This window comes from Sceloporus occidentalis, unplaced genomic scaffold (genome assembly GCF_023333645.1).
Source record: "Sceloporus occidentalis isolate IW3139 unplaced genomic scaffold, rSceOcc1.0.p SCAF_254, whole genome shotgun sequence".
Taxonomy (NCBI): Eukaryota; Metazoa; Chordata; class Lepidosauria; order Squamata; family Phrynosomatidae; genus Sceloporus; species Sceloporus occidentalis.
The window spans coordinates 1-144,179 of NW_028317234.1; the positions used below are offsets into that span (position 1 = coordinate 1).

General features: G+C 40.2%; 1 protein-coding gene across 1 annotated transcript; it reads right to left on the bottom strand.

Annotated features, from left to right (window-relative positions):
• Positions 1-130: 130 nt before the first annotated feature.
• On the bottom strand, positions 131-89,125 carry LOC149275962 (receptor-type tyrosine-protein phosphatase kappa-like; the record flags this gene model as incomplete). The annotated part of the gene is made up of 8 exons (XM_089504076.1): positions 89,075-89,125; positions 87,585-87,621; positions 85,622-85,744; positions 55,767-56,038; positions 25,676-25,757; positions 24,096-24,211; positions 14,411-14,585; positions 131-424 (listed from the first exon to the last, which is right to left on the bottom strand). Coding segments are annotated over exons 1-8 (1,150 nt in total), but the record flags the coding sequence as incomplete, so codon positions are not given.
• Positions 89,126-144,179: the final 55,054 nt, after the last annotated feature.

Sequence of the window (144,179 nt, forward strand, 5' to 3'; positions counted from 1 at the left end):
GGATGTGTTTAGCCATGCCCACTGTCAGCCCATTTACACTATGAATGCCACAGATGTAGGTTCTAGGGATTGACTGGGGATGATGCAGGCAGCTGCAATGCACCACTGCATATTTTTGTTTTTCACCTACCTGCACACTTGGTCCTTGTAATAAGTGGAGGACCAGGTTGTCCCGTGCCACCTTCTCCTGGCCTTGTTAGAAGAACCCGAATCTCATACTCCGTGTCAGGATCTAAATGCCAAAGCTTATAGGTGGGAGCATTCACTGCATGGGTTTCTGTCCATGTACCACTGGTCATCCTGTATTCCACCTCTTTCAATATGATGGGACCATCACCGATGATAGAGTTGGCATTTAGCTGAATCAGCAAGTATGTAGGACCAACGCCAAGGAGTTGTGGTGGAGCAATTGGTCGGGGTGGCTCTGTAAAGGGAAAAAAAATATATTCAATATATATTCAAATGTTAAAGTGGAAGGACAGTTACAGCTTGTGCTGACACAATAGAATTAGAACGCAATTAGAACTCAAATGCTACTAAGCCTTTCAAAGGACATGCATATTTTCATAGTACTGCTATATTGTTACGTGACAATTGGTTCAAAAGCCAATTGCTAAATTAAATAGCAATATAAAAAATGTTTTCTGCAATATGAAGACCTTTTTTTTACCTTCTGTAGAAAAACTGTGAAAAATAAGAGTAACAGTAACGATGGCTGACTGTTGCAGGCCAGATGGCCACATACTCAAGGTGTTGTAACATATGCCGGAATCATGAATTTAGGTGGCACATTCATCAAAAACAAACGTATCTGTTATATAATCCAGCCTAGCCAGAGGTTTCTCAACGTGTTCCAAGGTTACAAAATGAAAAAGTCAGACGACTGTCGGTAATTCGTTGTCATCCGAACTTTCATTATTCATTTATTTAAATTGCCTTGAGCTGCAACATTTGGGTTTCAGAAGTACTTGCTTGTACCTCCTGCCTGCTAATCCTAATCAAAATGTATTTGATTGGAACAAAAATCATATAAATCCAGGGATATCATTTAACTGTGTTTGGCCTGATACATCATTGCATAACACACACACACACATTACAAAACAGTGGAGCACTTACAAGTGTTATACAGTGAAGAGGTTTGCCAAACTCACACAAAGGTTAGTATGTGTTTGAGCGGAAGTACTATAGCTTGTACAGGGACAGGCATCATATCATGCACTCGACCAAAACTTTCTACAATAGTGTGTTCATCGGCCAAAGCAAACATTCTGGGAAAAGAAAAAATCTCACGCAGTTTTGGCTGCAGGGAACCTTTATTTTAAGAGCACAAAGTGCCATTTCAGTTGGGCTGCTAAAACAATGGGGTATATTTTAAAAGAAAATTAGGGAGGAGGGAGACGTTAAAATTTTAATTTAACTTTATATTTATATAAGAAAAAAGGGAGGAAATAAAAAAAAAAAAAAAAAAATCACCTTTACTACATATCATTGAGAGACAGTCTAAAAATAACTTAATACACAGAATAATATGAAAGGGGCAGAACAGACTTCTTGTCTTCTTGCCAGATGACTGAAACATTCACTTATTTGCTTCGATTAATTAGTATACATCAGTAAGTGGTGCACAAGATGGAATAATTTCCCCCTAAAAGCAGTACATTCCTCCATGTACGCAGTTAAGAAATATGATTTTAAATAAATACATGCAACTTGCAAGTTAAAGAAACTTAATGTTTATCAAACAGGGTGGAATTAAAGCGACACAAAGAGGGGTAATAGACGTCCATGGATACACTCCTGCAATATCATAACCCCCCAACACTTAAGGTGTTTTTTGGGTTCACTGCTACACAGGCTATATGTATTCCCCAAGAACTTATCAAATATGTAAAAATATTTATGGGCAGATGGGAAGAACTACGGGCAGCCAAAGGAATTTGGAAATTGCTACATCCGGTTCTTGCTTTCAGAGGTCTATATTTCTAAACAAGACTTGTGTGGGTAATAAACCACAATGGTACATGTAACAAGAGCCACAGTATGCCACCTATGATGGTACTGAAAGACCAAACTGAGCGCTGCAGTGTAATAGGGAAGCTAAACTAAAACCTAATATAAAAACAAACCGTAACTGTGGAATGCTTGGAAATACTGGATAACATAAGCATGATGGATGGGAGTTACCTAAAACTCCTAGCTATACATTTTCATAATTATACTCTAAAATCATTGAAGCATGCATTTTAAACATTTGTATGTAAATATTTAATGTGACAAACATTAAGGTATGCAGTTTGTCTTTGAGATGTATGAGAGTATTTGATGGCACATAGAAATGTGTGATGACCACAGAAAGTATGACAAGTTCTTCCAAAGTGTCCCACTTTGGGACCCAAATGCCTCATTTCTCTTTCTTCCCCTCACAACGTTTAGTGGGTATGAACGTACTATGTTGTACAGCCCTACAATTCTCATTTCACACATACAAACATTTCAGCGGTGTTTGTGTTTAGCTGTAATTTTCTTCTCTCTCATTTACTGAACTCTCGCCAACAAGATATTTTTCCGTGATGTGTCTGGCATGTCAATTGCCGTAAAGGGGTTAAAAAATACATAAATACGTCTTACCTTACCTTACATAACTAGCTACCAAAAGCACATAAGCTTTGGTAAAGCCTCCCCATTGCCACGGCTCTAAACAGACCCTTTAAAACAAAAGTGTCCATCTCTGACCATATAAAACACTTTTCACTTAACATTTTAGAAACTATGTTTGTAAAGTCATAAATCAAAATATCTATCCATGTAATCACAGGACAAAAGCTATACAGAATACAGTGAAGAGTATACCCTGGAACTTCTCCAGGTGAACTGCTTTTTCACCCAATTGTCTTCTTTATCAGGGAAGGGAAATTACTTGACCACACCCACTACCGCCTCTCTCCACACATCCCTCCCATTCTCCACCTACTACAGACTAGCCCCTCCCCTGTACAAACCAACCCCTCCTAAGGGCTCTGGGTAACCTATGCTAGGGAGTTCCAAACACGTTCTACCTCCATGAATGCTTTAGGTTTATAGAAAACCATAGCGGAGGTAACACGCATTACCGCATTAGCATGTGCACTTTGTTGAGGGGAAAAAAGGCAGTAGCATTTTTATAAGCACCCTCCTGTCCCTATAAATTATGTATGCAGTTTAATCAGTTAGCAATTTAACTAGTAATTGTTCTTTACAACACAGACACACACAATACATATTTATATATCAGAGAGATTAGTATACACCAAAAACTCCCTCAGGTTGAACAGGTTTCATCTTGAATCCTAAAAGATCAGTTCGGAGTTTCTAATATCTTTTAATATATTATTTTAGCCTGCCAATGTGCACAGGCAATAAAAAGGATTCTGCGTTATTGGGATAACATTGTAATCTTATAACGTATTGGGAGAGCCATAATATGTATATGATTGCGCTACCAAATAATTCTTAGAAGTATTATACAGAGCATATAAACATAATATTTAAATAACAGCCATGACAGAAAAACTTGCAGTTTAAAGTGGATATGTCACATTCGCCAAATCCTACCTCACAGTTCGGTACACTAAATAAACCTAGGCGATATTTTTTAGAGATCAAAATAAGCAATATATATGTATTAGAAACCCACTTTACATGTATGCCATGGGAACAGCCATAATAATTTACTGTTCTTATGACGTGTAATTTCTCCTTCCCATTATTACTGCTTTACTTTGGCAACTGAATGGATTTAAATATACATGAAATATACATACATTATATATATATATATATACATATATATTATATATACACACACACACACACACACACACACAGGTACACTAACAGGAAATTAAATGATAAATATTGACATTCTACTGTATTAACTGATCAGCAGGATTGTTACATTGCTGAAATGTTTTGTTTAGAAAACACATTTGTTTTCTAAAGGTTCATATCTAGCTATATTATCTGTAATCTGATTCAAGTTATCCTGTTACAATTCCCACCGCTCATAAACCACGTCACTCCATCACGCAAAAGGATTACACCGATATGCATACACATGCACTACAATATTTCATTAAAGTAGTTAGTTGTACTTTTTATGCAGTTGTTTGGAAAGATGTAACAATGATTTCTAATTCTTTATGCATCATACATTTCACAAACCACAGACACATTCATGTATATTGTGTTACCATCTTCTAATTATCAGGTGTTGAGTACCTTTTTGACACTACAAATGTAATCACATGAAAAATCAGTTTTCAAAAAAAATTCTTAGAATTCAAATTTTCACATGTTTTCAGACAGCTTCATATTAGTCATGTGTATGTGTTCTAGCTCTGTTCTTAGCCCACTCTACTAGACAAACACCATGCTGCTTATTGCATGGCATTGTGGTAAACAATAGAATGACTCAGTCTTCACCACCCAGATGGCTCCTCTGACTAAGGAATGGAATGGGAACAGAAATTTGCTGTATCTCTTTAAGGCTAGTGGCTGATTTATGCAGCTGCACACTATACTTCTATATCAGCCGATGTTACCGCATATAGAAGCGCAGCAAGCGTCGCCTGAGCAACAAAAAATGTACTTACTCCAGACACCGAAAATATGCAAATGTTAAAAGCCAAGGGAGGAAAACCCACTATGGCACCAATAAAGCATATTTTATATTACTTTTAATCTAACTTCAATTAACTACTGAAGATAGAACCTCCACTTATTAGAGGGGTTATTTTAAAAATAAATAAATAAATCCGATTTGCCCTTTTTGAGACCGATAGTTTGACAACAGATTACAGGAAGAGATAAATGGGGTCGCATCTACTCTCTGGCGCTACAGAGGTTAACTAGGAAGTTATCCTTTTGAACTGTACATCTCCGCACACACAAGATCTCTCCGCTATAATGCTGGTGGAAGCATTTAATCTTTGTGACATGCCACTTGCAGACTTCTTGAATTGCTGAAACTGGAATTATTTCACATCAGAAACTGCTAACTTCTGCATGCTGAATTTCCTATCCTATGCATCACTGTGGCATTTTGTTCACCTTGATTCAAAACACTGAGACCATCATTTTATTATCTCCTTCAAGTAATAAGTAAAATTGGGGACTGACTTTAGCAGACTGTACAGAGGGCTTGTTAAACGGGTAGCAGTGCATATACCTAAGCATACATACAGCGTGCAGTGATCAGATATGAGGTCATTTGATCCTTTATGTGCCAGAGGGATAAGTAAACTGTCCTATGCTACTGACTTCTGATGAGTGACTGACATGGCTAATAGTCATACCTGGGAACTCTCAGGGTTTGAATGCCAAATCTAAGAGTTTTTGCCCTAGTCTCAAAGAGAAGGGGCAAATCCTCAGGGTCACAGAGTGCGGAGCTGACTCTTGTTCTACATGGCTGTGATGATATAGAAGGCTTCTAATTGGGGCTTTTGCTACCAGTATGTGATGGTTGATTTCCCTAATTAAATGCAGGTGATTTCATGAAGTGTATCTTTAAATAATAAGTCAAGGTTCCTGTGAGAGCCGGTATTGGAGCCATTTGGTTAATACATTTCACGAATCACTACATAGAATCTTCACTAAAAGGTATTACAGGGTTAATATAAAGTCTCAGGGTCATCTCATTTAGAAAGTTCCAAGGTATGCCAATAGTGTTTCTAGGGCGGTCTATGATTTAATTACTAACTTGAATTCTATGGTAAGAGAAATTGGTGGTGGTGGTAGTGTTAGCAATCTAGGCCATTTATATGATTGTGTCAACACTGACAATCGAGAACTTGTGGTAAGGGACATATCCGCAAAGAACTGCATGTAATGCTCAAGCATATCTACGTATCTAATATATGACAGTCCCACCCTATTAAAGATTAGTCAATGCCAAGGGAATTTTACCAGTCTTGGTCAATAAGAATAGTGGATATGGGTTTGGAGGTGGCATATTACTTTTTCTAATCATTAGGTCAAGAAATGTGCTGTTTGGGTAAAAGTACCCCAAAGAGTTCATGAGAGCACACAATGAATCAATTTAAAGAGTTACAAAAACTCATTAGTAGTATGTTGCTTTCATGAAAACCTGTAACTGTCCAAGTGAGCTCTGTATCATGTAAATACAAAACCTCCTAAATCTGACAAGCTATTTTTTCCCCTTTAGTCCAAAGTCAACAACTTTGGTCATAACATCCCTTAATGACTCAGGACGCACATGGCTATTTTTTTGATAACAAAAGTGCCTGAAGATACACAAATTTCAGCAAACCTACTAGTTGGCTTCCTAGGACACCAGACCTGGGGGCCACTACTTTAATCAAGAGGGCACCTTTGCTTGATACTGATGTGTAAAGAATGACATTATGAACAAGGAAGTAAGTTAAAGTGTCAAATTAACAAAAGTATGGTGAGCCTCTCCGATAGCTCAGCATGGAATTTTCACAATCCTTAACTTCCTGAACCAAATCTGGTGTAATTGAGGGATGCATTGATTTATATGAAAAAAATGTATATCTCTTTAAATGGCTTCCATTATAATGAATTAATTGAGCGAGAACTGTTAATAGTATAATTCCACATCTAGGATTAAGACCAACAGTCCCGCCCAGCTACTAACAACACAGTGTATAGTGTGAGCAGATTAACTGGAATCATCTGTGGCAGTGTCTAGTGTTACCAGCAATGAAAGAATAAAACAGATTGATAACAGTCTTTGCAAGTATTTGCTTAAAAGGGTCAACTATAAAACCAACAACATTTCATGTGAAAGCATAAATGAAGAGTTTGGCTAAACAAATGTATTTAATAATCAATGTTCACAAGAATATGATGATGATTTAACAAAGTGTATTATGCGTATACTATTTAACTTTTCTATAGGTTGCTTCAAATAGATAACCATTCAACTATATTCTCTGCAAATGTATAGATATTTTTATAGTTGTATGCAGACAGCACAGATATTAATTATGTCAGTGAGAAAGATAAATCTACAGCCCTCTCTCATCAACATGATAATATAATTACTGGGAAACATAAAATGTGTCCATGCATAAAGAAAAAGAGCACAGGCAATTTTAGAAGATAAATGTATTGAATTAAACGCAAATCATATTACAATTGTAGCATTCAATTTTGCACTAGAGATGTCTATCACTGTCCTTGTTTCAGGTCTTCTAGGATGATTCCTGTTATATTTTATTTATATAGCACCAACAGACTGCATAGTTATATAAAATAGGTTATATAGACAATAACAAATATAGCCAGAGATTCATATTTATGGAGCAACTATTTAATCTGACAAATGTATAATCAGACATGTATCATTTTACAGTAGCCGTTTAGGAAAGGGCCCAGGGATAGGTTAAGCCAAGTGGCCTTTTTAGCCTCTGTCCTCCCTCCAGTAAATAACATATATACTGTACTAGCACACATATTTACATACACTCCTGCAAACAAACATTCCCTCTATATATCCCCTCACTTAGATATACATACTCATGCCAAAACACTTACCCATACAAACTCATGCTAACACACACACACAAGATTTTTAGCCTTATTTCTCACCTCAAGGATGGGGCAGCCATACATTAGATAACAGCATTTTTAACAAGAACATAGGGTATTAACTAAAAGCCCTGAAAACAAAGCCACTCTCACGCTATCTAAAAGTTTCCTACCTTCTCGCCAGACCAGTTTCGCATCTTCAGTCCTTAATCTGGTATCTTCTTTCTTCGTCTGCATCTCCGCAGACATAACCTGGCAACTTCCACCAAAATGGCAGCGCTGCGGTGACGTCCTCCCCGGATCCTCCAATCGAGGGAGATGACGTCACCACAAGCGGCAACACTTTTGCAGAAGTTTCCGGGTTATGTCCACGGAGATGCGGATGAAGATAGAAGATACCAGGTTAAGGATTGAAAATATAATAGAGAGAAAAGAAGGAAGATAGAAGATACAGAAAAAGGCTATTCAGCAGAGAAGGTGGGAAGCATTTAGAGAGCGTGAGAGGGAATGAGATTAAATCTGGGCACAAATTTTCAGCTATACCGAATGGGCAGGGAATGTAATTGGTTGCACAAAAAATTTTTTGTTGTGTACATAAACCCTTTCATATCATTTATATAGGGAAATCATACTCAAACCACCTCTCCCTGAAACACTACCTGACAAATGATTTACAAATATACAGAATTTTTCAGACTCCATTACAAATTTCAGCTACGGACTAAACAACTCTTTCTAGCCGCAATTTAGACATACAATCCAATTATCCATTTCATTTTCATTTCCACAGTGTGGGTTAGATCATTTATCATGTTTGACGATAAAGATCAGAAAAGCACATGGAAAAAGGGACTTCTCATGTAACAAATTACCTACGACATTAGCATAGCTTACATGATCCTGTCAGCGAGTTCTCTGAAAAACTAAGAGGTAATTCAATTTACAATGTGCTGAAGTGTTTGACAGGCTATTTTACCTTAACAGCTGCCAAAAACAATAATAAAAGCCCTGAGCCACTGAAATTTCATAAATACTGTGAATTAGTTCTTTATTATAAGGGGTAGTAGAAGTATTATTAAACACTCATCTACAGACACCAGACAAGCCAGAAGGCTTGCTTTTCCCTCAGAAATCTCATGGTGCTTTCACAACCACAAGGGATTCTGGGTAGGCACATGCAAATAAGGTTAACAATTATCACATTTGCCTCTATATCCACTTTATACATGGATTCCTTGAAAGTAACTGCCCGCTGTACAAGACAGCCTTTAGACAAAACTCAGGAAGAGGTACAATAGCCAGATCACCACTCATGGACAGCTGTTTCATCCTTCATGGGACTCGTCAGCATGAGGTTGTGATACTGGCTTAAAAGTTGAGGCTTGGGGTAACTAAGAAATATCATTACATAAGTTATGGTGGGTAAAAGGTGATGGAAACCCTTCCACTAAAATTTAAGGGGTAGTAGAAGTATTATTAAACACTCATCTACAGACACCAGACAAGCCAGAAGGCTTGCTTTTCCCTCAGAAATCTCATGGTGCTTTCACAACCACAAGGGATTCTGGGTAGGCACATGCAAATAAGGTTAACAATTATCACCTTTGCCTCTATATCCACTTTATACATGGATTCCTTGAAAGTAACTGCCCGCTGTACAAGACAGCCTTTAGACAAAACTCAGGAAGAGGTACAATAGCCAGATCACCACTCATGGACAGCTGTTTCGTCCTTCATGGGACTCGTCAGCATGAGGTTGTGATACTGGCTTAAAAGTTGAGGCTTGGGGTAACTAAGAAATATCATTACATAAGTTATGGTGGGTAAAACTTAAATTTTAGTGGAAGGGTTTCCATCACCTTTTACCCACCATAACTTATGTAATGATATTTCTTAGTTACCCCAAGCCTCACATTTTAAAAACAGCTACAAGACAAAAGTACCAGAAATAACAAGAATCCCTTACAGGGAAAAACATTGAATTCAACTATTGTAAGGAATGAAGTCTTGCCACTAACTGCAAATGATTTCAAGAAAATAATTTCAAGTAAAATAGATGCTCACAACGAACTGCAATATCCTTGGTAGATTTGACGTGAGAAGCTTACAAAAAATTAATGAGTATGAAATGGGATATTTTAACCTCAGCCTGACATTTTACATCAAAAACAACAGAAAAAGGAAAAACAAAGATATAACCTTTTACAGCTGCAAAGGTTCTACCACCATCATTTTATTATTCCAAAGCATTCCAAGCTGTTTCATAGAAATTGGGCTTTAAAATATAAATATGAGAAAAAAACCCATGTATCATGCTTTAGATTTGTTTAAGAATGACAATGATTCCCTAAGCCTGCTGTGAAATGTTAGTAAGTGACCTGAGAAGTTGAATATCGGTGGCAGCAAAGATTAAGAAAACATGCACCTTTGTACTGTTCTCTAACTTTTTAGATAATAAAGTATGTTTTAATTTACCATTTACTGCAACTACCCACAAATTTGCACAACAGGGTAGGAAGTGCTGTCCAAATATCGGTCCGGTCCATAAATACCTTTTGGTGGCCTTGAAAGCTTGAGAACGTCCAATGGTGTACTAAAGCAAGAAAATAAGTCACCTTACCATTACGACCATTGCCGAAAATACTGGCAAGTACTGAGGTACGCATCAAGAGCAAACCCACTGCTATTTGTACCGCATGTTAACCTCTTAAATAAACATAGCAAAAAAGTATTGTCCAAAATGAAAAAGAAGCAACCAGTTAAAATGATAAAAATAGGATAGGCACAAGGCAGGAGACAGCCTACGGGGGTAACATCCAGCAGCTAGCTGGGTTACTGCCTATTTTAAAGCAAACATAGTTATTTTATTTATGGCCCAATATGGTGTCACATAAGTATTCCATCAACAAAGATAGGCTCCACCAAGCAGAAAATATATAGTAAAGCTCAACATGATGAGGTAGCAGTGTGAAAATGATGACAAAGTAAATTGTGTGTGTTTTTCCTCATCCTCTGGCTATGTTAACACCCAGATCAATATTATGCAGTTCAAGCAAAATGGGAAAATTCATTTGTTATAAAAAAAAAAAAAGAACTAGAAAAAAAGGAGAAAGAAAGCAAGCAGCCATGGGCATGCCCTGTCATTTCGTCTTTGGAAGGAAATGCACTAATAAACTCTTGCCCTTAGGTCATCGTTCACAATGGGCAATATGCTGCCAAGTCATATTAATGGCAATTCGTATCAGTGGCCCCAAACTTTCCCTTAAAATTATCATCTTTCCACTGCATAAAGCAGGATGTCAGATTTAACGTGCCACCGAGATACAGGGGCTGTCATCATGGTTAATCCTTAACATTGCCTTCGCACAGATGAAGCTGAATACCCACCACCCTCCAATCAGGGATTAAGACATATATTTGATGGTTAATGTTATTTCCTTTGTGTACAGCCAAGAGTTCACACAACATAAGTGCATTTTTCTTATTATTAGAATGCATTGCCATATATTGTTTTTAAGGCAAACGGTGGAACCAAGAAAACTACTTAGGTCTACTGCATGCTTGGTCCTCCAAGGGTGAAACCATACATTTGGGACCATACATTTTGGTCCCAAACTCACATATTGGCAAGGAATATGGTACTGCTGCTTAATCGTCTTTAAAGTAACATGGGCTAATTCTAACAGTGTTCCTGTAAATTGACCACATAATGAGGAACTTCTGGCCACACTATGCCCCCCAAAATCTTCTTCCAAAAGATATACTGTAAATACCTATCTAAAGAAAGACATACATAACTTTGGGAGCATTCTATTTCCATTAGTTTCACTTTGGAATAAATTTAATTAGCTAACAGGTAATTAAGGTCATTAACTCATCTGTAATACTTACACTACCAAGTGAATTACCGTATGGTTTGCTGTAATCAAGAGACAGCTGGGGATTTCTAAAGACTTTTCATTACTAATGAAGACTTTTGTTAGGACACGCTGAGAAGGCTCACAAATACAGACAAGTACACATTTATAGAAAAGATAGGTGACTGCTTAGTGAAATCTCTTTGTACAGCAAATTATAAAGCTCACGAATGATGCTTAACATATAAAGCTTGGAGAGTCAGCGTCTGAGTGTATGATACATCAGATTTCAGGTTAGAGCGATGGACAAATCCTGGGTCTACTCACTAACAATCAGACGTTGGCTACATTATGTAATGATCAGTCCATAAATTGGCGGTGTCAATGCCAGCACTACTAACAAAAGCATCAGGAAACAAATATTAGTTGTGATGGGATTAGGGCTGCAACTAACGATTATTTTAATAATCGATTAGTTGGGCGATTATTTTTTCGATTAATCGGATAAAAATGTTAATTTTTTTTCTATTTAAAATAATGTAATAAAAAACGTACAATTTACACTTTCATCTCTTTATTGCAATGGCCTCTCTCTATTCACCTTCTTATTTTACTGACATAATAATAAAAGCTACAAGAACCCAAACACAGTGTTTCTCAAACTAGGTTTTAATACAAAGTTATTAGTAAATATTAATTCATATGTTAACTATTTTTCATATTTAATAAAAACTATGAGAAAAAAGCCTTGTTTACATTTTTTTTATTTACCAAACTGCCCCCGGTTATGCACATCTGACCCCCAGCTTGCCACTCTGCCCCCATATATGCCTTATACCTCTTATATGCCAGTGATATGCAACTGAGCCCCCTGATATACCTTTTACCCCCAGATATGTTTTATGCCCCCCTGATATGCCTAATATCGATATGCCTTATACCCCCTATATGCCACTGAGCCCCCTGATATACCTTTTACCCCCAGATATGTTTTATGCCCCCCTGATATGCCTAATATCGATATGCCTTATACCCCCTATATGCCACTGAGCCCCCTGATATACCTTTTAGCCCCAGATATGTTTTATGCCCCCCTGATATGCCTAATATCGATATGCCTTATACCCCCTATATGCCACTGAGCCCCCTGATATACCTTTTACCCCCAGATATGTTTTATGCCCCCCTGATATGCCTAATATCGATATGCCTTATACCCCCTATATGCCCTGAAATTCATAATACCCCCCATACACCACTATAACTCACCCATACACCACTCTGGCTCCTCCCCCTCCCATACACCACTCTGGCTCCTCCCCTCCCATACACCACTCTGGCTCCTCCCCCCTCCTATACACCACTCTGGCTCCTCCCCCTCCCATACACCAATCTGGCTCATCCCACTCCCATACATCACTTTGGCCCCTCCCATACACCACTTTGCCCCCTCCCATACTCCACTCTGGCTCCTCCCCCTCCCACACATCACTCTGCCTCCTCCCCTCCATCACTTTGGCCCCTCCCCCTCCCATACATCACTTTGCCTCCTCCCCCTCCAATTCTCCACTGTGGCCCCTCCCCCTCCCATACATCAATTTGCCTCCTCCCCCTCCCATACTCCACTCTGGCTCCTCCCCCTCCCATACACCACTCTGGCTCCTCCCACTCCCATACAGCACTCTGGCTCCTCCCACTCCCATACAGCACTTTGGCCCCTCCCATACATCACTCTGGCTCCTCCCCCTCCCATACATCACTTTGGCCCCTCCCCCCTCCCATACTCCACTCTGCCTCCTCCCCCCTCCCATACTCCACTCTGCCTCCTGTCAGCCACGGAGGTTCACAAGACACCAGGGAGCCGGGTAGAGAGGCAGAGTGCCGTATGGGAGGGGGAGGAGCCAGAGTGGTGTATGGGAGGGTGGCTCCCATACACCCCTCTGACTCCTCCCCCCTCCCATACACCGCTCTGCCTCTCTACCCGGCTCCGTTACTGACAGGAACTTTCACTGCAGCTTCATAGAAGCCTCAGCGTAAGTGAAGGTGAGTAACGGAGGCTGTTTGTGCGATGCAGACCCCCACCGGCTGACAGAGAGGATGATCCTCTGTCAGCCGGTGGGGGTCTAAACGATGCGCACAGACAGCCTCCGTTACTGCCCTTCACTTACACGGAGGCTTCTATGAAGTCAGTAACGGAGCCGGGTAGAGAGGCAGAGTGATGTATGGGAGGAGGGAGGAGTCAGAGGGGTGTATAGGAAGGGGGAGGAGTCAGAGGGGTGTATGGGAGGGGGAGAGAGACGGAAGTGAGAGACCAGCCGACAGTGAGGGGAATCCAGGTCCCCTGCAGCGTTGCGGGGGATCTGGATTCTAGTGTTATAATCCGATCTCTGTTTGAGGTCGGATTATAATTTTTATAATCGATAAAAATCGATTCGATTAATCGATAATGAAAATCGTTGACAACGATTTTCATTATCGATTATTATCGATTTCATCGATTAGTTGTTTCAGCCCTAGATGGGATTCTAAAGGACTTCCTTCCCTGCATGGCTGGTCAACATAGACCACAATATCAGCATGCACTGCAACAGTTTTTACTCAAAATCTCAAAACAATCACATGCATACGGTAAAAAAAATAAAAAAATAGCTACAAACAACTATAAGTTACTACCAGGTGAACTATCACTCCTCACAAGAGCACTTAAGTACTTTTAATATTTACATACATTAACTTTTGAACTGTTACAGAACAAAGAGGACCTTCTTGAGGCATAGCCTGCAGTATTATGTTTGATTTTTAGCAGTGTGTTGGCCAGCAAACCTTGGGGCTAACTATACGTCTAACTATAGATCTGTAATGACGATGATGGGAGGAAGTAGGGTATCTTCAAGGCTATAAACAGTGACACAAAACAAATAATGGGTTCAGGTTAACAAACTTGAACCGTCCTGCTGTAATAAATACAGTACTGAGTATGCATTAAGAAAAGTACTTACCTCGAACAATAAGCTGTGCAAAATTTGAAACACCAGATCCCCTTTCAGATTGCGTTACACATCTGTACAGGTCTTCGTCAGCCTTAGTTACCTCTCGCAACCTAAAGGAGGCTGCAAATCTTCTGTGGTTGATATTTTTTGTTTGGGCCACCGGAATATCTTCTCCATTTCGCCTCTGTATAAATAATTTGCATGACCGTCAGATTATTATTATTATCAGAGTACCAAGACAAAATGCAAAACAATCTAACAGAAATGATTTCTGCTATCACCCAATGAGTAGTACATAGAACCACTAAATGCTGTGACATTACACAGTTACAAAGTTTATTAGGTTGAAAAAAGACAAAAGTCCATCAATTTTAACAATTCCGCAAAACCGTATTAGTTGATGCAGAAGAAGGTAATGTCATCTCAAAGGGAAGAAATTCCTTCGACTGCAAGGCAGTTGGACTCACCTTGGATCAACATGACCTTATCTGCTCATGAAATGCATCCAGGGTTATTACACGTATAAAAACATCCAAACATTTTGTGGATTTATTAATTGAATTGGCCAAAACTACTTCAGGTGACAGTCTACTCCACAATTTAACTGTCCTAACAGCAAAGAAACCTTCTCTATGTTTAAGACAAAAAACACCTTCCAATCTTAAGACAACTGACCTTGAACATACTTGTAAAGGTTTATCATATCACCACAAAGATATATTTTGCCTTTTTTTGAAAGTTGGATAGCAGCATGCTCATATAGACAAACTACAGACAGTTTTTTTGTGTTTTTTTTGCGCAGTCTTGTTTTCACTAAAAGGTTAGTAATGAATTCCCATGTTTGATTTAAAATAAATTCTATCCCAAAACTAAAGGATTATTTCAAAAGAGAATACAATTAACAAAATACTGGGGACTGCAAGTCTGTTCAAGTCTCAGAATTAGCACTTGCTATTGAGACTCATGAGTGAAAATTGAGCCAAGAGCAAGTAGAAATAACGAACAAAGGTCTTCAGGTCTGGACAGAATATAAAGATCATATACAACTCCGCACTGTACAAGATGAATATGTTATACACTGCAGGCTGATGGTAACACAAATGTTAAACAATTATCTCCTTCTCTTTAAATGTGGCCACTCCGTCCCAATTTCTCCCTGCATCTGTTGCATTGGCACAATTGATGGCTTAGCTATGCATACAAAGCCATTTTTTTTTTATTTTCACAGTAAAAAATCTCAGCTTATAAACCCTGCAATACAATCAAGCATTGCTTAACAAAGTCACAGAGTAAGCCAACTGGCTCCTAATAAAAGGAGGAATTGCAGCTTTAATCACGTGGCCAAGGGCCTGTGACATCTGCTTCTATGAGATAAACACAAAGAGCCCTGATATGCTTCTTACAAATACAGGTTATTTCCACATCCACGTGTTAGGAGAAATGTACATTCCTTTCATTTCTCTCACAACACATCTAAGAAGGAAAATTAAATATGCTACAATAAAGAACATACACCATTTTTTCTTTTTACCGTTGAGTAAATAAGTCCAATAGCCTGTCAGCATACCTGGGAATTTTTTGGATGCCCGAAACCCTGCTTGCGGGAAGCAGATAGGAGGTCCCACTGGCGTCGAGGGAGGCATGCCATTGTTGGAGGGGAAATGGGTGGAGAGTAGGGCCATGTGCCGAAACCCGAGAGCTCTCAGCTATGCCTGTTCGTGATAACTATACTTTTGTTATATATTACGTATATGATAGCTTAGTATAGAGAGAAAAGTGAGAGCAAATGTTTATTATGGCTATTATATAAAGTGCTGTGCAAAAGCTTTAGGCAGGCGTTAAAAAATGCTGTAAAGCAAGAATGCTTTCAGAAACAATTATCATTTAACAAAAAAAAAATCAAATCAATCTACCATACACTCATCTACTGTCCAGAAAAGCTTGGTCAAAAGTGGTCATCATGGAAGACTTATGGCCAAAAAGCCATACCACCGACATGGAGACAAAGCAACTCACCTATTACCAAAAACAAAGGAACTGTGGGGCAGAAAAAGAGCATGATGAATCAAAATATGAAATACTTAGCTATGCACAAGGCAGTTTGTTCTCCAAAAGTCTGGAAACTGTGTTTGAAGGTAACAATGAGGCATGATGGAGGTTCCTTTCAAGTTTGGGGCTGCATTTCAGTTTGGGGCTAAAATACCATCAGGGAGGCAATTTTATTCACCAGAATATATCCTGCAGCATGACAATGACCCCAAACATATAGCCTAAATCATTAGGAACTATCTTCAGGGTAAAGACGAACAATGAGCCCTGGAAGTGATGGTTTTGTCTCCTGATCTCAACATCATTGGGTCTGTCTGCGATTACATTGCGAGAGAAAAGTAACTGAGGCTGCCTAAGTCCACAGAAGGACTGTGTAGTTCCTTGAAAAATGTTGTGTACCTAGAATTGATGCCGTTTTTAAGGCAAATTGCGATCACAACAAATATTGATTTGATTTCAATTTTCTTATGTTCCTTAACTTTGCATTTTGTTAACATGTCTGTTTCTGAAAATATTCCTACTTTATAGCACTTTTTGACAGTACTATATGTAACATATATATATATATATATATATATATCAATTTGGTTTATCAATAGCTTACTATATGCCTTGTTAGATTGGTGCCCAAACAAATATGGTCTGACATTACACTGTCATTATTTTCTAAAATTTTGTTTGGTACCAGTTTAGCATCAACCACTGCCTCTTGTTTATAAGATGTATACAGAATTTAGATTTAGGGTCTTGTCTTGGGTGGCCCTCCTGAGCTATCCTACCCGTTTAAACATTCCTCTCAAGCACATTTGAGAGGAAGGAGCCTGTCAAAATATATTACAAGTGAGAAATTTCTTTGTCACTTGATCTGAACATTTTATCAGTAAGTGCATAAATCAGCATGTACCTTGCTTAAGTACTCCCAATACATCATCTGCTTACTGACCCTGATATATCAAGGAAGAGATAGGAGTCAAGAACTTCAAACCTCTCAGGAGTTTAATCAAAAGCATGCACAGCTTACCAAATATGATACTTATTTCTATATAATAAAAGGGCAGAGAAGCCAACAGAGAAAACTGTGGAAAATTAAGGAGATGAAGGTCAGAATAAAGTTCCCATTAAGTGCAACCAGATAATTGTTTAGTGCACCATTTTCTCATGGAAACGGCTGGAGACACTTCAGGTATACCTGAAAACTCCCCATGGTTAGCTGCCTGTAACTCCCACTCTCCTACTACTAAGACAAACAAAACAAAAGTCTATAGAAAAGTCTGAGAAGGAATTCTACCCCTTGCTATATGGGTTAAGGAATCCCATATCCAGCAAATACACTTGAGTAGTTTGGTTAAGAAGTCTAGAGTGGACGCGAACTGGATACAGTGTTCCTTCAATGTCCTTCATTCTATACCATCAATAAAGTGTTTAAAAACACCAGTCCAAGTGATTAAATATAACTATTTCCTACTCCTGTTTCTGCAATGACAATATTCCTTTAACAGTTTTTTTTGCCACTTAATTAGGATACACCAGCCGGCAACATCAGTAATTCAAAGCATCATTCTCAATAAAAAAAAATTTAATTACATTGAGTTAATATTTTAAGCGACCTCATATTGATGCAAAAATGCTTCAGGGGGAACAAGGGATATGTAACATTGTCTAAAACTATTTTAGCAAATGGAAGAATGAAATATTGGCTACAAGGACAGTAGCTGTAAATTATTCATGTACAGCTAAAAGTTCAGCTCCTGGTGGAGAAAAGTTCATATATGAAGAATAAATTGCATTTGCACTCAATGCAAAGACATTTTTTTTATTTTTTAAAGTCAGAGCTTGTGTTAAATTGAATCAGAATTTACTTTTTCTGCTCTATATCTGGTTTGGGTGTATTCCACAAACCCCAAGTGGCTCAACATCCACTCATATATTTGGATCATTGTCACATACATAATTACTACTACGATGGGTGTTTTACCTTCCAGTTTGTCTTTTGTTAGTTTTTAGAAGACCGTCTATTTTGACAAAGCTTAAATTATGCAGTATACTGTAGCATTATACATCTGTCTGTATTGGCTTTAAATAACCGTGTCAATGAGACAATAGCGTATTTGAGATGACGCTGAAAAGGTTTATTTTTCTTTCATTACCATTTAAAAAAATATATAGATATTCTATATTTAGAAACTGGTTACTCAAAATATTCTTCAAATGTCGCAAAAGGAGGTCTAAACATGTCCCCTTTATTGTAACAGCGCTACAGAATCTGCTGGCGCGCCATAAATAAATGCAATTTTAAGTTAAGGACAATCGTATATACGGCAATTTAATTTTAGTGACCCATTCAAGCTTTGATAAAATGAGATTTGTATTGAGAATTTTCACAGAAGCTGTTTTAGTGACATTTAAAGAGTAACATACGATGCGACTAAATTATGTTTTCTGTAGGACACAAATACAGAAAGTATCTCCAAAAAAGAACCCCTGCTGCCTTCCAGTGAAAGAAGAGAATACATCTTAAGACTTATTTTATGTTGAGCATAAGTCATGTAGTGTCTCGACCAGAATGTACTGAAGACACCAGCTGTACTGAGACAGCCTAGTATCTCATGGCAAAGCACATATCATTATAAAGTTGACACAAACAAAGCATTATAAACGATATAAGCATTGGGTATATACCGTATTCGCTCGATTATAAGACGACCCCCCAAAATCTAGTAAATGTTAATTCATGTAAACTATGTAAACTATATTTTTTAATAAACGCTATGATTGAAAAACATTTTTTTGTTTTTATTTCCTTTTATTTTCCAACCTGCCCCCAAGTTATACACATCTGACCCCAGACTTGCCACTCTGCCCCAGAAATGCCTTATACCCCCTATATGCCACTGTGCCCCATGATATGCCTTTTAACCCTCTATATGCCAGTGTGCCCCATGATATGCCTTTTGACCACCTATGTGCCACTCTGCCTCCAGAAATGCCTTATACCCCTATATACCACTCTAGCATTTAGGGAGTTAAAAGGTGTGTTAAAAGGGAGGTGTAACGCATTTCAGGAGGCAGAGTTGAGTATAGAGGGTTAAAAGGCATTTCTGGCATATCATAGAGCTCTCGGCCTACAGAAATGCCTTATGCCCCCCCCCCAATAAAAAAACTTACCGGTGCTTCTGACTCCCTGGTGCGTAGTCGGGGTAGTAGGCACCATCCGCTGCAGCCGGAGGGAGGTGCAGTTAGCAGCGGGGGTTGTCTGCGTCCATCGCGCATACACCCTCCGGCTGTCAGAAGCACCGGTAAGTTTTGTGGGGTTTTTTTTTGGGGGGGTGGGGGTGTTAAATGGGGGGCATAAGACAGGAGCACTGCGGGGGATCTGCATCTTAGTCTCATAGTCAGACCTCATTTGAGGTCTGATTATAAGAAGACCCCGATTATAAGACGAGCATTTGCTCTGAAAAAAACCTTGTCTTATAATAAGACGATTATAAGATGGTTTTTTTTTTCAGAGCAAATACGGTAATTGATATGAGGGATAAATTAGTCCCAATGAAGCATAAGGTGGGGCTAGTGACATAACAGGGTGACACTAACCATGCATTTAATTTAGCATTACCTTCTGGGAAATTATATTATAGGCCAGCAATTCAAACACATAAGTCTGGAAGTAACAGTTGCAGCACAACCATTCCCCTATTTACGCACACTGGCTTTAGAGCGGACACATGACAGAATGACGCCAGCACGTCCAAGTCATCCTTTGTGCATTTGTGGAAACGACCAGACGATTACAGTGCAGGACATGCATTGAAAAGTTTGTTTTACATAAATGCTCTGGACCACATTGTGTACAGGAATGTGGGGTATGCGTGTATACGCAAGTGTGTGTGTACATAAATACATATATATTATTAAATGTGTGTGTATATTTTTATTCTATATATTATGCACACACATTTTGCTGTCTGTAAATTAAGAACTCTCTCCTGGAAGATTTTGATGATATTCGTGAGTTCCTTTCAAACACAGTGGAGCAATGTATGTCAACACTTTGCCTTAGCCTTGTACCTAGGTATGAAACGAAGCGACAGCTTGTCATCCATCATTAGCGCACAAATCGGTGGGCACTTTTTTCCCCAGTGGGACTCTTTTTTTTTTTTTTTTCTCTCTCGTGTATGAGAATACATGGATGGTATTAACATTTTGTGTACAATTTAAATAGGTATTAAACCCAGTTTTAACCTCCATTAGAAAGAAAATACAACCATATATGAGAAAGTATTTTACATTACATAACATAACATAGGATAGAGAATGGAGAGAGGAGGATGAGAGGCAAGAGAGACGGGCTTCCCAGTACACCCTCACCTCTAAAATGCAGCCTTAACAGCCACGTTTTAGCATTTGTAAGACATAAATAGGCCATCATGACACATTGTGAGGTAGAAACTTTGTTTTTTTGTCTAAATAAATCTGCCTGACGTTGGAACTCTTGAATGCCTGGAACCTTTATTTACCTACTGATTGCATCAAGGACAGATTGCAATCCAAATATTACCTGCCTGACACTTGTATGATTAAGTGTTTGAGTCCATCTTAACAGTTCACTTCAGCATTCATTATAGTTTTTTTAAAGTAATATTAAGACGTTTAGACTTGTACAAATTGTCAGAACTGACCTTTGGCTTAACACATTAAGATTTTCTTTTAACACTTATGCAAATTGTTATAGTTGACCTTTGACTTCACATAACTCTCTTTCCACTGCTATCGATGTAAGACCCATCATTTAATTAGTGGAATGTTAGTACGGTAGAGTATATTTGATGTACTCTTATATTTGTGGCTCCATCAGCGTATGTTATAAATCTTATAACAAATTTACATTCCATGTGATGCCTAAGATCATGGGACTACTTGGTTGTATGAACCCAAAAGCAGGAATACTCAACTTGGTAAATTTAAATATATAATAAAAGTTTTGCTACAATAACGAAAATGAAACACTAATATACATGTATGCCAGAACCAAAAAGTGAATTGAAACATGGAGTAATCCGTTATTCTGTCATGGGTGGAACTGTTACTATATTTCATTTAGGATATTATTTTGCACAGTGTTAGGGATTGACCGGGAGTTCATAACTGGAAGCAACTTGCTTTAATGAACAAAGCCTCTGAGCTTCGTCCCAGAGTAAGCAATATTTCCTGTGTTGATCGTTCTAGTTGAGGTTTTGCATGACAGTAATGCTAATGTAAAGTAGTTGAAAGCGGCATATTAAAGCTTCATGTCTGAACACAGTTTAAAAGCAGACATTCCACAAGGTTCCTAGAAGACACAATTCTCTTGTATTAGAATTATTTTGAGGGACCACGAATCATATGCTTCATGTTGCAATGACACTGTGCAAACGCTATTTTTAAAGGTCTTATTGCCAATCCTGCTCATTAAACTTGCTATACAGTAAGAAACTGGGAGGTGAAGGCAGTTTGCACTTAATTCTTATGAAACAAGTGGCCACTTGAAGCAGATAAGTCACTGATAAGTGCTGTTACCATCAATGAACTGTTTTAAAAAAAAACAAACAAAAAAAAAAAAAAAAACACAACAAAAAAAAACTAAATTAAATATCTTACCACATTCACTATGTATTATATTTATAAATAATTATTATATAAGGCCAACTCAAGTATTAAGTAAACGGAAGAATGTTGTAAAAAATTTTTTTTTTTTGGTTTGTTTTTTAAAAAGCTTATAACATTTAAGGTCCATTATGGTAGGTGTTTTTTTTTTTTGCAGTCTTGATTAAAAACATTCTATTACATAACATTACACTCCAAGCTTAGTCTTCGTAATATACTTTAAGTTCAGTGGTCTCTTCTCCATAACCTATTTAGCTCTCAATTTCGTGAATGTGACACTTTTCATTTAGAAGCAAGGTTACAGCTGATGTTAAAGCACTTTTTATATGTGCCATTTTAACTATTAGATAACATTAGATGCCATTAGATAACTGTTTATATATTTTTTATATGGATAATGTATTTTACATACATGTGAACACATTTTTTCCTCTGTGTATATCCACATGCTATTGTGCATTTCAAAGCAAGAGACAATTTGACGCACCCAGAAAATATTCTCAACTCCTACATATGAGTGACATCACAGAGAAGCCTGGGCCCAAAGAGGGATTGTCTCTCCTAAAGAGGGACACTTAAGAGGTAGGCTTCCATACTGCAGGCATATTCTAATTGTAAAAGTGCCTCTAATTGTAAAAGTGCCTCTCTCTGCAGGCATAAGATAAACAAAATGTAAAAACAAATTTGCAGTTTGTTAAAAAAAATCTGTTAGTATTATAGATTTTGACAGCTTAAAAGCTTTTTTTTTTTTTTTTAAGATCTAGCATCCAAACAAACCTATAAGGAAGTTAAAGTAAGGATAACAATGGGTACATTTATAACACACGTTCATTCTTCTTACCCAATTATTTAAGAATAAAAATAGCGATACGTGTTAGTAGGGACCCATTCTGCATCAGCGTCTTATAAAAAGAATAGTCGTAAAAAATCGATATTGCTTATGGCCATGCCAAATAGAAAATTTTAGAACACCATACTTGCTTTAAGGTTTTTAAAGCGTTTAAGATTACAATGTTTCCTACAAGATCTTCTTTGTTAGAATATAGTGGATCCTTCCCAAAGGTGTTTTCTTGTACTTCTAAAGTTTGTCCATCCGGTATAATTATGAGAACCTGATATAATTCACAGCTGTCAAGAGGAGTGAATGCGAGCTGGATCCTTCAGCAGCCAAAAAGCTCTTGTGTACAGAGAAATTACATTTCAAATCATCCACTAGGGATCTCTGTGCAGTTAAATGGAAAAGTAGCAGATTGCTCCTGGAAGGCTACCTGATATGATATGATTCAGGTGCATTAAGGCAGACCTCAGAGAGCAGCAGAACGGATGGCTGAATTGCTTGATACAGGGTTAGCGAGAGCTTTAAGTTAAGATGATTCTCAACAAATCTATTACCATATGCCATTGATCCCTAGAGACATAGATCAACGGCATGGTTTCATGGTACTTGAAGCAGCAGTGGTGAACTATCAGCCTTGTGACAATCCAAATGCAAGTAGCTACAACAGCTGAAGGTATAATCAAAAGTTTCTTATAATTTGTAAGACCAACGTGTTACATATAATGAGCAATACCCATGCAAACTGGTAAATGTGGAGCAACTAGCAGGGATATTCTGTCAGGTAGAGATCACAATCACATATGCCTCATCAGGTACAGATCTCAGTTAGTTGCCCCTCCCCCCCTCTAGTCTTCTGCATGTTGTAGAGAACCCAGATATGATATATGCACTGTAGAGTACAGGTGCTAAAAAGGTGCAAGTTACAGAGCTCTGTATGAAAAACAGGGACAGATACCCTGAGGTGCTACATGTAAAGCAACTACAAAATAAGACAGCAGAGAATAGTTTCCACCCTTTTCAGAAAATAGTTCTCCATAGTATGTAGGCTGAAATATTAGGAGTGCTGAAATTCCCATTTCCACAACCCTTGCCAGTGGCAATATCTCATGTAATGCCATCAAGAGATGTTAAATGTGAAAGTGGACACTATAAAGTCACACAACTCACCTGTAACCAAAGTTTGTTGTTCACAGCATCCCTTCCAGTAGCAATGCACTGAAATGTTGCATTCTGACCAGCGTTGACCTCAACATCTCCCAGTCTCAAAAAGTGAGGGGATTTATCTGGTGTAAAAAAACAAAAACAAAACAGCATAAGTGTTTAGTCGAGGCATTGTTCTGATGATTAAACAACATACTGTGATACACGGTTGGCAAAGGGGACTCCAGGAGCCAATCAGGTCTCATGTATGATAACCAGATTCCCTTTCCCAAAACACCTTCCATAGTGCCAAGGAAAGCCGATGATCAGCTGAAGCAATCCTACCTCACCCAGAGGAAGTCTTGCATGTTTAACATTATGCACAAGATTTCTCTTAAAGAGGAAAGCAGAACATTTAATGTCGATACCTCACTGGCCTACAGTTGACACCAAATCAGTGGTGAAACTGCCCTATTGTAGATTGAGAACAGACTTTTAATTCTCTACTTTTACAGTAAAAGAAAAGATAATATTTCTAGGGCCTGCATGGTGTGCTTGAATCAGAGGTGCCAGGACTGGGGTTTCAGCAGTCCAAGTCCGGTTGTGTGCCTGCTTGCTGCCACTAGGACAAGGGTACAATTATGACAAATTGTAATGTTAACATGACAAAGTAATATCCCAGTAAGGATTTATATTTATACATAAGAATCTATCCAAGTAAGCAAATCGTTCTCAGTGTCCTCTTCAACAAAAGAGACAGGTATTCCTAATTTAGTTCCCTGTATGAGGCATTTACAGATGGCAACAGATAAACTGAATCTGTTTAGGCCCAAAATCAGGATGACCTAGATTGTTAAACACTTATTTCATCATCAAATTCCACACCCCCTGCATTTAAAACTGCAGAGTGGCAAGCAAAAATCTTAAACTGTCATAAAGAGGCCCAGGTTATTATTTCAGTGTTAGTCCACAAGAGAGATTGCTAACTTGTAATATGTTTACATTCCAATGTCTTTAATCCTAATGTTAAGTATGACTTGTCCTTAAAATTGCATCCATTAGTGTATATACGATCCAGAAAGCAAAATTAAAACAAGCCATGCTTTAAACTATCCATTGTCTTTGCGTTATCTGTAACCTGTTGTCCTCCTTTTAACAGATTTCAAGGCTTCCCAAGGAACTCACAGAGAATGCATGTTATAGTATAACAGTGATTGATAATCTTGATTGATAAGAGTAGAGTCCTCAGGGCCACATTAAGAAGTGACGGCTGTTCATTAAGGTGTCTAACATTTCAGCCGTGCCTGAAACTAACCAATTAAGAGCTTGCGCAATAATGCATCAATTCTTTTAATTAAAGATTAGCATTCATTTACAAAGACTTGTCCCCCTTCTCATAGTTGAGATTAGACAGTAATTAATGTGGCAACCACATCATTTTCTGCATTGAATTGCAAACAAAGGAGGTTTTAGCATTCATTGTACTGAAAGCATTGTTTTTAGAAAGTGCCAATGTATATATTAAAAGATGACAAGGGACATATTAAGTACCACAAAAGAAACTGCAATAGGTGGGGGGGGGGAATATTTTATTAAACCAGCCTTACCACAAGGGTAGCTCAAAACTTGGATATCATCGATTGCGATATATGTACCCCTCCCTCCAGAGGCTTCAGCTTCAAATATAACCTGGCAAAAGATAAACACAAAACGGAAGCTTAGAGGCACTTCAATTAACATAAATCCTTCTGCATTTGGCAGCACTCATTTTGGGAAAAATACTCCATTTTGAATAGCTTTTAGGAAACTCTTCAGTACGCACAACTAATTTGTGAAGAAAAAAAGGAAATTTGTTAAATGACAGTGAAACAAATTTCTGACAGGAAAATGGAGAGATATTAGAAGAATCTTTGGAAAAAATATATACAACTAATTCACTTGATGTCCCATAAATCCTAACGGTCACAGAATCCAACTATCGCTTCGTTACAGGCGTCAGTAACGCAGCCATCAAATATTCTAAATATTAGTTAATCAATATACTGTGTTTCCAGATATCGATACATAAAAATACATTCAAGCTCAACAGGACAGTTTAATTATATAAGAAATGCAATCTGCATAAACTGGCATCCTGATACATACAGGGTCCGTGACAATTTTATATTGCTCTTCAGCTATTTATTCAAAAGGCTAGAGAAAAGGTTTTCTTAATGCCATATAGCTTGCTAATTGCATCACATAAGGAAAAACTGCCCCTTCACATGGCATAAGGTTTCTGAAAACCGATTATACTAAAGTTTCCCCTGATAATCTTTATGGACTGATTGCATTACATGCCAACTGGCGCGTAATGAACACATCAGCACAGCATGATCCGTTCAGAGATTTCTGCACTGGCTAGCCGCCGATGGAAAACGTGACACTTACAGTTCATATCTCCAGCTTGAACACAAACTCAATTTCCAATGCACCGGGTCAAGTGAATTGGATGTCTACAGAAGTGATTGCACTTGTGACATATGACAATATAACCACCATCCTGCAGTCAAGCTGCAGACACTCAACAATACTTGTTCTCTCTTGGCCTTTTATTGCCTTTTTTCAGGCCCTTGAGAAACATTTTCACAAGTATATCTTTACTGAATGGACAAGAACAAATGAGCCAATCAATATGTAGTGTTTGGATTGCATCAGCATAAGATAATGGAATATAACCATACCTGGGAACCCCGTTGTGGCGTGTGGCTTTGTTTAGGGAGTGGGGCTAGCGTCAGACTTGAGTGGGTGCAAAATAGGCAGAACCTGTGATGGGTGAGGTCAACAAATTGCTTCCTCCCTTTCCAGAGATTGAAGGGACTCCCCATCAGCAGCATCCTTATTTAAGGTTTAATGCTGCATTAATTTAACTTTTTTACTCGAGGCTTCTTGCTGGTACAGATTATGCCCCAGAGGTACACAATCTGTGCCAACAGAAAGCCTCTGGTAAAATGTTAACTTCAATGAATGACAGTATTAAGAAGCAAAAATATCTAATAATGATAATGGCTAAAGGAAGCGAAAGCATTTAAGAGAGAACAGGACAAGACGAATTATGCATGCCTTTCCAGTCTAAAGGCAGTAAAGGCTATTTAGGAAACAGACTACTCTTCCCACAGTACCGTGTCCACTACTACAGCGAAATTGCTTATAGCATTACATTGCTATGGTTACTGCTAAATGCATTTATTGACTATTTACAGGAATAAAACACTTTGGAAGCAGATTTGATATCCTTCTGGGTTATTTCCACAGCATGTTCTGTCCGTGGTTTAATGAAGATTTTCATCGGACCTTAATTGCCCCAAGGACAAACTTCTAGAAATAGAGACATTAGTACTTGTGTATCATCTGGGTGTCACCGCTCCTCCTAACCAAGAACAAGCAGCAGCACCGGCTGATGGTCCCCAGTTGGGAGGATATACAGTACTGAGGTCTCTGGCTGCAAGTCTGTTATGGCCTTATCTGGGGGACCCAAATTGAGTTTTAAAGGTGTACAGGTGGACTAGCAAAGGTAGAAATACTAACAGGTAACATCAAACTCCCGTCACAAGCTTTCAAAAGCAAATGCCTGAAGGAAGAAATCATTCACTAATAGAGGAAAGTGTTTGAAAGTGTTATATGTGTGTTGTTATATGATAAACAGTTATTTGTTCAGTCATATTGGCATACCTGGGTCACCTGAAGGCTAGTTTTCCAAGGATGTAACCAACCACATGTGACAAGGTCTTGCTGGCTCTTCTAGGTCACGTACAGCAACCACTGGCAGCTAGGGACCTGGTTTTGCACCTAAATCTAGATTAAGCCGTCTGTACGTAAGCAAACGTATTCCTTAAACTAATATTTATGGCATGTCTTTAGGACTAAAGCCTGGGAAATGCTAATCTACAAATGTCTCAAACTTATTCCAACAGAAAGAAGCAATTTCATGCTTCGCCTACTTCCAAATGAAATTTAACAACTAAATAAGGTAGTTATAAGTGGCTATAATATTCTGGACAATGAGGATATTTGATTACAGAGTTGCGACTGTGTAAATCTCCTGTGTAATGCTGTATTTTTTTCTTATTTGTGTTACCTGATATCCCTTTTCCCCATTGCCATTTAATTTGCAAATTGCAAAACACATTCAGACAGAGGCAAGGAAAACTAAACTTGTAGATTAGTTCATGAGAGGAGCTCAGGCATGCTTTATACAATTTGTTGATGACCTCAGGAGGATTATTATGCCGTAAAGACAAAATCAAATTTACAAATGATAATTATTTCTGAAACACAAGCAATACTCATCTGGACGCTTCAATTTGCACATAATTAAAGTCAAACTTACTTTAAACAGATTTCAACTGCTGTGCAATTTAACATAGTGATAGCTGTACAGGGCCATATTATCATTATTATTAGCATTCATATCCAGCCAGTAAAACAGAGGTTATGTGATGAAAAGGAAAGCGACCGAAGACTTCATTGATGTAATATCCTTTGATGAAATGACAGCATAAGGTGACATTAGAACATCATGTATATGATGAGGTCAGAGATACGTGTGACATGGTAATCATGAAGATCGTCCAGCTTGGAGATTTCACAGGTGGCAAGAATGATAAGGTTCACTTTTTTTTTTTTTTTTTAGGTTCAAAGAATGTGGTCAGCCAGCATCTGTTGGTCTCATAACATTACGTGAATTTTGGATGTTCTTTTAACCCTTTCCTGATTACTACATGGGATAGAAAGCATGTTACTTCGAAAGATACAAAGCTAAAACTCAGCACAAGTGACACAGTCTGCACAAATGTACCACAGAGAATATCTTATAAGTAAAATTTGAAGAGTTAAATGTACCACAGGAAAAAGATGGAAAATAAATGGGTTTTTTTCGCAAGGATTTTTTTCCCTAAAGTTGCATACTTGCAGGATGCCAATTAATTCAATCTTGAAGCAACTGTAATATAATCGGATCCCTCATCAATTTGAGCTATAAAGAGATTGTTTGCATATCTGAAAGCCTTCTGCTAACCAAGCCAATTTATTTTCCACACAAGCTCCCCGCCTCCTCCTTCTTCCAGCTAGCGTTTCTTTAGCTAAAATCTCAGAGCTCGATTCAAAATAAATGAGGAAATTCTGTCAGGGACCTAAATATCAGTACAGCATATTTTCTTTGCTTTACTTTCCCTGAGTATTCTGACTGCATAAATGAAGAGAAATTAGTAGCAGTTAAAAGGAACATCACCCTATTTTGTCAGTACCCTGTTTTTGTAAGTGTGTGTGCTGGCAAAAAATAAGTGTTCTTTATTTAATCAGTTCTACAAATAAACCTATTAAGATCCATTGTTATACACATCGTCCTCATCAGTCCTTGATCTTGTCTTGATCTGAGCTTTATGCCTATCCCATGCATATTTAAATTCCCTTAGTGTAGTGGCCTCACCACCTCCGATTAGAAGCCGTTGCGCTTTTATCTACCACCCTCTCAGTAAAGTAGAACTTCCTTACATTGCATCCACGCAGATCAACTAGTGTACACTAAACCAAGTGCGTAATTCCAAGTGATGAACCAGATTAACACCTAATTGCCCTTACACTCTGTAGGCTGCTCAGCATGGTAGAGCAGGGCTATATAAAAATTAGGTGGGACAGCACCGAAAGCCCAGTATGCAAACCAAATTAGGGACAAGAGGTCATAAGGCTTTCATCTGTGTTATAGGCCCAGTGAAATTTGATAAACATCAACTTAAAAAAGGCCTATGCATTACTGTTTCAGTTTGTTTTTCCTCAACAAGTCACCTCACCAGGCCATCCTTAAACGCAATAAACTTCAAAGTCAAAGGGGGAAATAGGTGAGATTTCTATGTTAAGTACAAGCGGGAAGATGCTTTATCTTCCCTGCTATGCCCATGTCCCGTTCACTGTCCACAAAAAGAAATAAACCTTGCTGTTGGGACCCCAAATTAAAGGATCTGCCCCAAGGTTCCCAGCATTTTGTGTTTTGTCACTGTTAGGCTGTCTTGTGCGGAGACTGTGTGCTTGTTGTAAGGCTGCTACTGGTGGGGTATAAGAAAACAGAAGGTATGGTGGAAAAGTGGGGGTAGACGGATGAAGATGGAACTAGTATGAGAAAAACAAGCGTGGAAAGCATTCGGAAATCAGAAGATAATCTTGTCTAACGTCTCTCAGACTCACAGGCTACTGTAATAATGACAAGATTTAGAGTTTAAGTCCTGGGGATCAGATGTCTGACATTAATAAAACAAAAGGCCAGAAAATTACTAAAAGCAGATTCACTTTTAAGCTTTGTCTGACAAGTTTGTGATTATTTTCCACTTTGCTAAGTTTTGTCAAAATATTTAGGAACATTTTACGTTACAAGAACTTATTAGTTCCAGGTGGTTCTACCATCTGTAAGATTGGTTTCTGAGGTTCTTCAACATGCACAAAGCCCTCTCCAAAAATGAATAAAATTGAATATGCAGAAATAATGTTGCATGTCACAGGTACAAATAACTTGAAGTAATTAGGTCTTGCTCATGCAATCACCTTTAAAGCAAAGGTGAAACACATAAAAATGTGTATATATATATATATATATATATATATATATATATATATATATATATATATATATATATAAGTAATTTTACTTGGAACACTAATGACGGCACAGTAATTACTCTACAAAAAAAAAAAATAGTAATTTTACTTACCGTAAATTCTTTTTTCCTTAGTGTAGTGTCAGTACCACGGGGTGTCGCTCTTCCTGGGACAAGGACCTAGAACCGAAGAGGTTAAGATACCTCCTAACCCCTCCTACTCCTCCCTATAAGAGCCCCGGCAACCCTCATACCTCCAGAAAGTACCAAGAAACACAAGATAGCTTGCAAAAAAAATAATTTAAATACAAAAATGCACAGGGAGGGATATATGTACTGACACTACACTAAGGAAAAAAATTTACGGTAAGTAAAATTACTATTTTTCCCGTCGTGTAGTGTCAGTACCACGGGGATATAGCAAGATGACCCCTCCTGGGTGGGGAAAAAACGGTCACGAGGTAACTGCCTGAAGCACCTTACGCCCGAAGTCAGCATCAGAGGAGGAGAAGATGTCTAGCCGGTAATGCTTGATAAACGTGTGAAAGGAAGACCAAGTAGCTGCTTTGCATATTTCTTCTGGAGATGCCGAAGACCTTTCAGCCCAGGATGTAGCCATAGCTCTGGTGGAGTGAGCAGTAATGCGGGATGAAAGAACCTGACCACTGAGAGAGTAGGTTAAGCGAATAGTGTCGGAAAGCCATCGAGATATCGTGTGCTTGGAGGCCGCATTGCCTGTGGATCTACCAAAATAATTAAACAATTGATCCATGGAGCGGAAAAAGGCAGTGCGGTCTATATAAATTCGTAGAGCTCTGTGGACGTCTAAAGTGTGCCAGAGTGATTCTTCCGGAGTTGAAGGAGACGGGAAGAAAGAGGGCAAAATTAATGGCTGATTGACATTAGCTTCAGAGATAACCTTGGGCAAAAAAGAAGGTTTAACATACAGGACGACTTTATCTTGGTGGAAAATAGTAAATTCTGGAGCCGCGGAAAGAGCTTGAAGTTCACTGACCCTCCTCGCTGAGGTAATGGCCACCAAAAAAGCCGTCTTGAGGGATAAAAATTTTAGAGATACCTCTTCCAAAGGTTCGAATGGTTCAGAGCAGAGTGCTTGGAGGACCAATGACAAATCCCAGGAGGGAAAATGCGAACGTCTGGGAGGCCGTTGAATGATGGCAGCCTTAAAAAAACGCCTGACGAGAACTTGGGACGCCAACTCCGACAGGAGAAAATGACTCAGGGCTGAAACCTGTCCCTTAAGCGTCGAGACTGTGAGACCCGCTGAAAAACCTTCCTGCAAAAAATCCAGAACAGAACTTGTGGGGGGAGAAGAGAAATCCAAACCTTTGGAGACACACCAGTGGAGAAATTTATTCCAGACTCGAAGATAAATAGTGGACGTAGATCTTCGTACTGAACCCAAGAGGATTTCTGACATAGAATTGGAAATGCCTCTGCTCTGGAGGATCATCCTTGCAGCAGCCAGGCCGTCAATCTGAACTGCAGAAGAACATCCTTGGACAGGTTCTTGTTTTCCAGAAGATGGGAGGAAACTGGCAGCTCCCATACTGAAATCGCCATACTCAGCAGCTCCGAAAACCAACTTCGATTCGGCCAATAAGGGGGAATAGCTAAAACCCTGGCTCTGTCTACCCGAATCTTTAGGAGGATCCGAGGAATCATGGCTACTGGAGGAAACACATAAGCCATCTTGAAAGACCAAACCACTGACATTCCGTCTAGCAGGGGGGATTGTCCTGCCTGTAAAGGGAGGCGAAAACTGGCAATTTCCTGTTTTGTCTGGTCGCCATAAGGTCTATATCTGGTAGGCCGAATCTTTGAACTAGGAGAGAAAAAATGCTCTTGTCCAGGGACCAGTTTGCTTGGGAGCAACGAGATCTGCTGAGATCGTCTGCCAGACAGTTGTCTACTCCTTTGATATGTGTCGCTGCTAAATCCTCCAGGTTTCTTTGGGCCCAGCGCATGAGATGGTCTGAAAGGTCCTGTAGCCTTGGAATCTGGGTGCCACCCTGTCTGTTTATATATGAGACTGTGGTGGCATTGTCGGACTGGATTCTCACAGCTTTCCCCCGTAATCTTGGACCGAAGGTCTTGAGTGCCAGGAACACAGCTTTCAGTTCCCGAAAGTTTGATGATTGAGCTTGATCGATTAAGGACCAGCTGCCCTGACTGCAGAGGTCGAGTAGATGAGCTCCCCAGCCTACCTTGGAGGCATCCGTGGTGAGGGTGACCCAATCACGTGGTAGAAAAGATCGCCCTTGGGTGAGGCGCTCCTTCGCTTTCCACCAATTCAGCCGGAGTAAAACCTCCCTGGATACCGTGAAGGTAACATCTAGATCCTCCGGTCTCCTGGACCACTGTTGTAGGATGTCCCATTGCAGGGGTCTCAACTGCGCTTTGGACCAGCTTACTGCCGGAATACACGCTGTAAGACTGCCCAGGATACTCATAGCCAACCTGAAGGAAAGGGTTGGATTTTGTTGCAGAAAGGAAACCTGATTCTTTATCTTCTTGATCTTGGAGCGCGGGAGATAAAGTCTCGAAGAGACGGAATCCACTATGAGCCCCAGAAACTGGATCTTCGTAGTTGGAATCAGGTTGGACTTTTTGTAATTTATGATCCAGCCGTGTTCCCCCAAGCATCGGGTCGTAAAGCTGAGATGTGCCCGGAGCTCCTGAGAAGAACTTGCTTTTAGCAGCCAATTGTCTAGATAAGGGACGACTGTGATCCCCTCTTTCCGTAAAGCCGCTGCAATAGGAGTTAAAAGCTTTGTGAAGATCCGAGGAGCTGACGACAGGCCAAAAGGGAGAGCAGTAAACTGGAAATGACGAACTCTTGTCCCGACTCTTATGGCAAACCTGAGATATTTCCTGGAGGCTATGGCGATAGGCACATGGAGATAGGCATCTTTTAGGTCTAACGTAACCATAAGGTCCCCTTGTCTCAACAGGCGGGTAACCGTGAGAATGGATTCCATTCTGAAGTGACGGTAAGGAATATACGCATTGACTTTCTTTAAATCCAGAATTGGACGGAAGGACCCATCCGGCTTTGAGACCAGGAAGAGACGGGAATAAACTCCCTGAAACTCCTGATACTTTGGAACAGGCTCTATGACACCCTTTTTTAGAAGGGTAAGGCTTTCGGCAAACAGTGCTGAGTTCTTCACCTGAGAGGAGTAACACGAAATCAGGAACAGAGGACGAGGAAAACTGGAAAACTTTATCCTGTACCCGTCCGCAATGATCCTGAGGACCCAGGAATTGTTTGTGGTTTGCCTCCATTTTGGTAGGAACCATTGCAGACGACCTCCAACACCGTCAGAACTTCCTACCCTCTGGTTTCTTAGGGTGTTCCTGAAACTTTCTCTCGTGTTGTTTACGAAAGGCTTGAGTCTTGAAAACTGGTTGAAAAGGCCTGGAAGGTCTATACTGGTATCGCTTGTTCCATCTGCTTTTCCTATCCTGAGGAAGTGCCTTTTTAGTATCAGACATGTGTCTGATCAGTTCCTCCAAGGAAGAACCGAATAGCTTGGTTCTTTCAAAGGGCAGATCGCATAGAGTAGATTTGGAGGCAGTATCTGCTGCCCAGGAACGTAGCCATAATGCCCTTCTGGCAACGGAAGACAAACCCATGTTACGTGCTGAAAGCTTAAGGCCCTCTTCTGCAGCTTCCAGCAGGAAGCTATTAGCCAGTGTCAGGTTTTTAAATAGTTTAGACAAACCTTCATCCATAGATTCTGAAAGACTGCCCTCTAAGGACTGCAACCAGACACCCTGCGCTTTAGCCACAGATGCGCTAGACAACGCCACTTTACACTGGAATCCAGATGATTGGTAAATCCGTCTGCAAGACGTTTCTGCCCTCTTATCCATAGGATCCTTAAGACCAGCCACTTCACTAATGGGAATGGTCGTACGTTTGGAAAGCTGGGCTATCTGGACGTCTACTTTAGGGATATCTTCCCATTTTTCATCGCCCTGAAGGTAAAAAAGCTGCTTAGAGTGCTTTGATATAAAGGCTCTTTTGCCTGGATTATTCCACTCTCTATACATGAGATTCTGCATGTGAGATAACATGGGCAACCCTTTGGGGTGTGCTGACAGGTCTGAATCCTGAAAAAGCCGTGAGACTTCCTTAACAAATTTACGCAGCTCCTGTGGAGGAAAATTGGTCTCATCCTCTGACTCCCCACTAGATGAAGCTGAATAGGATGAACTAGAAACCTCCCCAGAGGATAAATCAGAATGAGGGGATGATACCCTCTTGGGATTTAAGTTTAACGGGTTCCACAGGTGTAGCTGCTGCTTTAAACGTTTCAAACGTTTGCGCCAGGTTGTCCTGGAACCAACCTAAAAAAGACTGCATGTCTTTTTGTTTTTCTTTTGCCAAACTCTCAGCAGAGCAGGCATTGCAAAATTTCTTCTTACAACCATCCGGCAATGGAGTGGCACATTCTCATAAATGTTTGGTTTTAACCACAGCCTTTTTTGGAGCAGGTGTAAAAGATTTCTCTTTATCCGGCTTATCTGGTGAAACCGGACCAGACATCTAATATATATATTATATAAAAAAAAAATTTGTAGAAAATATACAGGGCAGAGGATTTGACAGGGTAAGATTAACCAAATCCTACTTTACAACTCCTCAATCCGTGTGGGGGGGCTGGTGACACGGAAATCCCAGTGTTGACAAGCTCCTCTGCTGTCATACTGGGCAGCACAGCTATATATAAACCAGTTAGTTTTCGCGCCCTGAACAAGAGAAACTGAATCACGCATGCTCAATAGCGTGTCAGTACTCTTGGTGGAACGCAGCGCCCTCTGGCGTGCGTTCCACCGCTGTGCGCATGCTCCAAAACCTGCCGGCATAAGAGCGCGGCGTCTAAACGGCTCCGTAACGTCCGCCGATGCGGACGTTACTCCTCGCTCTGCTCACCACTCGGGGAGCAATCGGAGGGAACCCCCGGACACAACCCGTGTGCCCCACCAACTAAAAAAAACAAGGAACAAGGTCCGTCCCTGACAAGGGACAAGGAAAAAACTGGAGGTATGAGGGTTGCCGGGGCTCTTATAGGGAGGAGTAGGAGGGGTTAGGAGGTATCTTAACCTCTTCGGTTCTAGGTCCTTGTCCCAGGAAGAGCGACACCCAGTGGTACTGACACTACACGACGGGAAAAAAAAGAACAAAAACAATCTAACCAATTACCAGTTTATCATAAAAAAGAAAGTAGTGAATTTATTGACTGTTAATGTTTTGCCAGCTTACCATTTATTAAAAGGGTCTAAAGCAGCCCTGTCACTTTACTAAATCTTCAATTTTCTGAATTTTCAAATTAATCGTTCAGCCTTATTAAATATATTCTCCATGAAGATTACAAGGGATATGTCTATAAAAATACCCACTGTTTTAGGATCGACTCATGGTCAATATCATACTAGGAAACAAAACTGGTTACATACAAAACAATCCAAGGTGACTTTTGAAGACCAACTCTGGTAGAAAGTTTTACCCTAGCAATCAAAATCTGCTATAGAGTTAATCACTCCACTTGCTGTAATCAATAAGGCCATTTCTAAATAAAACAAATTGCACAATTAATGTTTTTATTAAACACCAGTGTTGTCGCGTATGCGGGCAATGGGATAAACGGTTCCTTTTATTTGAATTTCATAGATTGTCCTAGTATCGAGGCGACTACATCAGCCATTTTCCCATGACACATACATTTCACACGAGTGCAGTATGAACAAATTCTATTCTTTGGTAGATATCCCACATACTGCAGGCCAGCACCTCCAGCAAAATCAGCAGTTGTGCTACAGGATGCCTGATCGCCCAAAAGACCTCCTTGTTATGCGGCAGAGGGGCCTCTGCCCCCTGGACCAGCTGCCCTAGGCTGGAATACACTACTGGTCCTGGGGAAAAAAAACAAAAAAAACAAACCCAATATGATCTCTCAAATAACATCACAACAAAAACTAAATATTTTTCATTCTAAATTGGCGAAGACCTTCTATAAAGCACCATTACCATCGCCATCATAAGACACACAGGGGGTGTATAAGAAGGTCAAGTTTTTGAATTAGCCAATATATATTTCACTATAAATTATCCTGTATACAAATCTATCAACTGTGTGTTTGGCAGAAGGCAGCAGAACACTACCTACCGGCATGCCTGGGAACTTCTGAGCTCCGGGTACCCGGAGAGTTCCCAGGTATGCCTACCAGAATGCTTAGTGCCTACTGTAACATACTGTAACATATGGTGGAGGAGGGTTAATTGTCTCGTTATATGGGGGGAAGGGATCTGGAATTATCTAATCAATTTCCTGGAGTTTTCGCTCCTCCTCACCCACACTTGCATAGACTGCCTAATATAAAAGATTGTAAGCTCACCGTGCCCTCTGCTCCTGTGCCATCATGTCTTAAAAATTAACAACAATGCCTTAACAGGGGGAAACTTAATGAGAAGAAAATTATGCAGAAAGCAACAAAAGGACCTTTAACAGTACATATAAGGTAACATTTTATGTTGAAGTATAAAAATGTTGGATTAGGAAAAAAATGACAAAAAAGCCTTAATCTGCAAAGAGGCTGTAGCACAACAGCTGGATAGCTGAATACCTGAAATCCCTTTGAGGAAAATGCCATATACAATATTTGTACAAAGCAGCCGAGGCTCTTCCATATTGGATAGTGGTAAACACAGCAATCATTGTTTAATACAGCAACAAAGCCATATGTCAGAAATAAGCTTTCTTTATATAAAGTTGATAAGGCCCAGTGAACAAATGCACACACATATAATATGTAATTGATATCAACTTGACATCATGCTTGCTGTAACAACTGAGTTGCAATGCTATTAACCAAAGGTAATCCTATCAAAGGTGCAGCATTAACAGCTGCGGAAAACGTATTGGTAAATCAAAGCTGCGATATATTGAAGAGTTGTATCCAGTGGCGGAAGATGGTGTGAGAAGGGGGGGGGTAGATGGTGTGAGAAGGGGGGGGGGGTAGATGGTGTGAGAAGGGGGGGCCTTAACAGATTCTCGCACCGGGGCCCTGAGGCTTCTAGTTACGCCCCTGGAACTGTTGATCTGGTGCCCTCCTAGCCTGATGCTGATTTTGTTCGAAGGGATTGATAATAGTCTATCATTTCTTGGAAAATACTAGGGTATGATGATACATTTTTAGATTACAAAATGCTGTATACTATGTAAACTGTTACACAAAGTTTATATTTTCACTTAAGGATACATCTCCCATTTAATGTCTGACAGAATCTCTCTCTTTGTAGAATCACCCTGGGTATAAGCAAGTAAATTTTTTGCGATAGATCAGGGTCTGTGCATTTAGTTAGCCCAAGTTACAAGAAACACTAGTGGCTGTGGAAGAGTTGAATGCCTGAGCCACTGATGAGTGACAGATCTAAGCCTTTTTAGATTTATTAATTAGGTTATTGCAGCTTGTTCCAAAACATCCGGTTTAAGTCGTGGTGCGTGTCGCTTGTGTATTCAGACAATTGAAACACACGATCTAATAATATGAAGATTGGTCATTATTTCTGCAAATGACTGCAATTAAAACAAATTAAACTAAGCATGTCTGCTGCTTACCCTTCAAACTGCAGAGATCCAGCTTGGAAATTAAGTGTTCAGTTACAGCACATTGGTTTTACTCAAGGCATTTCATCATGGACATTTGCTAAACAACTGAATTGTTGTAATGGGTTTATTGTTCGCTGGGGCATATTAATTGTATCACCGCAGCACTGCCTGTATTGTCGACGCAACCAAAGCATGGTGTGTACAGACGCCACGATCTGTTCATCGCATATTTGCTATGATGCGGTAATTTGTCTTATTGGGTGTTGAAAGACTAATTCTCAAATTCTTCGGTAAAAAATGACAAATCTTAACATGGTAGAGAGAGCAATTAACCTCATGTATATGACCCTTAGTTTCTCTGGGGCAGGAACCTTATACTATTGCATAAACATCAAGGCAGTTTAGTTATGATCCCTATTGCTTTTGGGTAGCTATTTTAAATTGCACTGAAATTAAGGTGGCTAAGACTTTTTTTATGCTAAATATATATATATATATATATATATATATATATATATATATATATATATGGGCGAGATAACAACTGCTTAGAAAAGAACAATGCTGAAACCACTTTACCACCAATTCTGTAGCAACTGGACACTTTAACTGAATAGCAAAGTGGGAGCTGCAATGGAGGTTGGCACAGACCTCAACTCCCCTGGGCCGGTCGGGGAGAGCTCTCAAAACGGCCTGTGCTTCCAACTACCTGTAAAATCAGGACAGTGTAAGGACTGCCTGGCACACCAGGAAAGTGCCCAAGAATGTACAGTATAAGTATGTTACAAAGTTTAAAGCCAAGCCCCCCTCCCCAACCCCAAACCGTTAAGCACATCTACTGTTTTAGCATACTATTAATTATTCATTAAAAAGCACACATGGGGAGGTAACAGAAACATGTGGTTGAAAATTAATTCTACAAACTGTTTGTATCTGTATGTGGCATGTTTTTGTATATAAAAAGCTAACGGAACTTACTTCAACTTCAAATTACTGATAACAGAACAAACAGAATTGTAAACAGCTGATAAGACAATGAAAGAGACTTTAAAACTAGATGTCAAATTATTGAACAGTACTTAACAGGGTTACTTAATCTCTAAGGTACAAAACACATCCTAAATCAAATCCAATTATATGACTGTATTAACCGGCAAAGAAGCTTTGCTGCCTGCATTGTAATATAAAATAATGGGCTTAATGAAATGTAACTATATAACTGTACAATGAAAATATTTGCTTATTTGACTGATCGCGTAAAAAGCCTGCCATGTCGATTATCCACCATGCTCAGTACCTCACAATTGACTTTAAAGCCACTATTTTCCTTTCATTTTGTGAAGTACCTTAAGAGCACCGTTCATTGAGTTAAATAGGTAGAGGAATTCTGAGAGTGGTGGCAAACCAGTGAAATAAAGGGAGACTGGAATTCATCACCCTGCTTTCGGGCTTTAACAGTATCAGTGTCAAAATATAGCAACAGGGCCTGGCTGTAGTCACTAATTTTGCACAGTGGATGGAAAACAAAAGGTTGCCACTGAAAAAGCTAAAAGCCTTATGCTGTGACGACATGCAAGACCGATTACTCTCTCTCCTCATATCAATAGAGGCAGCTTGGCAGAGTTTCTACCGAACTAACATGAACAAGCTGCATGAGCCTTTCTGAACATCAATCATCTAGCAGGTCCAAGTCACTGCAGGGAAAGGAAACATAGCGGGAAAGAAAACATTCATTTAGCACAACACTATGACTGACATCTCTAGAGGCGAACCATGAAGGAGGGCTGTAAATAATAGAGTTCAATGTTAAGGATACACAGACAACATGGGGGTGGTAAAACGTAAATCTAACTCCATGCACCACTGCTGTCTCTCATAATGAAGATTAAACCACAAAGAAAATGAGGCACCCGTGTCTAGGAAACTGGATCTTATGTCATATCACGCTCCAATGCAAGGTAGGTACATGGGAGCTGCAAAAGCACATACCTCAATCAATTCCACATCTGAGAGGGCCTATCGGGGAGATCCTCTGATCTCTCAAACTCCATAATCTCAACTGCCCACAACAGCAGGACAGTGACCACATATTAGGACACTTGAGAGGTATAGACACGTGTTTGTGGAGAGACAAAATAAAAAGGGAAAAAAACTTGTAACAAACTGAAAGTATAAAAAAATTGTATTTCAGAAGCATTTAAGAAAACTCAGAGCACGTAAAAGAACTAATTACATAATGATCAAGCTGATAAAGCTGACCTTTCAAAGAGGAATTTTTATTTCATTTTTGGTTTATTCCTGGATATTTAAAAGTAATTTCCTAGAGTACAAGGATACTTTGCGTGCCAAGTGGCCAATAAAGAGACTTATATTTTCTTAATCAAAGCGTTACTGCCACTTAAGGCATCCAAGCGTTGTAGGTAAAGAGTTGCCTACCGTTCCACATCGCAAACTTTAATCACTTCATTAATATCATAGCAGGAGAAGAACGTTATCCCCATCTCATATAAAGCTCCTGAGACAGATCGGTTGAGAGCACTTCAAAGTTAGCAAGGTGGGGGAACAGGGAAGCATATCGCAATTACTCAAAAAGAAAATAACATTTTATACCAGAATCTATATATAATGGTAACTAACATTGTAAGGAGATTTGGAGATATGTGTGTTTCAATTGGTGTGACTTATTTAGGTTAGTGGTCTATTTCTGGAATGGCCCATCAGCATATCTGGAATGGCCCATAAGCATATCAGCACAACTTTCTAAATGAGTTGACCTTAAGACTTTTGAAATATTAACCCTTTAATAGCCATTAAAAGCTTCTATGTAGTGACTTGCCACATGTATTAGCCACATGGCTCTAATATGCGTCATCACGGAAAACTTGTAAAAATAAGTCAGTTGCATTCAAGCAGGGATGTCCACCATAAATACTGGGAGCAAATGCACCAACCGGGAGTCTTAATTTTGATCATAGCAGTGTAGAACGGTCAGCTCTAAACTGTGTGACCCTGAAAATCTGCCCCTTCACCCAGAGAACCTGAGATTGAGGAGAAAAACCCTGAGATTCAGGGTCAAACCTTGAGAGCTCCCAGGTATTTTATGGATATATATTGATTGATGTGACCTTATAAAACCATTAAAAAAAAAGACCAAGAGAAAGTTTCAGGTATGTTTATTGTACTTTCCTGATTCTAATAAAAAAAATGTATACCAGGCTGTCTGTTAACATGTGTCGATAACAGCAGTGTACCTTATCTGTGCATGTGCGTGTCTTGGCTCTCTGAGAGCGCCTCCACTCTGAAGCTGGGTTCACTAATAGATGCCATACAAAAAGAATACGGATGCTCACCAAGCACACACACACCCGCTTTATAACCTGTCTTGCGGTGCATCCCTGCTTGGGAGCATCTCAAATTTTAGCTCTATGTGCTATTGCAGATAAAAAAAACATACATTAAAAAAAACTCCATTTACATATCAGGCTGATGGAGACTCCAGAACCATAATGAGAGGCAGATTTCCTCAGCACGAGGAAACCAACAACCTCAGACGTGCGGTTCGGCCTTCATTGGCCTTGTCAATGGGTTGCAGTTGGTATCCTTCTAGACACGAGAGCAAGGAGATCCACGTCTGGACTCGCCTTTACACCCCAAGAGATCCCAATGGATCTAATAGATGCCAACATTTTGCTGAGTAACATGCTTTTCCCAGATCCCAATTATCTTAACATATGTACTGATGTTTTTAATTATCCCAGAAAAATTTTTGGCTGTTAGGTAGTGAAGCCTAATTTTGAAGGAAAAATATAACTACCATACTAAGCTACAGCATGTTTACTTGGATTCACATGCTGCTGGGCATTTTAAAAGTGGACTGAACATCTGATGTTTAGTTCAAACACTCTCCAATGATAATCTAATACAAAAGAGATTATTCAAATAAAAACAATTTATACCAGACAAGCTCACTATACAAATGTATTTTAGAAGATGGGAGAATGTGCTTGGTTCACTTTTTGCATTTCAGTTTAAATTTTTGCTTATTTTCCCTAAGGAACATTTTTTTTTTTTTTTTTTTTTTAACAGGGGTTAAAGGCAGAGCTTTGCTTGTATCTATATAAATATGTGGTACTTCTTGATTAAGTCACATTCTTGTGAAATGTCAGATAAAAAATGGACAGTTTTATTTGGAGAAATAGTTCTCCCTCTTGACAATTCAGAACATTGCCTGCAGTCTATGGATGTGAACAAGACATTCCAATTTACACTTAGAGATTCTTATCAGGTCTGAAAACAATGCAATCCTCCACACATAGCAAAGCCATTTCAAGAGAGATGCGCGATATCAGAGCTCCCCACCGTGAACTTCAAAAAGCAAAAAAACAAAAAACGCATCTGGTGTGTTCAAAAGGTAATGAAACAGGCAATCATAGAAAATCTTCTGTACAGCAAACACAGAGAGAGAGGGAGGAAAAAATGGTCATTCCTTTAGTATTTTAGTAGTACTGTTGTACAAAGCCACGTGTGGAAAAAGTCTAAATAAATTGTGCCGTAAAGAAGCTGGCAATTTATTGTTTAAGCAGAGGGGTCGACAAATAGTAAAGGGCTATTTTTGCACCCACTTCGTATTCATGTTTTGTACAGTCTCAAAGTCTATCTTGATCCATATTATCAACTTCAATTTACAAAAACAGAAGCTTCGCCCTTTCATTAACTGGAAACACAAGAGGATTTCTGTAACAAGGATGAGTTGTTTGAAAATAAATTACCAGGCGTGTTTCTGTAGGGAGTGAAAACTTTTTTTTATAATAATTAAAAAAAGAATGAAAAACACAAATGTGGAAAATATGGGATGTACAAATTGTTTTCAGCTCCACATCATCAGAACTCAAGGACAATTTGAAAAGATGTATCTGGATACCATAACAATTCTGTACTTCAATTATTATTCACTTGACTGTAATCAGGTTTTTTTAAGAAGATGTTCTAAAATACTTGGTGAAACTGAAGAGCTTGGGAAAAATACAGTGGTGTTATTTAATCAGACTCTTCATCACTGTTCACTTCCACTAATCATTGTCAAAGGATGATACATTCCTTTACTTGAGATCTCAACATTCTCAAACCAGAGAACCATCTCCTTAGATCCTCTCAGAATTAAACTCTGGCCAGTTTGAGAATCAGGGTAGGGTTCCTTACAACAAAGAACCCACAAGAGAAGCATCCCAGCAGAAGCACTTTGGTTAGCGTACCACCAATCTCCAACAATATTAGACTTGCGCTTACGGCACTATAGACCTACACATACCACAACAAAAACAATATTCGTACATCAATGTTATACAGTACATTGACTAAAATGTTTAAGATTCCAGGAATTTGCTACCATCATATAAGCAGTTAAGGTGTGTGCAGACAAAGGCTAATGGGAAGATCTGAAAGAGAGAAAACACATAGATGTTATAGGAAACGCAGAAGACAATGGACTACAGACAAGAGCATACTGCAGGCTCATCTGTGCCAACTTAGTGCCCTAAGCTATTTTACTCAAGTCCAGGTCTCAATTTACTGGCCACAAGCAGTCCGTTTGGCCATGGGGAAAGGGGGTACTGTCAAACTATCTATATGACTAGGATTCCACAGGAAAATGTTCTGCTTAAACAATGCTTTCTGCCATTGTGCAGTTCCTCTGAACAGCTTCCAATAGCAGACTAATTTAAGAGCAGGCATCTGAAATGTTCATTTGAACAGCATGCATTTATTCCAAGAAGAGGCCACAGAGCATTGATCATACTTGGGGATTCACCAATGCACAAGCTGGAAAGAGGCAAAGGAAGAAATGGCCAACCCATCTGATGGAAAGAAACAAAAGACAAAAAGAAACCGAATTGCCAAATCATAATTCTTCCTGTGTGCCGCTTAATGTTTGTGAATTCAGCCAAAAGTACATTGGCAAAAGAATATCACCTTCTGGGCTTGTCACGGACGACGGGTAGATGAGTGCCAGATAACTAGTGTTTTTGGAAGCAGTTCAAATTGAAGAAAGGCAGTGCTTGACAATTGTTTTCTAAAGTACTTAAGAAATTCATTAGTGCTTAAAGTGATAATAAAATGTGACTGTCTGACCCCTACTGAGCATGCAGTCTGGTCCTCTGCAATTTTATCTGTTCCACTAGTGTACCCTCACTAGGAAGAACGAGCAGGGCAGGAGATGCCATCAAAGAAGCCATCTGCCCAGGGCTCTATAGAGTTACAAAGTCTGCTAGCACTGAAAAAGTTACAGATCTATACTAGTTTTTACCATGTTGCTTCTAATCAGTGGATTTGAACTACACTGCATTAAAAAGTGCATTTTAGATACAAAAAAATTTAATAGATCCACATGCAAGTGAAATATGGTTGGAAAGTATGGGGCAAAAGGTACTGTGAATAAGTCTTCCTGAGTTTAGGAATAGGGGAAATGTTTACTATATATACACACACTACTTTTGAAACTAGACCACCTGCACTGCTCTGTGTGTGTAAAATAACACACACACAGAGCAGTGCAGGTGGTCTAGTTTCAAAAGTAAAGGGCCATTACTGATGATATTCTCCTGCATGAGTCTAAGCTGGTCATGTTTAACACATAGCTCAATGGGTAAGGTGTTACTAAAAATGACTGCCATGCATAATACAGGGCCAATGAACGTCTAATTGGCGTATCATAGTACACAGTGACGTTGGTGATCTAAAACCACAACCAACTGCAATCGCAGCTCCCGCCAGCAAATAAACGTCAGTGTGTGCGCATTCATTTTAGGAGCAAGTTGTGTGTGCAAAGTATTAAAGGTGCTTAGCAAGGCATGGTTTTTGAGTACTGATCTTCACCACAAAAGATCTGTTAGATTCTCCGGCACCAAGGACTGAGGGCACAGGGGGGGAAAAAAAGCTGCATAAGGAGATGTGAGGTGTTAAGTGTCTGGAAGGGGGGGGGCACAAGGGAGACAAATATAAACATTCTACATACATTCAAAACATACTTATTTAGACACCTAAAAATTGTCAATGTTTCGGCTTACAAATTGAGATAGAGTCATTAAGAAAATGGTAAAAACAACTATTTTAAGTGTGCAGAGCTTTTGTATATTGGCACAGAGGGCAAACGTGGCATGCTAAGCATTTACACCTGATTAAACAGCACTGTAGAAAGGCAGGGATACATTTATTGTCATGTTGCTTCCTGTCCTGCATACATGCTTAACTACCAGCATACAGACCTCTTCAAAAAACATCAGCCTTCCTATTGTATTCACAATGCGTCTTTTCAAAACCTGGTGTCAAGCTGGCTGTGTAGAATGCTGCCAAAGAAGATTGATGCCGATGCCTGCTGGGCTGCCATAGCCTTTATGTTGACTTTTTTCTGGGTCGGCTTGTTTACACATCCACATCTCGCCTGAATAACACCGACTTTTTATACAGAAACACCACTTTTCCTGAATATCAGATTTAAACATCAAGGAATCAAGAATACAGAGTGTGTGCCCTCTTTTCAGAGTATCTGGCCTGAAACTGCCTCCAAAAGGGAGGTCAAAGGTCAGACATTTCAATTTACGTATCTTCAGTTCAACAAAGGCTTTGGAGGACAGACAACTTCTCTACGCGGCAGAGAACAAAATGTCCGCATTAAAAAAATTAAATATATTGAAACGAATTGGAAGAAAAACAAAACAGGAAGCACATTGAAGTGTAATTTTGTTCACATTCAGGAATGTCATACTGTTAACGGAGGTAGAAAATTTTCTGTGGGCTGGAAAAATTATGTGAACTAGGCTAATTAAACAGAAGTATTGTAGTCCGGAATTAGCAAACGGAGTCCTATCGATGACATTGGACTGGAGACATGTTTTCAAGCTACATAAAACCCCCCCCCCAAAAAAAACACTCAAACATTTTGAATTTGATATTCACAAGAAGCATCTGCTGATATGAACCATCCCCACCAAAAAGAATAATTGTTGATTTGCATAAAGCTGGAAAGAGTTACGAAGTAATCTCAAAGAGTTTACATATTCATTAGCCCATAGTTACACAAATTGTGTATAAATAGAGACTACCGTATAAGACGACTGGGCGTATAAGACGACCCCCAATTTTTCCAGTTAAAATATAGAGTTTGGGCTATACTCGCCGTATAAGACTACCCCTCTACCCAGTATACAACAACCAGCCAATCACGGTAAGCGATGTACCTTACCGGTGATTGGCTGGTTGTTGTATACATAGCCTGCTTGGATTGGGTGGGTCAGCTCTCCCTAACATATGCCTGTCCACACACAAACACACACACACACACGTATAGAGGTACACTGCCCTCACACACCCCTTCCTTTACACACATATACACGTACACACCAGCTTACAAACCCACATATACACATATACTGCCCTTACACACACACCTGTCCATACACAGATATATACATACATACACTGCCCTTACAAACACACACACATATATATCTACACATATAACATACTTTTCCCTGTTTGCACATATAACATACGCCTGTCCATACATACACATTTATACACTGCCCTCACCACACACACACATATACATATATATATATATATATATATATAGATAGATCAGGGCTAGTTGGGGAGATTACGATCTTGCACCTACCTCGGCACGGCCCTGAAGACCGGCCCAGGGGAGGCGGCTTCTCCACTCGCCCCTCCCCTAGAGATACGCTACAGTTTTAGGGGCTTCGTGGGGAATCGTGATTCTCCAGCTCGGTAAGTTTCAGCACCCGGCGTATAAGACGACCCCTGACTTTTGAGAAGATTTTCATGGGTTAAAAAGTCATCTTATACACCCGAAAATACGGTATTTAGTGCTGTGGCTACTCTCCATAGAAGTGGCCAACCAGACAAGATGACTCGTGCAGTGGTGACAGAGAACAATAGAGTAACGGTTAAGGCTTGAAGGAATCATTGGAAGTGGTTAATATCTCTGTTCATGAGTCTACCACAATCAAAACACTGAACAGGGGTCCATGACACCACAGAGGAAGCTGCTGTCCTTCAAGTTATCATCACTGTTCGCTTGAAGATTGCCACAGAGCACCTTGACACTCGACAGCACTACTGGGAAAATGTTTTTGGACTAAAGTTTGATTGTTCGGAAGGAAGAAGCAGCACTAGGTATTGCATAAAAAGGGGCACCATATAGCCACATGAAAACATAATTCCAATGGTGAAAGGAGCATCATGATTTGGGGCTGGTTCGATGTCTCTGGGCCTTGGCAGCTTACCATCATTGAGGGGGCAATGAATGTATACGTTTATTAAGATATACAGAATAATGTCAGGGTGCCTGTACAAACTTAATAGAAATCTCAAAATGCAAAATCCTTTGGTTAAATCTAGAATGAATCAGGGCAAATTGGTAACCCAGCACAGCTATACACATTGGATAGGTAACTGTTCATCTACTAACTTGGGTAGATGTTTATATAACAAGATCATGTCATTACTTTATTCGTTGTAAAAAAAAAATTAAAAAAAATCGTTAAAAATATATACTGTATTTGCTCGATTATAAGACGACCCCCCAAAAATCTGATTAACTTATGAAAAAAAAAGAAAAAGCCTGAATATAAGACGACCCTATAGGAAAAAAGTTTTACCAGTAAATGTTAGTTCATTTAAACTATGTGAACAATTGTTTGTTAATAAAAGCTATGATTGAGAAAAATATTTTGTTTTTATTTCCTTTTTTTTTTCTTCTTCAACCTGCCCCCCCAGTTATGCACATCTGCCCCCAGGCTTGCCACTCTGCCCCAGAAATGCCTTATACCCCATATATGCCACTGTGCCCCATGATACACCTTTTAACCCTCTATATGCCACTGTGCCCCATGATATGCCTTTTGACCCCCTATGTGCCACTCTGCCTCCAGAAATGCCCACTCTGGCATTTAGGGGGTTAAAAGGCATATTAGTGGGCAGAGTGGCATATAGGGAGGTAAAAGGCATTGCAGGAGGCAGAGTGGCATTAAAGGGGTTAAAAGGCATTTCACAGGGCACTCTGCCTCCAGAAATGCCTTACACCCCCCATTTAACACACTCCCCCTCCCTCCTCCAAACTTACCGGTGCTTCTGAGTTGGGGGGGGGGCGCATAACACAGGAGGATCCAGGTCCCCTGCATCTGAGCCCCCGGTGCTTAGTCCGGGCAGCATGTAGAGCTCCACGCGAATCGCGTAGAGCTCTACACGCAGCCCGGACTAAGCATCAGGGACTCAGAAGCACCGGTAAGTTGGGGGGGCATAACACAGGAGGATCCAGGTCCCCTGCAGCGCTGCGGGGGATCTGAATCTTAGTCTCATAATCAGACCTATTTGAGGTCTGATTATAAGACGACCCTGATTATAAGACGAGGGGTATTTTTCAGAGCATTTGCTCTGGAAAAAACCTTGTCTTATAATCGAGCAAATATGGTATATATACAACGTCCCCCCAACATCCATGTGCCTTTCAGGGTGTTTCTATAATCTAATCAGGGGAATGTATCAGAGGCAAAGACAGGTCACAGGTCAATTCAATCCTAAATTCAGCCAACTGAGAGACAAAAAATAAAAAAATAGAGTGTGCCAGACTGTCCCTGAAATACGCACGCAAATTTCTCATGAGGATTTCATGAACTTTAAAACAGAATATGGTTCGCACAATTTTTACCCCAATTTGTACGTGTTCTGGTCAAGTTGCTTCTAAAATGATGTCAAACATACATCACAACAGGGGCGTGGCCGACCGGCAACTAACATGGACGCTTAATCTCTGGGCTCCGACGCACCCGGGCCGAATTTAGCCTCAGTTAAGCGTATTAGCTCACCATGGGCAAACACGGAAAGGCTACAGGCACCCCAAAACCTTCGGGGTCAAAAGGAAAGGGGTCACTTTCCTCGATGCGCACGTTCTTCCAGCTTCCAGCCGATCAGGATTCTCGTGGGTCCCTCGACAGGCCGCCATCTTCTGTGGCAAGTGCAGAGAGTGATGCCGCCGACGAGGCCGTTACGGACATCAGACAGACCTCACCGGTCCCAAGGGACGAAGCCTGGCGTGAACGGCTCAATCTGCTGCCTACGAAGAAGGACATTGCGGATATAGTGGATCGGGCTACCCAGGGGATCCGCTCTAGCCTCACCGCCATTCAGGCTGACATACGCCACGTGGGCGAACGCGTGGCGGTGCTCGAAGAGGAACAACCTCGAGTCTTTGGCACAGTCGATTCCTTGACGTCGCAGGTGCGGGAGCAAGCGGTCATCATACAGCAATTGTCGAGGAAGCTTGAGGACCTCGATAATAGGAGCAGACGCAACAACCTCAGGGTCCGGGGTCTACCGGAATCGATCCCGCACGAAGACTTACCTTCAACGCTCAACTCCATTTTTAATACAGTCCTGAATAGGGACACAGCTATGCTCATCCGCTTCGATAGGGTTCATAGAGCCCTTCGTCAAAAGCCGACCGGATCCCAACCTCCACGGGATGTTATATGTTGTCTCCAGGACTTTCCGCTTAAGGAGGACATTGTGAGGGCCTTTCGTAATCGACCTACCTTTGCTTGGGACTCCCATGACATCTCTGTGTTCCAAGATCTCTCACCTGTGACTTTGCAGTCTCGTCGTGCCCTCCAGCCAGTCACTCGGGCTCTACGTGCGGCACATATTCCTTATCAATGGGGGTTTCCTTTTGCCCTCATAGTCCGAAGGGGGGCCCTCACTTATGTCATTAGGCAGTCGGATGATGTGCCTCACTTCACCGAGGCATTGGGCCTCCCCAGTTGTGACATCCCATCGTGGGACTTCTCTTTCCAGCCTCCTGCGAGCCTATCCGATCCGGCTAAGACGTGGTCCCCACGACCGCAACGTAAGAAGAGGTTCCGCGGCCGTGATGATTCCTGTCAACAGGACTCTCCACCTAATTGATACCGGTTTGCCTACGTTTCCTTGCTCTTCTCCCTTCCGTGTTTGTGACTTACCTCCCGGGGATGCAGTTTGTTCTTGGAGTCGTCCTGTCGGCGTTCTGCAGGGCTCCCGGTGATACATCTCCCCGATCGTCGCACCCATCACACTTTGGACTTCCACCACCTCATGCGGACCTTGGGTGCCGAACTTTGACAGCTTTCTAACAGGTTTTGGTGGGGTTCGAGGGAGGGGGTCCCGGGTGCTACATGTCTTGGGGTGTTACGTGCCTTGAGGCGCCTTAGCTGCTATCTTCCTGTCTGGGTATGTTCGCCTCACTTCATGTGGGTGCTGCGCTTCGTCGGATGCCGCGTTTCTCTCTACCCGCTGGTATGCGTTTTTCCCCCGGCGGGCTTCTGTTTTGCCCCGCGGGTCCCCGACAGGTATGGATGGCCTTCCTACGTGTTGGCTCCAAGGGAGGGTGGGTTTGTTATGATTATTATTTCGTTGTTTATATTATTATTTTATTCTTTGTTGAGTGTATGGTTGCTCTCATGACGCTTCAATCGCCTGACTAAAACACGCCGTGGCCCATGGTGGCCTCTGTGACCCGGGTGTGTCGTCCGACTTGTTTCCCGGTTATTGTCTTTTGACTTCTCACATGTTTGCTCCCCGGAGCCGACCCGCTTCTCTTCCGTGTGGGGATGAAGTGTTGGTTAATGACCTACCGCTAGGTCCTTGGGCTCATTACTTGATGCTTAGGCATCCAGAGTCTATGTCTGCTGTACCCTGGCACACATTTGACTCTATTTGTTTTTGTTCCGTTAGTTATGGTTTAGTTTTTCCTTTTTTTTGGTCCTCTCGCTGCAGGGGTGTCTTTGGCCTCGTGTGTCCTCGTCTCCTTAGAGATGTCGATTCCTGATTGTATTAAAATTACCTCACTTAACGTGAGGGGTCTAAACAAACCACAACAAAGATCCAAGTTATTGCACACTTTACATTCGTTCAGGTCACACATTGCTTTTTTACAAGAGACCCATTTTAAATCCTCTAAGGAATTTAAACTTACTGACCGCCGTTTCTCCCAAGTGTTTCTTTCAAGTTCACTTGATTCAAAGACTAAGGGAGTAGCCATTGTCATACATAAACACCTTTCCTTCAAGCTTCTGGATGTGTGGAGGGACGTAGAGGGCAGAGCCATCTTTCTGAAGGGGTATATAGGTAACCAGAAGGTTACGCTTGCTAATGTGTACTCGCCGAATCGTAATCAACCAACCTTCTTGAGTCGCATCCTGTCGAAATTTGGGGATTTTCAGGAGGGTCTCTCCATCTTTGGAGGGGACCTCAATATGATATTGGATCCTTCCAGAGATTCCTCCGCTCAATTTTCCCATATTCCACTTAGGCAGATCAAGAAGGTTAGGCGAGCTCTCCATCAGGTTCAGCTTGTGGATGTCTGGAGGTCCCAACATCCTACTGACAGGGACTATACGTATTTTTCTCCAGTCCACAACAGATATACTCGCATAGACATGCTCTTCCTTTCACACCATCACCTTCTACAACTGCGATCCTCTAGTATAGACATTTGTTCCTTCAGTGATCATGCCCCTTCGCACATTACTCTTTCGTTGTCCCAACCTCGGTTTAAACCTTGGACGTGGCGGCTTAATGAGAACTTATTAGACAAACCGTCCCACATGTCGGACCTGTCTGAATGCCTCAAGCACTATTTTACTGATAATGCCACCCCAGACATCCCCTTCCCTACAATCTGGGAGGCTCATAAAGCCGTTATGAGAGGCCACTTTATCAAACTGGGTGCCACTCTCAAGAAAATTCGCCTGGCCGAACTGTTGTCGCTCACTAGACAGATACACAGACTTGAGCACTCCCACAAAGCTACACTTTCCCCTGAGCTAGTCCCACGACTACACACCCTGAGGTCTCAGTTGGCCTCCCTTCTGGTGGATCGAACGAAACGTTCTTTCCTAATGGCCAGGAGACATTTTTATGAGTTAGGTGATAAGCCGGGCAAACTCTTAGCCAGGGCGCTCCGGGCGCAAGCCTCTTCCTCTTTTATACCTAGACTTAGGGATAGCAAAGGCGCGCTTAGATATGAAACCAGTGAGATTGCTAGGTGCTTCCACGAGTATTACTCGGCCCTATACAATTTATCCCCTTCGGACCGCCCCTGCCAACAGTCTGCAGCCTCTATTCAGACCTACTTGAACGAATACTTACCCCAGAGATTGCAAGATTCTGTTGTGGACTTCTTAAATTCCCCTATCACTAGTGAGGAGATTTCCCTTGCTTTGAAGGAATCCCCTAAGGGCAAGAGCCCGGGTCCGGACGGTTTGACCAATGGCTATTACCGACGCTTCTTCCCAGTGCTGGGGGATCAGATGACAAAATTCTTTAATTCCTTGGCGGAGGGCCAGGCGCTTGATCCTCAGTCTAACCTTGCTCATATTGTAGTCATACCCAAGCCCGGTAAGGATGCTGATCATTGCTCCAACTATCGGCCTATATCCTTGATTAATACCGACCTTAAATTGTTGGCCAAGGTTATGGCGCTACGCCTACGCCCATATATTCCCTCCTTAATTCACAAGGACCAGGTCGGATTTGTCCCCGGGAGAGAGGCTAGGGATAACACCATCAGGGTGTTGAACCTGATAGCTTACGCGTCTGAACATAAGATACCTCTCGCTTTAATCTCTATGGATGCCGAAAAGGCTTTTGATAGAGTCGCCTGGCCTTTCCTCTTCCAGTCATTGTCCTCGATTGGCCTCCGGGGGACTTTCTTCAATCTTATTAGATCCCTCTATTCCTCCCCTTCCGCACAAATTAAGGTGAATGGCACCCTGTCTGCGCGCATCCGCATTCGCAACGGTACTAGGCAGGGCTGCCCCCTTTCCCCACTACTGTTTATACTGGCGATGGAGCCGCTCGCTTCCGCACTCAGGAGGAATGTCGACATCACTGGCCTTCATATTGCCAATCATACCCATAAGCTTGCAATATATGCCGATGACATGCTCTGCATGGTCACTCACCCGTCCACTTCGCTTCCACACATCGTTAGGGAATTAAAAATTTTTAAGGATCTCTCTAATTATGCTATCAACCTTCAGAAATCGGAGATTCTGGGTATCAATGTTCCACCCCCTCTACGTGACCATTTGGTACGGGCCTTTCCCTTTCGCTGGCAACCCACGGCTATCAAATATCTGGGTCTTTGGATCCCAGGGGACCTCTCCCTTCTCCGGTCTTTAAATTTTGACGCCCTACTTTCCTCGGTGCTCAGCGACCTTCGTAGATGGGCTGTGCCACATATTTCTTGGTTCGGTCGTATAGGTGTGATTAAAATGACTGTACTTCCAAGGTTTTTGTATCTATTACAGTGTCTGCCTATCTTTCTCCCCAGGGCTTACTTTAAGGCTTGCAATAGGGCCTTCCGTAAATTTATCTGGGGGGATCGTTGTCCTAGGCTATCGTTCCATCATCTGGTTAGACCCAAACATAGGGGGGGTCTAGGGGTTCCCAATGTGGAGTGGTATTGGTTGGCTTCACATCTTCGCAGGGTTGTGGAGTGGTCGCTGGAGGTTCCGAAGCTATGGGTACCTTTAGAAAATTCATTTTTGGCGCATCATATATCAGCAGTGCCATGGTTACCGGACCGATTTCGCCGGCTCCTGTTGCACAACCATCCCACGATTCCGGCTACGCTCCGGGTCTGGGGTAGGCTCGCCAACCGTTGTCTCCTTACTACCTCACCGGGCCCCCTGTTTCCGCTCACCCATAATCCGGTCCTACCCGCTGACCTCCGACGGGGCATATCTGGGTGTTTCCCTCGTCTGACGACGAACCTTGTTAGAGTTTATCACCTTTTACAGGGCACTGAGTTTAAGCCTGTTGCTGATCTGATTGGTCAGGCCCACCCCCCCTTCGGGACGGTATTCTTGCACCACCAGCTAAAACATTACATCTCCTCCCTCCTTCCGAACGCCTCTCTTACCAGGGAGCTCACCAATTTTGAACAGTTATGTGTCCTGTCTACTGAGCCGTCCCACCTGCTCTCCCACATCTATTCACTTTTAATTGATGCTCATTGCACCTCGAAGCCATTTTATCTTAGTCTCTGGGAGAGGGATCTCTCCATCCAGTTTACTGACGCTGATTGGGAGAAAATTATGTTACTCACCCACAAAAGTGTAATCTCGTCTAAGGTACAGGAGTGTGCGTTTAAGTTGTTGTCCCGATGGTATAGGGTGCCACTGGAGCTAAACCGCTTCCTTCCGCAGGTCTCCCCCCTGTGTTGGAGGTGTGGTGAGGCGGACGGCTCCTTTCTTCACTTGTGGTGGGAGTGTGGGGATGTCCGTCCGTTTTGGGGGGCTGTGGCCAGGGTAATTGTAGATGTGTCTGATCCGGATTTTGTTGCTTCTCCTGAATCTATGTTGCTTCTCCATACTCCCTTGTCCTTCGGTGCATGCAAGAGGTCCTTAACTATTCATCTGCTTCAGGCTGCTAAGTCGGTTATCCCGCGGTTCTGGAAGAGGCCGGGACCTCCCCCACTGGAAGCCTGGTTTTCCAGGGTTAATTACACTTATCAAATGGAGGAGCTTGTGGCTGCGTCCCGGGGGCGGGAGTACAAAAATGGCCTCAAGTGGCTCCCTTGGTTGTCTTTCGTGACATCAGCCCGTTTCTTTGCTGTAGGTTATGGGCGTCCTCCCCGGTTGCCCCCTGGCAGGGATTCTCAGACAACTCCACCCACCCCGTCTTCTGACCATTAAATGTATTGTGTGTACATCCTTTCTTCCTTTGTCCGATTGCATTATTTCCTTTTGGTGTCTTACCTCCGCATTGAGGGACCAGTTTTCTTTTGTGTTGTTATCCAGTTTTTTTTTGTTTCTCCTGTTTCTCCGTTTGCTGGCACCACATTGGCTTCACGGACTTACTGTTCCTGTTTTCTGCCGACGCAGGTGTTCACGGACTCTGGTGTGCGGTTATACCTCGATCCTCTTCTGTATTTGATTTGGTGTAATTGGTTATTTGTTACCGTGGATCGTATTTGTCGTTTACTCTGTACTCTATGATTGTTGCATACTGTACACTTTGTCCTTGTCACCTCTGTATTTTATTATTGTGCTTGTTTCAATAAACGGAGAATTGACAAAAAAAAAACAAACAGCAGAATAAAAAACTGATAAAAATGCAAAAAAAAACAAAAAAAAAAAACAAAACAAAAAAAAAAAAACATACATCACAACATGATTGTGCCTTTGGGATTTTGTCCTTTTTAAAGCAAGAAGTTCATACATACATTCGGCAGCAAATCTGGTATTAGCAGATTTAATAAAAGGTGGACATTCCTTACAAAGCCTTTCTTAATATGGAAATGAAAAGATTATAGCAGTATTACATATCATGGGCTTTATTCTCAATACTGTTATGCTAATAAATTAATAGTGTTTTACCTGATACTCGTTTGGCCAAAAGGTGCTAACTGCCAGTTCAGCCCTCATCCAATCTTTCCCAGTAGAACCAGTTACATTCCAGATTGGGTTTGCAAGTGGGCCTTTGTTCACCCGGACAAAGATGTTCAGGGTCCCAGGATTTTCCCACTTCTGAGTGTAGAGCAGGTAGTTGAAGTCAATACAGTGAGTATCATTTTCCTTCATATTAGGCAGCTGGAGACGGGCCTTTTCCCCAGGGTCATGTTTAGAAGAGTCTACAATCATGTAGGAGCCTGCAAAAGATATATAAAATAATGTGTTAAACTATAATACACATATAACAACTACTGTCCAATAAATATCTTGCCTTTGCTAACACAGTTGACATTTTTATCTGATATATCCCTTCAGCGGAGAACACTTCAGAAAAGAGAAAAATGTGGCATCTGCTGTAATATATCTAAGCACAGAACAAATTAAACATCTTTGTAAGTATTTTATTGCTACTTAGAGGACAGAAATCCAGTAACACTGCCAGTTATTGGAAAAGCAAGTTCCTAACCTTAACAAATTTAATGCCATATTTAAAACTTTTAAAAACAAACTTTAAAAAAAGATCATGTTAACTATAAATAGTAGTTCTTTAAAAGTAGGGAGGGTGTAGTACTAGTAGAAATTTTGGTTAATTTGTTATACTTCTATTTTATTCAGTTCTAGCCACTATTAGTTATTAGTACCATTACTGATTTAGGCAGCACTGCACAATGGGCTTTATTTACAGAAAAAAGGTAAATGTAGAATTTGGAAAACGACAAATTTTAATTCATAAAGTTCACACGGCTACATACTAACTGGAAAACACAATCTATAGAGTAAACTCAAGGTCACTTCTCAAAAGGAACCATTTGTTGATTCAGGTGGGTAAACAGAAGGCTTCCACAGGGTGATTGTTCATTTTGGAATTTCTGTCAAGCACTTTAAGAGATAGAGAGAAAGAGAGAATGCTGGAAGGGTAAGGTAGACAAGTACTGAAACGCATAGTCGTATAAAAGGCTTCTTTTAAATGTTTTGCTGAAAATGCTGTATCCTGGAGGTTATAAAAAGGACAAAGATCACATTGAAATGGATAACAAAATCCATACAATGCCAAGAAATGCAAACATGGGCCAAGTAAACATAATGCTGTCCACTCTAATTCCTCTTTCCTGATTAACACCAGTAAACAGATACTACCTATGTTGAGGAAGATACATAGGATTTGAAAAATAACTCAAGATATACAGTATAATTACAATTTTACCTAAGGGGAACAGAGGCAAAACAATAGAATGCTTTTTTATCTGATTACTTTTTGATAGGCTCTAGCGGATCTTCATTTTAACAATAATAACTTAATCTTAGGGAAGTCATGCAGATCCTCTAAGTCAAGATCGCTGCCCCATATTGAAGAAAGAAGAAGAAAAAAAAAAAAAAGATTGGTTTCTAATACAAAGGATTTATCAATTGGGAGAAATATAAACATTTTTAAAAATTGTTTTTTTAAATACATTTCCTAACTTTTTCACTTTACTGACTTTACACAGTCTCTAAGGAAAAGATGGCACCAACACATTAGTTCATATCAATACTTATTTGATTTGTGACTCTTAAAGCATCCTTTAAAGAGATTATGAGCCCTGATGCCGAGCCTTGATATTTATTATAAATTGTCTCTGGCTTGTATAGCAAACTGCAGGGGAGTGTCGTGTAAACCCTGTATCCCAGCGTTCTGGGTCCTTTGTAAAAAAAAATAAAATAATAATAATAATTTAAATAAAATACAAACAGGAAAGTAAAATAAAGCTGGTAATATGCTGTGAGCAGAGAATTACCGTGATTATAAGACGACCCCCCAAAATCTGAATATTAATTTAGGAAAAAAAGAAAAAGCCTGAATATAAGACGACCCTAAAGGAAAAAAGTTTTACCAGTAAATGTTAATTCATGTAAACTATTTTTTTAAATAAAAGCTATGATTGAGAAAAATATTTTTTTTGTTTTTATTTCCTTGTATTTTCCAACCTGTCCCCCAGTTACGCACATCTGCCCCCAGGCTTGCCACACCAATATGGCACTGTGGCCCATGATATGCCTTTTAACCCTCTATATGCCACTGTGCCCCATGGTATGCCTTTTGACCCCCTATGTGCCACTCTGTCTCCAGAAATGCCTTATACCCCTATATCCCATTCTGGCATTTAGGGGGTTAAAATGCATATTATGGGGCAGAGTGGCATATAGGGAGGTATAAGGCATTCCAGGAGGCAGAGTGGCATTAAGGGAGTTAAAAGGCATTGTATAGAGCACTCTGCCTCCAGAAATGCCTTATACCCCTAAATGCCACTCTGGCATTTAGGGGGTTAAAAGGCATATTATGGGGCAGAGTGGCATATAGGGAGGTATAAGGCATTTCAGGAGGCAGAGTGCTCTATTAAATGCCCCCTTAACGCCACTCTGCCTCCTGAAATGCCTTATAACTCCCTATATGCCACTCTGCCCCATAATATGCCTTTTAACCCCCTAAGTGCCAGAGTGGCATATAGGGGTATAAGGCATTCCAGAAATGCCCTATGCCCCCATTTAACACACACACACACACACTTACCGGTGCTTCCAATTTCCTGCTGTATTGCCGGGGCAGCAGGTTGACGTCTCCTTCCGCTGCAGCCGGAAGGAGGTGGAGTTGGGGAACCGGTGCGGGGAACTCTGATCTCTGACAGTCTGGGAAGGTATCCGCGACGGACGCAGACAACCCCCGCTGCTAGCCACACCTCCTTCCGACTGCAGCGGACGTTGTCCACGCGGATCGCGTAGACGTCAACCCGCTGCCCCGGCAATACAGCAGGAAGCACCGGTAAGTGTGTGTGTGTGGGGGGGGAACAGGAGGATCCAGGTCCCCTGCAGCGGTGCGGGGGATCTGGATCTTAGTCTCAGAATCTTAGGTTTGCGCTTGGATACCAGGAAAAAAAAATATTTTACAGAAAATAAAATTGTAATCCATTCTCAATTACACCAACATGTTTAAATCATCCGCACAGTGATTAGCAGTAAAAGTTTCTGTATGAACCCAGAGTTACTATCTAATAACACTAAAATAAACATTAAAAATACTTTCCAAATTTGACTATTTAAGACAATGGCATATACGAAACTGACTTGCCACGAGCCAGTGTCGCTGGCTGATCGTAGTTTCTCTGGGGCAATCCTCTAATCACCAGCCTCAAGATGGGAGAAGGAGAGACCTCCACCCATTTACTGCCTGGTTCTAGAAGGGGGGAGCATTTCAGAAGAATTGGCAAATCATGGCCGCATATCATCTAGCAACCAGTGTCTCCTTAAAGACCATTTAACACTAATTAGTCATCACCAATACAATTCTCACACTCCAATATATTAAAAAAAAAAAAAAAATAAGTTATTTTCACACCAGGAAACTTCCCAAAACACAGACCAGACGTAGTTTTTCCCCACCATAGAGTAGTACCATTACAAATTTAACATTCATCCCAATGTGCCTTCGATCAGGGGCAGCAAGAACTCACCATAATGGGCACAAAGGCAGAAAGCCATTAAAATGCTAAAGGAACTGTAAAAACTCACATAACTCATGCATTTAAGAAAACAGAATGGCTCCCTCTTACTAATGGAATTACATGTCTGAGTAGCCTATAGTTAGCCGGCTTATTCCATGTAAACATGTAGTCATATATGGAAAAAACATATTTTAAAAGTTTTATAAGCCACAAGAAACAGTCCAGGCCTAGAGTGGCCATGTGGCACACAGGGCATATGCCGGTTGGCTGCTGACCTTTGGTGTCCCATACTAACGATCAGCTAGATATGTCTGGCTGCACAGACATAGTGTTCAGCCACACAAATCTAGCAGCCAGATAAACCTCAATGTTCTCATATGTTCATATATACCAATCACACTTTCAAAAACAAAGACAACCATGTGATGTGCCCATAGGCCTCCCCTGCTTTTGTCACTTACAAACAACATACTCTACTTTAGACACATGATATCCTGAGGCTACAGTGCCCTCCTTAGCATTTAATTTATCCATTTCATTCCTTAGGCTAAAAGGACTGTAAGTCCAGTGAATTAGTCAGACACAAGGCAGTTCCAGGTAACCTGTGTCTTCAGTCGGCATCAGGAAGAAGAACGCCTTTGTCATAGCTTCTGAATGCAGTTTTTGTTATTGTCTCTCTCTTGAATAGGTGTTCTAGGACAAAATAATAACACTATTACATGGGAAGCAAATAATAAAAATATGACTTTGTGGTCAATGCTAGCATTGTCACGTCAAAATTGAAGTCATATTTTACCCTTTCCCTGCCCCTAGGATTCATCTGAGTTATAAGACATGAATAAAAGCGTAGGATTTCATCGTGATGTTGCACAACTGTAGAAATAGGGGAAAATACAGACAGTCTTCAAGAACACAACACATAATAAAATTGTGTTGAAAAGGAAATGTATCAGACAAGTTGTATATATAAATAAAACGCGGGGCCATTATTTTTCTCCCCCAACATAATAGAAAATAAATTGAAAGAAAAAAAAAAAAAAAAGATTTGGTAAAACCTTTATTGGCTCAAGTGTAAGAGCACAAACTTTCGAGGCAACCCAGTTCACTTCCTCGGGCATATGCCTTTTTCTTCTACAATTCTATACACTTATACACTTATCAAAATGTACCGGTAATTAAAAACAACCCCTTTCAAACCCTTGAGCTTATGGTGGAAGGTACCAGGCCATTATGGTTTGTGTCCTAAAAGCATACCTCCAACATACAGGCAATCACAGAATAAGTGCTTTACACTAATTAAGTTTGCCTAGGACGGCTTTGTGTACCCGGCCGCAAAACAAACGTTCTTTTTCTAGGAAGGACCTGTTTCTGTTTGGTGGATATGAGTATAAGACCTACAGGCCTATAAAACAATAACATGGTAAAATAACCTGCAGAACAATCGTAGCCATCGCTAATCAAAACACATCTACATAAAGTGTGCCTCTTTGCCAGTATGAAATGTTGGAAGGTATGCAGTGAAAGAACAAAAAAGTACATTAAGTTACTGAGACTATTCATATTAGACATACAATGGTGCCTTTAGTGTGCTCTAACATTGCCCTCTAATACTATTTTTAAATAGTGATAATTACATAAAAAAATTGTGATATAACACAGAAAACAAAAGCCACCATATATATATTTTTTATATATTTTAGAAAAGATGGAATGCATTTGCCTCTGCAGTGTTATTGCAGACTCAATGCCTAGAGATAGAGATACATTATAGTTTCACATTAAGTACTTTAATGAGCATTCTTCACCTGTGAAAAGAAAAAAAATTGACATACATAGGAGAATCGCCGCCTTTACAGGTCTCCATTAAAAATGTGGCTCTAAACATTAAAATAATAAAATGGCAGATCTACCAAAGAAAACACTAATTTCTTTTTATGTGGAACAGCATTTTTAAAGTAATGAAAACCCAGCATCATCACATTGAAAGGATTTCCGTATCTCGCAGAGCTACAGATTTTAATACCAGGTCACGAGCTTGAGGCCACCATCTACTTTGTTATAATAAATACATAAAGGAAACAAATCAGTAATACAAATGATAATTGCAGCTCCGTAATGTGCCCTGTCAGCTATGATTTTATGATACACAAAACAAGCCTGCTTTGACAGCCCACAGAGATCACAAAGTAGGCTTGAGATATTATCAATAACACGCTCCTCTCTGGGAGATAATGCCCTGCAGCAACAATGGCTAGCGGCAAACTCCAACGTTCTCTGCTGCTGCACCAACGCCGCCCAGGCAGCATCTGCTCGCAAACCAAAGCAATTGTGCGGAAAACTGCTCATTGAGAATTAGATCAGGCCAAATGTATTGTCAAAGCAACAGTTGGGGTGATAATTACACATCTGTAACATTACTGTGCCAAATAAAAGCATGTTTTGCATAAAAAACATATACTTAGCGTAAGCGTACATATGCTACCTGTAAGATGCATTGCTAGGTCAGAGCAGATCACTTGCTGGGCACATCAGCTAGCAGATAAACAGAGAACATAGGCGGTAATGCCAAAAGATAAGATCTTAAATGATACAGCATGCAGAGCCGCTCAACATAACATGTAAAACCCAATAGAGTTGCAGCTGCACACTGTTCCCCATATTTTAGAGAATGGAGGTAATATGAGGAGCAGACACACAAAAAAGCTTAATGACCCAGAGGGCTCTATTTAGTAAGAGTTAACAGGAGAGTGTTTAACCTCCTAACCCATGGGTTATGTGAGATTCTGATGCAAGTGTAACTTGGTCGAATAATGTATAGTTAAGCCTGTGAAGGTTCTTCAAAGTCTACTCACACATTGGATTATACATTATACGAGGCAAGCTGGAGAAACTTCTAAAGTTGGTATTCTTAAACCATAAAAACCACAACTCTCCCTGTAGCGAATAAACCCCAGAAAACCCCATCTGCCTCATGAAAGCCTACAGAGTGGACATCATGAGATAAGCAGGTCTTTATTTTGGGTGCCATAAAGAATTAGCTCAGTGTGGTGTCTAAGCAGGAAAAGTCAGCCAAAATATCACATGGTTGCCTAAAATGGCAGCCTCCAGACCTGCAGAGAAATTAAAGTTTATTGAACAAAATGAAAAAAAAACAACAAACAAACATACATTTCAATGCTAATCTACTTCATGCCTACAGGGGATGGCTGGTATTAAAGGAAGATTCTCACACACCTTCTGGTACTATTATTGTTTTATTATTAATGTAGACTTCTTGGCAGAAAATAACTGAAACCCATATTCAGGAAAGAAATAAAAGGTTGGAGGATTTTATGAAATGGGAAAGAAACAAGCCATCTGTTGGCACAGGACACAAATGCCAGCAGTGATTTATCCACTTCGTCCTAAACATAACCCCCCACGGCCCCACCTCCTGTTTATCACAAAACAACCTGACCCCAACCACCTGCTCTAAAAACATTGTATAATTTCTGTAGTGGGAATGTGATGGGAGTTGTTTTTTATGGCTCCCTAATGCTCACGTAGTTATTCTCTGTGCTGTTCCGTTCCGGCTTATCTTTTGTAGATGTTCGGCTTTGTACTGTACAATAGTCACACACATGTTAACATTAGGCTATTGTTCATAGTTGCATGTAGTTAACACACACATAGTGCTTGTGAACCTTCGGCTATTGTCCCATTAGAATCTAGTTAAGTCATTACTGACCTGTTCAAAGCAATAAAAGATGTTGCGCAGTTGTTAGCTTGAAGGTCTGATGGAACATGGGACTACGTCGCCGTGTCCAGTGTGCTCTCAATCGCGGGCCCTGGCTGAGGCGGACACGAGCTTTCCCTGCGTAGCTCAAGTAACCTTAAGCTAATTATATACTCTTTTCTTGCCTTTGATTTAATAAAAAACTATTTGTTCTTGAAGAGCATGTGTTGGTGTTATTTCAGGATCTGAACTGGTTTGATGACGTAAGATATTTTTTGTCAGCTTACAAGGAGCCATGTGATTTGAAGGTAAAAGAAAAAAAAAAAAAACATCACGCTTATCCTACCATCGTATTATAACATTACTGCTTTTAAAACAGGTCCATTGCCACATTCCTTAAATCGGGCTATAAAAAGGATTATAAATACCTTCAAATAAATTCAACGGGTTTAATATATAAGCATACACTAACTAGCATATAAATTAACCTTCTTTCCCTTAGGAGGCATGTATCTCAGTTTTCCAATTTTGTTTATTTGCCAAAAGCTACTCTTTCCTAACCACAAAACCTATGGCACGCTGAGAACTATTTTAAAAGTAAAAAATTACAAAGGCCTAATTCATTGGGAAGCCCGACTTTAATTAACACAGTCTAACCTCAAAGACACACAGATGAACCTTTTGTTCAGCTGGAAGTCATTCCAAAACCTCAGGCAATGTCGAAAATACCAAAACAGACCAGATGTACATAAAAGGCCTCGTATGGAACTCTTGTGTATATCATCCCATATGGATCACACTTCATTATTATTATTATTAATTGTGGGCTTTAAGTAATTCAGCTTCTTGTACTGTATCCATTTAGGATTAACAGGCTCACAATTTTAGACTTGATCTCAAGCTACATTATGAAAGACATGTTGGCTTCTCATTAATATGTTTTTGACCACAAAAAGTAATGCTTATTATGGATGTGGCAAGGAAAATATACTTAAGTATGCAAAGTGGGTGCACAACAATGCATTTCGGTGTAAAGCTTATTTTATTGTATGGGGGCTGCATGGGGCAGTGGAGTGCGCCTTTAAACGGAGCAGATAATCGGAGGGGTAGCAGATTGAGGCCAAACACTGTCCCCACCCAGAGATTTAACACACTGACCCAAGGCATGGAGATCATCTCTGATTTTCTCTCTGTGAAATCTGGAGTGTTTCTAGGTATCTGCAATGTTAATCCAATGCAAGCAGTTTTGATAGCTGGCTTCAATGTACTACACTGAATATTGTATTCAATGTATTTAATTAGTATTGTACCGCATTAAATGCAGTACAATACATTCATTTAATGCTACATGCATTATTTATGTTAATATAATTGATAAAACATACATACAAAAAAACTGGGTATCAGACCTTAGGGTTCCATGTATCGTATTTATATATATACCGTATTTTTCGCTCCATAAGACGCAGTTTTTTTCCTCCCAAAGTAGGATGAAAAATCAGCCGCGTCTTATGGAGCGAAGATGCAGGCAGGGAGGGAGGGGGGGGGGGGCAACGATATACCATATTTATCGGCGTATAACACGCACTTTTTTAACTAAAATCCGGAGCTTAAACCCTACCTGCGTGTTATACGCCGATAAATCCGGGGGTCGCAACTGAGGCAGGCGGCGGCGGCCGCCAGCAGAGGAGTCCTGGATTTCTGCCAGTCAGGGGGGCCCAAGGGGTGCCGAGCGGTTGCTGAAGACAACCGCTCGGCAACTCTCGGGCCCCCCTGCCTGACAGATATACAGGAATCCTTTGCTGGCGGCGGCCGCCACCGCCACCGCCGCCTGCCTCAGCGCTTCAACTCCTGTGTTGGAAGCGTTTGTCTCGGGTGCCGGCGCTTTACGCTGGGCGCCGGCATATGACGTCAGACGCCGGCGCTCAGCAGTGAAGCGCCGGCACCCGAGACAAACGCCTCACGCTTCCAACACAGGAGTTTAAGGTAAGTGACCGGGGCGGGGGGGGGAGATCCTGAGAAGGGGGGGTTAGGGAGTTAGAGGGGAGATCCTGAGAAGGGGGGGTTAGGGAGTTAGAGGGGAGATACTGAGAAGGGGGGTTAGGGAGGGAGGTCTTACTGTGTGTGTCTTACTGTGTTTGTGTGTGTGTGTCTTACTGTGTGTGTGTGTGTGTCTTACTGTGTGTGTGTGTGTCTTACTGTGTGTGTGTGTGTCTTACTGTGTGTGTGTGTGTGTGTCTCACTGTGTCTGTGTGTGTCTTACTGTGTCTGTGTGTGTCTTACTGTGTTCATAGCTTATTCAGTTATTGTAATAAATTTTTTTTAGCTCAAAATATTTTTTCCTTTTTTTTCTCCTCTAAAATCTAGGTGCGTCTTATCAGCAGGTGCGTCTTATAGAGCGAAAAATACGGTATTTATTTCTATGTACAAAATAGGATACATTGCGCATTATTTGGTTGTGGGTAGAACCTTATACAGGTAAGTCCATTAAAAGACAATAATATATCATATATACCCCTGGAAACTATAAGTTTCACCGGCTCTATATCGGTTTCATCTTTCTCCCCTTTTACCACTTCCTACCCACTCAAGGCTAGCTGCGCCCCATACCTAAGCCTCTGGCCCAGAAGAGGGAGAGCTCCAGGTAGTCTACTCTAGGAAGTACCTTATCTATGGAAGCAGCCCATCACCATCAATCAGGACCCTGGTACTTCTACTGTACACACTTAATCTTTTTTAAAACAATACAGTTCACAAATAAAGACGTACTTAGGCTCAAGTATATATGTAACCGTTGGACATTTCAGACATATTTGCCACATTAGTCTTTTTTTTATTTTTTATAACGACTGTAAATATTCCACTTTGATAGCACCATTAGAGAGTCAACTACATAGAACCTTTTGCAAAGGCTGATTAAAAATGATTTTCTTCAGCTTCTATGGTGGAGTTTACCAATCAATTTTTTTTTTTTAAAAGAATCAAATTATATTAACACTACCAACCCTTTAAGTAAATAAAAATGTACGGAAAAAATAATCTTTACGGGAAAATCTTTATAAAAAAAATAACGCAAGTCTTGTCCTAACATTGGCCATTGGAGGGTTAAAATATATTTTTGATTTTGTTCCCTTTTTCCCACAAAAACTACAACCAAAATATATGTAACATTATACAAACTGCAAATAAAGAGGGCTAAGGCAGAAATCTATTTTCTTTGACACCAATATAATTCAGATTACGATTTTAACTGTAATAAAGTGGATTCATAAAAATGTAATTACTTCCTTCTGTTTAACAGGATTCTTATCTCATGCTCTGCAGATTCAAAGACAAAATGTAAGCCATTAGCCAGTCCAATTTCCCTGGCTCACAGGGCAAAACTCTCTAGTCTGGTATTTATCCTACAAGAAGGGTTACACGGAGTGCCGGCATTAGCGAGGATAAAACAGTTTTTGACAGGATCAGAGAGAAGAGCAATAATTGGAGTGACATCGATACAAGAGCCCCTGAATCGTAATTAACCAGTCATGCAAGAAATAAGGCAGATTCCCAACATAGCTCTTTCTGCTTCACCATTGCCGCATCACAAGTAACAAGCCAAGGTCTCTTTACTCAATCCATAATTTATCTGCTGTGTAAGTGATAAGGAGACCGAAAACAAGCGCAGCAGGCAACAGGCTCCCCACACACCCTGATCACAGGAATGGAACAGATAGATGTGTGAAAGAAGATTGTTTTAATGGTAGCTAATGTAAACGTTCACATCCAGCAAAAAGCATCCAGATAAACAGACCATGTGAATCAATGTACCTTGACTGAGAGTGTTTTTGCTCCTCTAACACCCTTTCTTCACCGCTTGGAAGGGCACCCTTTCTTCACCGCTTGGAAGGGTTTGCACTCTTTATTAACGGTACTTTTAAAAGTACACAATTACTCAAAGACAATAACCATTCATTGATAAATCCAAAGATAAAAAAATGAAACCGACTGCTAATCATCTTTACCAAATTTGCTTTCTACCTACTGGATAAAAAATGCCAGCTTCCCAATTGCCAATCCCTCCTACGACCATCTTTTTTTAACCTGACTTGCATTACTACTTGATTTTCCAATCTTCTGCCCTCATCATGACACAGTTCTATATAAATTAAGTGGGTATGCCAATACCTCATTGTGTTCTGACCGATACAATGTCCCATGCCTAAATTAAGTATTATGCATACGCAACTGCCAGTAGTCCTAGAAGTTGTTACATTAGTCCAGGTTTTGGGTACTTATAACCTGCTGTTAAGAATGCCCCAACCAAATTTGTTTGCAATCTGGATGCAAGTCTCAGAAGAAAAGTGAGAAGAAAGGTGGTGATTTCCAATATATTGCACAAGAAAACCAAGACAGACTATTGCTGAGGTAGATTAGTTCTTAATATTTTAAAACAATTACAAAAAGTTCCTGAAGATAAATTAAACTTTTGAAAGAGACATCATTGTTAGATGAAACAGTTCGTTTGGTTGAGCACCAGTTGGTGCTGTATATATGAGAGGAACCAAAAATCTCTGGCCCATTATTTAAGATCAGGAACAAAAGACAACAAACTAGCTAAAATTATGTGTAGACATTTCAGTATCACAAAAACAGAGTATATGCCATTGTTACAAAAAAAAAAAAAATTTAGGAGACTAACGTTCTCCTAAATGTTAAGCTAAAACTCGTCAGCATAACCAAAGTATATTTATCTGAAATGTATAGGTGTTAGTGTTCAAGGAAAATTGTGCGGTTTTATTTTTATTGTGCCTTTTAAACACGCTAAAAAACACTTTACAGTGTAACACAGAGGCATGTTCCAACCCAACGTATTCGTTGATAATGTGTGAAGAAAAAGGGTCTCCCTTCGGACAATCAACGGCATCGTGATTAAACATCTCCAGCACATCAACGACTGAGGGAAAACCCAATGGGGACATTTGTGAAATGGAATCTAAAGCAAACGGGTAAGCATGCCTTGACAATGCTTAGCGCTTCCTCAAGGGAAATTACAAGACTAACACTCCACTATATGTGCTATGTGGATAGGCAATAAAAGCATCTGTACAAACAAGCCCATAAAACCAAAACCTGGAAGGCCCAGAAATTACAACCAGTGAGGTTTAGTTTCTGACACAGGTTGCAGTGATACGCGAAATATCTTCTCACTGTATTACTGATGCATTATGGAGCCCAACAAGGTACTTCCTGAAGCTGCTGTGGCTATCCCTTCATTTTGCGGGTGATGTGATAACACCATTTTCACTATTCCATACTGTCCAACTTTCCGGTTTTAAGCCTGACTGTGTTTAGTCGCTGTCCTATTGTCCCCACTTTGAGACAGATATTGGTGATGGGCTAAATAGGCAAATCAGAGATATTCCCAGACCATCCTACTGAGCTACAGAACTGATTGACATTTGTGCTTTTGCAGCATAAACTTCAATTACAATTATCAACTTCTCATATCTGACATCTGACTCATATGACATATCTATCCACTCTGCTTCATGAGTCATGAGGTACAGTAAAAGCAATTCCACGGTCTAAGAAAAAGGATATCATCACAATGGCTAATGGCACAAATGACATTTAATATATGAAATGACACAAAAAAGGCACATATGGGGACACGCCATGAGTTGAATAAAACATTTTTTTTTTTATTTTAATACTTGACATATAACAAAATGGAGGCAATTTTCTTTCTGATGTTCGTGTGCAAAGCTCTAATCTTGTCTTGTCACAGTATGCCAAATAAAGCTTACACGTCATTTTCATAATGCCTTGTGGTAAACAATAATGTACCTCTGCCTTCATCTTCCAGGAAGCTTTTGAGCTAAAAAGGGTTCCCATAAAGCAGGCATGTCCAAAGTCCGGCCCAAGGGCCAATTGCGGCCCTCGTTCCGGACTAAGGCCCCCCAGATAAGTTGCCCAAATATAGATCTGGGTTTTTTTTATATATTAAAGGCAGAGTGATTTAACATCTGTTTAGATTTGTCATCCAAGTCACAAAATGAAAAGTATGCTGTTTTCAATAAACTTTGCATAAAATAGTTAATTTGCATTTAATTTTAATGGTTCAAAAAAATGTCAGGCAAAATGGTCGGCCCTCGCACATGTTCACTTCATCAAATCTGGCACGCATCGAAAAAAGTTTGGACATGCCTGCCATAAAGCAATGGCCACGTATTGTTTGGAAATGGCCAAATACAACAAATAACTTATAACATTGAGCTCCAGGCTAGCAAAATTAGTTTATTCAACGAACAAAACATTTTCATCAATATCAAACCAGGCTGCTGTTTTTCAAACTTCTATACCACTTAAAAACAAAATTATTGCTTTGATAAGTACCATGTAGCCTGTTGCCTACCAAACAAAGCAGGTACTGCAGCCCCTGGCTCAATCAGGAGGGGCCATATGGTGCGAAAACTTGTTGTAGATCACTCTTAATGTTCAACATCAAAATTTTCTTCTTTATTTCTACTTTTACTTTCAACTTTTACTTGTGTTATTTTCCCCAAGTAACAATACCAAAGCTGTTTCCAAGAGTGTGGGGTTTGGAAAGGCTGCAAGGCACACAAATCTGAAGACTGCCTAGCATTATGCAGCCAGTTACTACTAAAGTCATGTATTATCTCTTTTGGTCGCTTTTTGGATTATAACATCTCCGGACCCTGAGAGGTCTATTGACACCAAGGGATTGATGACGCTCCCTTAGTGAGCACTTTGTCAGGTGGGCATTGCTGGCCATAGAACTGTATGGCGGTGCCAGGCTGTCTGGTGGTTGATGATAGGATTAGGGGTATAATCTCATGTGTTGTGCATAAATATCTGTCTTCAATAAACTGAGTTCCTGCTTCACTCCACATTGGTGTTGCCTAATGACATGAACAGCCACGATTCCCTCACTCTACACTAAGCCTCGGCTAGTGGTTTGGGTGACTGGTGGTGTCATACATTATGTTCCTCAGCTCCTTTGAGAGCTGGTAAGTGAGGAAGCAATGTTCTGAGGGAGCTACCCAGCTGGGGTACAAGGGAGTTCTGTCACACCCTACGTCGACATTAACCAATTTAATGAGCAACTTCTTTATTTCATAAGATTCCTAGTACGGTTGGATAGCTTCTATGGCCCAATGTAGGATATTTATTATAAAAGCTATTCTGTAGCAAAGTTTTAAAAAAGGTATTTTCACCACAGTAACCAATGGAATAATCCAATAATGCGGAGCATTCAAGTGGACCACTTTTAAAACTTTGCACTTTGCACATTTGTTGGAGTACGGCTAAGTGGCATTATGTGTGGAAAAACTACATTAAACAGCCAAAAGGATATAAACATATTAAATTGTACCATTTCTATGAATCCTGGCAGCAGACAAATTAAAATGAAGATCTACATTCTTCGTGCTTGGTTCTAAATTATTTATATTCTTAATTTCCAAACATTCAAATATTAAAACAACATATGCTCAGAATGCCATAGTCATATTGTATCTGACAAAACTGATTATGATGCCTAAATAATCTAATTCAAATAATCAAGTTGTTGCAAAGAGACTGCAAACACATTTTATGTTAAACACAGAACAAGCAAGAATTAATGTATTTGGTTACAGAAATTACAGCCAACGGCACAATTTTTATTGCTGCCACACTGTCTGTATTCTTCAAAGGTGGTATCTCCTACCATGGAAGAGCAATAACAACTACACCTTAAAATCATCAGGGTATCATCTAGGTTGGTGATAGTTATCAAAGGTGATAGCCTGGCTTCCAGGGCAGTCTTTGCTCTCCAGGTAGAATACCTCCCAGCTTGCCAATTTTCTGTCCTGAGTTTCAGACAGTCACACTAGACATCACCAACTTTTGGGGACAGCATGGATCACAGGTTGGGTATATCCTCTGATTTCCCATGACTGTCCCGGCAAGCTGTGACATTGATTGACGTCTGCGTCTTTCAATTACGGTTTCCCAGGTATCCACCTTGTGGCGCATTAGAGCTGAGCAGCACTTGGTGCCTGTATCAGTAACGTACGTGGCTCCAATCCTATTTCTGTTCTGTCTCAACTACGATGCTTTCTAACTTACCCTATCTAGAATGTGCATTACAGGTACACTGACACAGACATACAGAGGAGGACAAAATGTGTCACAGCTTTATTCCTTACTCAGTGTTATATGGTTTATGGGGTAAATGACATCCATGACTGCATGTCTTTGCTACACTAGGTTTGTGTGTGCTTACCAGATTTTTCATAACAAATGATGGGTCAAATATATAAATATGGTCTCTAAAGAAGGCCGTTTCAGCCCCGTAAAAACACTATATAATTTGCAACAAGAGTGTTTTAAATAAACAGATGATTAATTGATGGACAAATACAAAGATTGTATATGTTTTTAACGCAACATAGAATTTGAAAGCAGATAAGAACCGTTTTGACCCATCCAGTCTCCCTGCTTTGAAATGTGTCCAAAAACACTGGATGCAAAAAGGTTAAAGAAGGGATCTTTGTATGTCATGTAAATAGCTATCTTGCTAGCACAGTTATCAAACTAGCAATGGATGGCAGGGGAAAGTTTAAATCAAATTAAAGTAAAAAAAAGCACATCACTCAAGACATGTGAAAGCATGCTGCCTGCCTCTTGAGCATTCTCCACCATAGGTTGTCTGTCTTTATTAAAAAAAAAAAAAAAGGTACAGATGAGAGACTGCAGAACGACGCCAAAAATAGTCAAAAATTTTGTCGGCAACAGCGACTTGCTTACTCCCGCTCTTTTGTGTTTATTAGGAACCCAAACCGTTTGTACATCTTGGATTTTAATTTCCTTTCTCATGTGTCAGCTCAATAAAACTGTTACTGCAGTCTATCCAAATTCCCTTTTCAATTTTTACTCTTGCTAGTTTCACCGGATTCATCTTGCACCCGCCTGCCACCTCCACACCAACTTTGCTTCATTGCAAATATTAAAAAGGTTTCTTTGAGTCATTTATTATAGATTAAAAGCAAAAGAAAAAAATGTAGCTATGGATTTCACGGGCTGCAGTCAGCAGATTCTTCCCCTTAGGCTTGACACCCCTCATCTTGCACTGTCATACTGAGTAGTTTCTCTTAATTCCTCTCCTTCTCTAATAATAATACATTTTACAGGAAAATGCTTAAGACACATTTTGCCAAAAGCACCTATACAAAACAAACGGGAAACAGAAATGAGTTAAGGAAATGGAGTCCTTCAGCTGAAAAAGAGGCTATGTGCTAAAGCATTTAAAAAAACAAAAAAAAAAAAACTGAATAATGATATTAACAGTTAAATATTTCTTGATTTTCTTGGTTAAGCTGTTGCAGGCGCAATAAAATATATAATTTATAACTATATACATATATATACATAGTAGTAGAGTAGAGGTTGTAGCCGTATTAGTCCAGTAGTGTCAATATCAAAAAACAGATGGAATAAGTATCTTGTGATAATACCTTTTTTATTTGGACTAACAGAATTTTGGAATGACAAGCTTTCGGGAGCTCTTCTCCCTTTCTCAAGTCAGAAGAGCTCCCGAAAGCTTGTCATTCCAAAATTCTGTTAGTCCAAATAAAAAAGGTATTATCACAAGATACTTATTCCATCTGTTTTTTGATATATATACATATATATATATACATACACACACACATATATATACACACACACACATTATATAAATAAATATATATATATATATATATATATATATATATATATATACACACACACACACACACACACACACACACGCGCACATATACATATCCACATGTAAAACACTTAGTTTCCTGGAGACGCTGAAGGTTATGCTTTCAAAGGTGATTCGGGTGCAAAGTTTTAAAAGTAGTCTGATCACCATAGAAACCAATGCATCAGCCTACTCAGCAGGAATACTTCATTGGTTGCTAGTGACAACCCTACTTTTCAAACTGTTGTATCAATTTCATTATCATAGGATTAATTGGGATTACAGATGCTTGAACTGTGTCAAAAAGAAAGGCTGGTCACTTTTTACATATTAATGTCTATGAGTTCTTAACCTGTTTATAGATTTTCAGTGTTAATTAGCCAAATCTACTCTGCTGTCTGAGATTACAGCTGGTAGGGCCCACATCAAGATTGCCCTGCCGAAATTCATCAACTATGGCAATTGGCATGCTCCTTTTGAAGATCAGTTTACCGATACAGTATCACACCATAATAAATGACCAACATTGATGGGTTTTGGGAGAAACTGAATCAAAATTTTATTGTTGTATGAGACTGTTCTCCAACAAACGAAGACACAATACATCTTCTTGACGTACAAAAAGTCCAGGCACCCTTCTCCATGGTGGTCTGCCTTAGTAGAACGTGCAGTAGAACGTGCAGTGTTGGGTACAGAACGTTAAACAGGGTATTACTGGAAGTCTTGTTTAAAATATAAGTCTTCCACATGTGTGGTCTGCAACAGATGCTTTGCATGCTTCATTAAATCTAAATGTTATACCATGCGCAAGTTTGAGATTTTGTAATGGCCATCTACAGCTTAAGCAAAAAGATTTTTAATTTTACAGAGAAACAAGAATCTGTGAAACCGAGTTATGACACTCATCTACTGGACATAAGGCTATGAGTGCCAAGCACAATGCCTCAGACACCAAAGACTATTTTGAGGGGAAAATTAAGCGGAGGGCCACAGAACAACACAAAGATAAACATCACAATTATTGATTTATATAGTGGCATAATCCGCAGACATGTACAAACTGGTAAAGAGGGCCCCCTCTCAAACAAGCTTACAGTCAAAAACTGTCCAGAGACAACAGTACATGGAGAATAGATTCATGGTTTTTTTTTTTAATTATTCAGTTATGATGTAACAAATTTGCTACTTTTATTTACTTAAAATAATGTACTAAAACCAGTGACTTGAGGGTCAAAATATAATGAACGAAATTCTATTTCCCATGAGTGCTTCAAAATGGACAAAATACTAAAACAAGAAAGGCTCCAAGCCCGTGTGGGATCACATTTCAATGTTTACATTTTTTCTGCATACACGTGTGAAACAAGCATGCTGAGCTGCCGGAGAGCTAATAGCTGAGCCTCTGAACAAGTATTCCAGACGGCATCTCTCTGGAAATCATTTAGCACTTTCAACACGAATTAAAACGGAATCTGCCCACTTAATTATGAATGGGCCTTATTTTATTTATAGAGCAGGTTATAGACTGCAAAAGATTGCTGCCTGATCTGGGGCAGCCATTCAATGTCAAGCTTGTAATTTCCTGTTCTGTTCCAGACACTTCAGTCTTTTTTTTTTTTTACACTGTTTTTGGTTACAATATATAGAACGTATACATTTTTAGTGCAGCTAATATAAAAACACTGAAAAGGGAGGGGGGAAAAAAGGGCGAATCATACAGATAAGTATTGGCACCTAGGACGATAAGATCTAATATTAAGTGTATATATGCTTTTGCAATAAATATTTAAGCATGTGTAAAAACTAAATTAGATATTGGGTAGAAGAAATAAAGAACGCATCACCTAGGATTTAGATTTACAAATTAATGCAATAAAGGAAGCCAGTTTGTATTTAGTGTTCCATAAAACAAATACATAATTTCTAGTAGTGTATGTGGACAAAGCTTTCCAGAAAGTTATCCTCTATTCATGTAAATGTTTCTTATTTATAATTTCTACCTTAAACATCGAATTGCCATACAGCAATTGTTTTTTCTAAGTGGTACATCACCTTTAAAGCTATGTAATGACAAAAAGGTGTTTTGCAAGTACCAGTAATAAACAGCTAGTAAAAACTGTTCTTATATGGTTTTGTGTATCTTAATTCTGTCTGTATAGCCTCCAGTTCCCTGTTTAATGCTATTTTGATATTCTGTTAGACACTCATTATGGCATATTATATATATATGTTACTGTTAAGTTCACTTACAAAGAAAAAAGAAAAAAAAAGGGGGAAAAAAACACATCTCAGACATCTACCACATATGATCTTCTATACAAATAGAACCAACGTTGCAAAGCAAAATAAATAGTTTGCATTTGGACATGAGCTGATGCATTTAACATGTACAACCTTTATATTACATGTATTTATAGGTCACCAGCAGTTTCAGTAGCGCTATTAGAAACTCAGCATTTCACAGCAGATAAGAACCATTTGGTCTATATAGTCTGCTTGTTTTTCTTGTCACCCGATTACAATAGGGGGCAGTGAAATCAGACAACATTAAAAAAGACAAATTACTATTTGACAATAAGCTTAACATACATTAACCCCTTAAGGACAATGGGTTGTCCTTAAACCCATTAATAACAATGTATTGTGCGCCTGTACATGTCATGAAGAGACACTGGTACAGAGGAAGAAGGCACTATTCTTGCAATTTATTAGACAGTGGAGATCCACATCAAAATTCACTCCATCAGCTGATAGATCATAAGCAGAATAACCAGTAACCACTACATCCTTTCCATTTTAAATTACTCCCCTTATAGGATCAAAGAAACGGCCACATTATGCTACTTTAACTAGAATTATGCATCAGCCGAAGATTTTGAAGTTGACAGGAAAAAAAAAAAAGTATGTAACAGGCTGTGTTCTTGAAAATGCTCCAACACGTAGGGATACAAGCAGTATTTTATCATCTGCTTTCATTCCGTGTATAAAAATGAATTGCATGTGCCATTACACAAAGCAACATTGTTTAAAATATAACTGAAAGCTTGAAACAAGATATATTTTAATTTTATATACCGTATTGGCTCGAATATAGGCCGCACTTTAAAGACTTAAAGTGGGGGTGCGGCCTATATTCGGGGTCGGGCGCCGGGCAGGCAGCGGGGTTAGGATACAGATCCCCCCGCAGCGGTGCAGGGGACCTGCATCCTACTCCCCGATACGCTCAGACAGCCTCCCCTGCCAGCACTTCCCACGGGGGGGGGGGGGGACGGTGCCGGTACGGACCGTCCGCACGATGCGTTTTACCTCTGCCCCCCCCCCCCCGACTTACCGGAGCAGACTCCCGGGTGTCTTGCGGGGCCGGCAGGGGGACATCTACACAATACGCGTATACAACTTCCGGTGCCGGCACATCCAGTGTGTGGGGGGGGGGGAAACAGTGGCAGCACATCTCGGGGGGGGACGACAGTGATAGCATATCTCGGGGGGGGGACAGTGGTAGCATATCTCGGGGGGGGACAGTGGCAGCATATATCGGGGGGGGAGGACAGTGGCAGCATATCTCGGGGGGGGGACAGTGGCAGCATATATCGGGGAGGGGGACAGAGTGGCAGCATGTTTTTTTGGTGCTTTTTTAAAGAAAAAAAATTTTCTTTAAAAAAGCACCAAACTTTTAGGGTGCGGCCTATATCCGAGCCAATACGGTAGTTCATGTTGACAAGCTATCTCATGGAAAAGTAGCTATTATCCTAATCCTAAACATATCAACCTGACATATCATAAGATTAAGATACAAAAGACCTCCAAGCAATCTATATCGCTACATATGCAGGAGGTTTTAACATATCTGTTGGTCTGAGATATAGAAAAATAGTATAAAACTAGACCACAAAAGCCAGCGCTCGTCAATTGTTATACTCTTGATATAATGTAATATGATTATATAATCGTATCACTGCTACATTAAAACCTGCATGAGAAAAAAAACTGGAGACATTACTGCCCCTAGTGGTTGAATCTGTTTGCAGTTACTGCACCACAGTGTAACCATGGATATTTAAACCATACCACCTAGTTTCTGAGGGTGAATAACCCTGCACTAACCAGGAACAGCATGACCTAGGGGTCTCCATGTTGTAGATTCAAGTAACAACCAGATGGAACTGCAGGTGAAAGAATCCTCAGATAAAATGCATGTATCCTAAAATGAAGCCATTAAAAAAAACAAAAAAAAAACCCCACACACATACATAAGACCTACACATTGGCTAGATGCTTCTCTAGCACCACTTAGAAATACCAATTTTTTATGTTACATGAAACAGACCCCATCATCGGCACACTTGTGGATAACAAGTCCGCTTTAAGCATGCACTTTCATCTTCAGAAGGACATCCCAAAGCGACCTGCATCACACATCTTAAAAGAAAAAAGTACACATTTAAAATCATGGCACTTTCATACGCCAGGATGAGGAAAGTGAAGGGATTAAAAGTTACTTCAAACACTGCAGAAACCGACATACACAGCTGTGCTACAGTGGAACCAAAATAAATCCAAAGCCATCTTGTATAGCTTCCAAAGGATACCTAGCAGGTCATGATGGCAGACGACTGTGTGCTTGACATTGTCATTGGTCCTTATCCACCTATTATAACCAAATGTTGTTAGCGGCTGTGCCAGTAGTCAGGCAGATTTGACCCTACTGTAAGGTATATGAAAGGATTTTGTTTAAAAAAATATTATATATATATTAGTTTAAATTCTTGTTAGGACTTTTGACAGATGGAAAAAACCAGCCATCTGTATGCAGAAAAGATTTCAATTGAATACAGCATTAAGCATAAGAATCTTTTTTTACTCAATGAAAAGGCACCTAATAAATATTATGAAATAAAAAACACTTTAGGGCTGTAAAAATCGAATAAAAACATCCCCACTGACAAAAAACTGAATTTACATTCAGTAACACTGAAACATGCGTAGGTGAAGTTTGTGCTTCTTGCCACTCTTATCTGCAAAAGGTGCACCGGAAAGTATTCTCTCCTCCTCTTATGGGACTTTGATGCCACACATTGCGCGGGGGTAAGACTGAAGGTAGCACAAGAAACCGGACAGCAGGGTGATAGCCTATTAAGAGCTAGGGGCTCTTCAAGTACCCCTGATTAGGGTAACAACCAATTAACCTTGTGTTACTTTATGTAATAACAGACCCTGTTAACAAATTGGGGTGCGTTGGATCAATTGAAATGAGTAAATATATCACGGATTTGAGCAGTTATATACTCTAAGTTTCCGTTAACAGATGAGGAAAAGCAACACTAATAGAATCAGAATCTTTAAGGACTAAAATCCCAGACGAACGGGGGATTATAATTGTCTCCGTCACTTTAAGGCAGCGTGTAGCATGCCAGTAGACATGAAGGTATGAGGGGAGAGCACTTGCCTGATTTGGCCAGTGTAGGACTATGTATAGTGTTAGAATGTATTGGCAGTCAACGTCCCATACACAGTTAAATAAAAATAGCAACAATGTTAAATATATCACTGTATTTTAGCTTAGAGCAGGTAACAAGAACGATGTAGCATTTAGTCCTTCCATGGATCGATATATATTCTTCCTGCTTTAAAAGAAGGTCAACACATAAAGCCAGTCTTAAAACGTACGTGTGGAGATCAGAACCAACCCCTTATGGTGCAGGGTTCCCTCTTTTTTCTCCTGTTGAAGAATACTGATGGATGCTGGATGAAGCAAACGCTTTTATGTCTGTATATGAAGGCACATTCTTAAGATAACAATTCAGGCACATGCTGCTTTTCTCAAGAATTCGAAAGGCTCTACACAAATTAACAGGTGAACCGACAACCAAGCAATATATCAACACAGAGCGTGCTCATGGTGGAGAAACTAAAGGGAAAAAAAAAAAATCATACCAACATAAGTACTTTTTTCTAAGTTGAGGTGTGTTGTGTTAAACACAGAAAACTGCACAGTGTGATATAGCCGTGAACTCTAGCCATGTCTGCATGGACACATTCTTCAAGTCTGTCTCAAGATACCTTAGCAACACAAATGAAATCTACACCGCGTCTCAAGTTACAAAACAAGCCAAAATAAAAACAAAAACCCTCCAACATTGTTGGTAACTGTTTTCACCATTTACAGGCTCCAGTAAGTCAAACAGATGTGTTAGATGAAAATATCACGCCAAGAGAATGGCCTGCCGAGAACTACTGTCTCCAGAAGGCAGTCAGAAGCCATGTAAATTAATGGTGCAAACAGAATCCCAGTCTCAAGTCGACTGTCAAAATAACTATGTAGACAACCGGCCTCACTGTTTTCTCATTACCCATCTAAAATGATTTTGTCCAAAAGGGAAAATAACCCAAGATCTTTTTCAATCATCGGAGTGACTCAAACACTAGTTTCCCCACTATGGGGTCGTTTTCAATTTCAGGAGGGGGAGGGAAAAAAAATTGTCCCACTGGTTTGATTAGAGATAGAGAATAGTGTGTTTTTGCTTAAAGCGGAAGGTGTGCTTTTTACAAAAACCTTCTAAAATAGTTTCCACAGAAGTAATAATTATACAAATGAGTGCGAAAAGCTTCTGTCCTGCATACTCAATGTGGCTAAATTGGCCACCTCAGCATACAAAACATTTATTATATCAATTGCTGTAAAAAAAATAATTACAGTTCAAGCTGTTTTATTTTATCTCATCATAGAGAAAGAATACACAGAGTGCTGTCTATACAACTCATTCTTGATGATCATCAGTTTACCATACAACCCTAGCTGCTGCATGACAGTTTTCAGAATCTTGGAGCGACCAAAGCATTCGATTAACCTTGGAAAACATAACATGTCATATTTTTGATATGGGACTTGGGTCCATTTCAGACAATTCTTTATGGATTTCATATATTTTAGGTCCATACTTATAACTGTCCACTAATAAAAAACTGCTGTTGACCTTTCTGCAAACAGATTGATCATGCAAGCAATTTCATGCAATTTATAGGAACTTGTCGGGTTGCCAGCTGCTGCCACCATTTCAATGTAAAACATTTAGTTTGGATTATGAATAAAAATGAATAACTGAATGTGGACTGAGACTACTAAAGGGGCTCAGACATGAAAAAAATGTAAAGCGGATCGCTAACTTTCACACAACTCCACATTTAAAATATACTATAAATTATATTTTTCCACAAAATAAAAAAAAGGATTGCAAACTTATTTAAAAAACAAGGTCATCTTTGACAAGGCAGACTTTTATTCCCTGACAACATATATCCCCAGATTAATAAAATAAAGTCACAATTTTCTCTAAAACGACTGGACCTTAGAGCTCAGCAATAAGAAAATAAATAAAAATAAAATACTCTCCATCTGGACAAAGACCAAAAACCATAAACTTTTTCAACCACCAAAAACACATCACCATCCTTGAGTTGTGTGTCAGATTGACAATCTCTTATATTTAGTAATAACTACTAATAGTTTGTTTCATTTATAACAATATATCTTGCAGCTATGAGCAGTATGAAGAGTAAAAGTGGGACCTTTTTTCTTTTAGCGAAAACAGATGAAATTAGCAAATCATAGAGACTACAAATATAATATTTCCCTCTTGTGTTCACACCATGTTTTCACACTTTTTCCCTCCTGGAGACATTACGAGTATCTAATTCAGAAACATTAATGTCCCTCAAGGAGTGCGCCAAAGATGCACTCACAGCAGGCCATTTAAGTCCACTGTAATTTAGATATTTTTCAGATTGAATTTGTATTCTTGAAGCCAACGGCCCTTACATAAAAAAAAAATCAGCCTTCATTAGGCGACTCCCCCTTGAGCAGTCCATTAGAGTCTCAAATCAGTGACCCTGAAATATCACAGTGCATTGCTCCTTTTAATGGGCTGTCCAAACAGAGTCATTTTCCTGTATTTTGGTCTGAGGGTTAGCAAACACAAAATACTGCGGATACAAATTAGAGGAGAGGAAAAAGCCTACAGGTGAACACAATTTAAATGATGAGGGAGAAAATACATCTGACAGGCACAGCTCTGAACAGTATGCAGTATGCAATGTGAGAGTGATCTATACTCCTGCCAAACAATATACACACAGGAAGATTCTGCTAGAAAACTGGCTGCTTCACTAGAAATAAGCCTGACAGGGACTTACAGGGCTTATACTGGTTATGTTTTAGACATCAGTAAAAAGGGCTGCCATCTTAATGTTTTCTAGAGCAAATATTCACCCAAGTAGTCTAGATGGCAAACTTAGGGCCAACTCTAACCAATTTTAATGGTAAGCAGTGGCGATAGTGGATGGTGGGGTTGCATACAGTTTTCTTGAGGACTTGCAGACAGGGATTGGTTCACATACAATGCTTGCATTGGGACCCTAGAAGCAAATAGCAGCTCCACAATGATTTTGGAACTACAATGATGCTCAGTGAACTATTAAAAAACAAAAATAAAAAAAAAACTGGCAGCCTAATAAGCCATTGGAGAGAGCCACATATAACGCCTGTGCCAAGACTTGCCCTTTCTACATGTGTACATATTGCTGTAGTTTGAGTTCAGGTATGCACTATGATGGGAAATAGCGGACATTCTAACAAGATCGAATTACGCAAACTGATCTCGAAATCAATGGTCTGTAGAGGGAAAAAAATATATACACAATATGGCCACACATGCTTAGCTTCTCTTTCAATGTACGTTCACATTAATATGTGACATTATGACAGGAGATGCCCTCTAGTAGAACCTAGGGATAGTGGTGTTGAGGGGAAAGAATCAATTAACAAATCATGGGTAGAGATTGGTTAATATCTTGTTCTGTTATGTGCACAGAGAACTGTTTGTTAAGTTCATAGAAGCTATAAAAATAAGTAAACACGCTAAATAACATGTTCAATTGAAAGCCGTAGCAATTCACTTTAGGATTAATGAGTGGCCAGTTGAAAAGAAATATATATGTTTAGCTTACAAGTATACCAAAAATATGTACACATAAATCACATTTAGCACTACAAAGACAAGTCAACCTTAAGAATCTGAAGCATTGAGATTTCTTGAACATCCTGAGGTCAATGTCAACAATAAGCAGATAGCACAGCTCTTGACAGGGTTGTCTTGCAGTCTTGATGATTGAGGTCATAGTAATTCACTTCTGACCAGACACACTTTAATGTCTGTTTAGAAAATCACCTATCATAATACTCTAATAATGATCTTGTGTTTGATTTGGAATGTATCATTTCTGAGAACATACACTACATAGGTTAACAGCTTCTTTTCATGTTATAGGCAACAAATAATTAACACGAACCAGTATTTTTCAATCATTACATATAACAATCACAGTTTCCCAGACCCTCATTTCAGTGGAGTCCGCATGTTAAAGACAGGGGTCATCCCTGCCTGACATACACTTATAATTTGAGACAACAGGTGCTAGTACAGAAAAGCTAGAAGACAAACCTGCATGTGGAATGTTCAGGGGACTATACAATAGGTTATCCTATTTCATTTAGGCCTACATAAATGTTAAGATACAGATTTTAATTAAAAGTTCTATCTCCACACGTTATCATAAGAAGAATTGAAATATACAATCTTTTGATCAGAAGAAGTAAAATCACTTATCAAGTCTGTTTTCAAGGTGTTCCGCAGTCTTAATTTGTACAATGTTCTCAGATGAATGACACTAACCTATAATAAATTAGTACACACAGCCATTTGTAAGTGCCATTCTCACATTTGGCTATGCAGATAAATTACATGTCTGGCTAACTACTGCTCAGCCATCATTATTATAGGTGATTTATAGTCAGGCAAGTAATACAGCAAAAGTTGAGTTTAAATGCAGCAGGACACAAAGCTAAATGCTCTAGAAAAACATACCTAGGAGTGCTCAGGCTTTGCCTCTAAGTCTTTAAGTCATTCTAAGGGATGAATGAACAGATGTCGAGGGTCACAGTCTGGGACCGACTCTTTCACAATATAATTTGACTTAATGATATGTCAGCATTTGAAATAATGCTTTTCTCGCTGTTAAATCACAACTCAAATCCCTGCTTGAATACAGATTGTCTTAATTCAGACTGTGTACCTACAAATAGACTTCAAAGGGGGGGGGGCAAAGAACAGTGGAACCTTATTGGGAGTGAGGCCAAATTTTACTCCTTACTTAGGAGGTACAGTAAACAGCCTTTATTTTTATAGCTTCTGAATCAAAAAGTTAGAGCGCTCCCAGGTATGGTTATTATGTCAAAGATTAGACGGCCAATTATTGGTCAGATTTATTTACAGAAAGAGACTACATAAGTAAAAAAAAATGCGCTAAATCAATGATACTACAAAGGGATGTATGGAATGAGGCAGAACTGCCATTACATTGCTTTATATGGTGCCCCTACTAAACGGCCACTCTATGTGTATCCCGACTCAACCTTTGGGTCAAGCATTGTTTATTGGTTTTTACCTGCTGTCGAATTCTTAGTTTCATCAAACCTTGCAATGGCATTGTTTGGGCACAGCCCAAATAATCTCCTACATTACTAGTAATAGCAGAACTTCTTCCTCTTTATTTACTAGAAGCAAGAGTTTCTTAAGTGGTAATGACCTCAGTCATGATTAATTACTTAATATTCTATTAATTGAGAACATAGTTGAATTTCAAACACTTTCATTCTTCCTGAATATCATTCTGTCTTAGAAGAGCCGATTAAGCTGTTCATCAAAGGTGAGTATGCAAGGTCACTTGGGCTGTACCTCTTCAGCTATTCATTCCTTATCCTCCATGGTAATTAACAATGCCAACATTTGCATAAATCAGGCCTTCTGATTGTAATCCCATGATAAGTGGTAGAGGTGGGGGTGAATCTGCAACCATTTGATTTTTTACTTCAGAAACCCTCTAAAAATATCTTTACAATGTCACAAAGGACAAAGCATTTTCTACATAAAACAGAACAGCTGCCTAAGTTCTCTCTTACACAACAGAACATTTTTTCCCCACCTGTCACAGGAAAAAAAAAAGTTATTTTGAACGAAGGGGGAAAATAAGCTAACTTTTCTGTGTTTCCTTCACCAGCTGTCACTTGGCAGAGCAACTCGAAGACCACATACATGGCACTTTCATGTATGGCTCAAGGCCTTTCTACTATTCCCAGTAGCAATAATGTATTGGTCAAAAACACACTGGTTTTAGCCAGATGATAAAGGAAATTCTGGCTTTCTTGCAAAACTGAACAGAATAACTCTCTAAAATACAATAAAGTTGTAACTGTGTTCTACAAGAATTAAAAATAATATAAAACAGGGTACTTAGCTTTTTAACCCTCTATTCATTCCTCGGAACACATATGTGGTAGCTTCCCCAAGGACTCTTCCTTCAAAAAGCCCCTTATAACAGATATATGGAAAAAACAGAACAAATTCTGGGGATACAGCTTTAAAAGTACTCTGTAAAAAGAATAAAAACCACAAATGGTGCAATAACATTTAAAAGGTTTAAAACAGCCCCCACTAGTTGTGCCACACTCACAAGATTGTAGTGGGTACTGTGCCTTTAAGATAGCCTGTATCTTAGGAATCCTGGAGGTTTGCTGGAACTTTTAAAACCTCAAAAGTTTTAAAAACAATCATCTGCTGGATACAAACGAATGATAGGCAGGCAGGGTATCTTCCAAAAGCTCTTTATTTAAAATAGCCCATTAAAAATGCTTAATGTTTTAAGAAACTAAGTCCAACGCGTTTCGTCATATGATGACTTCATCAGGGACTAGTTATAATGCATCAAGAAACATAAGCTAACAAAATATAAACTGAGTTGGGGGCTGTTTTAAACGTTATTGCACCATTTGTGGTTTATATTCTTTTTACAGAGTACTTTTAAAGCCGTATCCCCAGAATGTTGGTTGGAAAAGACCACACTTTCTTCAGCAGGTAATCATATTTTCAATGTTTATTACCAATGTTCAACCAGTGACCACGTTCGTGTAATCCCAATGTTCTCTGGCAGAGGAAAAGTAATAAAAAAAGCCACATATGTAAGTATTCAAAGCATCTTTTTCTTTAAACAGCTTTACTTGGCATACTGCTATATGTCATCATCTATGTGACCTTAACGACAACTGCTAATTTAAAGCCATGTTAAAAACACACTCAAAAGCCATTGCAAGCACAAAAAACCTCTGCATATTACCAATTATTGTTAGCTATTATTTTAGGGAGATGTAGAACTATATCTTTATAGCATACTCACTTAAATTATAAATGTATGGCTTAAAGACCTGTCAACACTTTAATGTATAATGTTTTCAATGCCCCCCCCCCATATACAAATGAGCTACGATACCTGCAAGAAGCTGATTTGCATATGCCTTGTGGGGATGACCATCAAAAGCTCATTTAAAAAATGAACTTTTTTTGGTTAAAACAGTGAGGGAATTTAAACATGCATGGGATTGATGTTTGGTTACCCTGAACATAAGACAAGACCAAGGATCAGATAAGGTTCTATGTTTCTTTGATCTAATGTCCACATTTTCTTTTAATTACGCTGACAATTAATGTGTAGACACTTCTAATTCACTGTACTGCATACGGTTTGGCTAAAAGAGGTCATTTGAAAGTTAAGGAATGTGGTGTTCCTATAGAAGTTCTATATTTTACAGCAATTCCTTGAACGATCCTTCAGCTGATCTTTGTAAAGTGTTTTTCAAACGCATCAAGTAATCAGAGCCTGTAGCCAATGCACTTTAGAAATACAGGATAGATTTCAGATACTACTAAGAATTCTATGCACAGAGCTCCAGACTTCTCACCTTTTGGCATTTCTGGAGGCAAGTAATGGGGCTCTTGAGCACTGACATGATCCCAATCAAAGTCATCATACAGGTCCTGATGATAATCACAGGGTGCTGGGCCATCATCGAAGGTACATCCACCTAAAAAAAAATAAAAAAATAGATAATACAGCAATGAGAAGAGTAGCTTTGATTTAAGGTACATGAAGTTGTGCCCCTTTACTCCGAAACATTAATACAGCTGCTGAAAGCAGAACCATTAATCCAACAGCATCCACGTATCACGGCTGATACCGATCAACAACTCTGGAGAGCTACATATTAACTATCAGAGATGGAAATGACTGGAAAAAATCTATAACTAGTGTTACAATAATAATGCGGTATTGCCTATGGTGTTCCAGGCTTGAAGGGCTTGGGGTCACAACTGATGTTTGACCCTTCAATAACTCATGTATGCCCTTTTTATTTTGTCCTACAGCAGTAAAAAAAAAAAAAAAATTTAAAAAAAAAAACCCCAACATCAATAGAAAGGTTGTGTGGATAGAACATTTTGATGAGAACAGATTTATTAATGTTACGTAATCATCAGACAGGACCTAAACGTAGTTCTTTCAACAGGGAGACCAGAACAGCGTCTCTTGTGAAAGCAAGATGGCTGCTTATGTGAAACTACCTTTTTAAAAATAAGCCAAACACACGTTAATACACTGGATACAAAAACAATCTTCAAGATCAGATTTTTATCATAGATTGTAATAATTTATAACTGAAGACAGGTTGTTTTTTTGGAGCCACAAAATAATTTCAAAAAATAAAAATCTTTTAACTGGTCTTCATGAGCCGCTGAGCATTCAGATGTCTTTCTCGATCTACAAAATCAGCTCTCATTCACGTTAACCTCTGTCAAAACCAGGAAGATTCATAAATGAACCCAAAGCTTCATTTTTTCCCATTTTATTGTCTAAATGGCTAATGTAATGGATTCTGAATGATAATTCCAGGCAGACTAATGTTGTTATTAAAAGAACATCAGTTCAGTAATTTAATCACGAAATTGCAAGCTTGGCATTTATTCAGCCAGGAAAACCCAAGATGGAATTTCATTTTTTCCTCTTTGTATGGAGTTTGAACACTTTGATTTCATTAGGGCAGTACACGTTTAACTCTTAAGGTCATGTGGTGCCCTCTTTTTGAATCACCTGTTACAACCTGTTGGTTAACCTTTAAACCAAAGTACTACAACTGCAATAAGAGCTTGTTTCAATAGGGGTTCAGTAATTTAGCATGTAGTACAGTCATCCTTAAAGACAACATCTGTGTGGGTCAGGGTGACCTTCCGCCCCTGAATCACATTCCTAAAAAGCAATGAATCCTTAGGATGGGTGTGACCTACGTGAGTATGACTTTCACCAGTACATATCAATCAAGCGACAGCAAAAATGCTTTTATGTATACATGCATTTTCCATCATCATCACGCATATATATACTTACAATGTTGACCACGATTTTCTCTTGATTAGATTCATTTCCTATTATAATTGTTTTACTTTTCAAAAATTATAACTGTGTGTTATGGGTGAGTGGCACCATGGCTCACTTGTTAAGGGAGCTACATGCAGTTAGGAAAATGCGAGGGGCGCTGAAGAATTCCTGAAAGGTAAAGGAAACATATCAAAAGATCTTTTCTCTCTATCACTTACAAACAAAAGGGTCGTACACACCAGCGTATTTCATTCTAGGGCATGTCCTGAGGCTATGGGACAGCTTCTTTCATTTAGATATTGGCCAGGAAAGTCTGGAACAGGTGGTCTCCCTAATGTGGGCAATACTGATTAATCAGGTTTAGGTGAGAAAGAATGAGAACTTCCTAATGAACAGATATATTGGCATTTTATCTTGAACCAAGTTATCACTGTCTGCAGCCACAATACAAGATGATATACAGCAGGGATCAATGCCTGTGAGGCATCCATTACCCCTTTTTAATGGCTCAGATGCCCTCCAGTACATAAACTGAAATTACAAATGGATCAAGGATTCAATTATTTAACAAGATGGATGTCCTTAATTGCTAACCTCTGAACTAGCTACATTTTAGATACAGGAATGCTAATAGGACAACCTATTAACGAACTAGTGCAAGTCATGCCAAACATTCCACATCACAAGGAAAAGGATTCTAAAAATCACCTTTGTTATCCTTATGACAGCTACAAAGAGGTGGATTTGAAAGCAGGGACATTGCCTTTTGTTTTACATTTAGATATCTAAAGCTGCTGTTCCATTTACCCTGCTTTAGGGAAGACCTAACGTTTGTGTGCTTTTTTATGTAATGAAACCTTCTTTCTATGCCTAATTCAAAATACGTCAATGGCATAAAGTGTCATCTGAGTGTTGTATTTTTACCCCAACTTATTTTGGAAAGCCACCATGAAATTTCTTGGACTACTTGTGGCCTATGGACCACAGCCTAAATAACCTGTTTTATTAAACTTAAGGACTATACTCCATCTCACTAAACAAAAAAAAAAAAAGTCAAACATTGATATGCAATGCTTAACACCGATCGGATACTTTGAAGATGTGCTATACCCTCTACAACACACTGCAGAGAATACATAATTTTCCCTTTCACAACTTCAAGATGCGTCCCTGCTGTGCAGCAAAAAATACTTAATAAATCAAGGCTTTATTTTTCTGAGGCTGCTTAAAGATACACTATGGCATCAAAGTATGTGTTCTCTTTTAAAGGACGGCTTCATGAGAATATAATGTATTGAAAAAGCCTTAATTACTCTTTGTTGCTGAAGCCGCATGTTCTGCAGTGGCCGCTATTGTAATGTAGTATACAGAGATAAACAAGTCAAGATGCACGATGCACAAACTGTAGCCTAAATGCTAAAAGTGCCTAGATCATTGTAAAAATGATATTTTTTATTTAACGTTATTCATCATTCCATATTGAAATTTAGACCTAATGTCAAAATATTAGACAAACCAAATTATCCATTCTCAGTAATATTTTCACTACTATCTACTTCTATATACAAAACGATTTTGTGGTACTGTACCCCGAGGAATGTTTGCATGTACTTTGCTTTGAATCGTAAGCTCTCGTGAGGAGGACTTTACACACCTTCTGTCAGCATTTAAATATAATGTTCACGTGTAACCAGGTTATACAGTGCCACAGAATCTGTTGACTTTACATATAACATGGTTGGGACATAACGTCACACAAGGAAAACTTCACACTTTGTGTATACCCCTTTTAAGAGTAATGGGCAAAACCTGCTAGAGGGAATTACACTATTTGAAACAATATATAAAATGCCTATTGACTGCAATACAGGCAACATATATACATGCATAAATCAGATAAATGAAGTACCTACGACAGATCCCATTTAATCCAACGAGAAAGAGTGCAAGGATCTGGCAAAAGGCAAACCATGACATGAGTTACCTGTACGACATATTGGTAGTATAAAGCTGTTGCAAGCTCTTTATTCCGCATGTCGGAGTTATTGAACCAAGCAATCTGTTCTTCTTAATCAACAAGCTCATTTCATTCCCTTCCTCCCTCTCAGATCTTAATGACTTGCATTAAATATGTCAAGAGCGGAGAAGACTTGCTCTTTCAAATGCTGCACAAAGTTGTATTTCTTCTGGACAGGCCATAAAATTCATGGAAAAATATTGCTGGCCTCCGAATGCTAACTTGTAGATTAGAGGCACTTAAACAGTTTATGTGCCACATATAAGAAGGATGACGCTTTGCAAATGTAAAAATAAGTGAGCTCACACATCTCAGTTAAGCTCCATAGACAAACTCGATATTTAAAGAGGAACTTGTCTTGTCACAACTCTGAGAAATGCAAAAAAATAAAATAAAAAATGTTTAAGAAAACTATATCTTGTTTTTGTCAATCAGTGTAATTGTTTTGAATATATTTAATGTTTAAAGATATGTGGCAGCCTGTGGCAGAGCCTGCATTATCTAATCAATTTCCTGTCCCAAAGTTCAATCCCGAACGACTCAACAACTAATAGCCACAGAGACTCCGCAAGATGCCCCACTAATCAGGGTCACCGTTGCATCTCCCCCCTCCTCACATATGACATTCTGTGCCCTCCAAAACCCATATACCTTTACTGTCTTATAAACACCTGAAGAGTGCTAGGGAAGGCTGGCTTCTACACGTGGGTAGTAATTTTATTGTCACTGTATTGATTGAAGAGTGATACGCCTAGCTGTTTTTGTATGTTTATAACTAGGGCTGCAACAACTAATCGATAATAATCGATAATGAAAATCGTTGCCAACGAATTTCATTATCGATTAGTTGAATCGATTTTTATCGATTATAAAATGAGGGTTTTTTCAGAGCAAACGCTCTGAAAAATACCCCTCATTATATAAACCGTTTCAGTGACTCACAGCAGCAGCTCCTACTTACCAGCCCCTCCCTGTAATCACTGTGACAACTGGCCCCGCCCCCTTCCTTCTCCCAGAAGGCCAGAACCACATGGCTGTGACACTCATCTAACTAAGTATAAAATTAATATTTGGGCTGCTGAAAGTTAAAGGAGGTGGGGTTTAATTTAGGGGCAGTTATGGTTAATGGGGTGTTTAGGGTTAATTTAGGGGAAGTTATGGTAAGTTATGGTTAATGGGGTGTTTAGGGGCAGCTATGGTTAATGGGGTGTTTAGGGTTAATTTAGGGGCAGCTATGGTTAATGGGGTGTTTAGGGTTAATTTAGGGGCAGTTATGGTTAACGGGGTGTTTAGGGTTAATATAGGAGCAGCTGTGGTTAATGGGGTGTTTGGGGTTAATTTGAGGCAGTTGTGGTTAATGGGGTGTTTAGGGTTAATTTAGGGGCTGTTGTGGTTGATGGGGTCTTTAGGGTTAATTTAGGGGATGCTGTGGTTAATGGGGTGTTTAGGGTTAATTTAGGGTAGTTGTGTTTGATGGGGTATTTAGAGTTAATTTAGGGGTAGTTATGGTTAATGGGGTGTTTAGTGTTAATTTAATGATGAGGACTGAGGGTTAATTTAATAAAGTTAACTTAAGGTGCAGTTAGAGGTAAAGGGGGGCAGACTAAGGGGAATCTAAATCCTGGGGGCAGTGAAGATTAACCCAGTACTTATTTATAAAAGTATGGTGTCAGTGTGCTGTGAACGGGTCTGTGACTCTGAGGGGACTATGAGATATCTGGGGGGTATAAGGCATATCTGGGGAGGATGGAGTTGACATATCTGGGGGTATAAGGCATATACGATATATAAGGCATATGTGGGGAGGGCAGCGTGGCATGTCTGGGAGGCAGTGTGGCATGTCTGGGGAGGATGGAGTGGTGTATCAGGGGGTATAAGGCGTATCAGGCACAGTGGCATATGTTGGGGTTGAGTGGAGTGGAATATGTGGGAGGCAGCGTGGAGTGGTATATGTGGGAGGCAGCGTGGAGTGGCACATGTGGGAGGCAGCGTGGCGTGGCACATGTGGGAGGCAGCGTGGAGTGGCACATGTGGGAGGCAGCGTGGAGTGGCACATGTGGGAGGCAGCGTGGAGTGGCACATGTGGGAGGCAGCGTGGAGTGGCACATGTGGGAGGCAGCGTGGAGTGGCACATGTGGGAGGCAGCGTGGAGTGGCACATGTGGGAGGCAGCGTGGAGTGGCACATGTGGGAGGCAGCGTGGAGTGGCACATGTGGAAGGCAACGTGGAGTGGCACATGTGGGAGGCAACGTGGAGTGGCACATGTGGGAGGCAGCGTGGAGTGGCACATGTGGGAGGCAGCGTGGAGTGGAACATGTGGGAGGCAGCGTGGAGTGGCACATGTGGGAGGCAGCGTGGAGTGGCACATGTGGGAGGCAGCGTGGAGTGGCACATGTGGGAGGCAGCGTGGCATATGTGGGAGGCAGCGTGGCATATGTGGGAGGCAGCGTGGAGTGGCATATGTGGGAGGCAGCGTGGAGCGGCATATGTGGGAGGCAGCGTGGAGCGGCATATGTGGGAGGCAGCGTGGAGCGGCATATGTGGGAGGCAGCGTGGAGCGGCATATGTGGGAGGCAGCGTGGAGCGGCATATGTGGGAGGCAGCGTGGAGCGGCATATGTGGGAGGCAGCGTGGAGCGGCATATGTGGGAGGCAGCGTGGAGCGGCATATGTGGGAGGCAGCGTGGAGCGGCATATGTGGGAGGCAGCGTGGAGCGTTATATGTGGGAGTCAGCGTGGAGCGGTATATGTGGGAGGCAGCGTGGAGCGGTATATGTGGGAGGCAGCGTGGAGTGGTATATGTGGGGGGCAGCGTGGCATATGTGGGAGGCAGCGTGGAGTGGCATGTCTGGGAGGCAGCGTGGCAAGCCTGTGCTCAAATGTGCATAAATTGGGGGGGCTGGTTGGGAAATAAAGACAAGAAATGCATTTTATCAGTTTTTGTTTTTTTCTGCTGTTTTTATTTAACATCATTTGTTTATTAAATTATTTTAAATAAATGAAAAATATACATTCATTTTTTTTATCCGATTAATCGATTAATCGAAAAAATAATCGGCCAACTAATCGATTATGAAAATAATCGTTAGTTGCAGCCCTATTTATAACACGGTTGAATAATCATGCAGACGCTGGACAATAATATATATACGATGTACTATGCAGAGTTTTGAAAATAACATATCTACTTTAAAAAATGTGACCACCAGGTATGAAAATTCACATCAAGAAACATACATGCCTGTGTAAGCTTTATAAAATGTTAATATTTTGTACATGACAGGTAGCCGACAAGTGTCTGCCAAGCTCTTGTGCAACTAAGGTGGTCATCTGGTCACCATAGAACATTTAGTTCCAAAAACCCAGAAGAGATAGCAAGTCGTCTGCATCAAACAGTGTATTTTTTTTTTCCACTGCCATTTTCTAGAGTTTGTGTTCAACAAAATGGTGATGGATCAGAACCTATGCTGAATAACCTGGGGGCGGGGGGGGGGGGAATAATCCCCAAAAGTTATTTAATGTGCAAATTGCAGGAGCATACTCAAGAGCCATTAATAAGGAGAAATGGAAAATAAACACAGATTTTGAATCTGACATGTTTTACACACTCTGAGGTTTCTTTTTGCATCAGACTATTAATGCAAAGTACTTAGGGTTGTTATTAATCATTAAAAATGTGGTCAGCTTTTGGCAACAGCTTTGTACAAAGAACAGTCCACATTCCACAGCCACACCGAAGGGCTCCCACTCGCACATATTTGCCTTATCTCTGTAGCAATGGATTTTACGATTAAACTCAAGATGTGTGAAATCTCACACCTCCAAAACATCCAGTGGGAAAGATTCCATTATATATAAAAAAAAGGACAAATAATCTTCTGTTATAAAGGGCACCCTGTCATAAAAATAAATTAAATGATTACACCTTAGAGATCATGGCATTTTGATCTATACAGTGTGAAGGCATTCTGGCTGTATGGTGTTGTCAACCACAATTAAGCAGACTAGTTAATGTTCTACAAGCTACAAAAATCTATGTGATGAGGTTTGTAAAGCATCCTACATATAAAATAAATGGTTGATGCCATCTTTGGCCACACATCTAAGCGTCATTAGTAAGCGTCATAGTAAAGCCTTAGGTTCACAAATTTGGGGTCATTTAGATTTTTTTTTAAATAAAAGTGAGTTCTGTCTAATAAAATATCAAATGGATCAGAAATACAGTTTTAAAAATTTCGTTATGCTAAAAATGATGCTGATATTTTTTGCATTGTCACATAATAAATTTTAAAAGGAAAGATAGCACACAAAAAGCATGCTGCTCAGATATTCACATAAAGGAATAAATATAAATAATTTCAATAGAAGAGGTGCACTGTACTTGGCAAGACAGAAACTCTTATCTACAGCACCATAGTTATTTCTAGCTTTGTTTCTTTTTAATATTGCTGTGTGTAAAACTGCAATTGCAACATGACAGAAAAGTAATATGGTGCTGACAATCCACATGTGATTAAACCAACAAATTTATATTGGAGGAAGTAGAGACTAAAATTTTATATTCAAAGTACAAGTCAATTTTAACTCAACATATATTTAAATATACAAGCAAATAAATGTAAAAATATAAATATATCTCACTATGGAGCGTGCTGGAACTGTATAAATGTAAGGTAATTTATCATTGAAATTCAAGAAAACATACTTCTGAAAGCAAATGGTTATTTGTCAACGGTCAGCCATGAGAATAATAGTCTAGTGAGTTCTAGTAGAACTGACCAGCAAGCACAGCTATTACCAGAAATAGTTCCTAGCCATGAGGTTGCAGGGAATGGGTGGAAAGTGGGTTGTTCATATCAAACTAGCCAAGGATCACTGGACAAGCCGTGGGGACTCGATTATCATCCATTGTACAGCACTATGGAATATGATGGTGCTATAAAAAACAATAATAATAAATGATACCCAGACTCAGAAAGCTCCTAAGCATGTTAGTGTGCCATGTGACAAAGTAGAAAATAAAGAATGCCATAGCGGAGGCTAAAATCAGTATAATGAGGTTTGGTACAGTGAAAAATTACAGTAATTTTGTCTTAAAGAGGTGGAAGAGTACTTTTAACACAAGGGAAGGCTGTTCAGTATATGAAGGCATATTTCAACTATATCTAAAGAAACCTGTGGATTCCGACAAGCTAATTGTCTATATGGAATCAGATGTATTTTCACTAAGATCTATTTAAAGAACTAAAACAGATGGACGACAGTCTAGAAAAATACATTCAGACAAAAGTTTCCTGTTCTTTTTTTTTGTCACAGTTATAATGCTGAGCCTTATTATAAAGTTTTGTCCTTTCGGTCTAGTTCTGAAATTTCCTTGGCACAGATGGAAAGTGATTCACCTACAAGTTAATTTATACAAGTCAACACATATTGGATGTTTATAGAAAGCTTTGGGAAGATGTTCCTGAAGCACGTGAAATATATACATATACACACATACTTACCGTATTGGCTCGGATATAGGCCGCCCCCGTATATAGGCCGCACCCTAAAAGTTTGGTGCTTTTTACAAAAAAAAGTTTTTTTCTTTAAAAAAGCACCAAAAAAACATGCTGCCACTGCCCCCCCCCCGAGATATGCTACCACTGTCCGTCCCCCCCCCCCGAGATATGCTGCCACTGTCCTCCTCTGCCCCCCGAGATATGCTGCCACTGTCCTCCCCTGCCCCCCGAGATATGCTGCCACTGTCCTCCCCGGCCCCCGAGATATGCTGCCACTGTCCTCCTCTGCCCCCCGACTTACCGGAGCTGACTCCCGGGTGTCTTGCGAGGCCGGCGGGGGACATCTACGCAATACGCGTATACAACTTCCGGTGCCGGCACATCCGGCACCGGAAGTTGTATACGCGTATTGCGTAGATGTCCCCCGCCGGCCCCGCAAGACACCCGGGAGTCAGCTCCGGTAAGTCAGGCGGGGGGCCAGAGGTAAAACGCATCGTGCGGTTAGACAACCGCACGATGCGCTTAGACAACCTCCCGTGCCGGCACCCCCCCCGTGGGAAGTGCTGGCAGGGGAGGCTGTCTGAGCGTATCGGGGAGTAGGATGCAGGTCCCCTGCACCGCTGCGGGGGATCTGTATCCTAACCCCGCTGCCTGCCCGGCGCCCGGGACTGCATGTCCCGGGCGTCGGGCGCTAGACCCCGAATATAGGCCTCACCCCCACTTTAAAGACTTAAAGTGGGGGAAAAAAGTGCGGCCTATATCCGAGCCAATACGGTATATATTATGTACACTGGCACTGAAATACCAATCAACTTGACTAGCTCTTTTATTACATCAAGTCTACAAAGCAGCCATAGCTTACTATGCAAATTGTTCATGTGGGGGGTGGGGGGGGGGGTCATGTACAAAAATGGGACTCTGCTGCAAAGTTCAAAAAATGTTTATTCTCAATTACACAGCTCAAGCAAGATGTAAAAATAATTTAGGTTGTAAGCTTGCGAACAGGGCCCTCTGTACCTAACATATCGCTTTGTCTTAGTCTGTCAATTATAGTCTTGTCATATCCCTTTAATATATTTATTGTAAGAAGCGTTGCACAGGTTGTTGTATAAATACAAGATAACAATATAAAAATTTGGTCTGGCACTAGAGTATGTGATCCTTAAGATCTCCGAAGCTTGTGCTTTATGTTCAGCTGTTAGCGTAATTGTTTTGGAGATATTTCGTTTAGGAGTAAGGCACTAGTTTTATAGAAGCCGAGACCCATCTTCAGATGCCATACCAGTTGAGCAAGCAGCTGTAGACTCAAGCCTGTCAACAGAAAGGCTAGATAGCTTAACCCAGGTCATCAAACTTGGACTATGAACTGGGTTGGATCCCACTCAAAGTCCTCATCTCATGCAGTTCCAGAATAAAGAAAAGCAACACCATGCATGTCTGACAGTATCCACGCACAGTGGTGCCATCATATTAATTTATATATCATTGGGTCAACACCAGGCAGTCCATTCAGGACTAGATGTAAACCCTCCATTCCCCTTAGTATTTTTTTTTGTTACGTTGCAGATCATCCTGCCTGTAGCCTCTTTGAGCATTTGCGAATCTGCTATATTACATGTTCAGGGTGAATGTTTTGTTATTACAGAATTTTAGAACTTATTTTCTGTTTCTATGCTTATACATTGTGATAGGTTTATATGAAATCCATGCAATTTATATTTACTGCAAAAATGATCATATATTATACATATACATCATACATATACACACACAACCACACACACACACGCATATATAAACATTTGTTATTCACCAATAGGTGCCCATTGGCAGGGCCTGTCTGTGTTCAAACACTCTGCTACACTTAACCGTTGTTCATAAAGACACTTGTACTTCTAGCCTCCATGACTCCAGGGTTTACTAACAATTACCATACAATCGGGTTCAGTGTTAAGACTTCACTTTGTCCAATAACGCACACTTCGCTGATCGGGCAATTAGAAAGCCTGAAGGAAAGTGGATAACATTCTCTTAAAAATAGATCATATTTAGGCTATCCAACCACCAGCAGATTTGGTCTAGCAGGAAAGCCCTGGGAAATGCAGTTGATTTCATTAAAAGGCTAAAACCATCCTGCATTTTTCACTTGTTCTTTATTCATAGTGTAACCTTAAGGCAAAGTCTTTAAGACACTGGGGAAAGAAAAAAAAATACATCTCGTCCTCAGACTTCCCATTTCCTCCTCTGAGCTCCTGAAGCTAAATTTTGTAATAAAGAAATGCATTCTGGTTTACCATCCTTTCTCATCTATTTCTAAGGAATTTGCAATACATTACAGTTTCCATATTATTACTGGGATTATAGGAAAAATGTGACTAGTCTCTGTATTTTCTTATTCAATGCAGAATTAATCTTTTAAAACGTGATGTTATGTTAAATGCTGCCGCAACACACGCTAACCAAACAGGCTTGCCTTTTAATAGCATTTGGCAGATACCTACGGATTAGTTAGGGTTATTCAAGATTAAGTACCATAAACCATTAGATAATGTAACTATTTAGTTAACATATATAGTTTTCATTGGTTTACATAACACCATCATATTCTGCAGCGCTGTACAATGCATAAACAAGACATAACAAGCAGTGCATCGTGTTAGACTTGCTGAAACAAAAGACTAAGGAGCTCCATGCTCAAAAAATCTTAGAAGCTAGAAGATGATGAAGTAACAATAGTATTTATAGAAGGATAATCAGGCTGTTGTCCTCTGCTTTGCCTCTTGCAGAGGGGGGGGGGTTGTGGGTTGACTACAAGCCTCATCATCCTACACAGGCCAGATGGATGCAGTTAAGAGGTTTTCATTTTCAAAATTGCTTTGATAAGGTTACAAGGCAGCATCTAAGGGAAGTCACAGCTGTGGTTCACCAGTTCTAGATTTTCCCAGCTGTCTCGGGCGGTAAATGAATGTGGGTTTGTAACAGCAAATGGCAAAAATTCCCCACAAATGCTAAAACACCTTCTCAGTGGCATGCGGATACTGTACAAGGATTCTTCTTAATCTGTAATAAGGCATATGGTTAGTATAGTATATGGCATGTAAGTTGCCATGGTTAATTGAGCTTTCCCAAGTTGTCAGACAAGGTAACTTCCAAAAGAAATGCATATATTGAGGAGGTATATGGAAAAAACAGAACAAATTCTGGGTATACAGCTTTAAAAGTACTCTGTAAAAAGAATAAAAACCACAAATGCTGCAATAATGTTTAAAAGGTTTAAAACAGCCCCCACTAGTTGTGCCACACTCACAAGATTGTAGTAGGTACTGCGCCTTTAAGATAACCTGTATCTTAGGACTAATGTTTCTTAAAACATTAAGCATTTTTAATGGGCTATTTTAAATAAAGAGCTTTTGGAAGATACCCTGCCTGCCATTTGTTTGTATCCAGCAGATGACCGGTTTTTAAAACTTTGAGGTGGTTTTAAAAGTTCCAGCAAGCCTCCAGGATTCCTAAGATACAGGTTATCTTAAAGGCGCAGTACCTACTACAATCTTGTGAGTGTGGCACAACTAGTGGGGGCTGTTTTAAACCTTTTAAACGTTATTGCACCATTTGTGCTTTTTATTCTTTTTACAGAGTACTTTTAAAGCTGTATCCCCAGAAGTTGTTCTGTTTTTTCCATATATCTGTTACAAGGGGCTTTTTGAAGGAAGAGTCCTTGGGGAAGCTACCACATATGTGTTCCGATGAATGAATAGAGGGTTAAAAAGCTAAAGTACTCTGTTTTTTTATATTATCTTTCATTCTTGTAGAACACAGTTACAACTTTATTATACATTGAGGAGGGCCAGAGTTATATCCCTTTATGGTTTTATACAATAGCACTCACAAGAGTCACTCTTACTTAAGGTTTCAACACAAACTTCAAGAAGTCATACAAAATGGATCCATCAAAGGTCCAAAAGAAATGAGATAACCATAACTTGTCAAGGTGGTTCTACTAACTTATACGTTGCTTTGGACATTCCATAATTAGTATATTTTTCCTTTAAATATTTGATCCACTTCCCAAACTAAATATGGCGTGTTTTTATGGCACTGCTTCAAAAACAAAATGTTAAGTACATCAACCTTCTAAGTTTCACTACGCAAGCATTAAAGTGCGCTGTCACAGATGCCAGCAGAAATGTGGAGGTCACCACCTACAGACATGGCCAAATTAATTTGTATACAACTGCTATTTATAACAATTTTATGTTAAGTATAAGAGGAATTTCATACACTATTTTGTTTTATTGCAAGTACAGGTGAGGTAAAATGTGAGATTAGTGAAATGTGTTATACTTACATATAAGTTAGTAAACAAAATAATCATTACATACGTTAATCTATAATTTTGCGCTGGACTAAAACATATGTTGAAACAAGGCCAAATATGTATTAAATCAACATTTTTGTCTACAAGAGATCTATGGACAGGGTTGGTTATGTAAAACACAATGTTGGTGAACATGACCAAGATCGTGTCTTTTTCCTCAAAACAGATGTTCAAGTGAAGGTCATATATGTGATATGTTACACGTGAATAGCATTTCCATAACGAAATAGCTATAGGTGGAAACAGAGTAAAAGGGTCATAAGTAACATGTCATCACTGCCAAATAGCATGGCTCACTAAAAAAATAAAAAATTCTATTCTACGCATCTGCTGTTAGGTTAAGAAACCCCGAGGCTTGACATGCCATTATGGATTACCTAAAGAAAGCCAAAAAAGAAAGTTTTTCTTAGAAAGATGCAAGCCGTTATCTGCATTAGATTTGGAGGAGGAAAAAAAAAAAAGCATGGCCAGTGAAAGGATTTCTCAAACACCTCCTTGTCTGGTGAATACATGTAACATTGCCCCATGCCTTCTGGCTATCTGAGGGTCACGGATAGTGTTGATTAGCACCCTAGGGGTGAACGTTCATATCTCTGCAATCTCAGTCTCGCAACTTACATTCGGATTGTAACAAAAGCTTTTTAACACACACAATATATTATACATATATACACACACACACACACACACAAAGAAACACATTTTGGCCATTAAAAAATAGAATGAAATGGATCACAAATGCAGTGTAAACATTGTTGATGACTATTGTAGCTGATTTTTAATGGAATATCTTCATATGCATACATTTTGCTTTATCAACAACCTCACTCCTCCGTTCCAACGTTGTGTTAGCTAATCCACACGCTAGAAGTAGAGATGCACAAAGGGATTTGTGAGACATACTAAAATAATGCAAAGTCTAAAGCTCTTTGTATAGATGGAACGGGTGCATTTACAGTAGTTAAATACTTAATACAGCCTTGCAGTAATAAGAGGTATCATTTTTTGCTTGATCTCCTTCCATATCATGGCTCTCTGAAAGTGTCTTAACCAGCCAGCTACTTCTGCCCACAACGTTCTGATATGAATCATTGTTGCAGCACATATCAAATCACATCCAAAAAACCACAAACAGAAATGAATCAAGTGTGGCAGGTTTTTGTATAGGAACATCTAAATTTAATCATAACTATGACACATAATACATATCCAAACAGCAGGTTCGTTAACACGCAAATGTTTAGTAAACGCTAGAGCCCTTAAGGACTGTAGTTTTGCAACTGTATGATTGCACTTGACCTTAAAAGAACTCTTGAAAAGTCAAAAGTTGTTTGTTGCTGGTTTCTCTCACTCCCAGGGAAACCATATGGTCACAGATGAGGAGGATTTCAAAATACGCATAACTAACCCAGCAATAACATTTGGCATATGCCAAAAGAACTGAGGTCTGTCTGGGATTCTGCAAAGTTACAGATACAATTAGTATTATACACAAAAGTTGTATACAATGACTTACAATAAAATGGAGCGCAGACAGGCTCCCAGAGCTAAAAACTTTCATTTAGCCAACAGCAATTATCTCAAAACACAGAAACCCGAAATACGCACTGGGAAGAGCGAAACACAACACTACTGGTAAAGGGAGCTATGATTAATCATTTTTTTTTTCTTCTTATACACACACATATAATGTAATTTAAAGAAATTTTCTTTATTGGGAGTTTGGTAGATATGTGGAATAGCCTCCCAGAAGAAGCAGTAGAGGCTACTACAGTGAGGACTTGTTTTCATGGGATAGGCATACGATCTAAGCTTTAAATCAGGAAAATGGGCAGACTAGATGGGCCTAATAGTCCCACATCAACCATCAAATTCTGTGTTTCTATTTTTATATAGTTTGAACTCAGCGATACATATATCATTGAGATATCTGTTGGGAAATCCAACACTTAAACCTGGTTGTCAGGATTATTCTAGCAAATGTGGGACTCTTGGCAGCTATGAACAATGTAGTCTCAAAACCAAATGTGATTTTTCATCCCAAGTCTATGAATATGCCAAGCATACTTATTATTATTGTGACAATTTAACGGGCAATATACACCCTCTGCTGCTTGCTTACATATGAAACTAGATTGCCAAAGCTACACTTAAAAGAAAAACTGAAATGAATATCTGACCAGAACAAAGAAAAGTTCTAAAGCGTGCGTGAAAGTCAGTCAAAAAACACACACAGGCTCAAACAAGCACACCGCAGAGCATAAAATTAGATGGAAAAGGATTCCTTCCTCTTCCCCGGGGTTAAGAATAACCAAGACATGGTATTAAAAGTCTGCAGACACAACAGCAGAGGGAGGAGGAAGCAGCCTTTGTGAAAAAGTTTCAGTTTACTCATTGACAGACTTCTGTATCCTGTGAACACCACTAAATGTTGGAACCGGCTTGTTTATATGAAACCAGGAAGGAATCAGTATAAATTAAAACAAAGCATGTATTCCCTTGCTCATGTCTCTGATCAAATGCAAACCGCTTCATGGCCAAGAGTTTTTAGTAACCCTCCCCAAACAAAGGAAAAAAGTGCGTGTGTGTACACATATACACTCTTTGGTGACTGATTTGTATTGCAGATTTGTCTCAGTTGGTTAAAATAAGCCAATCAGTATGGGGAGAATGCTTTCCAGTTGTTGGGTTTCTTCTGGTTCGCTGGTGAATTGGATGAAATGCCTGTGATCTATAGATTACAAGGAATTCAAATACAATCCCCACACATGCTGCAATGGTTAAAAAAAAAAAAGGCATTTCTGGCGTATTATAATAGATTAGAATACATTCATAGGTTTTGTTTATTTTTTTTTAAGTTTTGTTTCCTCTCTCAGAAAAAAGTAACTGAACCCTTAAGGGAAATCAAACCTGAAAAACAGGCCCACCTGCCCCAAAACAATTTAGGTTTTTTATTGTAACCACAAATGGATTTGATTAGCCAAATCCTTTACCTTAACCCCTTAACGTCCATTGCCGGGTGAGGCACGTCATGCAAAACGGTCACTTAACGACCTATGACGTGCCTGACACGTCATCAGACTTAAACAAGCTTAGAAAGTGATCAATGATCACTTTCTAAGCTTAAACGGTGTTGCTGTAATGCCTCGATGTCGAGGCATTCAGCAACACCGAGATCGGCATGATGGGCCATGTCTGGCCCCTCCCCGGGGCGTCAACAGCCGCCATACATTGTATGGCGGCGGACGCCCGTTTTAAAAGCGTTTAGGAGGCGATCAATGATCACCTCCTAAACTTCAATGGTGTCGCTGGAATGCCTCGATCAGGAGGCATCCAGCGACACCAAACACTTACCTCTTGATGGACTGTGACCGCTCCGGAGAGCGGTCACAGCCGCAGCTGCACGCAGTCTTCACCATCCGCAAGATGACGGCGGCCCGGGAAAAAAAAAAATAAAGTTGAAAAAGTTCACTAGACGGTCTCCTGACCTTCTAGAGAACTCTGGCTCCACTTGCTGGTTGAATACAGGTACTGCATTCAACCATACAAGTCAATGGAGGCCAGCTTTCTAATCACTATGTGATTAGTAAAATATTTAAAAAAAAAAAAAAATAAATAAAAGAAGAAAAAGCTTAAAAAAAACATGGTAACATTTAAAAATTATTATGCTTTAGAGGAACTATCCAGTTCCAGCAAAATGTAAAAAAAAAGTCCAAAAAGAGTAAAATAAATAAAATAAAAAAATAAAGTTTATTATTATGAGCAAGTGCTAAAATTAGCGCTGTATCTTCCCAAAAATCCTGACGTGGAAAAATTTAAATAAAAGCATTCCAAATACCCAAGGGGTGTCTAATTTAAAAAAATGAATGGTTTGATGGGGTAAATTGGAGTGGCCGGGCTCAAAGATAGGGCATAGGCACAGACTGACCGAAATGGGGAAAAAAAAAAAGCGCACTTCCAAAATGTGGCATTTTAACCTCAAACACCAGACAAACCCATACATGTGGGGTATGAATGAACTCGGGAGATGTTCCTGAACACATATTAGGGTGTTGTTTGATAGTGACGTATACCTGGAGCTATGAATTTATACCCAAAGTACAATTTGTGTGAAAAAAAATAAAAAAAAAATACTACCACAAAGTGTGGCAAAGGCTGGTGGTAGAATCTGATGCATGGAAAGGGTTAAATACTACCATTTTAAGTACCTTGGGGTGTCTAGTTTTCAAAAATACATGGTTTTATGAGGTAAATTGTAGTGGCCAGGCTCAAAGATAGGGCATAGGCACAGACTGACCAAAATAGGGGGAAAAAAGCGCACTTCCCAAATGTGGCCTTTTAACCCCAAACAGCAGTCAAACCCATGCATGGGTGGTATCACTGTACTCGAGAGATGTTATTGAACACATATTAGGGTGTTGTTTGATAGTGACGTATACCTGGAGCTATAAATGTATACCCAAACTACAATTTGTGTAAAAAAAAATACCAAAAAAATACTAACACAAAGTGTGGCAAAGGCATGGAAAGGGTTAAAATACTAGCATTTGAAATACCTTGGGGTGTCTAGTTTTCAAAAATATATGATTTGATGGGGTAAATTGCATTGGCCGGCTTCAAAGATACCCGAAATGGCACATGGGGGGAAGAATTACCAGATTTGGAAAAAATGGTTTTGAAATAGCAAAACGCTACCTGTACTTAATGCTCCATAACGTGCAGAAAAAAGCAAAAAAACATAAAAACATTGGGTATTTCTAAACTCAGGACAAATAGTAGAATATATTTAGTAGGTTTTTTCATTAGCTTTTTTGGATGAGTAAAAGATTTTTGGGGTAAAAATCAGAAAATGTGGGGTTTTTTTACATTTTTCATCATATTTTATTATTTTTTTTTATGGGAAATTAGATAATATGATTAAAACAATGGTATCTGAAGAAAGCCCTTCTTGTCCTGAAAAAAACAACATATAATTTGTGTGGGTTCACTAAATGAGTGAAGAGAAAATTACATCTAAACACGAACACCGCAAAAGTATTAAAACAGCCTCGGTCCCAATGGTACAATAGGTAAAACACAGCCTGGTCCTTAAGGGGCTAAAGGTTTCCTCAAACAGAAAAACATAGCAGTCTGGAAGACAGACGTTAAGTACTAGGTCGTACCGTATTTTAACTCGCATATGGTAACTAGGCCGCAAAACTACAGCAGCCCTAGCTTGGTGACCAAATCCTCACTGTATGACTGAAAGGCCAACAAGCTAAATAAAAAAGGCAACTAGCATTAAATTTTGCTAAATGCAATCTTAACACTTTACATAGCTTCATGTAAAAAACGTCACTTAACCCCTTAAGGACCGGGCTCATTTTTCGTTTTGTACCCTGTGGGACGGAGGCTGTTTTAATACTTTTGTGGTGCTTGTGTTCAGCTGTAATTTTCTCCTCACCCATTTAGTGTACCCACATAAGTTATATATTGTTTTTTTCAGGACAAGATGGGCTTTCTTCAGATACCATTATTTTGATCATCTTATTTACTATAAAAAAAATAAAAAAAACATGGTGAAAAATTGAAAAAAAAACACATTTTATGACTTATTTGAAAAATCTTTTACTCACCTAAAAAAGCAAGTAAAAAAACTAGCTAAATTGATTCTACTACTTGTCCTGAGTTTAGAAATACCCAATGTTTTTATGTTTTTTTGCTGTTTTTTGTAAGTTATAGGGCAATAAGTACAAGCAGCGTTTTATGATTTCCAAATCTTTTTTAACAAATCTGGTCAGTCTGCCTCCATCTCCTCTTTGGAATATCTTTGAATCTGGTTAACTCAATTTAACCCATTCAAACCATATATTTTTGAAAACTAGACACCCTAGGGTATTCCAAATGCTGTTATTTTAACCCTTTCCATGCACCAATTATACAACTACACTTTGTCAAACTTTGTAATAGTAATTTTTTTTCACACAAATTGTACTTTAGTTATAGATATACAGGTCCTGGTATATGCCACTGTCAAACAACACCCCAATGTTTGTTCAGGAACATCTCCTGAGTGCAGTGATACCCGACATGCATGGATTTGTCGTGTTGTTTGAGATTGAAAATGCCACATTTGGGAAGTGCGCTTTTTTTGTCCATTTTGGAAAGTCTGTACCTATGCCCTATCTTTGAGCTCAGCCACTCCAATTTACCCCATCAGCCATTTTTTTTTATATTAGACACCCCTTGGGTATTTGAAGTGCTTTTATTTTAACTCTTTGTTGAGATTTTTGAGAAATTTTAGCACTTGCTCAAAATAATAAACTTTATTTTTTTATTTTATTTTTTTAATACTTTTTTTTTTTTTATATTTTTTTTTACACATTTTGCTGGATGGTTCATCTAGTGACATCGCTGCATAATTATTTTTAAATGTTAGCACTTAATTTTTTCCATATTTTTTTAATATTTTACTAATCACATTGTGATTAGAAAGCTGGGCTCCATTGACTTGCATGGTTGAATGCAGTACCTGTATTCAACCTGCAAGTGGAGCCAGAGTTCTCTAGACCATCTAGCGAACTTTAAAAACTTGTTTGTTGCTTTTACAGGGCGGCCGCCTAGGGCTGCAACTAACGATTATTTTAATAATCGATTAGTTGGCCGATTATTTTTTCGATTAATCGGATAAAAAAAAAACAATATGCAAATTTTTTGTTTATTTAAAATGTAATGAACTGGATGTTAAAAAACAACTTAAAATTTACATTAACATTCTTATTTTGTTATGATGTAATAAAAAAACAATATGTTCAAAGTACAAAAACCCAAACACAATATTTATGAAACAAAATAACCCCAAACATTCTGAAAAGAGGTGGACTATTACTGTTCAAGAAACTTTGCCCCAGCCCTGGCACTTTGCACCCAGCACTTTGCACCCAGCACTTTGCACCCAGCCCTGGCACTTTGCACCCAGCACTTTGCCCCACCCCTGGCACTTTGCACCCAGCCCTGGCACTTTGCACCCAGCACTTTGCCCCAGCCCTGGCACTTTGCACCCAGAACTTTGCACCCAGCCCTGGCACTTTGCACGCAGCACTTTGCACTGTGCCCCTGCACCCAGTCTCCAACTCTGCCCTGCACCCAGCCCTGCCCCCACATTCTGCCCTGCACCCACACTCACACCCTGCACCCACTCTGCCCTGCACCCACACTCACACCCTGCACCCACTCTGCCCTGCACCCAGTCTCCAACTCTGCCCTGCACCCAGTCTCCAACTCTGCCCTGCACCCAGTCTCCAACTTTGCCCTGCACCCCCACCCCCACTCTGCCCTGCACCCAGTCTCCTGCCCTGCCCCCACACTCACACCCTGCCCTGCATCCCCACCCCCACTCTGCCCTGCACTCAGTCTCCTACCCTGGCCTGCCCCCCCACCCCCACTCTGCCCTGCATCCCCTGAAACCCCACCCCCACCCCCGCGAATCGCTCTGTGCGAAGGGAGCCACTCGCACAGAGCGAACCGCTCTGTGCGAACGGAGCCACTCGCACAGAGCGAACCGCTCTGTGCGAACGGAGCCACACGCAACTAAAAGAAGGCGGAGAGTGCAGCGGAAGCGGGGAACGCTCGCGGAGGTAAGTAAAAGGAGCCGAGTGCTCCAACAACGAATCGATCACTCGATTAATCGATAACGGAAATCGTCGACAACGATTTCCGTTATCGATTATTATCGATTTTATCGATTCGTTGTTTCAGCCCTACGGCCGCCATCTTGTTGATGGCGAAGAACACCGGCAGCTGCGGCCGCTCTCCGGAGCGGTCACAGCCCACCCAGAGATAAGTGTTTGGTGTCGCTGGATGCCTCCTGATCGAGGCATTCCAGCGACACCATTTAAGTTTAAACGCTTTTAAAACGGGCGTCCGCCGCCATACAATGTATGGCGGTTGTTGACGCCTCGGGGAGGGGCCAGACATGGCCCCCGATGCCGATCTCGGCGTTACTAAATGCCTCGACATCGAGGCATTACAGTAACGCCGTTTAAGCGAAGAAAGTGATCGTTGATCACTTTCTAAGCTTATTTTACTTTTTGACGGTTCAGGACCGTCAAAGGTCATTTAGTGACCTTCATGTCATGACGGTCCTGAACCGGCAAAGGTCGCGAAGGGGTTAAGAACCTCTCACTTCTCTATTTACACAATGCGAGTCAATTCTTAGACAGTCAAATGTGTGATGCAATTTTTATGGAGTTGGTAATACATAAGAGTCTTCCTGAGCGATCCGAGGAGATCCCTCTACCAGGGGTGAATGATAAAAGAAAGCAGAGATCATTAGTCAGTTGGTAAAAGTCACTTAACAGCAACAAACCATATTTACATTTCTCAATCTAATTCAATTACAAGTCACACAAGCCTAGAAGCTACTGCTTTTACTGCGAGAACGCATCAAGTTTAACAATCCGGCCCAAGAGAGCACTAAATTAAATAAGGCACCTAGGGAAGCCTTTCCACGGGGTGTTTTAATAAAAGCAAAAGAAATAAACACTGCCGATAAGCCTTTTTAAAAACAGCATTTTCTCTCAGTCTCTAAAGCGCAGATTACTTTTGTTTTATCACCCGCTATTTCAACTTAAGATGAAGAGGTCACAAGTCTTGTGGAAATTCTGGGAGTCTCTGGAAAATGCAGTCGTTGCGCCTGCCTCCCAAGATAATATCCCTGATGTAAGTTATGTCTCTCACAATGTCTCTGTGTCTCTCTACCTTCTCCCCCAACTGCTTCCTTGTCCCAATCTACTTTTTTGCACCTCCTCTTGCCTTCTTTCTTCATCCGCCTCTCCCGGTATTGGGTCCATTAACAAGGCCTCCCAGAGCACTTCCGGAAAAGGATGGAGCCTCTGCGCACAACCGCTCGACCGATAGAGAGCATGTCAGCAAGGAACTCACCGTTGTTCCTCTTTTTTTTGCGGTAGTACTCCAAGAGGCAAGATATTGCAGACGGAACGGAGAAAGAGAAGCATTTCAGCACCTCTCTTTCTCTGCAACTCAGTCTGCATTATTCTACTTTCTTTGAGTACTTACTCAATCTCCCTGAAGCCTATTTTCTAAACTTGGGACCTCAGGGTTATGTTATACCCGTTCTATTTCATGCAGTACACGTAACCTTGAAAGAGGCCTATTTCCCAATACCCCCCATTTAGAATATACACAAGCAAAGGATCTGATCTGCTATTAGAATGAGGACATATAATAAACTCTATTGTTCCAAATAAAAGCCAAATACTTCACGCCTTTTAAAATTAATTGTGTTTACTGGAGTACGGAGACAGCTTGCAGCTAACACGGCAATTCTATCCAATGGTCTTATCGTAGGAAGCTAATAAGCCAACTCAATAAAAATAAAAGCAGACATGCCCCGAACTTTTGTGTGTGCGTGCCAGCTTGCACCGCTAGATTTAAGATGTATCATTGGAAGATCCACCTCAATAAAAACCTCATTACTGCTATAAAGGACTAGCAGAGACAATAAAATCCATGGCACAGCAACTACGCCTGGTGGAATCTAAATGTTAAAATATGTAATTTAGTGTTGCGTAATAGCGCAGCAATGACAACATGAAAGGCTCAACTGAAAAGATATATCAGAGATACGGCTCACTCGTGAAATACCATCAAGCTAGAATTTCGTCAACAAAATAAACTTACGGAAGCAACCTTAATGTATTTCCTTCGAACTATTCTATTCACTTAAATGTATATGATAGCTGAGTGGTCCCTTTATTTGTTATCCCACTTTTTCTGTAGAGAACTCAGACATCATTAGATACTTGGATTTTGATTGAAAAAAACATTTACTGGATATACCTCCTAAGTTGAGATGACCTCATCATGGCTTAGAATTGAACTTAGCGTGAACTTTTAGCTCCTGGGGCCCTGCCAACTTTAACTGCCGAGTCAAAGAGAATTAAAACCAGGGTCTGTAGCTGCCAAATACTGAATGAAAGTCAACTTCAAGTTACTTGTCAACAGAGCTCTTTTAAGGTTATGGATCCCCTGGCGGGGGTCAAATGCCTGCTACTGTTTGTCACACTCGCTGGATGTGGAGGGGTTGCTTTAAAGATTCGAAAGGCGGGACACTGAGCTAAACTCAAGTCAACAAAAATTACTGCAATGAGCAGTTAAAGGTTCTGTCCCATTCAGAAAAAACTTTGATTACAGCCTTATCACATACAGGAAATAATAAAATCTGTCATCTGTCAAAGTCTAAACATTGAATCATGAAAATGAGAAAAAAACTTTTAAGAAGCCGTTTCTATGACAACAACATATGAGCATACCTGGGTACCTGGAGCACCCATGAGAGGGAGGGGCTAGCCCCACAGCACATTCAATTTGTAAAGGGGTAGGAGGAGAATAGGACAGGGAGTAGGCGTGTCTAAACACCGCTCCTGCAACCAGAAGACTTAATCGCACAACCCAGAGAACCAGCGCTTCGGTTGGGCTCTCCGTGCAAAAACCAAGTATGCCTAAAAGTGTCAGCTGAAATATTTTTGGTCAAAATTATGAATATAATACTTTAATTGATTGAAGAACTGGGAAAAGTTCGGATGTATTACAGTACTAGGAATGACATTCCCAGTGCTGCATTTAGCTACAAAAGAAGTCAGCATATTAGGTGGAATTGAAAAGTAGGTTTGCCAATAAGCCTTCATGTTATTAAATTACTATTATTCATGTTATTAAAACCTCCATAAAATGGGACGTTTCACTTTAAGTTTTACCTTTCATCATATAATCTTGGGATCTAGATCTATCCAAGGGGGGGGGGGGGGATCCAACACTGCATTACTGAAACCTAATTATACCATCTGCTAAACTGCGGTAGAACGAGACCAAGGCATAGCACATTAACTCCTTACCATTCCCACATGGTGCCGCCTTGCACTGCCAGTGCACTTCCCAAGGCTGTCAAACCCACAGTCGGTACAGAATGACAGAAATTAACCTCCCATCATTAGTATTCCCAGCTACCACTAAGCTAGCTGAACTGCCAAGCTCTGTGGGGACTTCAGCTATCTGACAACTTGCCTCCAAAACTCACCCAGGTATCATGGAGCTCTATGTCAGGATCTACAACAAATTACATCCATCAGATACACTTGCACATGCATGCACACACACATACTTAAAACTCAGTCAGCAAGCCATCTCACAAGATGCGATATACACTCAGCAAGGCCTCAGAGCATATTATCCAACAGACACAGGCAAAAAAGGAATCAAACGACTAGTAGATTATAAAAATGAGTTTCCGACATTGGCAAAAAAGATTGCAAACTGATCACGTCATAGGGAAACATGGTTTGTTTACTGTTACTGAAGCACAGAGAGCTACAGCAGTGTATCTTAAAATTACTTAAAAACTGTGCAACATAAGGAAATACTACATATATGAGTTATTAGGGCCATCTCCCGTGAACAGCTGTCTGTGCTTCCTTTTACAAACTCTACTTGTCACAAAGAAAAACGACAGCGTTCCCCTTATTCTACAGGCCACACAATTAGAACATTAGCATGCCATACACTAAAAGCAATAACAGTTCTAAAAAATAAACCAAAAACATAAAAAAAAAAACCCCCCAGATCATTTCACATCAATGCACAGGAGTCTCAGATGCCGCCCAGGCATTTGCCAAGCCAGCTTAAAAGGGACCACTCTACCATCATATGCAATGGCTGGACTGCTCTTGTAACTTAAATGCTTCTGACAGACCTGCAGTGTTGGGAGCCGCTCAGGGCAAGGTCAGGGTCATCAATGACTTAAGCCACTGCGTAGGAATTCAGTAGAACCAAACACTTCTTTATTTGTTGATATCCGACCTTGAGAACCTGCTGAATCTGATAAATTATACCAGGCTTAATAAGTAATGAAAGAGTCCATATGGCATGAATTAGCAGTTAACTGTTTACAAATGCCTCGCTAACTCTATCCAAACAAAAAAAGGTGAAACGTTGTAGTAATTTAAATGCACAGTTGCAAGAGAAAGTGTGAAAAAGTTTGTTGATGCTGAAATACACATTTACCGTTGTCCCGTATTGAGCCGTGTTTCTAGTTAGACAATATGTTGGCATGCATTTAGATAACCTGATGCATTTAGATAACTAGATGCGCATGGACCATATCAAGGGCATTGATTTTCAAGTTTAGACAGAAAATCTATAACCTATACACATAATGCTCCCACAGTACTTGCGGAAAACGATACTGAAAAAAAGGACTGAAAAGCAAATGAAACAATACTGAAGATAGGGAGTGCCAACCAGAAATGGATTCTGATATTTGCAAACTGACTTTGTAATTATGGAACCTTTTCAGCAGTAAGTCAGATGTGTCCTTTTATTTATCTACATATAGACAGGCTTCTCTTTCTCTGTGACTGTCTGCCTTTTGGAGTACTTCCGCAAAAAGAGGGTGAAGCCATTGTGCGCAGCACGGGGACAGCCTCTCCCATGTTCCTCCAATCAGGAAAGAGGGTGTGTGTGGAGACACCTCCATAATGCAGCTGATACCAGGGAGAAGCAGACGAAGAAAGAGGCATGAAAAGATGCGGAACTGAGGAAAAGAAGACAGGGAGGAAAGTTGTAGGCAGAGAAAGTAGGAAGACATTGACAGAGAGAATGAGAGAGAACGTTCGAAAGAGTGAGTGAGTGTGAGAGCAACAACAAAAAAAACTGGTTTTGATACCTCTGTCTTATATTCAGACACTTCACCTTTTTCATGAGGATCCAAAGTTTGGCAAGTCTTTCAAATATGATGTGTAATCAATTGTGCCATCTGATTTACTTCTACCCCATTAACCATCCCTCTTGATGCTGTTCTTTAGCCTTTCCTGGGCAACACGATTGCAAGTCAAAGAGCTATTACTTAGAATGTTTTATAGAGTGACAGTTTTGTATTGTTACACAAGCATAAAAAATTCTATTTCACACAAATATCTAAAAAAACATGTTGTATACAAACACAAAAATAAAAATTAAACATCAAAAATGAAGTTTTAAAGATTCAGATTCCTAAATAATACAAGTAATGAAAGGCTTTAGCTTTTGAAAAGAACACCTCATGCATAAGTCTTTTATACAAATGCACACACAAAAAAAAAGTGTTGCCAGAACATCCAACATTTCACATCCACAAAAGGGCAACCGAAAAATATAAACGCATCATAATCTAACTAAAACTCGTTATAAGTTTTCTTGCCTGCTTTTCAGAAAAACATCGCTTTTAGCCTGCTGAGGCCTGGAGAAACGTTAAAGTGATTTAAAATTCTGTGTGTGGAAACATAACCCGCAGAAAACAAAAAGGAACTGCATTCTAATGCACCACGGTCATTATTCGACAGCAGTTAAACTGAAAGGCAGTTGAAACACGCGTACAAACTTCTAAGCAAATCAATAGAATACAGGCTAAAGGTTCGACAATTTCACGTAAGACCAAATAATGGAAAACATCATTCAAAAGACACTGTTACGATGAAAGCAGATTAAAAGCTTTGACGCCATAAAAATTAAGATGGCCTATTCATGGAGTACAGAAGGCATTTTACCTGAAAATTAGAGAGAAAACGGAAACATTGATATGTTGTTCCCTTTCTGAACACAGAAGCAAGATAAAGTTAGTTTAGTTACAAGAGTTATCTAGAAAATTTGATCTTGGTGCAATGTTTGAAGAATGGTCTAACCAGCAAGGACATTCTATTGGTTGCTACGGGGACAGCGCCGCTTTTCAAACTTTGCACCACAAAAAAGGCCTTTCATAAGCAACTTCATCTCTGTGACAAGATGACAATGGATAACTGGCTGAGTAACAGTGCCTGAACCTACAGCATCATTGTTGGGTACCATATTGTATATCTATAAATTACCCATAGGGGTAAAAGTGTTACGTCTGTTACTTACACTGGCTGTATTATATCATACCATATTTATATTTCCCAAGACGGCCATAAAATCAATATAGAGTAGTGCATTTTCCCCAGTTACAGTATACAGTCATTTCGCACAGTTCGACAAAAGTCCATTACATACAACGATTACTAACCAGGGGCAGAGAGTCTGATAATGCAGTTTCTACATCACATTTACAGGATCAGCAAGAATATTTAGCGAACCAGCACAACGATCTCCGTACAAGATAGACCCTTGGGGTCTCAATATGAAAGGCTGAGACAGACCACAGTAACCAATCTTAAAGGTAGAATTTAAAGAATGGCAACTAGAGTAACTTGCTGTTTGCTTTAAATCCAATTAACTCTACAGGTTTTACTTTAAGCCTGCTGAGAACACATACCTAAGTAATCAGCTCATTCACGCAGCATTTGAACACAGATAGAACATAATATAAAAAAAGCAATCACACACAGACACACACCTATTATCAACACGAGCGCATGTCATTGGAAAAAGAGAATGTGGACGGCATTAAAAAGTATGTAACTAAAGTATCTGTTTGCGTTGAAGATAACCAAACATTAGAACTTGGCTGTCAGCAAAAGTAGAAGAAAACATGAAAAGAACAGACAGGCAGACACTTCAACAGCAAAGTTTAAAAGCTTCTTAAAGATTAACTCCCACCATACCAGGAAAAGCGACACTCAACTGCAGGCAACTCACACTTGGGGGGGGGGGGGGGAACACAGGAACCGAGGGACACTCATAACTCTTCAGCTTCAAGCAACATCATCGGACTTAATCCACAGTAAGGTATCCCTACTGATGATACAAATATGACACATACACAAAACAGTGGGACATCTCCTTTAACTTCATATGCGACTCATGAACGCTTAAAATATGGAACGTTGAATGGCTTAGCAGACCAGATCCTCGCTGAAAAACGTTTTGGTTTTCTGCGAGTCTAGCTTTTTGTATAGTGGCTCGGGCAACTAATTCAATTTGGTTGAAATTGATAAACAATGTTTTCAAGCAAAGGTCTACAACATTTCTAGTTTGCCTGCAGCCCTTCGAGAGCTGGCATTTGATACCACTGTCCTGTTTTATGAATACACGGTTTAAAAGGTAATAGACGATTTTACCAAAGTGGCAGATGGAGGCAAATTTTGCTTAATTACATACCAACTATTAGACCCAGGTATTCAGCACTAGGTTTTCCATGCACCAACTCAATTAAATGGCAATTTTTGAATACATTTTAAAGATAGAACTGTTATTTTAACTGTTGATGTCATCAGATATTCTGTCCCTATTGATTTGCACTGCAAATATTTAATTGGAGGAATAACCATACAGATCCTGGGAACATTTAGTTAAAATTGCAGCTCCCAGGCTACGTACATAAGCAAAACAGTGCAAACATCGAAATATTTTACGCCTACAAGACAATTGATCACTTTTTATATCATTTATTGCTATGGTAGGCAATTAAGTTATGAGTGTTACACTTAATTTGAAAACCCGATTCTGCTCACTCCATCTTAATGTTGCGTCCTAGATATTCTGATCAAGCATCACACCCTTGAAAAATATTCCTGATTCTTCTTGTGGCTTTGAAGCCGATGAAGCGCTGGCATGCCAATGAAATGATGAAATAAAACGTACCCTCTCTGGCAGCCTGAATCAGCACAAAGGACACTGAAATTGGCTCCCATGAGTAATTTTTGTTAAGTGGTGATTATTTCACTGTGGATAGGTTAAGCTCAAGAAGAATTATGAGCCAAATGATTAGAGACAAAATAAAAAGGCAATCAAATCTTTTTATGTGACCTTTAAAACCAAAGCTTTGTCTCATTTAGTCAAAATAATAATTTATGTTTCTAATATAACTTTCTCATTACACACCCTTGTGGCCACCTTAAAAATGCATTGAGAGTAACCGGTTATTTAGCCTACTTGCAAACTTAATAACCTTGAATTTTTTCTGAAGGTGTATATGAATCCTGGAAAATTATCCCAAAATGTATATTTAAGAACAGATTTCTCTAGCAGTGTGGTTTAGAACACGTTGGGATAATTACCCAGGATTCATAATTACAAGGTTATTTAGTTTGCTTGTAGGCTAAATAACCTGTAACTCTCAATACATTTTGAGGCAGCCACAAGGGTGTGTAATGGGAAAGCGGTACATGGTCGTCCAACCTGCGGCCCTCCAGGACTACATCTCCCATCCTCCTCAGCCAGCCCCTTAGCTGGAAGAGCATTATGGGAGATGTAGTCCTGCAGCAGCTGGAGGGCCGCAGGTTGGACGCCCCTGCTGTAGTAGAAACAAAAAATTATATTTTAGCGAACATCTAAGAAAAGAACCAATTTCACTACCGGCGTGGTTAGAAAAACACCTTGATCAGTTGTCAATCTTCAACCAATCTGCTCTTTCCTTCAGTAGGGGTAGTAAAAATTAAAGCAGGTGTGGTAGGTTACTCTGAAGAGACTGTGTGGTATATGGAATAAACCAGATAAGTCAAACATTTCAACTCTCAGATATGAGTGAACGAGCCCCAGTGAGCTTCTGCAATGAAGACTGAGGTGGCCTTCCACGAGTGACATATAGTAACTATACATTATACAAGGTTAGCTCAGCTCTCTGAAGTAGAGGCTCACTAAGGGTGCCCTTCCTAATATATTGTACTATTTCAGAGTTAAAATGGACAAAAAACTCTGGGAAATACCTATTTCATGGAGGCAAAGTCAACGTCTTTCAGAAGTAGTTCTACTGGTTCATTGCATTTAGAAACGGAGCACAAGGGCTGGCTTCAAGAACCATGTTTTTCTAAAGGACTCAACAAACCCCAGGGTCTTATGCAGTAGCGTACCTAGCAGGAGCGGGGCGGTCCGCACCGGGTGCCGCTCATCAGGGGGGTGCCAACTTGCCAGCACCCGGCACCCCTCCAGAGACGGACAGTAATGTCCGCCGCTGGAGGAGAAGGCTCGCAAGGGAGCGGTATCGGAGGTCTTTAAACAGACCTCCGATACCGCTCCCTCGCGATCCACGCGGCAACTGCTGCTGTGCGCCGGGGTTTGTTGTCAGATCCCGGCGCACAACACTGAAGCCGCGCCCACCGCCGTCCGTGCCCTCTGAACCGGAAGAAGACGGAAGAAGACAGAAGAAGAGGAGCGAAGAGGAAGATAAGGAGCTGACTGCTGTAAGAAGACAAGAGGAAAGGTAGGAAATCATTCAGTGAGAGTGACAGTGAGAGTGGATTGGTATGTGTGGAATCTGTGGATTGGTATGTGTGGATTGGTAAGTGTGGAATCTGTGGATTGGCATGTGTGGATTGGTATGCGTAGAATCTGTGGATTGGCATGTGTGGATTGGTATGTGTGGAATCTGTGGATTGGTAAATGTGGAATCTGTGGATTGGTATATGTGGATTGGTAAATGTGGATTGGTATGTGTGGAATCTGTGGATTGGTAAGTGTGGAATCTATGGATTGGTATGTGTGGAATGTGTGGATTGGTAAATGTGTGAGAGTGATGGGTGTTATGCTGTACCATTTCCAATGTCTTTTTCATTATATAATTACGCTCTAAAGTACATAACTCCCATCACTCTATACTGTTCCATACAGCGGCAGAGCTGGGAGACAGAGGCCTTGCACCCCCACCGCAGGACTCCTGAAAGGTAAGTGATCTTCAAAGAGGGAGAGGGTAGATAGGAGGGGGTAGATAAGGAGAAGGGAGTGAGAAGGGGTAGATAGGGCAGAAGGGGGTGAGAATGGGTAGATAGGGAGAAAGGAGGGTAGCAAGAATATTGAAATAGAGTCAGAATAAGAGAGCGAAAATGAATGGATTAATGTGTGGATGAATTGTTTGAATGAGTGAGAGAATTAATGAATTTGTGAGAATGCATCAATGAATATGTAAATAATTTGTGTGAAAGAATAAATGATTGTGTGAATGAAAGTGAATTAGTGAGTGACTGTAAAAGTGTTTGTGTTAATCATAGGTGTATAGTTGATTTGTCAAAAAGGCAAAAATGGTATAAGCAGGGTGTTTATGGGACAAAGATGGCACAGGTAGCGTGTTCATGGGACAAAGATGGCGTACACTCGGCTGTTTGGGAACAATGCTGACTCATGCTGGGCTGTTTGGGGGCAAAGATGGCACGTCCTATGTGTGTGTAATTTGGGTGCTGGTCAGGTTCTATGTGGGCAATGTGGACGCTGTTTTTTTGGAGGGTTATTAAAGAAAGCACTGTTATATGTTCAGTAAATGTTATTTAAACGTATTTATTTTACTTATAAGTTATTAATTTATTTTTTTCAGATTTCTTGTTGTTTACAGTTGACATACAGTTTACAAATTGGTGCAATAAATATTCTTAACATAATTTTGTAGATGTCTTTACATTTGGTATGGGGGGGGGGGTGCCACTTACAGGATCCGCCCCGGGTGCCAAATACTCTAGGTACGCCCCTTGTCTTATGTCATATTGCTATGCCAACTACGATTTGCTTCCTGGTACCTAGAGCTTCACAGGGTCTGTACAGGAGTGAATTCTTAGCCCAGCCAATAGGTCCGTATAAAATAAAGAAACTTAAATGGTATCTTTAAGTAACAGTTTATTGCCAACGTACGCAGCCTGCCTCTAGGCTCGCACAGCAAACAAAATTATCACAAATTATGCCACCTGAGTGAGACTGTACCTTAAAGAAATGCTAAGTGTCCAGTCTTCCCAAGGATTTAAAAAAACAAAAAAAAACAAAAAAAAAAAAAACAGCTGGAAAACCTCATACCCTTTGAACTTTACATGAATGTGGTTCTAATCCCCTATGCCAACAATGAGAATGTCTGAGCTGGATCCAGACTGTGCAGTTAATAATAAATCATTAGAAGGGCAAACATGCATTATAAAAGTCACACACCAAGGTGCCTACTAAGCGTATTTACGTCATGGGGAAAAAGAAAAAAACAGAAACACCCAGTAATCTGCCCTGTATTTGTTAATGACAAAATCCAAAATTGCTTCAGAACAAGCATGCTTGGTTCAAGACACTAGGGCATGACACAGAAGATGTTTTAGACACAAATAGATGTTCTCTCTTGGGATCAATTTTAGTGAGCTGGATTCGATTTGCTACTACATGCATTTTCCTTTAACAAGCACTGTTCTTTATACCCACTCGCTGGTTAGTGCAAAAGGAATGTTGTTACATACTCCCCTAAAGATCACAATTACACAGTAATAATTACATGAAACAGCATGCGTGCATCTTTTGAGACCAGTTTGGATGGGGTGGTAATTATGTTCTACATTGGCATAAAATCCATTAAATCTATCCATGGAAGGTGCAAGTTTTTTTTTTTTTAATTATTATTGTTATTTATAACCATTAAAATACATTTATAACAAACGAACATAAATATATAAATATATATATATATATATATATATATATATATATATACACACACACATATATATATATACACACACACACCGTATTGGCTCGAATATAGGCCGCACTTTTTTCCCCCGTCCGCACGATGCGTTTTACCTCTGCCCCCCCCCCCGAATTACCGGAGCAGACTCCCGGGTGTCTTGCGGGGCCGGCGGGGGATATCTACACAATCTACGCAATACGTGTATACAACTTCCGGTTCCGGTGAGTCTGCTCCGGTAAGTGGGGGGGGGGGGGCAGAGGAGGACACAGCACTACGGAATTTGATATAAAACAACAATAATAATAATTATTTTCAAGCATTCCCCTAGAACCACTCTGTTTTAAAAGTTTGAAATATACATTCTTGAACAATCTGAATTACAGTGATATAAAAGTAAACATGGGTCTGTGACATCAAAATCAGCCAATACAAGGCATGGGTATACTGGTGACCAGAAACCCCAATGACCTAGACATGTGCTGTCACTATAGAACACGCCCGCGGCAATAACATCTCCTGATACCAATTTGTTGGACGGTTTGTGGCATGGGTTGAAATAAGGACGTAAGAACTCAAAAAGAAAAAAAAATCATCGAAGCTGGACACATTTGAAGAGAGAAAATATGTCTTTGTTCACACCCATTGTTTTACCAAGAGCCTGTGCTTTAGTAGAGAAACCAGTCTTATATTGTCACAACAGCTTGCGAGACATGAAATTATAGGCCAATGAAACAACAGAGATGGGCGTTCCTCTAACGCATTACGATGCACCTGTAATTTAGGGTGTATACCTGAGAACGCCAGTATTATTAATCTGGGGATAAAGCAGCTGATTCAGAAGACATAGTAAATGATCATTAGCAAGGAAACAAAGGCTCCGTGTAACCATGACAGGAAAATGTATTATGAGCTCTGTTGACTCATCATGCATCAGAATGTAGGATTTAACCCCTTAAGGACCGGGCTCATTTTTCGTTTTGTACCCTGTGGGACCGAGGCTGTTTTGACACTTTTGTGGTGCTTGTGTTCAGCTGTAATTTTCTCCTCACCCATTTAGTGTACCCACATAAGTTATATATTGTTTTTTTCAGGACAAGATGGGCTTTCTTAAGATACCATTATTTTGATCGTATCATCTTATTTACTATAAAAAAATTAAAAAAACATGGTGAAAAATTGAAAAAAAAAACACATTTTATGACTTATTTGAAAAATCTTTTACTCACCTAAAAAAGCAAGTAAAAAAACTAGCTAAATAGATTCTACTACTTGTCCTGAGTTTAGAAATACCCAATGTTTTTATGTTTTTTTGCTGTTTTTTGTAAGTTATAGGGCAATAAGTACAAGCAGCGTTTTATGATTTCCAAATCTTTTTTAACAAATCTGGTCAGTCTGCCTCCATCTCCTCTTTGGAACATCTTTGAAGCCGGTTAACTCAATTTAACCCATTCAAACCATATTTTTTTGAAAACTAGACACCCCAGGGTATTCCAAATGCTGTTATTTTAACCCTTTCCATGCACCAATTATAGAACTACACTTTGTCAAACTTTGTAATAGTAATTTTTTTTATTTTTTTTTCACACAAATTGTACTTTAGTTATAGATATACAGGTCCTGGTATATGCCACTGTCAAACAACACCCCAATGTGTGTTCAGGAACATCTCCTGAGTGCAGTGATACCCGACATGCATGGGTTTGTCGGGTTGTTTCAGATTTAAAATGCCACATTTGGGAAGTGCGCTTTTTTTCTCCATTTTGGTCAGTCTGTACCTATGCCCTATCTTTGAGCTAGGCCACTCCAATTTACCCCATCAGCCATTTTTTTTATATATTAGACACCCCTTGGGTATTTGAAGTGCTTTTTTTTTTTAACTCTTTGTTGAGATTTTTGAGAAATTTTAGCACTTGCTCAAAATAATAAACTTTATTTTTTAATTTTATTTTATTTTTTTAATACTTTTTTTTATATTTTTTTTTACACATTTTTCTGGTACTGGATGGTTCATCTAGTGACATCACTGCATAATAATTTTTAAATGTTAGCACATTTTTTTTTAATTTTTTTTTCCATTTTTTATTTATTTTTTTTGAATATTTTACTAATCACATAGTGATTAGAAAGCTGGGCTCCATTGACTTGCATGGTTGAATGCAGTACCTGTATTCAACCAGCAAGTGGAGCCAGTTCTCTAGAGGGTCTGGAGACCCTCTAGCGAACTTTTTCGTCTTTATTGTTTTATTTCCCGGGCCGCCGCCATCTTGCTTGATGGCGAAGATCACCGGCAGCGGCGGCTGTGACCGCTCTCCGGAGCGGTCACAGCCCACCCAGAGGTAAGTGTTTGGTGTCGCTGGATGCCTCCTGATCGAGGCATTCCAGCGACACCATTTAAGTTTAGGAGGCGATCGTTGATCGCCTCCTAAACGCTTTTAAAACGGGCATCCGCCGCCATACAATGTATGGCGGCTGTTGACGCCTCCGGGAGGGGCCAGACATGGCCCCCGATGCCGATCTCGGCCTTGCTGAATGCCTCGACATCGAGGCATTACAGTAACGCCGTTTAAGCGAAGAAAGTGATCGTTGATCACTTTCTAAGCTTATTTTACTTTTTGACGGTTCAGGACCGTCAAAGGTCATTTAGTGACCTTCATGTCATGACGGTCCTGAACCGGCAAAGGTCGCGAAGGGGTTAATATGCCGACTGTGACAGAGTGTGAGACGGAACAGTCCGTCACTGTGGCCCCTGGAGAGGACTGAAAGCAAGCCTCCTACCCACAGATTATGGACCCTGTCTCCCTGCCTGGTTAGTGGGACTGTTGTCCTCGCCTTGGGACCCAAACTCCCCAAGCCCTGGAGAATTGGACTACAGTCTTCAAGTGCACCCCAGTACTGGTTAGTGGGAAAGGTGCAGTCTCGTGGGACCTGGTTGCAGTCTCGTGGGCACATGCTCACATTCAACCTTGGCATCTAAACCATGGTTCCTCCTGTGAGGAAATATGGGGGGGGGGTCACTTGTCAAAACATACACAGACTATCTGCTTACACCATGGGACACCTCTTCCTTGGTCATTGTTTCCCTGCACCTTAAATTAGTTTTTTAATTGTTCTAATTAAAATAATGTGTGTAACGAAGGAAGGGCTTTTGTTTACCTGATTAGTAAATACACAGCAGATAGTCAAACAAAGCCATCAAGGTGTCAAGTGCTAGTGGCAACTGTGACATGGTCAAACTTACTCTTGTTAAATCTTGTGTGATGTAATTCAATTATGTACTGATGTGATTGAGTCCCCAGGTATAGATACGATGTTGTATTCCGTTGTTCAGCAGTAAGGATGGCTTGAGGCACTGCCCAGGCTTAGAGAAAGTAAATACGGCCTGGCTCAACGTCACTCAGATGATAAAGGGGATCACAATCTAAAAATGCATGGACATTAGGGCTGAAACAACGAATCAATAAAATCGATAATAATCGATAACGGAAATCGTTGTCGACGATTTCCGTTATCGATTAATCGATTCGTTGTTGGCTCCTTTTACTTACCTCCGCGAGCGTTCCCCGCTTCCGCTACACGCTCTGCACTCTCCGCCTTCTTTTAGTTGCGTGACGGATGTGACGCGTTCCGGAGGTAAGTATTCTTCATGTCTGTGCGAATCGCTCTGTGCGAGTGGCTCCGTTCGCACAGAGCGGTTCGCTCTGTGCGAGTGGCTCCGTTCGCAGAGAGCGATTCGCTCTGTGCGAGTGGCTCCATTCGCAGAGAGCGGTTCGCTCTGTGCGAGTGGCTCCATTCGCACAGAGCGGTTCGCTCTGTGCGAGTGGCTCCATTCGCACAGAGCGATTCGCGGGGGTGGGGGTGGGGTTTCAGGGCATGCAGGGCAGAGTGGGGGTGGGGATGCAGGGCAGGGTGTGAGTGTGGGGGCAGGGCAGAGTGTGAGTGTGGGGGCAGGGTGTGAGTGTGGGTGCAGGGCAGAGTGGGTGGGCAGGGTGTGAGTGGGGGGGCAGGGCAGAATGTGGGGGCAGGGCAGAGTTGGAGACTGGGTGCAGGGGCACAGTGCAAAGTGCTGGGTGCAAAGTGCTAGGGCTGGGTGCAAAGTGCCAGGGCTGGGTGCAAAGTGCCAGGGCTGGGTGCAAAGTGCCAGGGCTGGGTGCAAAGTGCCAGGGCTGGGTGCAAAGTGCCAGGGCTGGGTGCAAAGTGCTGAGTGCTGGGTGCAAAGTGCTGGGTGCAAAGTGCTGAGTGCTGGGTGCAAAGTGCTGAGTGCTGGGTGCAAAGTGCTGAGTGCTGGGTGCAAAGTGCTGAGTGCTGGGTGCAAAGTGCCAGGGCTGGGGCAAAGTTTCTTGAACAGTAATAGTCCACCTCTTTTCAGAATGTTTGGGGTTATTTGGTTTCATAAATATTGTGTTTGGGTTTTTGTACTTTGAAAATAGTTTTTTTTATTACATCATAACAAAATAAGAATGTTAATGTAAATTGTAAGTTGTTTTTTAACATCCAGTTCATTAAATTATTTTAAATAAACTAAATTTGCATATTGTTTTTTTTTAATCCGATTAATCGAAAAAATAATCGGCCAACTAATCGATTATTAAAATAATCGTTAGTTGCAGCCCTAATGGACATAACTACATATAAACAGAGAATATTTAGTTATGCCCTCAACATGCAAGAGTTCCATCTGAATGTGGCACAAAGGGCATTATCTAATTAATTTGCTGAAGTTCTAATTTTTCACTCCCTCTACAGGCTGCCTGAGCCAATTAACATCAATCAGCAATAATAGGGTAGATTTATTTGACAAGGAAGAATATTCATGCAAGGAAGAAAAGGAAGTTACAATCTTACCTCAGTGGTACATGCATAAGAAGGGATTGGGTATAATGCTTTTTTAAACCAATAGGTTTATTTAGTGTAAAGTGTACCATGTGAGAACCAACTACTTTCAGGCGCTCTATTTTCACACATACATATTAAAACTGTCAACCCAAAATAGACTACCATTTATATAGGTTTCACCTTTCAGGTAGAGTATACAATTCTATACAGCCTTTCAACGGAGAGATTCAACACTATTTTCAAATAAGGCCCTCGAGTGAGTAACACATTTGCAACTATTTTCACGCAAGTGTTAATGTTAACACAATTAATCTTCTTAACTATTATATGCAAGCAGACACAGCAACTGTCCATCAGGAATGCTGTCTGACGAGATTAAATTTAACCCCTCCAGTGCCACTCCTTTAACAAGCAAAAAGCTATGAAAACTATACAGTGTTATTATACAGGTAGTATCTTTGGGGAGCTCCCTAGAAAAAGTTAAACTGATAAAGTGAAATTATATACACATGACCTTCCATGACAAGACCTCCAGCATACGATGTTCATTAGGGCTTGTCTTGCTTCCAACTCTCTTGATACAAGATTCCTGACCCTATGGTTATATTGTGTATAGGCAAAGGTCAGGGCGCATAGATATGTGGGAAAAAATAAAACAAATATAGTGTAATAAGTTCGTATGAAAAAAATAAAAATAGAGATATTTGTTGCACTCACAAGTGTATTAGAAAATGAAAACTCGTCAAAAATCCATACTCTCTTTCGTCTTTGGAGCTTCTGTGTAGAAGATAGAAAACGAAATAGTGCAATAAAAATAGATATTGTTTAATGAATATAGATTAAAAACTTACAAACAAGTAGGCATAACGACTGGGTTATGCGTAAGAGCAGTGTCCTTTACAAAGGTAAGTAGATGATCATCAAGTCCATGTAAAGTCCAGGTTTCAATAGTTGTAAAGTTTTCCAAAATATCTCAACGCGTTTCGCCGATTTTTGTCTCGGCTTCCTCAGGAGAAAATTTAAGAAATCAATCTGTATCCTGTCTGTGTTTTCGCGGTTCTTTTAAAGGTCCCGGCTCGCCGTCTTGTTCTATTTACGTCATTTCGACGTCATCACGTTTAGTCTTTTCTTTTTTCTTTTCTTTTAAATTCCTCAGAAATATATTCATTTTTTAAGACCTACCCACTCGTGAAGGTGTTTCTTTTTCCGTTCCCTATGGTTATATTTCAATGTTACATCAGGAATGGAACTCATATGATAGCCTTGGGTGTTTATATAACACCGTGACCCTTTCTGCAAATGTTTGAGAAACACACTAATATCCCACCTGTTAGCCGCTGTTTTACAGACAAAGCTCAGATGCAAGTAGACAATATGATTTAATGTAATTCAAATACATTATTGCTATAATGATCACACCATACTGTATATTGTCTATGACAGTGGTAATGACAAGCTGTTCCTCTATCTTCAAGATGATTGAATGTTTCTTGAAATTCCCCTACTCTAAATGATATTGACATTATACTATCTTCTTGAAAATAAAACCTTTTCCCAGATGGCTTTCTTCAAAACTCAACATGTCAGCTGTGGCATTTGACATCTGGCAGTATCTCTGGACATGCTTCTTGAAAGCCAGCACTGACACAACTACATTCCAGACAAATGTCTCCAAGCAGAGCTTGCTCAAGAGGGAAGGGAAAAAATACTCATTGACCTAAAAGGGGAACTGTCACTATCATTGCCTTCAGCATGACTAAATGAATTTATTAAAACTACCTCTAACTTGTGCTTGTGCTTTTTTTGCCAGTGTCATTGTTTTGACAATACTTAGCTTGAAAGACCACAAGAAAGCTTAGTCCACCACCAGAAGTTTCCTGGTGAATTAACTTGCATTTCCACATTCAGGTGCTATAGAGAGTGTGAGTAATAGTTACATTAAGCAGCATTTATAGCACACGTGCATGGGAGGCATTAATTAGCTATAAAAACTGGGATCTAAACAACTCCTTTGTTGTGATTAGTAGATCTTGGTCTTGACATAGTTATCAGTTACGATCACCTTATCAAGAATGCAAACATGTCATCATCATCTCTCTATGTAGACAGAAGCCAGTTCTTCCCCTGACCAAACAAATATATTTGCATAGAAGGTTCTTCATCAATGGCTTCATTGTCTGCGTAAAAGGTGTCAAATAACGTTTCTTTCCTTGCACCATGCAAAATACTTCTGCTTAATTCAACCAGAACGATTCACACAAGTTTTTTTTATTATCAAGAACTTTTAAATAAACCGTCTATACGCCATTCACACTATTCAAGATCAGAGACCAAGCAACACTTAGGAAGGTTTCACTGAACACTTCACTGTCATTTCTGGAACCGGCATTTATTTGTAACTTTTAAACTCTTGACTCGAATACATGCTTGCGATATGTATTATGCAGACACAAAGCCAGCTTTGGAGATAAATTGAGCCTGCTTTCAGCAGTAGAGCGGAATTGCCAAAGATTAACTCCGAGCTGTTGTTCACCAACATTGCCAGGGCTCTGAATCCTCTCCGCCAAGAAAATGTTTTTTTGGGAACGGTTCAGTCCTGTCAAACACGTCTTAAATGCGTGTTCTGAAATCTAAATTATCTTCCTCTGTCTGGATGCCAAGGGTAGACTTTCAAAGTAGACTAAGCATCTAGGCCAGAAATGAATAATACCACCGAGCAGTGTTGAAATTATAAGGGGGGTCAGAGGCCAGCAATCTGGCTGCATAAATTCAGTGTCACACTCTGTTACTAAGAGGCACTGCCAGACGTAAAGATTTATCTATCTGTTGTGTGCTGCACATTCTAACTCAGATCAACACTGCACTGCAGATATCAAAATGACAATCGGGGTCAATCGGTTACAATTATTCTTCCCAAAATATTCTACATGTCAAGGATGGGGTCTATATCACAATCGCTGAATGTTAAAAGAGGCCTTGCTTATAACAGGTGCTACCGATGCGCCCTCGCTCGTACATCTGCTCGCTGCAGGTTGTTTCACGTCAAACTATATTAATGAGAATGACATCATTGGGTCATTTAGTTAATAATGACAATAAGGGTCACGCAGAAAGGTCCAGTATTTATTTCACACAATAATACTATGACTTAAAACCTTAATAGCAGTTTGGGGATAATTCCTATATCAATTAACCATTTACAGTTAAAACTGGCAACATAGTAAAGCATACTTTAAAGTTATTCCCCATGGAATATTGGAGGTGGATTAGGCATGAAGCATGTAAATCGTTGCGCCACACACACTTGTAGGCCAGGACAGGAGTAGAATTTTGTGGGGTTTTTTTTTTTTTTTTTTTTTAAGGGGGTGGAGGGTAGAAATGAGGCTGTGTTGAGTACTTGTGTTTAGGAATTCCAGGGATGTGTGTAAATCCCCATGGGCAACCAGGGAACGGGCGCTAAAGACCCACAGTGCCTTCACAAAGCACCCTCAAGTAGAACAAATACAAACTCAGCAGGCCCTGTTTCAGGAAAGTACAGCGTTTTAAAATATATATTAATGCTTGGCACCTACAGCATACTTTACAAACACACTCTGTTGGATAAATTTTATGAAGGAAATTAATATAAATGATTGCATTCCTTATAACTCAAGTACTGTGAAGCAAAGTGGAAAAATGACTTAAGTGTGTACCAAATCTTGTAATTCGAAATACATAATGCATTAAAGAGTATAGACGCAGCTATTAGATCCCGCATGGTATGCGGCTGCTAAATTGTTGGCGACTAAGCTAAAAGCCAACATTTTAAGCCCGCATTTCAAAATATGACCGAAATAATTTAAAAAAAGAACCCTAAGATCTGGTCCACATCCTACACTTAACTAGATAGGACCTATGTCTTATGCTGTACCTAAGTATTAGAATGACTGGATTGACCAGATCTTAAAAGGAACATCATATGAATTATTAGTATTATGCTAGTTACACTAAAAGCAAGCCTATATGTCTAGTAATTTTAGAGCAATATAGATGTTACATTTCATATAAAAAACCTCTGCAAAACTTGCTTGGTTTACATATGGCAAGAGTTCAAACATCATTTAAGCAACCACTGGACCTTAGTGTAAATATCTGAAATGGCAAAGGCATAAAATAAGATTTAAGCATACAGGATCAAATTAATGTATATGGATATGAATATAAATCAACATGTTACTGCATGGTGGTATCCCACTACAAGGTGCTGTTCAGGTAAGAAAAAAAATATTCATAATATGCTCAGAAAAAATAGCATATTTGCTAAAGTATTCTTTTCTTTGTTTAATTATATAAAAAAATTACAGAAATTTTGCGTCGAATGACAAGCTTCCGCGGATAAAATTATGAATGTGATAAAATTTTATAAGAATTCTGGAGAAGTGGGCATTTATCATTAACAGAATAGGTGCTAGTTTTGGCCAAGCATATAAATCATACGGCTTATCCACAAATTGGATGGTGTTTGGCTAACAAATACTTCTTGAAGGTTAGCATTGTGCACTTGTGACAATATGGAAGCCATCCCAGTGTTGTCTGGAAAAAATGGAGAATGAATATTTTCTTGTTATAATAACCCAATTAGCTCTCAATGAAAACCTAGCAACTTTCAAAAGAAAGTCCTGACATATATGCAGCATGGACCTGCTGGGATAACAGATGGAACAAACAGCAATTAAAGAATGCAAAAAGACTCTCAAACTCCAAAGAACAAAAAAAAAAAAAAAAAGAACAGTGCTCAAGACACTGAGAACAGTATAACGAAGACATGGATCCAACCCGAACATTTTATCACTGTGCTTAGATAAACTGTCACTGCTAGAAGGTTGTGCCAAGTGAACTACATATATTCTCATTAGATATGTCAGCTGAAATTCTAACATTAAGCAGTGGCGTCTCCAGCTTTCATATTTAGGGGGGGCACATGGGGGGCCAGGGACCAAAGTAGGGGGGCCAATTATAAAACGGTACATATACACTATATATTATATATATACATATATACACACACACACACGTTAGACGTGCATTTTTAACTACATAATATGCACTTATCTCTTTGAAGTAAAGACTGTGATTAAAATATGATTTCAAAATAACAGCTAAAGTGACAGTTATTTTTCATTCTTTAATATTAGCCCCTGCTGACAATATATATAAATATTAGACCCTGCTGCGGATATATATTAATATTACACCCTGCTTCCGATATATATTAATATTAGCCCCTGCTGCGGATACATACTTATATTATACCCTGCTGCCCATATACATAGAAATTATACCCTGCTGCCAACATATATTAATATTAGCCCCTACTGCCAATATTTATTGATAATAGGCCCTGCAGCCAATATATATTAATATTACCCCTGCTGCCGATATATATAAATATTAGTCCCAGCTTCCGATATATATTAATATTAGCCCCTGCAGACAATATATATTAATATTAGACCCTGCTGCCAATATATTTGCCACACTGACTGCAGATCAGGGGAAGACAGTGAGAGTCAGTGCAGTGTTCCCTCCTTCTGACTGCACCGTGACATTGAGAAGTCCTCTCCCCTGTAATCATCCCCAGAGTCCCTTTGTCACCTCATTCACTAAACCATACCGCTCTTTTACTTACACCCTGTAGTTCAGGTATAGATCAAATAAACAACACATGGAAACAGCACACGCAACTGAATGATATAAAAAAAAAAACAAAAAAAAACAAAAAAAACTGTATTTGCATGTATACATAAATAATTAAATAATGTATGGAAACATAGCAGATACAGATCAACAGAACTTGACACACTATTTGACATCCAAACAACTATAAATCATTCTTTTTTATCACATTATTAAAATCCCAGAAATCAAAAAAGTTAAAAGGCCCAAATAAATTAAGGAGATTATACATAATGGGAACTTCAACAAAACTTTTAGCCATTAATGCATCACAACCATCTTAGCGCTGCGTCACCAAATGAACACCTCATCACAGATAACACAATGCATACAGCTGCATATAACTAAGCTGAGTACCACTTGGTCTGTGAAGGCCTGTGAAACCAAAGGGGAATAGCGTCCTGTATACTGTAATCAAGAATTGAGTTTCACAAACTCTGAACCAACATCTAACTTTTAATAATATATTCAGATTGAAATAACACAAAACCTTTACTTTTCCTCTGATTTCTAGGCCTAGAAAGTTTTGTCCTCTGAAGTGACCACAAAATCTGGATAAATAAAAATTACAAAGTTCTATTTAACCCTCTACAGCAAGTAAAGTGCCAGGAAACAGATGACCAAACTCATATCACGACAGGCTCTGCCACACTGACACCCAAACACATTCACCAGGACAGGCTCTGCTGCCACATGGACCCCCACATCAGGATGGGATAACCATATAAAATGCCTTCCACATTGCTTTGCTGTTTGTGTGTATTGACCCTTGTGTATTTGTGCCCCCCCCAGCCACCCCCCTTTGTGCATTTTTGCAATACACCCTTGTGTATTGATTTATTTGATGCCCCCAGCCAGCCCCCCTCCCTTGTGTATTGATGCACCAACCCCTTGTACTGTTTAATATAATGGCCCCCATACCCATGTGTATTACCCCCCCCCCCCGTTTGTGTATTGATATATGTGACATCCTTCTAACCACCCTGATGTGTAATTATGTCCCCAGCCACCATCTTTTTGTATTATGTAATTTTCCCAATGCAGCCCCCCCTTGTTAATGTCCCTCCTTCTGTCACCTCCACTATTTATTTAAAATAAAATACTTTTTTGCTGGCCTTCATTCTTCCACTGTAACACAGCAGACTGCTCTTCTCCCTCATGCTCTTCTCCCTGTCAGGCAGTGACAAGCAACTGTTCCGTAAGAGCCCGCCCCCTTCAAAGGGGCGGGACGAAGCGCCTCAGTCAGTGATTGGCATGCCGGCAATCCATTAAGCAGCCAGCGGAGGCGGTTTTAGAGCCGCTTTGAAACTGTCAGCCGCATCGGCTGCAATTGGAGCTTAGTGTTCCGGCACACCGGGTCAATGGTCTAGCGTTTCAATTGGGGGGGCACACTGGGGGGCACAGCATAATGTAGGGGGGGGGCCATGGCCCCCCCTGGCGACACCACTGACATTAAGTTGAAGGCTTTTCAACAGAATAACACAACGAGGGAATGTGGGTGCAGAGGCCATGGCCAACACAACGCTCCTGCCCAGAAAGATGTAACCCAGAGTTCCCAGATACGTCTACACATAACCCCAAATGTAATTCCCAGATGGAAATGCCATGACAACGAACCGCATATGGTTCCTGCCATTTAACTGGGAGGATACAACACATTTTATATTGCATAATGTCCCACAGTGATCACAAAGAGATATAAACTCTGGCATTTTATTATACACCCTTTCTTCTTGTAATATATTTCCTATTATAAGCAGAAAAGCCAAACATTACATATTCGGCTGTGGTTGACAATTTTACGGTCTTCTTCCAGCTTGTCATTGAACTCTGTTGGGTTCTAGCAATGTCAAAGACATTCCTAATGGCTGCTAGATCTCTGCTCCCCCACAGCTTTCTCCAAAGCTCTGGGACCATTAACAAAGGAATGTGAGGTGTAAAGTTACAGACTTGGAAGCGCAGGATGAATAAACTGCAAAACTCACTGCCACTATTGTTTATAAAAGCATATTTGGGTATTCTGGGCACTCATCCAAATCCACTCTAATATTCCTAAAATCTAGGATTTTTGCACCACCTAAAAAAAAAATTTTACAAATAAATAAAACAGGAGGGAGGAGGTCAGCAGCATGCCGAGATACATCATCTCTGCAGAAATGAACTGAAATGTAAGAGGAAAACCGCTTAATTCAAATGCTACATTATTATTTATTACTTTGTATACTGCCATCATATTCCGCAGTGCCTTACAACAAGTCATAACACAATGTCAGTTATTTATGCTCTAAAAGGAAACTATTTTAAGACCTTATTCCATCTTCTGCATTTACACGTCAGACATCTTGAATACACTTGTTTCATAATAGAAACTATGCCCATAAGCTATTGTTGGGTAATCGTCCCATTTATACTTTGTAGAGTGAAAATCCCGATTACGTTTCTTGCATCAGCTATTAAATTGCCAACTATGCGTAACGCGTAGATGAAGTCCGCCAATGAATTACGCCATCGCCTCAGACATTCAAATATTCATTTGTTTCACCGAGGTTAAAATCAAGCTGCAAAACTGATCAGAGGAGGTCAGATCCATAGCTTGGCAGCGAGGACACAACCAATTACATTCTCCAACAGTGCTTCGACAGGAAATTGCAATTATCCACCTCCATGGACACAAGTCCGTTGCAATTAAGCACAACAGCCCATGTAAATTTTACTTGAAAAAGCTGGCGGAAGTAAAATTAGAAAACAAAATTTTGAGGTATTTTTATATTTTTGGGGGGTTTTTTGCATATGTTGCAATGTTGCTTTAGATTTCATATTATATTTTGTATAGAATATGTGCAACTGCAGAAAAACACACCAAATTGTGTTCACCAACATCCCCCGGTTCCAACAAGGCCTCACATGCATGGTTCATGCATTTTTTGAGGAAGCTACGAGGGCAAAACTGGAACATGCGCATTTTCGTTTTCACATTTGGAATTTTCAGAAATTGGTTTCCTGGGCCCATATCCCATTTAGGACATTTTGGAAGCCCCCCACTGTAAATTACCCCATAAAAGTATATATTTCTGAACAGTAGACAAGTCAAGGTGTTCAACTAGGGTAGTTTTGACAGTTTTCAGCTAGCCATTTCTTCACTTATGTCTGCCGAACTTCACAGGGAAATTATTTTATTGCGTTTTTAACGCATACATTTCAATGTTGCACTGAATTTCTTGCACACCATAAGTGCAACAGTGGAAGAAAACACCACATTTTGTTCACCAAGATCCCCTGATTCCAACAAGACCTCACATGCATGGTTCAAGCACTTTTTGAGGAAGCTATCAGGGCAAAACTGGAACATGTGCATTTACATTTTTTTAAATATTTTTTTTCATCAGATTACTTGTAAGTGACAGGTTTAGGCCGCTGACATCAATCAGGGAGACCGATCAATAATCAGCGACTTCAAATGTCACCGACAAGTGATCAGGTAATAATTATTTCATTTATTAATAATTTGTGTTTTTTCATTATTACCCTAGATGACCCCTCTCTCTTTGTAGAGCAGGGTCATCCGTGGGCTGCCATAATGATCCGATCACTCCTATTGGCCAGGAGCGATCTGATCAGCCCAGCCCAGCATTTGACCTGGAAGCACCCTGGACTTTCAGGTCAGTGCTGTTTTTTTTTTATTATTATTTTATTAATTTTTCTAATTTATTTTTTTAATTATTATTATTTTTTTTTCACATTTTTTTTTTTAACTCTTTCAATGCTGATGCTCCATTGAAGCACAGCATTGACGGATATTTAGTCCCCACAAGCTTGTGGGGACTAATATTAACCCCTGCAATGCTGCGATGGGGGTCATACACAATCGCAGCATTGAAGGGGTTAATTGAGGAAGAGGTGGGGTAGGGGTTAACTGAGGAAGGGTGGGGGGGTCTGGTCTCCACATGAGACCAAAGAACCCTGTCTCCCTGTCCCTGAAGCTGCCTCTGGCAGCTGGGACACAATCTCCAATAGACTGGAGATTGTAGGGGAGGAGTCTCTCTGATCAGTCCTACAGGACTGATCAGAGGACTTCTGGGGGGTCATTTTTGCTGTTGCTGGTCTGCCTGGGCTTCCAGGCAGATCACCAGCAGCAGAGCCCCCTACAAAACGGGAATTAACCCCTTCAATGCCGCGATTGCGGCATTCAATGCCGCGATTGCGGCATTCAATGCCGCGATCGCAGCATTAAAGGGGTTAACGCTGCACTGACGCTCTCATGGAGCGATCAGGCAGCAGGGGGGTGTTGGATCAGGTCCCCACACTTGTGTGGTGACCCATTCAACACCCCCCCCTTCCCTGAAGCTGCCTGTGGCAGCTGAAACCGTGATTGCAGATTTTTCTGCAATCGCTGTCTCTGCCTACAAAATCACTCCGTGGGAGCGATTGTAGGCTTGGGGGCGGTCTTAGACAGGCTGTGCTGTCTGCCCAGGAGTCCTGGGCAGACAGCAGCAGCAGCGCCCCCACGATCACCGGGATTGTGGTGATGTGGGGGCGTTTTTTGGAGGAGACGTACCTGGTACGTCCCGGTCTACCAGTGACTGTTAACCAGGAAGTACCAGGTACGTCCCGGTACTGAAGGGGTTAAAGTGGTCAACGCTGCACTGTCGCTCTCAGGGAGCCTGGTGCCTGATCGCTCACTAGGACGACTCATGTGGAGACCGAAGAACCCTCTCCCCCTGTCCCTGAAGCAGCCATTGCAGGGGGGGGGGGGGGGGGAGTCTCTGATGACTGCTGTAGGCTTCCATGCCTACAGGAGTCATCACAGGGCTTGTTGGGGCTCGTTTTTGCTGTTGCTGGCCTGTCTGGGCTGTACAAAACGGGAATTAACCCCTAAAATGCCATGATCGCGGCATTGGAGGGGTTAACGCTACACTTTCGCTCTCATGGAGCGATCAGGGAGCAGGGGGATGTTGTGTCAGGTCCCCCCTGTGTGGGGACCCAATCAACACTTAATCCCCTTTCCTGAAGCTGCCTGTTTAGAACAGGGCTCGACAAAACCCAGGTCGCCATGGCGACTCAGAATTTTGTCCTGGCGCCTAGGTGTTTGTCAGCCTGTGATCGCGGGGGGGGGCGGGGGCGCTGCTGCTGCTGTCTGCCCAGGAGTCTGGGCAGACAGCACAGCCACTCCGAGCCTGAGATCACTCCCACGGAGTGATTCTGTAGGCTGAAACCGCGATTGCAGGTTTTCATGCAATCGCGGTTTCAGCCTACAGAATCACTCCGTGGGAGTGATCTCAGGCTCGACCAGGAACCACAGGTTGTGCCTCTCCGCCAAGAGACGACTTCTCTCACTAGGACGACAAACCACCGCAATCCATCGGCAATATCCCCAAGCAAAGTAAAGGATATCACTATGCAGTACCCAAATAACCAGGCAAGACTAGTCCTTAGGTACAACAAGACGAGAACTGCTTTATTTTAGACACCGACGGCTGGATATATCCAGCAAAACACACATTAACATAAAACAAGATACTGGTATACAAACCTTAATCTGCCTCCAAAAAGACAACAGGGGCAGTAAAGGGATTAAGAGGATACAGACACCACTAAAATAAGGAATACACATTGTCTTAGATTAGATTATTTCCCAGACCTTAGTGTGAAGTAAACGGTTAAGAAATAAGGAAATAAAATACATTTTTATTAATAACACACACAAGGATAACATTAACTGAGGGGTAGGGTGACTCTAGGAACCGTCACAGTCCCAAAATGCAGGAACACCAAATCCGTTTCTGAGCTCCACAGTCCTTAGTCTCTTATGATTTGGATAACGTGGCACTCCTTACCTGGGCCCATAGTCTGTAGCAAGGAGGCTGGCACTCAGTCCCCTCCAGGAGCCCATGGCAAGGAGGCTTCCGTGACAATACCAAACTTTTGAATGGTATTTTACATATTACTTACATTAATAAGATAACAAAAGGCTAAAATAATTGTAATGGTCCAAAAAAGCCATTTTGTTTTACAGCTCATTGTGGATGCTGCTGCTCTACATATATTCAAGGGACATGACTAAAAATGAAAGTCTAAGAAGAGTTCATATCACTACCGCAACCAATGGAATGCTCTTGTTGACATGACCATTCCACCAGTTGCCATGGTGAAAATACCACTTCAAACTTTGCACTAGGATCATTTTATACTTAGCTCTTATAATGTCCTAGTCCACATGGCATTCTTATATAAAGAAAAGGGGCCTTTAGTGTGCGTCGCAAAAATGTCAGAGTTGAAGGAACTTATACGTTGGCCTTTAGAAAGGCTTAAGAGCTAAATTTCTCAACTACACATCCAGGAAGTAACTTCAGGATTTTTATTTTTTTTAAACTTAATTTGTTTGCAAACAGAAACTAAGTTCTGAAATATTGTTACAATTTGAATATTTGTATTTGGAAATTAAAATACAAAAACAAATACAAACAAAAAAAGACTAGAAGCGCCAACTAAAAACACTTCCTGTTCACACAACACCATTTATAGTCTAGAAAAATGAAGCTCAGGGTGAATGAGGGAGATGGGGAGGGGGAAGCAGGAGTAAAATAGTCTTCATTTTACTATAAAGTGGTATTCCAGTCACATTTGTTCTACATGAGCTTTCAAAAAAAATGAAATGTATCATGTAAACCATCTTAAAAATAACCCTTGCACAAAACAAATCACTAGATTGTGACTATGAGCTTTTATTTCAGTTGATCAATTCATTTTTCGGATTACATGCCAACCAACTATTAAAACATTTTTCAGAGGCCTAATTGCCACCGAGACGTTTTATTATGCCTTATAAAGCGGAACAGAGAAGAGATAAGCGGCCACTGTCCATACTGCAAGAAAGCCACGTTTAAAGTTTAAAGTAGTATTTCACTTTGTACAGAATAATTTCAAGCCATTTTAGTGACAGAGCCACTTGAAGATGCTGATGGCCACCATCAGGAAGATGGTTCAACCGACTTACATCTAAATGTTTACAGACAACAGAAGGAACGAAAGGCTTCTAGCTGATGGCCAATGGGGGACCAAACGTGGAGCAATCAGGAGGAAGATTCCACTGACTTAAATCCCAATGTTACAGACAACAGAAGGAACAAAAGGCTTCTTGAGGGCCCTTACATCTCTATAGGAAAAAGAAAAGCCAACCGGTGATGTTTCATATTAGCATAAATTATTGGACAGGCTAACCATAACTTTCCTTTTCAAACAAGCGCACTCCTTAGTTTCATTGCTATTATTTAAGCACACAGCTTATAATTCTCTAGCATCACGAGGCAGACACTCCCTTAAATACGCTGTTATTTAACATGACTACACCCCCAAATAAAGCCTATGCTACAACAGCAAACAAATGAAAAAAAAGAATCCATGTGCTTTGTAAATAGCGTCCTTGTTCTGCAACCAGTTCCGTCATTACACCCATTAATCTAAATGTAAGAAGGTGTCACAAATCAGGCCAGCTAGTTTGTTTCCTGTTTTATTTGGATATTTAACGACATTCAGATACAAGCTTACGAATGATACATTTCTCAGGTTTTATTTTTAAGAGTAAAAACAAAAAAAAAAAAAGGCAATCTTTAAGTACTCAATACAGAAACACAACTTGTACACAGATATCAATAATACACTTTGCATTATATCCTCCTCACCAGAAACGTCTATAATAATCAAAGCGCTTGCGAGGTAAGCAAAAAGGACACATTGTGCGTCAGGGAAATTGATCTCATGCGCGGTTAGTTAACAAGAAGTTTCAGAATCTGCTTATGAAGAACAGTGAAATAAAACACAACACAGCAATTTTAGCAATGAACTAATTTTGGTCAATTTGTCTGTAGCCCTTTGCACTGACCCACCTATGATTTAGCAGACATAATAAATTCAGAGAAGCATACAACCTTTCCTCCCAACGCTCTCAACCAGCATCCTAATCAAGACACCTGCAAGATCAACACTTCTCTATTTCGTCCTTGCGTCAACCAATTCATCCTCATTCAAGCAGTCCTCTCCTAAAGTCTCACCCCCCCACCACCAAATAGATTGTAAGCTCACAAGAGCAGGGCTGAGAATATGTTATGTCATTTTAAATTGTCATTTATTTTCACTACTCCCTATCATAACAGCACTACAGAATCTGCTGGTCCTATTTAAATGTAATGTGTAATCGTGGCCTCCTTATAGCTACTAGGGACTGCTGTTGCCCAGGGGCAATCTATGTGGGCACTTTATTTAAAGAGCTCCAACATAAGCTGTAGTGCCGTAAGCAACTGACGGACCTTTTTAAGTTTGCTATAAATGCTGAAATAAGAAACATATTTCGTTAAACGTATTGCGAACTGTGAAGCACTCGGGAGTAACAACTTCATCCCGGCAACACCAAAACGTGAGATGTCTTGTCTCTTTAAGGCCAATCAAAATATTTTGGGGGGGGGAAATTAAAACACACAAAGTCAAAAATAAAGTTACAATGTTCCAGAAAATTTACAAGAGGATTCAATTGAGCCATTTAACCATCTAGATTGTTTTTTTTAATTGACAATAGGAAGAGAAAAAGGAGTTAACGCCTTTAATCCTGTAAAATATGGGAAATAACCGATTTTTTTGTACTGTCAGACACAATACAAGTGACTCAACTAATCAGGTAAAGACGTACGAAGTCATTCCCCTACAGCCAATTTCATCTACGTATCAATTAAAGCTGTAGTTCCAATGGTGGTCTTCTTGTTAGCACTTTAAGATATATATATGATAACTAGATGGATCCTTTAACAGGAGGGACATAAAAATCTGCTGCATGGTGTAATTTTTTTAAACAAAATAAATCCCTAAAAGGGTTATTTTGTCACAATTAGAGCGTACCCCGTGACAGTAATGTCACAATGAAGATCCGGATGCCGAGAAGCAGGGTGCACGCACATGAATATTAATAAAAACTAAGAGCTACTAAGGCTCAATCTTCATGCTTTAAGCTCTCTTTTATTTATCATTACGACTCCGTATCTACGAAGCGCTCAAGGAAACTGTAGAAGTCTTTGTTCTGATTTCTTAGAACAATCTCTGCATGGAGGCAGTGTAAGCTCACTAACCGCCAGCTCTTGTCCTCTATACCAAGGCTGTTTTGAACGCTTCAAGGAAAATCTACCTCTACTTCTAATCGAAGGTTTCAGCTGCGTACGTACATTTATTTTATTTTTTTCCTCTTCTTCAAGCCGAGCAATAAGGTTTTGTTATCCTCATTTTTTTGTACACTACAGGGGAATTTACAGAGAGAAGCAATTATCCCAGACTGCCAACTCAGTTACTTGTCCGACTGTGAAGTTCCCCTTTCTACCTATTACTTTATGCTTTGGAGACGCCTTAACGGTAGACCGAAGAATAGGGGAAAGACGCCTCTATTAATAAGTCCAAGCAATGCAGGTTTGCCTTGAAGAACTGAAGAGGGGGAAAAAAACTTCACAGAAAGATGTTAATACAAACCAAAAACTCTATTGCTTTATGATATATAATTTTCAAAATGTATAGTTGCTGAGCAATATTGGTATAAACTGGTTGCAATCAACATGAAAATCCCATAGACCGTCTGTACCGCGCTGCAGTATATGGACCCTTCATACATACCATTCTAGTCTGCCCATTTCGTCTGATGTGAGGACTCATCAGTGTTGTCCTACATTCAGGATAGGTTCATCCCTACCCCGTGCGTGTTTTAAATGTGCTCACTGTATTAGCCTCTACTGCTTCTGCTGGGAGACTGTTCCATTTATCCACCACCCTCAATAATCTCAACCTTCCTTACATTAGATCTTACCTTCTGACCGACTAGTCTGTGATCTACATGCTGAGCCATTAAACTCTCATCAATCTCAACCTGACGGACAAAACTACGTCTAGGACTTGTTTGCTCAGTTTGGTTGAGAACAGGTGTAAAGCGAACGCAGCTGCAACAGGTAAAAAGCTACACAAAGAGCAGGGCAGGAATTCAGTAACACCAGCAAAATCTGAAAGAGTAAATTGATCCTAGCAGGAGAGGGAGCGAGGAGAAAGTAGTAATGTGAGATCCCTTAATGCTCCCCGGAAAAAGAAAACAAAAGAAAAAAAAAAAACACAAAAAAACAGCTTACACAAAATAACGCTGTACAAATGTACTGGGAATTTAGAGAGAGATGAGCAGTTGATCATAATAATGTGATGTAAGGCTCATGACAGAATATTCCCAATTAGCGTGGATTATTATTAAACACATCGGATATTTAGTGTACAGAGCAGAGCATTCAGTATAGTTAAAAATTGTTTGTGTTCTACTCCTAGCTTACAGCCTGCAACAGGGACACACACACACACACACACACACACACACACACACACACCAGCAATGGGCTGTGAAAGCAGGGACTTGTAGACAAAACAATGGGGATGTTGGCAAATCCTGTCCAGCAAACAAAGGAACTACCTGCACGAGGAGACGACCGGGAGTGCAGGGACCTGGTGACTTCATCTTGGGACACACCGCGTAGGGTTAACAACCCTAAACTGTGATACAGATGTACAGAAAAGTGGGGGACTTAATGTATTTAATATTAAATGTGCTATTAGACCGAGTTGTATTATCTTGAGAGAGTGAATTAAAAGCATTTTTTAACAATACGGGATCAAAAGAAAAGTGACCCCCCCCCAAATATCTTCTTCCCCATGGGGGGGCTGAATTTAAAGCAGATTATGCTGGCATACATTTTAGGGTTTATTCACTAAGCAGAGAGTTGTGTTTCAATTTGTTGAAGGGCCAGCGCAGGTTTTAAACGGCTCCTTACAAATTGAAGTATTACGTTACACAGGCTTTCATAATTCATAACGAATGGCGGATGAGAGGGTTAAAACCACAACCCTCCATTTAGTGAATAAGGCTCTGAGTGTTTGCCCCCCCCGGGGCTCGGCTTTCACGCACTCTACAGATTGAGTGTGGGGTCTGCGTTTCACGTGTAGACATGTTGATTAGCAGAGCTATAGGGAAGGCAGTTAACAACACCCCTCCCCCTATATAAACTTTCCAGTATGCAGACAGGGAGGGGGGCTGCTACCACAACATAAACACATGGAAGTTGGGGGTATCTGGAGTCCATGCCCCCAAAATATTCCTTTATGGAGTTCGGGCGCAGAAGGCAGTACATACAAACTCTAGCACGGGGAGGCGAAGTTTCACTCTGCATGTACTATCGCTCAGCGCGTATAAGCTGCACCCCTAGATCGGATCGGGGAGTACGTGCACCCCATCCGTCACCCCACCCCCCTGCGGACAGTACGCTTACCTGCAGAGAACTGAGTCCGGATGGATCCCAGGACCGAGACCACCGGAAAAAGCAGCAGCCACCAGCCGACCATCTTCCCCGGTCTCCAGCACACAAGTTAATACAGTTTCACAGGTGAGCGGAAGGCAGCAGACAAAGAAATCCTTTAGAGGGATCCCAGGTTAGTTTGCGGAGAGGGGTCACTCCCCAGAGTATCAATCCACAGCGGGAAAGAGGGCGATCACATGTAGGCTCCGTCGTCGTGACTTGTGGGAGCCGCTCCACACTTAGGGATCTCCATGCTCGGCGGCTCCTATCATTATCCAGGTCCGGAGTTACTTTCAGGGGATCTGCTCTGGGAAGGGGAAGGAGGAGGAGGAGGCGGCCGTGACGTCACCTTCCTACTTTAAACTAACCCCGCTCGGGAATGTGCGATCCCCTGAGATGAGCCAGCGGAGCGCCTCCTGCTGGAGGCCAAACGGGAACTGCAACTTGAACCCACAGATTGGACACACTTGTCTCCGCTACAGTCAGGCAGCTGGGGTTGCACTGCCAAGCGTCGACTGCACTCACAGAACTGGTGATTATATCGCAGCTGTACCGGGGAATGGATCCTGTGGCCCAAGGCAGATATTCATGGACTGAAGTGCATGCATCGAGATCGGAGGCAGATATTCCTTGCACGATGACTCAGGCAAGGGGAAGAACCCATAATAGAATGGACTATGGCAAAAATCATCCACCAAGACAAGCAGTAACTGTGCTATTGGAACTCTCATCACCTTAACTCAACTGTGTGTTCCAGTACAGGTGGTCTTATGTCTCCAGTGTTCCGGGCTACAACTCCCATCAGCCCCAGCCAACTCATGGGATCATCTGTTTGTCTAATCATAACCCTATGGATAGATGGTCTAGGATGGAGGATGTTGTAGCCCAACAATTGAGGTGACCGGACATCTGCTTTATTTTGTCTTTTAATGATCTATTTTCTTTTTTTTTCTGAACGCTTTTGTAAATTCCTAAACTTATGAGAGGTTAAATGGCGAGAAGGTGGTTTAATGAGACTGATGACTGTGAGGATGTGGCGGTAGTTGGGCAAGTATGAGGGGCCAGTAAGCCCTAGGAAAAGCCATCAAAGTAGGAGGACATATAGGGCTGGAAAAAATCAAATAAATAGAGACGTTTAAATAACATCACTGGATATATGTACCGATTTATGGTCTGATGTGTCCTGACCTTATAGAGCCCATACCATCAGAGTGCATAAGAGGAAGCTGATCCCACAACTATGGCTTTGCATAAAAAATAATAATCTAAGAGCCTATTTACAGCACAAGAGGGAACAGTTTAGGAAGCTGGCGATCAAAGCCTTGTTTCAATGTTAATGTAAAATAAAAGTACTGTTTTTATTAAAGCTGAGTAGCTTGTATCAAAACCATAAATAAAATAATAAATGTATGTCGCATCCATGTGTTATTCCTTTTTTTTTTTATTACTGAATGCAAACAAATACTATCTAATCATTCTCATAAGAATACGTCAAGGAATATTGTATGTAAAATTTATACCTAGACACAGGGCTATTTATTTAATACGTGGGTCTGGCCAAATCAAAATGACTTTAGCTGATCACCTAAAATGTACTATTTTATATGTTCTCTGTTATTTAATATTTTATGCCTGGTAATATAATAAAATAATAGTTTCCATAGGTACACTTAAGTGTTTAACACAGTTTCAAAATGTATACAGGGTTGCCAAAAAGGGGGTACACAACCCGTACCCATGTAAATGTCCAACCTTGCTGATCTCCTCTCATTGGGCCCCGTGGGCTTTAGGGCTCAGAAAGGCTTCTGAGAATTGGGGCCAAGTTGCGAGCATGGGGTTGGACTTCAAGTTTGTACTGGGCCCCAAGATTTCTGATGGTGGTCACCCTATTGTGCTTATGTAATCAGAGCCTACGGCCTTGTAAAACCTGTCACGTTATACCTGTCACCTTTTAGTTATTTGTAATTAGTTGTAGCAGCATATGTCCAACTCAGAGTTTAGTATTGTGATGCTTTTGCGTCAAATCCTGCATAACTACCGTATTTGCTCGATTATAAGACAAGGTTTTTTTCAGAGCAAATGCTCTGAAAAATACCCCTCGTCTTCTAATCGGGGTCGTCTTATAATCAGACCTCAAATAGAGGTCTGACTATGAGACTAAGATCCAGATCCCCGGCACCGCTGCAGGGGACCTGGATCCTTCTGTCTCCCCCCCCCACACACACTTACCGGTGCTTCCAATTTCCTGCTGTATACCGGGGCAGCGGGTTGACGTCAACGCGATCCGCGTAGACAACTTACGCTGCAGCCGGAAGGAGGTGTGGCTAGCAGCGTGGGTTGTCTGCGTCCATCCCGCAGACTTTCCCGGGCTGTCAGAGATCAGAGAGTTCCGGTGCCGGGAACTCTGATCTCTGACAGCCAGGGAAAGTCTGCGCGATGGACGCAGACAATCCCCGCTGCTAGCCACACCTCCTTCCGGCTGCAGCGTAAGTTGTCTACGGATCGCGTGGACGTCAACCCGCTGCCCCGGTATACAGCAGGAAATTGGAAGCACCCGTAAGTGTGTGTGGGGTGGGGGAGTGTTAAATGGGGGGGAGACAGAAGGAAGACTGCTGCCCCGGTATACAGCAGGAAATTGGAAGCCCCGGTAAGTGTGTGTGTGTGTGGGGGGAGTGTTAAATGGGGGCATAGGGCATTTCTGGAGGCAGAGTGCTCTATGAAATGCCTTTTAACCCCCTGAACGCCACTCTGCCTCCTGAAATGCCTTATACCTCCCTATATGCCACTCTGCCCCATAATATGCCTTTTAACCCCCTAAATGCCAGAGTGGCATATAGGGGTATAAGGCATTTCTGGAGGCAGAGTGGCACATAGGGGGTTAAAAGGCATATCATGGGGCACAGTGGCATATAGAGGGTTAAAAGGCATATCATGGGCCACAGTGCCATATTGGAGTGGCAAGCCTGGGGGCAGATGTGCGTAACTGGGGGGCAGGTTGGAAAATACAAGGAAATAAAAACAAAAATATTTTTCTCAATCATAGCTTTTATTAAAAAATGTAATAGTTTACATGAATTAACATTTACTGGTAAAACTTTTTTCCTATAGGGTCGTCTTATATTCAGGCTTTTTCTTTTTTTTCCTAAATTAATATTCAGATTTTGGGGATCGTCTTATAATCAGGGTCGTCTTATAATCGAGCAAATACGGTAATTACTTTCCCGTTATGACTACATCTCCAATGTTCATTATCCTTCTATAAAAGCTTAAGGAGGTGGGTTGTCCTTATACATGCAGCCAAGATCACATTAAACAAAACTGCAAAAAATCCAGGGGAAATCATGTCCAGTAAAATTCTTAATTACGTTAACGTAAAAAAAGAGACAGCAACATTTCAGTGTTTTAACCTTCCTCAAGCTCTGTTGTATCCTTCCGAAGCTGCCGTGATATTAATGTTTCCACCAAATGAAATATCATGAATCAAGATAACCATGATGATTATTTGGGGAGATGAGTCCCTCCAGCAGTCTCACATTCGCATAGAACTAAAATTCATCAACTGTGTAACAACTGGTTAGATAATGTGATCAGAGTGCCCCCTGGACTGCTTTTATGTCAAGATTTTGGGCCACTATCCAGCTTTCCATGCAGTTCCTTATATATTCACGGGATGACTACAGTAGTGTGTCTCTGGATTTGTGCTGTGGTTACCAGACACCATAGACCTGTGCTGATGGTTCCTATATGTATATACACATACCACCCAAGTTTTCTTCTTTAAGATAGACTGTCCATCCTTGTGGCTCAAATCCCACGATCCCTTTATCCTCCTTTTACCACTGCTAAAATTTGACATCAGGTAAGAACCATTCAGCTCATCCAGTCTGCATATTTTTTTGATGTAGGCTATCTCTTAT